General features: G+C 38.9%; 3 protein-coding genes across 4 annotated transcripts; 2 read left to right on the plus strand and 1 right to left on the minus strand.

Moving 5' to 3' along the window:
* Positions 1-30311: 30311 nt before the first annotated feature.
* emilin3b (elastin microfibril interfacer 3b) lies at positions 30312-49180 on the plus strand. The gene is made up of 6 exons (XM_030139770.1): positions 30312-30936; positions 43549-43671; positions 44776-45098; positions 45254-45600; positions 45706-46056; positions 47226-49180. The coding sequence occupies exons 1-6, from the start codon at positions 30770-30772 to the stop codon at positions 48363-48365; spliced, it is 2451 nt and encodes an 816-aa protein (XP_029995630.1). The 5' UTR covers positions 30312-30769; the 3' UTR covers positions 48366-49180.
* A 3689-nt stretch (positions 49181-52869) lies between these two features.
* On the minus strand, positions 52870-84948 carry b4galt5 (UDP-Gal:betaGlcNAc beta 1,4- galactosyltransferase, polypeptide 5). Its single transcript, XM_030138987.1, has 9 exons — positions 84392-84948; positions 62588-62707; positions 62195-62308; positions 61801-61928; positions 58795-58911; positions 58452-58639; positions 58222-58344; positions 57622-57723; positions 52870-56967 (listed from the first exon to the last, which is right to left on the minus strand). The coding sequence occupies exons 1-9, from the start codon at positions 84495-84497 to the stop codon at positions 56820-56822; spliced, it is 1146 nt and encodes a 381-aa protein (XP_029994847.1). The 5' UTR covers positions 84498-84948; the 3' UTR covers positions 52870-56819.
* Positions 84949-86059: 1111 nt separating this feature from the next.
* On the plus strand, positions 86060-105206 carry slc9a8 (solute carrier family 9 member 8). 2 transcript variants are annotated; one of them, XM_030139534.1, is made up of 16 exons: positions 86060-86373; positions 87034-87218; positions 89456-89536; positions 91743-91801; positions 96728-96811; positions 97612-97713; positions 98092-98126; positions 99026-99169; positions 100894-101035; positions 101150-101255; positions 101386-101502; positions 101602-101684; positions 101784-101895; positions 102005-102225; positions 102983-103129; positions 104965-105206. In XM_030139534.1, the coding sequence occupies exons 1-16, from the start codon at positions 86156-86158 to the stop codon at positions 105076-105078; spliced, it is 1950 nt and encodes a 649-aa protein (XP_029995394.1). In that variant the 5' UTR covers positions 86060-86155; the 3' UTR covers positions 105079-105206. The 2 variants fall into 2 exon arrangements, with proteins under 2 accessions (XP_029995394.1, XP_029995395.1); XM_030139535.1 differs by having other exon boundaries at positions 87037-87218.
* The last annotated feature ends 38973 nt before the right edge of the window (positions 105207-144179 follow it).

A 144179-nucleotide genomic window follows, 5' to 3' on the forward strand; every position in this document is an offset into this window, starting at 1 on the left:
AACAACTGGCTTATTGTGACTTCTATGTGTCATTGCATCACACCGAGTTTGGAAAATGCCCTTTAAATCCCCATAAGCTGTTTTTGTTCTGTTTTGTCTTTCTTACATTTCTGTTTGTGAAGACATTATGGAGACTAGTCTTTATGCTAAGCTAGGCTAATTGTCTCCAGGCTTTTGTTCCGTCTCACACAGCGAGAATGTTAATTTAATTTAAACTTTTTGTCAGAAAATGTATCGGAAAATATCAAAGTATTTCTAAGTTACTGCAATAGTTATTAGCAGTCACTAGCCCAAGACCAAGCCACTAATTTATTGATACTTCACCTTAAAGCAGCGTACGACTTTCATCACAAATTTTTCTTCAAATTTGTAAAACCCAAATGTTTGCTAATCCATTAGTCTTTCTGTGCTTATGCACCTAAATCACTTCCTTCACGGTGAACAAATTGAAGAAGACTCCATCATAGTTTGTTTACATACCAAACTGATACATTGCCCTGGCCTTTTAGGAAATTTTGTTGTGAAGTGCACTGTGGGAATGGGAATTCCACGCAGCCACAGCAGCAACAAACACGGAGACAACAAGCAATGAAACCGTGTCCACTACCGGGTCAGAAGAAATGGAAGGAGTCACCATAAATCAACTGTCATCTTATAATACGGGGATCATGAAAAACAATACTTAGACATCAGTTTCATGGCATTTTTGGAATATGTTATTGTGTAGGCTTATCGTACACACCTCACAAGCAAACAAGGTATGGCCGGGCTTGCACCACTCAATTGCTCCTTACAGTACTGTGTGACAAAATTTCCGAAAAAAACCCAAATGACGTATCAGTTTGGTATGTAAACAAACAAACTGCTTGTGATGGAGTCACCTTCGAAGTTGTTCAAAGTGATTTAGATGCGTAAGCACAGAAAGACGAATGGATTAGTGATAATTAGACTGTCACTTGGGTTTTACAAATTTGAAGAAACAATTGTGATGAAAATCATATACTGCTTTAAGCCATGATAATAACCTATGGAGCCACAAAAATGAGGCGTCTTCTGCTTTATATATAATCCTAAAATATTAACACCAGTCCTATTTAATCTACATAATCCAAACCAATGCATAATAATCCTTACTCTGGTCCCACCTTAGTATTATCTTTGTATTAGCAGTGAAATTGTTCATGGTGTAGTTATATTGGACTGCTTTACATTCATGACTGTTTATTTTGCCAAACCTTTTAAATAAGTCAGTGCTCATTTTTTAATTTATTCCCAATCATCTCTGTAGGGGCATGGGTAATGATTTCACAGAATAAACTGAACGAAATCCATCACACTTGAAATCCTCAAAGTCGAGGAGGAAGAAAAACATAGTCATCAGCAAGTTATATCAAGTCAGACACATATCAGTCGCCTTATCAGCTGGGGCAAGAGCGAGAAACACAAACAGCGAAGGGGGGAGGAAGAGGAGGAGAAGGAATGCAGGAGAATGTTTTGTGATGTACAGATTCCTGAGATCACATGTAGCTGTAAGCAGCGGCTGCATGTGTGAAAGAGCTCTTTGTCCAAGGCCCAGGTTCTTGAGTTCAGCTAATCAAATGGATTAGAGACGGCTTTGAAAGTCCGCCCATTGGAATCGGCCATCCCCACAAAAACAAACACACTGTAGTGGCTGCAGCCGTCCACTTTCACTAAGGTGCCTGTTTGTGTTTGTTGATGTGTGTGCATGTGTGTGTGTGTACGTCTGCATACCAGTGCAGTAGACTGTATTTGACTCTTTGTATCCTGGTCTGTGTATGTTCGTGTGTGTGTGTGATCTATAAAAGCAGGTCCACGTCAGAGCAAATATAGCAAATGCGTCCTTCAGATGTTGATTAGCAGCTGCATAATTACATTTCATGAGAAAGATGACAGTATTAGCTTGTAATTGCATTGTGCTTCTCCTTTTTCTGAATCAGTACATCAATGCTTCGGGCCAAAGTGTTGTCTGTATCAGTTTCTGGCTTTATAATAAAACCCAGATCTCATTACTCTTCATCCTTTCCGATACTTTCAAGTGCAGTATCTGTTTGTTTCGTAATGTCAAACCTAATCAGTGTGTATTATGCGCAGCTAAATGATGTAAATTGAAATGTTTCAGGATGTTTTGCGGAAAGTTTCTTTTTTCACCTCGATGAATTAATTTCTAAGATAAAACATCTGGGGGGTTACTGTGTTCAAACTGAATTTTACAGAGTCAATCCGGCTGGTTTCGTTTAGGGCCAGATCACTCCTGGACAGACTGAACTACAGGGCAAAGCACAATAATAAAGACAGGAGAAACACTCTGGCTTATCAGTGAGGATACAGACTCGTAACACTCCCCCTGATCATGAGGCTTGATTACTCAGCCCTCCCAAACTGGGAAACACTAGCACTTTCCACTCAATCTGCTCCACGTGTATGTGTGTTTGTATTTTCTTTCCACTGTGTTGAGGAGTTTCCACTGAGTGTTTGCTTAAGAGAAGAAAAGGTCAAATTCTGTTGGCTCTTCTGTACGGCTACACTTACTGTTGTTTTTCAGTCATCAAATCACATACATCTTTGTCTCTTTGCTGATTGCAGTAATGATTCCTATACTTTACTCATATGCTTGTGTACAAATACAAAACACACACACACACACACACACACACACACACACACATACACACAACGCCCTGAGCTCCCAGTTGACCCGCTAACTGCCTGGAAGTGATAAAATTTGGAGGCCCTTTGAGACGATGAGAAAAGGAAAAACAAACTGTTTCATCCCAGAGATGGACTGATAGAACACCACACCATTACAGCCTCAGTGGGGCTCACACACACATACACACACATACACACACACTCAGATCCCCAGTGGGAGGTGACAAGTGGGGTTCTGTTTACTAACTCGGCACTCATGGGGCTACAAATTGGATAAGATGATGACAAATGCATCGATGTATGTGAGCGGACGAGCATCTGTTTGATTTCATCTTGGTTGTCATCGCTGCCAGACATTGCAAAATCTTTGCCCTCGCGTTGTGTATTTTCATTTGAAGAAGAAAATGACTACTGTGCCGGTATCTAATCAGCCACAATGTTGATGCTCTGAGCTTTGCGAAATGGGATGATTTATGGTTGACTGCGATTCAGTGTTTTTTGCCATGTTTATTTCCAGTATATGATGTAAGAGTGCCATAATGAAACCCTGCAGGCAGCACCAGATACAGTTTTCACATGTTCTCGCTTTCACTTTCTTTCTCTCTGCCTGTTATTGCATTAGGAAATGTAAACGTGTCACCCTAGCTTTCTCCCTGATATTTTTTGTGTGTGTGTGTGTGTGTGTGTGTTTACTTGTATACATATCTGGTCTGCAGATGTGAATATTTGTTTTGGAGGACTCAACGACATAGCTCTCTGATGTCTGTGGACTTGACAGAGTGCAGAGAGCAAAGACAGAGCTAAGCAGATAACTGGAACCAGCGCTGTCATGTTGGCACTTTGTCCACGTTTGACCACGATGGCCTTTCTGGAGAGGTTCTGGAGATTGTTAACCCTCGGAGAGGAGAGGAGAGGATTGAAAAAACGGTGGATACAATCAGTCAATATACTGTATTATCAAAGGTTCAGTCATTTGGAAAATGCATCTCACTCCCTCCAGATGACTAATGACAAAAGAACAACATCTTAAATTCCCAATATGGAATCTGGCATCTTCTGATCCAACAGATTTAATAGGACCTATCATCATCTACAGAAATAATAGCACAATTATTCTGATAGACACACATTGCACAAGCCCACGTGAGCATATTGCACATGTTGAGAACAGATAAAGAAGAAAAGAAATGCAAAACAGCCATCCAGCACTATTAGATAATATGTAAAACTGAACAAAAAAGCAAAAACTATGCATGAACACAACAGAGACACAAGCATGTAGTCAATGACAGACAGTCAGAATGGGCTTTGGGCCTTTAGAGGCACCAGATGGAACAATCTGCTGTAATGGAGGTCATCTGTAGCAGTGTTTAGAGATACTGATGCACCACTATGAGTTAGATTCCCAACTGAGCGCAGTGAAGTATCATAAAGGCTGTTTTTATTGAGCCAATTCTGTCTGTATTCTCCATGGATTCCATAGATTCATATCCTTTTCCATCTCAAACTGCATCCTCTCCCTTTGTTTTTGTTCCACACGTCAGATCTGTGCCAGAGTCTCTGGTTACCACTGGCTTTGTCTTCAGTCATTTCTATCAAAGATGTAACTAATCCCGAGGATGTTCTGAACTGTGCCTTTTTCTGCTACTAATTCTACCAATTATACCAGTAAATCTGGTCTCTGACTCTCTGGCTCGTGCCATTGCGGTCCCAGTGGCTCCCAGGGCCTCGCAGAGTCCATCTGGCATGACAGAGGGAACGGGGACAGCTGGGAGCTTTGACCACCCGGATTACAACAACCCACTCACTATCATCAACAGCCCATCAAGACAAGGAGTTTTCCACTTGAAACCCCACGGAAATCTCTCCAAGTTCCCAGCCATCACTCCAATTTGTTGTTTTATACTTGGACATGAAACAGAGCTTTTCTCAAGCTACTTCCCAAATCCTTGACTTTCTGTAACCATGCACTTCCTCGACTAACTAAGTGGTTTGGATACATCACTGATTTAAACCTCATACCTGGCCATTAAGAGTTTAATGATGGATCCTTCTATAGCTACAGTATGAGAATGTTTAGACTGAAGGCAGGTTTCGGCATCCAGACTATGTGTCCTCTGTGGATATGGTTCTCTGAACATGCAGTGTGATCACAGCGTGGCTGTAGATCTGAGAGTCAAAAACAGGAAAGGGCTTTCAGCAGTTAAACACCCTTCCAAATCTGAGAAGCAAGTGGTATTAAAAAAAAAGGACATTTAATGACAACAATGGGTTTCACAAGTTAAAGCTGGAATGTAGCACTCATCACCTGAACATCTGTGTTTGAATTGGGTTGAGAATAAAATGTGTGTTGAAATTATGCTTTATGTGAGATATGTGTATACGGCTTTTCAAGCAGTGCTGATAAAGTAACACTTTAAAGGCTTTCAGACACAGGGGTTGAAAGTAGAACCATTTAAAATATTATTATGTATGCTAGACTTCTTAAATATATACTATTACCCATTTTGTTTTCAGACACATTTCTCTTTTTATTCCTATTTATACACATCAGTAATCACCTCTGACCAGTGCAATGATTACATATGGAGGCCCAGTTACAATTTATCTTTCAAGAATAAAACACATTGTCACAATCATTTCATGAGAAGAAGTAAAAATATTTTATTCCAACTTTATGGGTAACATAAGGAAAGAAAATTGTTTTCAGTTAAAATGTACACTTTTTATTATTTCTACATAGGCAGACACCTTTACTGTAGCACATATTGGCAGAAATAATATGTTTTTTGTTAAAATGCAACTTGGGAGTTTTGTTGACTTTTCCCTTGAAGTATGTGCAGAAGTTTATGTTTATGCCCAAAAACCAACTGCAGATTCAAGCTTTATCATTGGTTTTAGTTCCATAACATTTATATGATTTACTTTGTGAATGAGTCTAAAGTAGCCTCTCCCACTTAGTAACTCCATGAGACAGGAAACAAGGGGAGAGAACCATTCATCAGACAAAATATCAGAATCAAAATCAGGAACAGAATGTTGTAATAATCCCTGGGGGAAATTAGGTCTGTTACAGTTACTGCAGTCAAGATCAGAAAAATAAAATATCAGCATTCAATGAATTATGATAAAGTAGAATAAAGGTTAAATATGCAGTAAATATATAAATAAATATAAACTAAACAGTAATGAACTTAAAGAGATTTGCCATTCAGTGCAGATATTACGGCAGATACAGTGAAAGTAAAAGTTGTAATGATACAGAGTGCAGTTAAAAGGTGTTAAAGTGTTATTGTTAACACTATATTCTGTACTGTCTACATTAATGCTATTGCACTTCTGGTTAGACGCTAAATTGTATTTCATAGCCATGTACTTGTATGTGTGTAATAACAATAAACTGAATCTGAATCCAATCATGTGGCCTATTGTAAAAGTAAAAAGCTGTCCATTAAATACATCATGAGAGCTGTGTCTCATCTAAATCATTTATGGCAATTTGAAGGATCTCACTAAATACTGTATTTTTTGTGTCACTTTTCCTTCTACCCAAACACCACCAAGGCTATGATAACACACTCTTATGTGCTAAGCTCAACTGAGCTATGAGATGTAAAAATTATAACTGATTTAATTTTATTTGTGCATATGAGTGACAGATTAAAATAGATTTATGTTCTTAGCCAAGAACAAGAAGCCTTTCTGTTACATAAGCAGTGCATAATGTCCTTAATTATTCTTGCACCAACACACACAGCCATCTTGTACCCAATTCCTAAACATGTAAACATCCTCGTGCGATTTAGTGACCCGCATATTTTTGTCCTGATTTGTCCTTGGTGGTCACACACAGCCGGAAGGCGTACATGAAATGACCCTGGGCCCCTGCTTGGCATTGCTAGGGGCCTCTATGTACAGACTAGCAGACTCCTGTCTTTGTTGTGTGCTGCCCTGTGAGAAAGCCTGACGGCCAGGGTCTGAATGTTGACCCCACACGCAAATGGTAAACACTAGCCAAATGCCAAACAAACAAAGCAAGACAGCCAAACGAGCTCCTATACTGTCTTTGTAATGAGCCTCTGTCTCCCGGTCTCTCATCTCCTTGTGTCCCTTGGGAAGCGTCAGTTCATTCACGAGTCTGATGGAAATCCAGCTTATAGCTCCGTTTACATATTCATTCAGGATCATTTGCCGTCTCCTTCATGTCGTTTTTTTCACGCTTTCCCATCCATTTGCTGTATTACTGGGAGTTCTGGGAGCAGCTTGCCCTTGAACTCAGCCCCTCGCCTGGATACCCTCTAAGGACTCCAATGCACTCACACAAATGCACTGACCTACAGTCACACATGATGAATGTGAGGTTCCACCAGCACCAACACAGCTGCCATGATGGTTAATAATCCATGGCTTTTCCGTGTAGTCCAACTCTTTCTCTCACACACACTCAAAGCTAATGCAGTGCTAGTGCAACCAAGCCAAATCCTGGTTATGAGGTAGTGTATGGCAGGACTCCATTAGTTTTGGCTCCAAAGTGGTCTAGTATGTTCCAGCCTTGACCAGCTACACTGGTTCACTGAACTCTGGATCTGTGGCCTGACTAATGCCTTGTGGATTTGCACTGATTGACTAGAGTAACCACACTCTTCCTACATTCCAGTGTTCGCCTGTAACCGAGACTAATCCTGTAAGTCCTAATAGATATTATCACTTTACTCTGAAAACCACACTCCATTTAATTAAACCCGGCTGCTCTGATCCTGCAGCCAAGTAGTGGTCTGCACCAGCCTGTCTGCACATATTTCTTTTCATGGTGTAGTTCATTATTAGGAAGCACAAATCTACAGGTGTTAACCAAGTAGTACTTCATTAAGATAACAGAACAATAATCTCCGTAACCTCTCATCCATTCTTGTTGTTCTTCCTCCCAGTGTTTTCCTTCAGATGACTACGCCTGCTGTTTTAAAGCTCTGCTTTTCATTGGCTTTATGAGACTAACTGTAAATTCCTGAGTGTGTTGTGTCTCACAGTGGACTCCAGCCAGTTTTTCCTTTACTTCACCAAATTCTGCCTCTCCAAACTTAACTGCCTGGCATGCATGTGCCCGGGCACACCTTTTACACTCTACTTGGCTTGTGAAACAGAGACGACTAATTATGAGGTGATAATTATTGGGTACAGCTGATGAAGGGCGTGCTGGTTTTGGTTGAGGGATAAGGGCTCCCTTGCTGTTCATTCTCCTGAAATGTATGTTGCTTAACAAACTCATAAAGCCTAATTGCAAAGACTTTGTAAAGACTTTAAAGTATATTTTAATAGGAAAGTTAGAAATGTTTGAAATGTGAGCAAATAGATCTGTTTTCTCAACAAATGCACGTCTGATGAGGTGAGGGCTGACAGTTCATTTCTGTATGTGATCCTTTGACATCACCCTGCACCAAAGTGGTTTCAAAGATGCCACAAGAGAGCAAAGGCTGTTTCAGAAAAGACACAAAACATGACAGAGGTGTTTCTGGTGGTTATGGTTTGGTTCCTTGACAGGAAAAAAAACTTGAAGTGTTGAGGTGACCATGTGTGACTACGTTTGACTTCGTATTTTGTGCTTTTCTCATTGAATACTTGCATGTGTATGTGGCCTGAGTGAATCAGAGCGTGAGTTGTGGAGATGGAATGGAGGAAATGCAGAGGATCAGAGCCAGACATGGTGACTGAGAAAATGGAATAATACAGTGAGTAGTGAATGTGTATTTGGTGATATCCTGGTCAAAAGAGGCTCTTTAGACATCTGTTAATGATTTTGCAGATGTGTGTTGGGGACATAGAGGGGCGAGTTTCACTGTAACAACAGAAGCTGCATTGTGCTTTGTCTAAATTAGGTCTATTATGTTCTTTTTTGTGACCCAGAAGCTCAAAGTATTGGCTCACTGTGCTTACTGAATTGCTACCATCACCTAGAGTGACATGCCAATACACTCATATCTGTCTGGGAGTGTCCATACACACACACACACTAACAAAAAGTAATCCTTAATATAATAGTGATTTCAGTAATGCCTCAGGTATGTCTTGTAATCCTTTGAACTTGCTGCCACAGCCTCTTTCTAATAGATAGGAGTCAAAGGTCAGTGCTAAAGGCACTTAACAAGAGGATATGACTTTTGAACCCAGAGGCTTTGGCCACAAGTAACCAGAAATCTGTAGACTCCTGCTGAATATTACTATGGTTCTGTTTCCAAAAACTGGCACAAAGAAGACATATACAAAGACTATATGCATATATAATTTCAGTGAAAAAGATACTAATATCTAATTCTTAACTATAGACTCTGAGAGGATTCCCACAACCAACAAACGATCGTCTTCTGTTTTACAGCCTGAGCAAGAAGAGAGTGGATGCATGAATGAAAGTGGTAAAAAGATGCAAAGACTGGGTGGAACAGTGAAGAATGTGACAGATGGGAATAGAAGTGGGGGGATGAAGGGCTGTAGAGTGTGATGGGACTGAGCAGTTGAAGGGTTGACAGGTTTGGGCCTGATAGCTTGATGTGCATCAGTGATCATAGTCCACTCCTAGTCCATACACACTTGGCTCTTATTCTCACTATGGTATTCACCAGCACTTTCCCACTGGGAAGGTCAAAGCCCCATTAAGAGAGAATTTTGTTGCTGTTTTGTGTTTGTTGTGGGGATAGGAGAAAAAGCGCTGCTTGGTAATACAAAGGAGGGGGAATTTGCATCAGAAGCCTCTCACTAAACCAATTCAGGCTCCAATAGTTCCCACTTGAGTTGACACTGCACCCACCCACTCAGTTTACACAGTACTTGTCTAGACAGAGGCGGTTTGTATATCCATATGGAGAGGTAGTTTTTCAGTTTTTGCTGCGCTTTTAGAAATAATGAGACAAATTAAGAAACTAAAGAAATCCCTTTACAGGGGGTAACTCTGTGACACAGAGTTTGGCCACATTTGGAGAATGTTACAATCCAAATGTGTTTTTTGTGTCTGCGTGTGAGTGTGCACACATATGCACTAATGTTAAGCTTTTATGTTTATTGGCACAGGTGCATGCTGCAGCGTAGTTCATGACTTTGAAGATGCCAGATCAGGAAGTTAGGAGAAATTGTCGGGGTTTTGATGAAAGTAAAGCTGAAGACCAGCAAAAGGTGGACGGAGGTGAACTTTTTTTTTACTTGTACCAGATGGAATCTACAAGTGGCTTTAGGATGCATGGTGGAGTATTATATCGGACTTGGTCTGTTTTAAACATAAGCACGAGAGTGCAGACATTTCTATAAACATTCATGGAGAACAGCTCAGCTACAGCTAACACCGCAGGCCTGAGTTATGTCCTGTTCACTCCTGTCATTAGTGAGTCTAATCATGTTTCTGTTGGGACAGTAGCTCTGCTGTGTGACCCCACGCTGTGAAAGCTCCTAATTGCGGTTAAATTGTGAAGGGAAACAGATGCAGCAATTAGACTCCTGTTGGGGTTTAACTAGAGGAAGAGCTGGACATTTTTTGGAGCCAGAGCTGGAGTCTCTGTCCCAACTGCCCCATTGCAGAATATTTAGTAGGCTAGCAGGGATGTAATCAAAATCACATAACAGCCTTTTAGATTTAGCTTTCCTCCCAGCATGTCAGTATTTTTACTACACAGACATACATCCTGAAATGTTGCCCAAAACCTCTTCGTTTTGGTAGGTCTAGTACAGAATTGTGACTGGCACCAGGAAGTTATTGGGCGTGACACAGGAAGCCCTATTTTAGTTTTTGGTCTGTACTGAATGATACTGTTTGAATAAAAGGACATAAATACCTCCACCTCCAAGGACAAGAGTCAGGAAATTCAGTACAATGACACCATAGATTAGCCCTTCATATCTCAAAGTTCATAACATATAATGTGCTGCATGTTTGACAAATGTCATTGTAAAAAGTCAGTGATTGGCAGTGTCACAGCGGCGGTATGCATGGTGTGTTGCGTATGTCTGCCTGTAATTACATCGTATCTCTCCGTCTCTGTGAGAGCTCAGATCTAATGTTAACATCCCCAGATTAACCGAGTTAAGGACTTTGATTGCAATCTACTCTCCATCCTGAAACGCTTGTTAGCCTGTGGTGGACATAAACAACGATGCTGAAACTTAAAGCCACATCATTCACTTGAAAACAATGATGTCATTTCCCAGACTCAATACTTAGGTTTTTAGTCATTTTTTACTTTCTCTTGCACAACACGGCAGGCTCTGGATCGTGGTCTCTTTGTGGGGAAGTTTAACATAGCATTGACTGCTGGCACCAGCCAATGTGGCCTCTGCTGGGTTTCCTGGTTTTCTTTTATACCTAATTGCTCACCGCATATGTGACAAATGATGCCAGATGCCACAATGGAGAGAAATCCAGCTTTCTAAGATTTATGAGTTCAAGGGAAACAGTTGGCCTTATTTATAGCCGGTTTTTTACTAGACCTGGCCCCAGGGAGTGGAGAGTGACTGGAATAAGTGCCAATACAGACTGTGGCACGTGTGAGCCATTAAGTATAGTGGAATAATACAGTCAGGTGTGGGGACCAGCAGGTTGTGTTATGACTTAGACCAACTTAGACCTAGAAAACGTCATATTAATGTGCAAATATTCACCATTAACTACTGACTAATTCACATAAACTGTATATTTGTGGTACATTCACGTTGTTATTAGTCATTATTGACTAATTATTTAAAACTTTATTCTCCACAACCAGATTCTACAATTTCTCTGCCATTAACTAAGTTTTCCCTCAATAGGCACTTTTCCATTGACCCTACAATTGCACAAATATAAGTTGTGCATAAAAAATTACCTAATGGAAAAAGTACAATTTTGACAAAACTCGTTTTTCAATTAAGTTTTTGTGCTGGCAAGAGGTGGTTTTTGGGTGTAGCACAATTGGTATATAATGCAAAACTACAATGGGAAGACCTGTTTCCACAACTGGTCATGTGAATAAAAAAGACCGGATGCTGATGGACGTTACAAGTGAAGAAGAAGAGTTTTTAAAGAAACATGGTGCGGTATGTGTGGACACACCAGGAAACCGAATCATTTTTTAAAATTTAATACAGGATAGAGAGGTAATATATATAATGATAATGAATATATCTCTAAATCATCACAATATTTACGTTTGTCACCATGTTTATGAAATTACTTCTCGTGTCATCTTGCGATAATAAATAAACAAATCATCGCATTTGTGATTTAATGGAAAAACTGACATTACGTACTTCTGTTTTTCAACATTTAATAATTATCGGTAAAATTTTGTGCAGATGTCCAATGGAAAAGTGACTAGTAACTTCCACATTACAGATACACATTCAGATCAACTGTATTTATCCCCAAGAGGAAAACTGATTTCCATTACATCATCAATCTACCAGTCATCAGACTTAGCTGTTGTACAGTCTGATTACAGCAGGGATGAAGATAATGTTCTTCTACAAGGTTCACTCTTGTTTGTCTGGGTGGCCTAAATGTAGTGAAGAGGATGATCTGGATTATCCAGAATGCCCTCCACCTTACTAAGTGTCCATTTCTCCACCATAGTCCCAAGTGAGTCCAACTTCCCTCCATACTTTGAGTCAGCTTTCTTTACCAGTTTGTCCAGCTGTCTCGTGTCCTTCTTGTGATCACAGCACATGGCAACCGCTGACTCTTAAAACGTACAGCATCTTAGTGCAAATGTCAGAGGAGCTGAGCCTCCTTAGGTTGAGGGTGCATCTGTGTTCAAAGACTAGTCCACCTTGTTGTCCAGATATACACCAAGATATTTATATGTCAGCTCTAGGCTTTCAGAAATCTGTCAGCTTGTCCTTAGTCTTGGAGGTATTTTGTAGTGGCAGCGTTTTTGTCTCTTGTCACAGAAAGCCTCGATCAGATCCCTGTACTCCCAGTCCTATCCCTTCCTGATACATGCCATGATAGCAGTATCATCAGATTATTTCTCAAGGTGATGGGTCTCAGACTTGTACTCACAGAACCCACTATGTACAATGTGAACAGGAAGGGGACCAGAACAGCGCCCTGTGGAGTACCAGGGCTGCTCATGATTGACACAGGTGCCCAGTCTGATGAAATGTGGCCTTTTCATCATTTCATTTATGATCTAGTACATAAGGAAGTAAATGGGAATGAATTGCAGGCCATATAAAATGGTAGTAATGTCCAACATGTAATGTATACCATGTATAATAAATTGCATCCAATAAGCAGTAATTTGGAAACTATTGAAGAAAAGCTAGTTGTAAAATATTAGTTTAGTTTATTTTCAGTCATATATGCATTTCAAAGCAACAGAAGAGAGAAATAATACAATTAGACTTTACAGCTTAAGCTGCACAACACATGGTGCCAAGTAGAAAGAAAAAAAAAAAAAAAAAATATATATATATATATATATACACACACACTTTTTTTTTTCAATTTCAATCATAACTCTCAAATATAGATGCATATAATGCTTTTTTGAACATTACAACCATATGACCCTAGGCTGTAGAATAATGCATTTATGAGTACAATATAATGACTTATAAGGAGAAAAAAGTACTAATATATGTATGTTGATGACCATCTCAATAATAGTGAAGATGTGTACCTTGATATTAAGTGTTACTGAAAAAAAATATCTTCCTCCAAGAGGCTTTTTTGTCAAATCACAGAGCATATAAGCAGATACACTCATTAAAAGCACATCACATCATCAACAAAAACAGTCATCCAAGATCATCTACTATCTGACTCCAAGTAGACATTAAAAGCCCATGTTGTAAACTGAATAAAAAAAGAACAGTAAGTACTGCACATGTGCCAATGGGTTCCACATTCCCTAGTCAGTGTGTTTTCCAGACTCTCCATGACTACCAAACCTTAATAAAGTCAGTCATCACCATGGGAATAAACAGGTTATTTGCTCATTTGGTTCTGATAGTGGGGTATCTACACCTCGCATCAGAGGATTAGAATGATGAGATTACACCTCAGCTGTCTTCTCATTCAGGTACAGGTGGTACAGGTTAGCCTGCTCTTCCTTCACTATTTTCCCGCAGGACTTCAAACGTTTATCGTAATTTGTTCTTGTGGGTGATTGTGGAATGTCCATACCAGCATGTAATACAATTACAAAGATTACCCTGAAAACAAAGTCACACAAGCACATGTGACTGTGTTTGTGTGAGAGGAGATACAAGTGTAACTAATAATATGAATAAAGTGTGCATTCCATTTAGTTTCACAGGCCTGGCATATTCCAAACATCAATGGGCACATGGTCCATCCACTAATCCTGTGCTTTTTATATTGTGTCTGTATTGAAAAAGGCTTTTAATGCAATTTTAATTCATTTCAGCCCAGAGATAAAAACATGCAGAAGGAAAGGGCTTCTACCAGCCCAAGGGTCTGTGGCACATGTGTTATAAGTGGGCATCTTTTGTGCTTCATATGTCTAATATTCCTCCAGATGTACTGGTCAGTTCCCAATTTCCTTGAAGTTAAAACCTCTAGCTATCCAGAGGAAGGAAGGAACACATCATCGCTATTCACACACAGAGCTAAAGATAATATCGGCGCTGCTCAAAGGCTGATGAAGAGCCTCAGCCCGGTGCAGTGTTTGAAGTGAAGGGCGGTGTTTTTGATGCTGCTTCTCTGCCTCCTCAATCCTGTCTCAGTTCCCTCAGGTATTCAGGCCAAGGGTTCTTGGCATTCACAGCTTAAGACTGCGGCCCAGATGAGCCCTTCTTTACTGAATGTCTGCTATGCTTTGCTCACAGGAAATTAGGTGAAAAAAAAGGAAAGCTGAAAGTCACAGACATGATTTATCTATTTTAATTAGATGTTTACATAATTTCAGTTGCTCTGGGTTGTCCAGTTTAAGATGAATAATAAATAGGTGATGAAGTGTTACAGGTTTTCCATTCATTTTCCACTCACTCAATGAGGAGCTAACTAAAACCATGACGTGTGCTGCAGAAAATAAACACACTCAGCATCCTAGTTTTGCTTTGAATGCTCAGAAAGTCATTCATGAAAATCTTCAAAAAAAAAAAAGAAAAATTACTGACAGCATGCTTCTGTACTTTTGGCTAAACAATGCCAGGGATTTTCTGTGCATTTTTGGGAGTTTTGGTGGAAAGGGCCAGAAAGCATTTCATTCAGTGTAATAAAACACTTGAGACTCAGTCCTATCACAGCTCTGTAAATCATGAGTCTCATCCTGCAACGCTTGCCATGCATTTTTCTTTTCTCTTCTTTTCTCTCAGTGGTGTTTATAAATCATAAATTCAACACACAGAGTTCTACCGACACGTATTCACTGTGCTCCTTGTGAGCCTACATGTTGAAGTAACAAATTCACTTTGCTTGCTTCCCAAAAGGAGCGCAGCATCTTCAGTACAATTTTAAAAGTCAGAAACATGAAGTAGTGCAGTCAGAGTGGCGTGTCTGTTTTCTCTGACCAACAATATGTTTTTAGTTTTTGGTTTGTGTGGGTAGTTAGATTTAGTTGATCACAATGTATGTTAAATCTATTGATGATAGTCTTTTGTTTCTCAAATTTAAACCAGCATTTAACTGTCTAAACCCATTTTCCGACTAACAGCACACAGATAAATCAACAGAGAATGCTGATGCTTCAGGAGCTGGCAAAGGCAATAATTCAAGTTGAATCCAACCACTCTGACACACAGTGACACCAATGAATGTATGATTTCACGTGGTTTGAAGGGTTCGTTCTCTGCTTTAATTATATGTGGTCTTTGCCGTTTGTTCTTAATGAGGACCTTAGTGTGGGGCTGTTGTTGTTATTTGTTGTTTCATAATGCGGTTATTGGAAAGTCCTTTGAGACTGTAAGTTTGCACATGGGCTTTTCACACAAATGTAGCCTGACGTGGCTTTAATCATGGACACTTGTGGAGGAGAATTGCCAAAAGCACATTCTCAAGATTCCTTGCAGCAAATTATGGTCTGAACAGCTTTTGGGTGGTAATATGTGTTCAATAATATGTGTACATGTGAATTGTGTTCTTACTCAAGGCTTTTTTTGCAAGATCTGCCTGTTTTAATTAAAAGTATGAGAGACTTTTTCTATGAAATGTATTATACAACTATTCTGAATAATAGGGGGATAATAGTGAAGTGAAGAAACTCGACTGACTCTAAACTGGGGGATTTTTATGCTTCTTTGTTTTGAGAGAGTATTTAGCATTAACTGTTTGAGCTGTTTTTGTTTTTAGACCCCGAAAGTAAGTGGTTGGGTGTTTTGTTGCTTTTGAGTGACACTCCAAAGGACACTTCCCTTAAGAGCTCTTTACACAAGCATAGCAGGAAAAACCAGTTGGCACCAGTCACCGATGCTGTGGAAAAGTGAAAGCTTATTGTGGGTCCTGGTGTATGGTCTCTTTCTTAAGGGCGGGTTTGGATCGTGTCCGAGTGTTTCAGAGGGTGGTGACACTGTCACCGATCACAGTTAACACACTTAAGACTCGGCTTAGAAAAGGAGCCAAGATGCGTCTGGGTAGCGGCGAATTAAATTCCTCCATTATGATGGGGTGATGAAGGAGGAAGGGGTAGGGGTAGGGGCATTTCCATCCAGGGGTCTGATACAGAGAAAGATTATCACCAGTCAGTGTAAACCATATCGGAAAGTAGGCATAGAGGAAAGGACAGGATTGTGGAACGGGAACCAAAGAGCTTTTTAGTCAGATGAGTGATTTTCTAGTCTATGTAGAAGGAAAGGCAATGATGGCTTTAGTATTATGGGTTTATGACCCTTTAAAGGGCTGACCCCACATGACCCATTAACAACCCCCTGTGTGTTGTGTGGGAAAAACACACACATGCAGACGCACAAACATATATCCTCACACACCACACAGGCATGTAAGAGTAATTGGTCCGTTCCTGTTTTGTTCTCCACAATCCACAGGAAAGAGAACAAACACAAGAACACAAGGCTGCTATTGTGTGATGCAGCCTCTACCACAGATAAGGACGGGATAACACCAGCACTTACCCAGAACAAGTAACTCACGCCTATTTTTTGACTGATTGGTCTCCAATTCTCACATAAAAAAAACAAAAAACATCTGTGGCCAAGACTTCTTCCACCCCATCACCCACTTAAGCCACTGCAAAATTCCTAAACCCGTTGACCTTGAGTGGGCAAAATACTGTGGAACCCTGTTTCAAGTCTCTCCAAATAACAATAATCCTTCTTCATCATGTGTGTCTATTTTGCTGTTGGAGAGGTTTCAGAGAGTGAAAAAAACGTAAAGACCACGTCTTACACACATGGAGAAAGTTATGCCCGTTCACACACCCTGCAGTGCTATCATAAGACACATCAGCCTGCCGTGGTTGTCCCTGTGCGGAAAACACACAACCTGCACAGTGCACAGCAGGCTGAGCTGTGGATAATGGAAGATTCTGTAATAATATTTAACCTCACAACATACTCATACTCAAAGATTTGCTTTTGTTGAAACAGTGAGTGGTATTTAATCATCTGTTTCATTTAAGATGTGTAATTAGAGCTCGTATGTGGTGAGTAAGTAATTATTATTTTGGCGAAATGTTATACAAGAATAATCTGATTGAACAAACTAGAGGTGTCATAGTTAATTAAGACATTCCAAGTTAGAAGGAAAGGACCACTTCATATTCAGAGGCTGATCAATAGGTCAGGTTTTGTGTTATGTAATATTATATCATTGATTTGTTCTGGGAAAAGCCCTAGTGGGGGATTTCATAAGGATATGAGTCAATCATTGCACTGACAGAGGAAACATGCCTGAGCTGTGCTTCTGCAACATCCAGTCCAAGAAAGAAACCCAGCGATATAATATAATATGATATATTATATTATAATATATACACACTTTTCTTGCCCCTGCCATAAAAGTGCAGTGGCTGAATTGCACCAATTGCTTCTTAGAATGGCCCAGGATGTCAATAGGGGGTCACTGAGACTGATGGAATGGTTTGTTGTGATTACAAATTGTATTAACCTAAGCAAAATATTTCTTCTGGTCACTGCTACCCTCGAATACTGATGATCCATGCTACTGTTCATAAGCTAGCTAACATTTACAGTTAGTACTCACCCCTCGTTTGACAGTGAGGAATGTATTGTCCTTTACTTTTTGACAGAACTGACCCGTCCAGATAGAAACTGCATACTGCTGTCTGTGTCTGTACTTTTGTCCACTTTCATCCCAGAGGCGGTGTCAAGGGAGGGATTCTCCACATGATATATAGCATGCAGACAAAGCGAAGCTCTGGTGGTGACAGCACTAAAACAAAGTGTACAACCAGGTATGGAAATGTAAGTGTCTGAAGTACTCCAGTGGGACTAGGGTATATGGATGACATAAACCCAAAACTTAAAGCTCATCCACATATGTTTGTTTTTCTTCTGTTGAGAGGTGATCTATATATTTGTGGCTTGAATCAGATGGAAAATTGACAAGACTGTGCTGCAGTTCTCCTGCATGTCCATTGTTGGCTGTTATGCTGAAACAGGGTTTTTTGACAGCACAAATACAGCTTTTATTTTTTCTTACAGCGCTAAGTGAAATGATTCAATTGGCTAAATTACTGGAGATTGACATCTTTTATATAAAATACTCCACCCATGCATTTATTTCTTTAGCTGCAATGTAAAGGTTAACACTGGGGTCTGTATTCTCTAAATCAATGTTGGGTCAACACATTAATGACTGTGACTTCACTGTAAAGTTTCTGTCACTCATCTGGATTTATCATCATTTTAAGGTAGGTCGAGTAAGGCGCTCACACAGGGCATTCCTTGTGCTGTAATAACGTAGAGTGTTTTCCCTCTGCCAACTCTTGCTAAGGGTAAGTGATGTGTGTGCATTTGTGTATGTGCACACACATGCAGGAGTCCACGTGTGCCTGTTTATGTCTCCCCGTACGTGCACGTGCACATGTGCCTGTGTTTGTGCTTACTGAAGTGTGTGCATGCCCATCACTCAGCCTTCAGCTGGGCAAACCTGGAGGATTGCGTCACAAGCAGAGAAAAGAGCAGTCCTGGCCAGTAAACTAGTCTTTAATTGCTTTGCAACTGAGAACACATTGCTGAGGAAACAAGGGGCTCATTGTGACTGTGTGTTCATCTCAACACACCTCATATTTTCTGCAGACCACTGACCCCCACCAGCTCTGCAGCATTTACAATAAAACAAAAAGCCAGCAATTAAAGCAGTAAGTGTTTGCATGCATGCTCACATCCAGACACTCCTCACATGTGTGCATAAACTTATATATGCTGATGTATTCCAACAGCAGGTCAAGTGCTGTATGTTACAGTGTTTAAGCAGTGCAGATTTAGTGAAGTTGGTTTGGTTTTTTGAGGATAAAGTACAACATTGTGCTTCTGTGTTTCACTCTGAATTGGCTGTGTATGATGGGATATTAAAAATGAATGAGATTGAAGTGAATGTGTATGTGTGTGTGTCATGATAGCTCTGGGTTGGGTGGTGGTGGTCTGGGGATGATGTAAACCAGATGTGGACTGGATGCAGACTATCGTACCCACTGGAAGCAGAATGAAGCCTGTATGTTTGTGTATGTTGGTGTATGTGGAGCGCCAGCATTGATTACAGATCCAATGTAATTTTACATCGAAGCAACCACAATTGGCAGAGCGTGGATGCTGTGCTAGCTGGAATGAGCTCATGCTTTATATGACTGACCCATAAATCATATAGACTGCATACAGTCGCTGCTGTCACAGAACTCTGCAGTCAGAGAATGCTGATATCATTATGGTTATTTAAAAGCCTGGACAGATAGACTACTTCAGTACATGGTGTTTCTGTCTAACTGGTACACCTCAGGGCCTACAGAAATACCACTTCAATTGATTTAGAGATAAATGGAAGAATGGCAATGAGATTTCCTCTAAAATCTTCCTTTTTCAGGAAGCCACGGCTGTGAAAAATCTGAAACAAAATGCATTTTTGTAATAAAGTCAAACTCTTGCAGACCTTCTAAATCAACAAAATCTAATAATCCTATCTGCTCTGAACACTGAGTGCACAGTGTCCATCTGTTTAGCCATTTTGGTAATACAGACGTTGTTGTGTGTGTGTATTTTCCCCGACCAAATAGCCAATCTTTTCAAATGAACGTGTCCTGTCTTAGTTACATTTTAGAAAGTACAGATGTAGGACAAAGAATAGGCTTATTCATGTGGTTAGATGTTTTCATGGAAAAAGGATAAGGATGGCAAAAATGAATGGAAATGTTTCGTAAAAAAGAGATTTCAGTGAGCCAACTGATGCAAAATGGATTCATCAATGTTAGAAAACACATCCTGTATAATGTACAATATCTATAGGTTATATAGTGTCTGTGACCTGACCCCATCATTCACCAAACAAAAACATGAAGCAAATTTATCTGCATATTCTCTGCAGCAAAGCCATCCTTCTACTTTACACCCCAAGACCATGAGGGAATATACTGTACAGAGAATTCAGATGGATAAATCAAACTGAGCAATGCATTCACATTACCAAAACTAGAGGGGAAAGTGTGCATACCGCCAAGGCCCCACATTCCTCTAATGCTTTTTTGTTTGCTGGTTTATCTCTCAGAAGGATTACACAAGACCTACAGCACTGATTTGGATGAAACCTTGAGGAAGAGTAGGATATAGACCAAAGACAAACCCATTAAGTTTTGGAGTAGATCCAGAAAAAGGGACAGAGGTTGGAATTACTTTTTATGACTTCCGATCATAAACATTGCATGATGTGGCTGTTTATTTGAATTACAGCACTCTGGAGTTTCTGCTAAGGAGCATAAAGGTGCTGACGGTCTCCTTATGTGAAGTCTGACGTTCATAAAAACAGAATATGTCATCTTATCATGGACAATATGACACAACAGAGCAAAATTATGTGTGCAACAGTTTGATTTATGCAGCTAAAACTAATGTTAGCTTTTATGAGAGCCATGAGTTGCAGGGAACCCATAGGAATCCATCCAAACAGCACAACGGGAAAACATAGACTTGATCAATTCAGCCCATAACCATACTGTAAATATTAGCATACACATTTCAGCACTTCGGAAATCAACAGTATAAAAGTATTACAATGCATCATAAGGCACCTGTCAAACAACATCTGAAAGAAAAATGAACTGGGCTACCACAGGAAGACTGGGAATGAAAAATGGACAGGACTTGGCTGTAGTCGCAGCTCCCTTGACTTGGGCAGTTCTTAGTTAAAAATAAGTCTGAAATTAAGACCAAATGACTTCAATGAAAGCGTTCATGAATTATTATTATAATGGAAACTATTAGCCCTTTTCCTTTTCACTCTCAAAGCCCACATAGATGGAAAGCATATAAATCGTTGCGACAATTTTTTCATATTTTTAAGAATTCTACTCCACTTATCTTCCTCTGTTACAGGAGCTAAACTGGTGACTGCTTTATGATGGCGGCAGAGGACAGGGCTGGTTTGTCAGGCTCCATTCTGTTCCATTTAAGAACATCTATCCTGCTGTTAAGTAATATTTTAAAAAAAAAATGTTATTAATAATGCTTTTAATGCTTTTAAACTGATCAACTAGAAAAGCACTCAGAGAGCGCAGACCTCTGCCAAGGCAGATCAGTGGCCCCCTGTGCCCCCACCCCCGATCACCACCAAAATTTAATCATTTGTTCCTTGTGCCAGTATCAATATTTCCTGAAATTTTCATCCAAATCCGTCCATAACATTTTGAGTTATCTTGCACAAAGACAAACAGACAAACCAACATGGGCAAAACATAACCTCCTTGGCGGAGGTAACAAAAACATGGAGAAACGGCACAAAAAACAAAGACAATCAAAGATTCGACAGGCAAACAAAGGAGAAGTGAAAGTCTTTCCTTCTCTTTTTTCCCTACTACAAGCCTGACTAGGGAGTGGAGATGGAAACTAGCAACAGCTTTAATCTGCTTATGTGAATCATCAGTTGCTACAGCTTGTTTGTAACAGGTAGAAGTTATACTATGTAATTTGCATTGTCCCGATCAAATAAATTTTATGAATAAATAAAGAACAATACAACCATGAAAAGAGAACAGAGTAGGAACTATATGTTTAATGTGGTTGTAGGTGACAGTAACTGGAAGCTGAAGGAAACAAAAGAAATCCACCTGCAACTCTCTCCTCTCTGTCCAGTTACCAAATATAAATATATATGACATTGTTTCCATGACTTTGCTTCTGTGTCAAGCCATGGAGTACAGCATTAGAATGATATCTTGAAGTAATCTTAGCAATAGCTGTGTTTTCATAAAATGTAAAAAGTTATTTTGAAATTGAAAAAGAGGGGGGCTCCACAGGGGAACATTAAGGGGCCGGGTCTGATCAGGGACCGACATTGTGGAACCGGGCCACAGTAAGAACCAGAACAATCTTGTAAGTGTGTGATCACCCAGTTCTCCCATCGTATCCTGTTCTGTTGATCTGGATCCAGTTGTTCCTTCCCAGTGTAAAGTGGTCTTTCCCAACCAACAGTATCTAAAAAACAACCGGATCTCAATCAATCGAGCATCTATGGGACAATAATATTATTACCACCAGTCTAATATTATGTAGGTCCCGCTAATTGCACCAAAACAGTTCTGACCCGAGGCCCAGACTCCACCAGACCTCTGAAGATGTTCTGTGGTATCTGGACCGAGATGTTAACAGCAGAACCCTGAAGTCCTGGAAGTAGAGAGGTGAACCTGCATGGATCAGACTGATTTATCCAAGACGTCACACAGATGCACAATTGTCCTGAGACTGGGATGTTCTTCCTTTAGTACATTTTTGGTCAATACTAACCACTGCGGCCAGGAACACCCAACAAGACCTACAGTTGTGGAGATTCTCTGACTGAGTCATCACCATTAGAACATGGACCTGATCAAAGTCTCTCAGTTCCCTTTGTTGCCCATTTTGTAACACATTTGCTACTACTAAATGTGGACTCAATGTTCACTTCCTGCCAAATATATCCAACCCACTGAAAAGTACCAGTGTAATAAAGTAATCAATATTCCAACCATTTCTCCTGTCAGTGGACATTATCGCTGATGGCACTAAGACAATAGCCACTTTTACACAGATCCCGGAAAAATGGTGAGATGGTGATCCCACCTTTTTTCCGCCATTGACCGATTTCCACAGCCAGGCCAAAGGAGTAACAGAAGTGAGACAGGCTGGACTTTTACACAGTGGACCTGTGTTCCGGACTCAAAGGGGCGGTGATGCAGCCCAGCAAATAGTGTGACATATAACTTGTGCGTCAGAAATACCCTGAGCATAGCAGTGTTGCTAACCTCTCCAGAGTTGGCCCGTCTTTCAGTGTTCCACAAATGTTAGCATGGAAAGAGTCTTCTGCCCGAAGCGACAACAGCTCGCGGATTTCGGCATCTTCCCAGTTCAACATCTTTCTGGTCGCACTGATATGTTTGTTTACTGTACATGACCTGTGCTCATTTTTAAATCCCCCCAGCATGGGGGTCGCACACGCAATACGTCATCAAAACATCACACTGTGGTTGCGGAATGAGAGGTATTCCTTTTACATAGCGTTGCGGAATCATGATTCCACCTTTATCACGGCTCTGTTACTACCTCCAGAGCCAAGACAGAGGTGGGACCAAATGATCCTGCCATTTTGTTTACACAGACGTCATTCCGGAATAAATGTGAAATATTCCCAGAACAGAAGTGTAAGCTGTGTAAAAGGGGACACTGATGCAGCAATGGTTCCTTTGCAAAATATCATGGGGGGGGCTTGTTTTGTTTGATCATTTGCATAAGTTGAGGGCATTGGCATTAACCTCCTAAGACCCACTGGACAAGAGTTTCACAACTTTTTACAAAAAAAAAAGAAAACTGTCCACCACAAAGGACATTCATTCATTCATTTTCTGAACCCGCTTTATCCTCACTAGGGTCACGGGGGTCACTTGGAGCCTATCCCAGCTACTTATGGGCGAAAGCAGGGTACACCCAGGACATTTCGCCAGTTCATCGAAGGGCTGACATATAGAGACAAACAATCACTCTCACATTCACACCTATGGGCAATTTAGATTAACCAATTAACCTATCAGTGCATGTCTTTGGATGGTGGGAGGAAACCGGAGTACCCGGAGAGAACCCATGCAGACACAGGGACCATAAAGGACATTCCATAAAAATTTTTAAAAACTGCATCTGAAAAAACTGTTGCATCATGATGTTTCCAATATAGGCACTTATTTAATTAAAAAAAAACAAAAAAGCTTGTACTTTGCTGACATTTCCTGGGTCTTAGGAGGTTAAAATGTCTAAATCCAAAGATCCAAATCTTAGCACCAAGGGTGTAGGTTCTAGCTCGGAACTTGTGGGTGTAGGGGGACAGTAATGCGTCAGCCAATGGCAGGTTTACTCCAGTAAACTGCTTCCTGTGAGTCACACTAGAGTCAGTTTCCAGCCTTAGAAATGGAATACCATGAGTTCCAACACAGACACACTGAGACTGGAAGACAACAAACCACTTTCTCATCTCTCCCTGATTAAAACTCCAGGATGTTTACAGGCCAGCGGCTCACACACTGGGACCCTTCATGAGCAACAGTTGTCACTCTCAGAGCCAAGATGCTGCTGCTTCCACTACAGCCTCAGTGACGCTACTTTCTGTCTCTGCGCATGTGGCCCGTTCTCACTCTCTGTTCTTTCTTCTCCCCCATTGCTGTTATTTGAGGACCTGACCAGACGGTAAACACCGGTGCATACCTGACAGGGAATGACAAGGGAATCAAGAAGTGCTGTGGAAATCATGTGGATGAATGAGGCAAAGAGAAGAGGAAAAAGTGACTTTGTGGTGGTTTTGTGTGCTCACTCTGAAATGCCATCCTATTCCCACACCTACATCTTTATGACTTCATATCCTCCTGGTGCTATTGTGGAAAAAGAGCTGTTTCCATCACAGGAAGGCCCCTTTGACCTCTGTGAAAATCCTCTGTTTGTCCCCACTATTTGAGCGTCCGTAAAGGCTCAATTCACAATGGCTGCTCTTTGGTGTTTTCTTCTTTAAAGAGGCCACACTTGACACCTCTGCAAACCAGTATGTGAAAAAAGGGCTTCAGTCATTTGAGGAACAGTTTTTTTTTCCATTCATCTGATGTAAAATCATACCATCCAAGGCCAATATGGAACGCTTCCCCTTCCTCTCACTTTGGCTGGAGACCACCGGTGGGTCTTTAATGCCTGCAGTTTAGAGGGGGTAATTTATCACAGTCTATCTTGAACTGCTGTAGATGGGGGTCTGATTTTACTGCTGGTGTTACATTTTAACAAGCAGATTTTATGACTGAAGTGATGGAGGGTCACACCACGTAAGTTAAAATTGAAAGGATATTTTTTTTAGTTTGGTTTTATGTTTTTGTTTGGTTGAACCTATGTATGTACAGTATGTTTTTTTACTGACCTGACCTTCCAGACACATTAGTCTGGGCTTTGATATGACTCATAGAAAGTTTGTGTTTTGTCTACAAATGTCACCATTTTTCATGCATTGAGAAAAAGGACATACATGACAGCCAGTCTTCTTGTTTTTTCTTCTTCATGCTGACTGGGTCACTTCCCAGGTCACCACTATAAGAAAGGATCGAGTGTCTTCCTCAGTGCTAAGTAGCTGATGTCACTAAACTGGAATCCATTTTCTCTAATTTTCCCTCGCCATGTGTATGCCCCCTAAATCTAATAAAAGTGTGTCCTGTAAAAATCTTTTGACGAGACTGATAGCAAACGATGGGGATGGTTCATGGACAGGTTAGGGCAATGAAACTAATTGAGTGGTGTCCTGTTTCACTAAAGTGGATTCATTAACTTTGTCTCTCATCACTGCAGGACTTTTCTCCTGACTTTACTGATGGTTCACCTCAGGGACTCAGGGCTAAAGGCAAACTGGACACAGTCTGTAAATCAGATGGAACATGATCTGGGATTCTGAGTCCAGACCATATAAATATGAGTGAAGTATAATATGGTCACTATCATGTATGCAGTGTTATGGCCAGAGAATTACATTAGTCAATGTGCAAAACTCTACAAGCTTTAAAATAATTTTCATCTCAGATTTCTATTCTGTGTATGGAGTCAGTCAAGAAGAGCAGATAAGGATGCTTATCTAAAACTATTCACAGATGGAGCGCAAAAGACATAAAGCTCAAAAGAATGACTCATCTTCCACATAAAACACCAGAAAACTATCTTAAAAACAGATGTAAATTCAAAAAAGAAATATAATTTAATAATATTTTTCATCACAACCTATCATCTATCAATCACAACACTACAACCCGAAACACAAATATGTTGGTACTAGTGCATCATATTAATACCGATATCTAGGGGCTGAAGTTAGTAAAATCATCTGTCCTGTTTTTAACTTCATTACCCATCATGCAGTGAGGTACTGCACTTCCCGTCAACTGTCACGGGAAAAGCAATGTGATTGTAAGGCTATCACATTCCAAAATTACTAATACCTCCCAAAATATTGGTTCTATCAACTTGCCAAGATATTTAATGTAGAGATGGGGGTATTCCTCAACTGTAGCTACCAAATTGGCCGGTTAAAAACATCTCAGTTTTGCAGATACACACACATGCAGATGCTCTGAGACCTTCCAGTATTATGATATAGATGCTGTGTACAAAAATAGGACCAATGGCCCTGTAGCTTACCGGCCAAATTAAAAGCTTTGGGAAATGTATCCAGATGCCATTTAGTATCACCCAGTTATGTGTATTTATTATATTACAGAAATAGCCCATGTTTTGGTCATATTCTGATCAGATCTGTAAAAAATTGAAATTCCAACTTGATATCATTGATACTTACTGATTTATTGGCTCAATCCACTTCCTATCTGTTATAATGTGAAAATTTTTCAAAGTGGCACCAAATCCAGAATCAGATCCAGATCGAAATAATTTCAATACTTTGTGTTGACATCATCATACAGAAGCTGCATACCAAGTTTGAAGTCAATCAGAACTGGAGTTCCGGAGAAAAAAACGATTGAAATTTTTTCCCCATAAGAGCCCATGTTAAATTTTCCATAAGTTCCCGGATCCAGAAGAAGATCCTGATCAGCATGTGGACATTATGTTTTGGCCATCTCCCCATCAGGGCTGGACTGTAGAAATTTACACTTGATATCATGCATATTTGCGGAGTTATTGCATTGATCCACTTCCTATGTCTTATAATGGGGACATTTTTCAAAGTCACACCAAATCCAGAATCAGATCCGGATCCAAATAATTTCACTGACTTTTGTTGACATCATCATAAAGAAGCTGTATACCAAGTTTGGAGTCAATCGGAAAAGTAATTTTGGAGAAGAAGACGGTTGAAATTTTTGTAACGGACGACAGACGACGACAGACGACGACGGACGCCGCATGACTACAATAGCTTACGGCTCGTGGGCTGGTAAGCTAATGAAAAATAAAACCAGACTGCGATGATATGCAGATCTCATAAACCTATATTTGATTCAAAGCAGAAAGTAGAAAAAATAAGTTAATTTTAATGTTAATGGCATCAACATTACTCCAAAAAGTTGGAAGGAGGCCATGTTTACCATTGTGCAGCATTGCTTCCTCTTTTAACAACTGTTCGTAAACATCTGGGGACAGAGGAGACCAGTTGCTGCAGTTTTGGGAGAGGAATGTTGTCCTTTCTTGTCTAATGTAAGATTATACCTGCCCTCAACAATCCTGGGTCGTCTTTGTTGTATTTTTCATTTCAGAATCTACCAAATGTTTTTGTTTGGTGAAAGGTCTGGATTGCAAACAGGCCAGTTCAGCACCCAGACTCTTCTTCTATGGAACCATACTGTTGTAACAGATGCAGTATGTGGGTTAATATCATCTTGCTGAAATATGCAAGGCTGTCCTTGAAGAAGACTTAGTCTGGATATGTCGCTTTAAAACCTGTATGCACCTGTATGCATTTCATCTCCGGTGGTGCCTTTCCAGATGTGCAAACTTCATAGACACTAATGCACCCCCATACCATCAGACATGCAGGGTTATAACAAGCCAGATGCTCCCGGTCCTCTGGAGCCCAGAAGACGTGGCGTCCAAAAAGATTTTCCAGTTTTGATTCATCTGACCGGAGAACAGTTTTCCACTTTGCCTCAATCTATTTTAAATGAGCTGTGGTCCATGTTCACATGTGGCTTCTTCTTTGTATGACGGAGCTTTAACCTGTATTTGTAAATGCCACGGCAAATTGTGCTCACAGACAATGAGTTCTGGAAATGTTCCTGAACCCATAATTTTCTTTACAGAATCATGAATGGTTTTAAAGCAGTGTCACCTGAGGGCCCAAAGAACACAGGCATCCAACATGTTCTATGTTTTAACATTTGCTGTGATATCTGTGTTCTAATGTGAATAAAATAATGGTTTATGAGATTTGGAAATTAATTCATTCTGTTTTTATTCACATTTTACAGTTTTCAAACTTTTTTTGGAATTGGGGTTGTAAATAAAATAAAATAATCCCCCAGTCATTGCTGCAGATGGCACAAAAAATGTTGGAATCCTATGAAATCTTAGTGTCAGATGCCGGATTTGGCAACAGGTGGTTGGATTGGCTGTTCCTCAGTACAGTCAAGATGCCTCCAATTGATGTCATGAGCCTGTATAAATTTATAGTCAAACATTGAATTCATAGATATGTCTTTTTTCCCTGAAACCTGTGTGTTCTTCGAGGACAGACAGCTATTTAAAGCTATTTTAATATATCTCTTATTTTTCCCTCACATCTGGATGTTGTCTTGGGACAGACTGCTATTTAAAATTTTGCAATGTCATTTCTGAGAAAAGTAACAGAGCACAGCTGTCTTCCAGACAGATAAAGATTTTGAAAGAACTTGTTTTTTTTGTTGATTTAAGTTTGTGATGTGACAGTTTGTGTAAACATTAGATAAATCCTGAGCAGGTCAGTCTTTAAAGGTATGTAGGGAGCGTCTAACACTGACAAAAGGCAAATATGTGAGCCTTACAGTATGTACGAGCCATGGAATAAGATGAAAGGATGTGCAGGGAAGAATGCTTTGCAGGTGGTTTTGTGGTTTTGCTCTTATCAACAACAGCACACATTATTTGGTAGATCAAACATACTCAGTACTCTCGGGCCTGGAATATATTTAGGACTCTGCCACTTGCTTGACATGTCTCTTTGCAGGCCGTGAAGCTGTGTGTTTTTCTTTCACACTGACCTGGAAATGAGGAGTAAATAGAGCAGAGTAAATGGTCCACAGTCCACACACAGGTGAGAAGGACACGGCAAATCCAACATCCAAACAAAGGCTCTGTTTCGGACACCTGCCTCCTCCTCTTCCTCAGGGAACCTTTTAAAAGGACTCACACTATCTGATAAGTTAGGCTGGGCCATCCAATCTGTGTCCTCTTACTGATAATATGAACTATGGAAAGATGAAATGTTGATCCAGTGAATGATCATTTTGGCACCACTCCTTGAACATTTGGTCACACCAGATGTTACCGAGTTGAACAGAGTTGTTTTTGATTAAAATGAATGACTGACTTCCTCTACATTTGAACTTTAAGTAAATGTTAATGCACAAAAATGCCTGATTTACCAGCTTGAATCTGTGGCCGATTCTAAGGTAGAGAAAATAGTGAAAAAATGGAAGTTAATGGCAACATCAGCAAAACGTCTTTTTCCATGAACAAAAACATTTACTACCAAAGATCTGAATAATTCTTTTCTTTTCTTTTCTTTTCTTTTCTTTTCTTTTTTCTGTTCTTTTCCAAAAATGTTTCTATAAAAAGCCACAGAGGGACTTTAGACTAAATAACATATGAAGTATTTTCTGAGCTCAAGAAAACATTGATTCAGGCACTGACACTCTCTTTTTATACCAAATAATTGATGTAAGTATTTCCCAGAGCAAACGGCCTGAAAGACACAGGAGGCAGCTATGCATGAATTCAGGAGCTACATGGAAATGTGGTAAGATGTAAGCAGGGGGTCGGGGTGTGGATCGCAACTGAAGCTGTGGCTGGGATTTTTAATGAGTGACCGCGGTGAAGCAAGGAGGAGGTCCATTGTGTCCAGTTCTGCAGCATCTTATTTGGCTACAGCCGCAGCAGTGCACATGGCACACCATACTGGGTCTAGGCTTTGATTTACAGCTGCACTCAGAGCAGATGGAGAGAGCAACAGAGGGTAAAGAAGGGACATTTTTAGAAGATAAAACTTTTGGAAAGTTTGGGAACAGAGGGAGGTGAGGCAGAGTTGAGAACTTTTGCTCCATCTAAATCTCATTTTGAGCTTTATGTACGTGTGTGTTTATATTAGTGTGAGAAAGAGCAAGAGGGAAAGAGTAGTCAAATCACATTAGAGCCCCCCACCACCACCCCCCGACTGCTGCCGCTGTGGTGCAGAGTAGCCAGGCTGGAGCTGGGGTGGGATATGCAAATCCAGGCTGTGTGTCTGCCTGCCCCTTCAGAGGCAGCAGAGCAGCACGCTGCTTCTCGCTCACACACCCTCACTCATGCAGAGTGCAGAGGACTTGGAGGGTCCAGTCTAGTCAGCAGGTCTCACACACACGCTCGTGTATGGAGCTGAAACTTTCCTAGAGACACTTCTCTGTATCTCTTCCCTTCTTTCTTCCCTCTGTCCTGCTCTCCTCTTTCTCCTCTCCCCCCTCCTCCTGCACACCTTTGTGTTGTTTTCCTTGCCCCTCTTCCTCTCCCCTCCCTCTTCAGCCTCACTAGTTTTCCCTGTGTTCTATCTTATGTGCTCAGAGTGTGGTTAGTGTGCATGCTGAAGGCTGACAGGGGGAGATGCTGCTGATGTTACAGCTGTTTGGGCTCCATGTCTCCTTCAGGGCCCACTGAAGAAGACAACACTGCACGTGTGCAGAAGAACTTCAACACAACTTTCTGAGGAGCAACTACCCTTTTTTTTTCTCATCAATCAATTGCATTTTTAAGACTCTTTGGAAAAACAATGAGGACCAAGTTGTTGTTTGTCCTCGGAGCATTGCTATCTGTGGTGGACAGTAAAGGAACCTTTTATGGAGGCCATGTCAACCCTTTCTATGGAAACAGATACAACCTGTACAAGGCTGGACTCAACCCTCATCACACACCAAACAAGCCCATGACTCGTCACAAGTAAGTGCTCCCATTTGGATATGTCACAGGCACTGAAGCATGTTTTATTTCTCTTCCCCACAGTGTTTTGGGTTTAAAAAGCATTCCATGTAGCTGGAGTAGTTAACACTGCAAACAGGACCCACCTCATACTGTATTTCCCCTGAGGAACACATGTCACTGGCGAGTTGCAGAAATATGGTTTTGGTTAGGGTATCGGCTTGGTAACAGATCCTTGAATTGACTCTCTGTTTCTCTCTTACTCACCATCAGCTCTTTTCTGTGGTTCACACCTAAAACCATCTGTGGCTGAGGATAAACATTATAGAGAAACAATGACATGCTGCGTTATGAAAACAAAGCCAGCGTTATGGGCTTTATGGTGCAGCATGGGGAGCGCTGAGTCGATGACAAGGGTATTGAGCCCTCTCAGACGCTGTGTTATTGTGTGTGTGAGGAGAAAAAGAGGTGGGGTGGTGGGGGTCAATTAGAGGCAGGACTTACAGTACAGATGGGCACCCACTGCTAAAGGGAGTGGTACGATAGTCTCCAATCAATACTTAAGCTATAACACAGTTCAGTCTGCAGTGAGAGTACAGTAAAAGTCTGTTTTTCTTCGACTTAACTCTTCCAGTAATAACGAGGAGCGGTGAAGAAAACCATCTTCTCCTGTTTTTAATCAGTGGCCTGTGATATATGTAAATACTTTGCGCTGATACTGTCAGGACAGTCAAACCGCAAGAGCACAGAGGAATAACAATCCAAAGCTATGCATGCTATTTGAAAGTCATGAAGCTCTGAGATGAAACAGAGCCTTGTGGATATATTTTGCCTGGATAGAGACAGTTGATGTTTGGCCTACAGGGCTCTTTCAGTTTTTCCTCCCTTTTCCCGTCTCTTTTGCTTGGCTTCCCCTGAGAGCTGTTATGTCTTTGGACAGCTCCCCAGCTACCTGCTGCTTCACTCAAACTGCCACAGCAGAATACGACCAAGCCTCTTCTGCCATGTATACCCTCACCTTCAAATAAAAGACCTCACTCCTCAGCATCCCTCGACCCGGAACAAGACTCATATTTTATCTCTGCAGAATTTTAGTTTTCCCCATAAATAATGCAATCCTCATCCCTCCTTCTATCTGGCTCTTCAGTTTTAGTCAGTCATCATTTGCAATGTTTATTTTCACAGCAAATCTTCTGAGCCAAAATCACCACCTCTTGATCATATTTTCCAATTATTTTCACTCCCACTGCCCTCCTAACTTCTCTGAATGTCCTGTATCTTACTTTGCTCAGCTTTTGATAATCTCACATTCATGTTAATTTTATCTGCTGCAAGTTTTGAGCTCAGGGTAAGGCCATGAGAGTGCATGAGAGTTCAGTTTGTGACAGTGACACCCAAATGTTTACTTATATTAGAACGTGTCAGATCAGCTCAGGTACATTTACAAGGGTGGGTTTGAAGATCAACAGATAATCCAGTCGTTAAAATCAGTAATGAGAGATGGTCAGTAATTTCTTGTAGCCCTAGAAGTCCTGTTATAGTCTTTATAAAGGAGCTGCTGACCCACCTCGGACACAGTGGGCCCAGGGGACGTGTCAGTGTCAGACCACCACCGCAGATATATGAGCTCAGTTGTTGTCGGCCTGAGTGATCAGTGGAAATAGAGACTTAAAAATAACACACGTGCTATGACGCGTCTGTGTGAAAGTCCATGCCGCAATAGTGTGTCTGAGTGCGTACATGTGTGTTTGTTTATTTGCACAGGATTGTGAGTGCGTGCTTTTACAGCTTGTAAATACTAACTGTGACCACTAACCACACTGTCACATGCATGTTTTCAGAGACATATATTAAAAATTCTCAGCTGTTGATGCACCACAAGCTTTTGGTTCATTGTATTGAATTATTGCTTGTGGTTTGGCAGCAAAGCAAGTGATTTGATTTCACAGTCATTCCAGCCATTGTATACAAGCGATTGCCACTGTGACAAAATATAGTCCTCCAGTCGCAATATTGGTCACAGCTTTGCATAGAAGCTGATATTGTTCCATCAGGGAGAGTTTGAGAGAAAGAAAGAGAAAATCAAGCCATTTCTTCAACTTTTAATTATGTTAAAGCATTTATTTATTTATTTATTTATTTGACAGGGACAATGCAGTCAAACAGTTACAAGTTTGCAGCTGATGTGATGCATATGGAGTTTATAGCTAGTGCTAATTCTCAACTCCAGACCCGGGTTGGGCTCTTCCACAACATTGCAGTACAAGTATAAAATATTCATCATTTAAAAGGATCATACCATACAATTCAATAATCCAGCATTGCATTTATATACATCATCATAAACCTAAATGAATAACCATTTCTCTTGTTGTTACAATGCATGTTACAGAACAGAGGAAGCAGATGCATACAAAATCTCAAAATCCTCTATCAATCTCACACTTTCATCATTGTTTAAATCACAGAACAGTGAATCTAATTTGTTAAGCTCCTCACACTCCATGACATGCTGCTGCATTATCATAAGCAAACCCACAAAAGTCCAAAAAACAGGTGAAACCTAATTTAACAGCCTGAGCATTATCACTGGGAAATGAGTCTCATATAAATCAATTAGGATGTTAGCAGTTGTCACATGTCTTCTCTGATCAGATTAAAGACATATCAAAGGGGTTTTCAAGATGTATGGGACAGAGATCAAGGGGGAAAGGTCAGGGAGTTGGTAGAGGTCAGAGGTTAAAGGGTTTGCTGTTGTAACTTTGTGTTGAGTGTCCAGTGGAGGACGAGAATGGAGCCAGTGTCCTGCTAAGGGTCATGGAGGCTGGGCAGTAAACTCCCAAGCTCCCTAATATGATGAATTTATCCACCTTAACACAGTGACTGATCCCTTTTCTGAAATGGGTTTGATTTCAGTACAAAAACAAGGAACACTAACACATTAGACTGGGTATGTATTGAATGATTTACTCTGAAATACAAATATCACAGAAGGATTTAATGGTGAAGAAATAATCATACACTGTTGCTGATAAAGTTGGAATAAAATATTTTTACCTCTTCTCATGAAATGATTGTGACAATGTGATTTATTCTTGATAAAGTGTAACTGGGACTCATTGTATGTTGTCAAAGGTGATTATTGATATGTGTAATAATAGGAATAAAAAGAGGAATGTGTCTGAAAACAAAATTATTCCAACTTTCTGGGCAACAGTTAATACTGTTTTTCTTTTTTTTTTTTTTTTTTTTTTCATTTTATCAGTGTCCTGGTTAATAACAGCAAGCAAACTGTGATTCTTCCCACTCCTTTTTGAGCAATACATATTGACTTTATTTTTTTTTATTACTGGTGTACATGGCAATTGCTATGTTGTCTTGATCACCTTTATTTATAAGATATTAGTTCCTTGTATACAGAAAAATGTTTTGTTTTTTCTTCTGCTTGAAACAAATAAATGAATGATATGAATGAATTAAAACAAAATATATATGTTCTTCATTGGTGAAGAACTCAAATGCAACACAGAAAAACATGCTCTATATAACTTTTATGTTTTGTTTTTTTTTAATATATCCTATTTAGCGCACACTAGACAAATACATAATACAGAAAAAAAACTCTTTAGTCTTGAGTTACTCGTTTTATGCTGATCTTTCTAAATAAAGCATCCTAACACTGGTTTTTACTTCCAAGGGTCTGTAACACTAACAATCCAGTATGCTGGAAAACACAGTGAGCTGTTCTCACTCAAAGCAGATTATGTGCTTTGGGAAATGCCTGAGGACAAGTTATCGTTGTGGTTTTTCACTACCGGTGTTTGAGCCTCTTATTGAACTCCAAAAGAAAACACAACACAACCAAACAACGTAAAGAACTGACTGCTGTAGCCAAGACAGAACCTCTGCGGACGTCAAATTTTAATAACATCTATTTAAAATGTCTAGAAGTAATAAAAAGAAAAGTCTAAAAACTGTGCATATCTACTGGATCTGATTGCTAAAGTCAGGATAAGGGGTCATTAGAGAAAATTTGGACACATGTATAAGTAATGATGTGTCTTTAAGTTACAATAAGCAGAGCTGTCTCGCAGCTGACCTCGTCTATGAATAACAGTGTGATCCCCTCGGTCCTGGAGCTGGGGGTGTCACTTCTTTACTTTAATGCTAATCAGTAGTCACAAGAGAAACATCAATCAGCTCCACACAAAGACGTAACAGTCGGCCAAAAATAGGTTTCATTAAAAGCATATATACATAGTAAGAGATGGGCCCTAGAGAAGGGTTGTTAGCCTCGCAAACGCGGCTGTTAAAGGTCGTATTTAAGATTGTATGGTTTTCTATCAGGCCCGCTCCAGTCATAAATCTGTCAGAGGCAACAGCAGTGGTTTGGGTTCAAACAGTCAGGACCCCCACAGGTGAGAGGGTGATTAGTAATGAGCAAGGTGAGCCCTTTAGTCCCAGTGTGTCAAAATAATCCAGTCAGCGGAGGAAAAAGTGGCGAGTCAAGGGGCCGGATGACGAGGAAACACAGAGATGAAATATTAAGAGGTAGAGATAACAAAAGGACTTGAGGGGGAAAGAAACACTGCTGCTATGCTTGGATAATTAAACAGAGATTACCTGAAGTTTGCAGATTCTGCAGATGTAGAAAAAAAAAGAAAAGAAAAAGGAGGTTATGAGAAAAAAAGGGGGGGGGGGGGGGGTTGAAAGGTGAGTTGTTTTGGGCCCAGCAGAGGGTGGAGGTCTAGCAGCAATAATATTTGCCAAAACCCTCCACATGAGAATCTGAGATGGGAATTCTGCTTTTCCCCTGGGAGGTTGTGAGGGGATTTAAGAACGGTAATGCTATACTGGAAATATTTACAGTGGGACCAGACGGGCAGCCGAAAAATGACATGGTCTAATGACAGAAAAAAGACAATATTTTGGTGTTAAGAGGAAGAGTGTATAGGAAAAGGGGCAGAAGAAATAGTAAGTGTGGCTTTCCTGTGCTGTCAAAAAGAGGTGATGACTGTTTTGGTATTGATTTGGGAGGAAGAGGCTAAGGTCAGGTGAGGCTGGGAGGTGCACACGAGACTTTTAGCCACTGATGAATTGGACTTAGCCCTTAGTCACTTGGGGTTGGGTGGTTCAGTAAGGGTGTGGGTCAACTGGACAAATTCTTTTTTTTACATTTAGGGAGGTTTCTTTGCTGTGAATTTGTGAGATTGTTAGAAAGAGAAGGAAAAGCGAATGTGAAATTGAATATGATCTGAAATATATGCAAATTCAATAATTAGAAATAACAGAGCAGTGAAGTAGTTTGACTTAAAAAGAGCATTATGTGAATGTGAACACTGAAAATGTCTTATAAATGGAGAATGAAGCATCAACAGGAACATATAAAAAATTCTCAAGCTATAAATGAGCACAAATCCGTGTACATAACAGTATGCCCATGGAAAAAAATATTAGACCACCCCTTGTTTTCTTCAGTTTCTTGTTCATTTTACAACTAAAGATACATTTGTTTGTACAAATATAATGATAACAAAAATAGCTCATGAGAGTTTAATTTCAAAGCTGATATCCAGCCATTTTCCATGTTTTCTTGATAATAACCAAAAATCACTTCAGTTCTTACATCAGTAACTATGACATTGTACTGCCAAAAACAGTGCTTTTAGGCATTCCATGTTTTCTTTTCTGTCTGTTTTAGTCACGTGACACACACAGGAGTTAGTACTTGATTGCATAACCATTGTTTTTGATGACTTTGGATGGTCTAATAATTTTTTCCATGACTGTATGTATGAACCGTGTAGGAAGAAGTATAAACTTATAAGGTCCTACCCATTTTATCTGTGTACAAAAATCACCTGAAATAACATATTTGACATAAATGACAGTGAGCATCACAGTCCTGTTTGACCTTTTGCTCTTTTCCTGCACTTTTCCTACATACATCTTTTTAATCTGCTTTACATTTAGGCTTTGCTTCAAATCAATACCAAAACTTCATGCTGAACACTATCATTATAATCAATGAATAAACTCAAAAACGTGAAAAACTAATAATATCAATGCAACATGAACTATACTGTTGGGTAAAATCAAAGTTTTCCTACAATAATAATAATGCTTAATGATACACAAGGATAAAAAGGCTTTGGGGCTTTTAAGAAACAATGGTTTATAATCTGAAAAACTCACTAAAACTGACTAAAACGAGTCAATGTGTCAAAATAAAAACACTCCTGCACATGTAAAACTCCTCAGAACTATAACTGAGGGTTGTGTGTGTGTGGTGTCAGTAAAGTATGATAAATAGCAGTAAGTGTAGAGGTCCAGGTTCTATGTGGATTAAGTGGCTTACTAACTTCCATCTCCTGTGACCTTCTCCTCTTCTATTTCTAGGTCAGGTCGTCTGTCCAGATACTTTTGTCTGTCCCATGGCTAAAGCTGCAGTCTCCTCATACCTGTGCTGTTGCTCCCCTAAAGCTATAATACTTCACCTGCACCCCCTAATGACATTTTTAAAACATGTTTGTAAAATTCACCGAAGCCAATTACCCAGATGGTGTTATTTTTAGCGCTAATTATTCTTTCTACATGTGTCTTGGATGCAGCATGTTGGTTCATGCAGGTAGTTTTCATCTTATTCACTTCTTGTCTGGCAGTGAGAGGGTTACCCTGTGCATCCAGCAGCTCAGACTGTAAGCCAGGACTTAGACTTCTTTAGCCCATAAAGACCCAGTACTTTTGTGGCAGTTTCCAAATTAATTTCTCTTTCTATTTAACCTTTCTTTTATCACCATTTATTATAACATTATCTTCTGTATTTTACATTTTTCCACTATAAATCATGTATTTTCCTATATTTTAATTTAGATATTCATGAAAACTCAGAGTAAATTCAAAGGTTATTATATCAAAACTGAGAAAAGTGACTTTTTCAGCAAACTGAACATAAACCAAGTGTGTCCATCCACTGTCATTGATCCAACTCCATGGGTTTTACTGGTGAATCAGTGTTCTAGAAGATGACTATGTTTCCATGTTCACTACGGAGCCTCTGAACGTCCAAATCGGTCATATCTGATGACCATGAAAAGATGACAAACTGCATTTTACACTAATTATTTACATGTATTGATAGGATTAGTGGTTCAACAGGCTGGGGTGCTGTTAAGGGGGCGTAAACATGACAAATTCATGGGGCCCAGTATTTGTGGGGGGGCCATAGAGCAGTGCAGGGGGTTCAGTGGATACAGGTTAGAAGTTGTGAAAATTTTGTGTAAGATGCGCTGTATAATAGAGACATAGAAGTCAGATATTGAAAGCATCGTAAGTTTCAGTTTCGAAACCCCCCCCACTTTAACAGATCAACAAGATATTGAATTTTATGAAGGGTCCATAACGTTTACCTTTCATGGGGCCCACAATTGGTAGTGGTGCCCCTGTCAACAGGTATTAAACAGTTTACATCAGTATATGCTTTTGTCACCAGTGGATGTTTGAGGCTTTATAGGTTAAACACGACTATACTTGTGCCACATCGGCGTGGAACCACTTCCGAGGAAACTACCACTCTTACTCTAACTTAGTCCGATCCTTGTCTTTAAAACCCTTCCTATAATCTTACTTTATGTCTGCTTTGGTAGAACTTTCTCCCAGCTGCAGATCCTCCCACACATGAGCAACCCAAACAAAGTTCTGGCCTACAGTGCACAGCAGCTGATCTTGGCTGAGACGATAACAAACATACACACAGACGAAGCACTTTCCCTCTTACATATCGCTTATATCCACTTACTTACACATCACGACACTATTTCTGGCAATGGGGCTCATGTAAACCTTATCCTGCAGAGCTGTGTGGTCTCTGTGGATGTGGGCAGAGAGCCTTGTTGTTGGTGGTGTGTGTATAAAATGTGCATAAAAGTGTACAATCAGGTGGGTGTCTGTTCGTCTCACTCCAGCTATCGCTATCTCTCAAGTTGAAGCTCAACAGTTGTCAAGTAAAGATCTGTTTTTACACAGCGGAGGAGGTGACCTGCTGTTGCCCTATACGACACTACAGTGCAGGGAGAAAGGATTTATCTCAGCGCTCCTCTCTGATTCTCACAAAGCCAGAGTCTCTGAGTCTGTACAGTAAGACACCGAGGATAAAATATCATTCACAGACCCAAATGACATTGACAGATCTGTGAAAACAGGCAAAGAGCAGACCGGAGCGAGAGAGACAGAAACAGACACCCATGTGCAAAGGAACTTTATTTTCCTTGTACATCTGGATTCCTGCACTTTTTGCAGCCATTGTGTATCAGTATGAAGGTCATTGACCCCCCCACCAACCCCAGATGTGTACCTGACAAACAAATTGGTGAACATGGTCACTTTTCTCCTTTAATCACCTTTATGTGTAAGGTCAAAGTCAAAGTCAGCTTTAGTGTCAGTTTTTGTCACATGTGCATCACATACAGAACAGTGAAATTACAAGACTCTAAGGCTTCACGGAGCAAAGTGAACATAGTAGAAAAAAATATCAAACTAGAAAAGCACTTGGAGAGCACAGACCTCCGCCAAGGCAGATCAGTTGCACCCCCCCTCCTTGTGCCAGTATCAACATTTCCTGAAATTTTCATCCAATTCCCTCCATAACTTTTTGAGTTATCTTGCACACGGACGGACAGACAGACAGACAGACAGACAGACAAACCAACGCCTGCAAAAACATGACCTCCTTGGCGGAGGTAAAAATAGAATAGAATATAACAATGTGATATCATGAATTGCGTACAGATAAAACACCACTTTTTGTTGGTGTGTTATCTGTATGCATTATAAGCTTTCCATGTGTATGTTCACACCACGTCACACTGCAATTAGTGGTTAGGGTTAGCGGTTTCGGATATGTAAACCGGAGATCTTGGCATACATTAACACACGATCAAATGGTGTCGAATAACATTCGAAAGGATGAAAATGCATACATATAGCACACCAAATGACGTAAGAACTGGCGTGACATACAACGTGATTTCATGACATCAGTCTGAATATGACCATAACCTATAAACTATAGACATAGCATATAACCATAAACAGCAGGGGGTTGAGGAGACAATAAGTAGACAATAAAGGTGCGAACAGTGAAGTTCAACAGATGAGGTATTGTTAATGTGTCTCATTTTGCACTTCCTGTATTGCATGCACATGAGTCTGCTCTTCATCAGCTGTCACCCATCCTCATACCCATATAACTGAGTTTACACACAGAGAAAACAGGTCATACATCTATAACCTTTAAATCCACTGAAAGTTTGCATTGCAGTTGGTGTTACTTCACTGGATATATAGTCGTGCTCATAAGTTTACATACCCTGACAGAATGTGCATGGGACGGTCTTGGATGCTCCAACATGACAATGACCCAGAACACAAGGCCAAGTGGACCTGTCATTGGCTACAGCAGAAAAAAGTGAAGGTGAAGGAGTGGTCGTCTCAGTCTGCTGACCTCAATATCATTGAGCCACTTTGGGGAGGTCTCAAACATGCAGTTCATGCAAGAAAACCCAAAATCTGAAAGGAATTGAAGGTGTTTTGCCAAGAAGAATGGGCAGCTTTACCATCTGAGAAAATAAAGAGTCTCATCCACAGCTACCACAAAAGACTTGAAGCTGTCATTGATGTTAAAAGGCCCAATACAGAGGATTAAGAACTAGGGTATGGAAATGTTTGATCAGGGTCATTTAGATAGTTTCTGTTGTCAGTATGATTTAAAAAGAGCAAACACATTTGTTTGATAATAAATGGCTTCACCCAACCACTAGCCACGAGTGAAAGAAAAGTTTTTGTATTGTCATTCATATTCTCTGAAAAATGGCCAAAGAATCACAAATTCTGCTATTGTATGTAAACTTATGAGCACAACTGTAATAACAGCCACCTTTATAGTTCACTTTTAAAAAGTGAAAGGGATATGAAAAAACAAGTTCAACTTTGTAATGTACACACAAGTGATAAATGTGTGATTAAAATAAGTATATATAAGCATAGCAACAATACAAAAGGAAGAAAACACACAGACGCATACACTTCATGTTCACAGAAACTGGATTCCTCTAATATCACACGTGTTAAAATGAGGATTACAAAGAAAAGTGAGAAATCATTCTGGCGTGATAGATTTGCAGTGTTCTCTCCAAAGCATATTGAACAGTAGAGTAGAGCAGAGGGAGTGATCAGTGTTATCTCCCAGCGGGATTGTAAAGAACAGAGCCAGCAGGTGGGGTTGTTGGAGTGAGAAATGTATGAAAGCAGCACTGAAAGGCCATCATCGTCGCACTGAGCAAGTAAACAAAGACAGATAAAGTGTGTGTTACGGTAGATTTGTTACTTTTTATGAGAAGGGAAAAGGGCCAAAAATGATGATGCAGCAAAGTGTATGTATGCACCAGGCCTGCTTTTTGAATGATACTAACTCTCATTCCGGATTTATCTGTTGATTGATTTCCAACTTTAATTCTTATTTTGTGACTGTGTCAACAAAAATTGCTACATAAATACATATCTATATGTTACATATAGGTAGAAAAAAGCTTTTGGACACCCCATGTATTTGATATATTTCGTTAAAAATCACTCCTAAGTCACTGAACATCTCCAAACCCACATGCTCAACGTCTGGACATATTCTGTTTTGTTGGGGTAATAACTGGATGTTTCAGCAAGATAATACCCTTTGAAATCAAACAACCAATCCGAATGTTATCTATATAGTGTCACATCATAACAAAAGTTGTCTCATGACACTTTACAATTAGAGCTGATCTAAACCAGAAATATATCCAGGGCATGTCAGATGTATTGATACTGTCAAGAATTTACTTTTGTTATATTTTCTTTCTTGTTAAGAATAAAAAAAAACATTTGCATTTGTTTGTGTCTGTCTAATAGAGCCACACCTGTTGAAACACACACAAAAAAAAATCGGCTGATATTTCATAATATTTGAGATTGTGTAAAATTTTACGGGTGTCCGATTATCTTTTTTTCTTCTACTGTATTTCCTGTAAAAGGGTTTGCGTCTTTATTCAGCCTATCTAAATGCATGTGATAGACATAAACAGCCTGTCCAGATAGATTCCCTTATGTTTTTTAAGCTGGAAATCATCCTCAGTGACCATTACATAGCCTGTTTAAGACTGACGTGTTTTAAGACATCCCATCATACCACATCAGTTCAGGTCATAACCACCATTTCCTTAACAACTCATGACCTGGCAGCAGGTTGTCAGGCTGGTATGAAAGGAGCTCTGTCATTCCCACTCCTGCCCCCTTCCTTCTACTGTTATTAACATATGTCAGCACGGGAACGTGGACGTACAAATACAAATCCGCTCACACAAACGCTGTCAACACACTGTGATTTGCAGAAAGCAGCAGTGCGATGGTTTCTCACAGATTTTGACAAGCAGTACTGTCTGTCAGCCCTCTGAACCTGTTAACTTGGCATGTGCACCCTTCCCAGCCCCTGTGTCCCCCTCCCTGCTCCTCCAAACACGTCTATTTGTCTTGAAACAGCTGTGGAGCAATGTTAAGTACTGCATGTGTTGCTAAATGCTCCCCTCTGGATGGGAGAAATACTTCACATGTGAGCCTAAAGAGCGCAGATCATCGTTTCCTGTGTTGCAGAGAGGCCAAGGCAGTTGCTATAGCTGCATTGGCAATGAAAAGAGAGAAAACGAGAAAGACAGTCCAACTCTAACATGATGCAACAACTGTTCAAAGCAGTTATGGTGAAGTTATTATGTGTTGAACTCTGGACACATATAAACACTTCCAAGATTGAAAACAGCCTCAATGATACTTCCTGTTTCTTGTTTTCATATATGATTTAAGATCAGTCTATATGGGTCGGAAATCTATCCTCAAATGTGAAGATGGTAATGAGTTATCGATAACAGCCAAAAAGGAAATAAACAAAAAATACTTCAAGTGTCATCATCAGTATCAGGGATATTTAGAAATGTGGGATTTATAAAGAGCAAACACTTCAAATGAGTTATCAGTTTAGACCATTGAGCTTTTTAGTGAAGTATTAAGCAAAAAAGATGTATCCAATTAAATAAATAAATATAATATACAGTTTTATTTATGCCAGTGTGACATAAAACAGTTAAAATATTCAATAAAATGTTCAGGATTAACAATGAAAATCAGTTCCAAAGAGCAAATATGAATGAGTGAATGCATTTGTCATCTGCTGATCTGCTAGTATTTCATATTGGAAATAAATCTGTGAGGATGAAGGAATAATCTCATCATCCAGTAGGATATGAAGTGTCGGCTGCGCTTTAAACTGAAATATCTGTGAAAAAGCTGATGTTTTGCAAGTAAATGTAACACAGAATAAAATGTTTAATGTTTGTCATCCACTTTGATTGACTGATTAATTGATTGATGTACTTATTTTGAATATGAATGTCAAAAAAGAAGAAAAACAAATAAAATAAAACATTTGAGCGTAAGACATATAATACATATTCGAAAATCATTGGTTCAACAATAGCAGAGACAGACATTGTATTGTTGAAGTATTATTGATTTGTAACGGACTGTCATATAAATCCACTGTCCCCACAGAAACCACTGTGCCTATGTGGTCCAGAAGAACATCACATGTATCATGCAAGACGGAGTGGCCACTTATGTGAAGGCCGAGTACACGACCAAGTGCATCTGGGGTCAGAAGTGTCCCGTTGTCATGTAAGTTGTTTTTGGTTGTATCTTCTGTTGTTAGTGTGTTTTATCCAAACCTTTTACAACATCTCAAAGTTTTGTTCACAGCTCCAAGGAGTTACAAGTGCAAAGTGTAAATACCAAAATACAGCCAATTTCCCCAGACAGTTTAGTACATATCAATGCTGCCCTCTATTGTCCAAAGGGTGTATGTTCCTCAGTTTCATTCATGTCTAGGTTTACTCTCAGGCCCTTTACAGTGAGCTGCCACTGGACAGAACTGCAATAATGTTTCTTCATTTTATATATATATATATATATATATATATATATATATATATATATATATATATATATATATATATATATATATATATATTTTTTTTTTTTTTTTTTTTTTTAACAGAATAATGTACATACAGTGGACACTTGTGGTCAAGAATCATATCTTTTTGAAGTGCAAATTTAGTGTTATTTCTCTGATATATACAAAATCATGAATTAGTTTACAGCAATATATTAGGACTGACAATATGATCAATCTATTATGATTCATATGATCAGTGTTTTACCTAATACTGCAATATTTATGTCATACAGGAGCATTAAGTATCTGCACGTGTTTGTATTGGATGTACTCTCTGGAAGATATTCCACTGGATTTTGTGATTCTCTTTTAAATGTCTCTCAAAAGCCCTCTGTAGCAACACACAAGGAAAATTAAAGGCCAGGATTTGCTTTACAACAGATAAATATAAGTGTGCATGTGTGTGCACGTGTGTGAGTGTGTGTGTGCATGTGTGTGAGTGTGCATGAGTTTGAATCACAATCAAAAGGAAATTCCGCCCAAACAAGATAACAGTGAAGTTCAGCGCTGACCCTGGTTCAGTCCTCTGATGCCACATCATTTACATTACACTTTATCTTAATCTCCTAATCTCTCTCTAATCCATGTTTAATCTCATAGAGAACAACTTCATCCCTTTATCTCTGCTCTGCACCTCCCATCTTCTCATCCTCTGGTCTAACCCACTCTATGGTCGTAATTAGTACAAACACACGTAGCTCTTCTGATAGAATCTGACACGGGACTCATAAAACACACCTTCCTTCTTACTATGGTTCTTCCAGGTACAGGACAATCTATAAACCAAAGTACAAGGTGGGGTTTAAGACAGTGACGGAGCTGGAGTGGAGGTGTTGCCCCGGCTATGCTGGAGAAAACTGCTATGATGGACCCACTTCGTTGCCTGATGTCATGATGCCGCCCTTCAAGGGTGCGGGATTACCCCACCGTCCAGGGCTGAAGGGTTTCCCACATGGCCCTCGACCCCCGGTGGACCAGAAGCCAGGAGTGGGTCAGCTTGAGCCGGGGAAACCTGTCCCAGGTGTACCTGATCACAGACCTATACCCACTGGACAGCTACCCACTGGGGTTGGAAAACCAAACTATGGTGAGAACCAACTCCACGGTTGTCTGAGCCCAGGTTTCTGATTAAGACTGAAGGACTTCCAAAATAAATCCTCATGAAATAACAGTGCAGCAGTGTATACTCATATCTAATACCCCTCATATAATCTCCTTTCTACTTTATCTTTGCAAATACAGGAAATAAATTTGGGATATCAGGAGTGACCGGTGAGCGTTTGGATCGTATGGAGGAGGACCTGCGGCGCCTCACCCAGGGTCTAGATACTCTCAACGGGGTGGTGGCTGGACTTGAGGAGCGACTGCGCACATCTCTGCGGGAAGACACCAACAAAATTCTGGTTTCCCTGCTTCCTAACCCCCCCAGAACTCCTGACTCAGCAGTGGGATTTGGAGTTATCCCAGATGGGACTCCTGATGGATTGGAAGGACAAGAAAGCTTCACTGGATTTGGAGACTTGGCAGGGAGGGTAACAGAAGTGAGGGATGAGCTGCGAGCCAAGACTCACATCATAGAGGAAATTCAGGTGCAAAGATCAGCTGTAAATCCACACAACTTGATCAAATCAGAAACCTCTTACTAGATTTGATTCTGAGCTATATTTTTGTTCTTCTTACCTATTTATGTTTAGGGGATGGTCCTGGGTCATGATGGTCAGCTGAAGAAGCTGTTGGATGGAGCCAGAGGTCGACCCATCCTTGGTCCAGGCTCTGGGGGTGATTTGGACGAGATTCTGGATTCCAAGCTTGCTGGAGTTCGTGCTGAGATTCTGGATGGCTTTGAGCGCCGTATGACTGGTCTGGAGAGTCACTGCGATGAGAAAATCGGGGAAGTACAGAGGCAATGTCACCGGGAACACATGACTGGCCAGGAGCAGATGCAACAGTCTCTAGATGGACGTGAGACGGGGATCAGGGAGGAGCTGGGGTCTTTACAGGCTCAGATCCAGGGCCTAACACTCACCGAGAGCTGCTGTGGACAGGTAAGTGTCAAATATCATTTTGCTTTATAGGGGTTATATATACTGTAGAACTGATATTCCAAACTCTCAACAGTAAGGGGAAGTCACATAATAGAACATCGTTTTACCAAAACCACTGACAAACCAACGCTATGTATCCACAGACTGTATCACTCACTGAATAAAGTATAAAGCTCTTTGTTTACACACATCTGTGTTATTGTGTCAACAATTTTCTTCTTAAAAAAAAAAAGTCATATTTGCTGTGTCTAATAATCTTCATGTGTTGTGTTTGCTGATCGTTTACATTATAGCTCTGTTAGCTTAGCTCTGTTTTAAGGCAGAAAACAGTCACAGACAACCTCAAATCAGCTGTTTTCTGTGCAGTTTGTGTTGTCAGTAGCTGCACTAAAGATCTGTTTGGAATTATCCAAACAAGGTCAGAACTGTCCCAGTTTGGTTTGAAATGTGGATCAACAAACATGAAACTTAGTAAAGATAATAACAACACATAATAACTTTTTAAACCTTCATACGCCTCACAATCAAACTCACCCATGTAGAAGAAACACGGTGATTTCAGCATCAAACTCCATTCATTTCATTTAGAGCTGTGTCCAGTGGTGAAAACGAAAATGCTTTTAACTTTTATCATTTCATCACTTTCTTTGACTCTAAAAGCTGTTTCTTAGTGGTTCTCATCCCATCTCATCACTTTCAGACACTTGGGTCAGAGGCCCTGTGGAGTTGGTTTTCTTCACCATGGGAGATCAGCAGAGTGACTCATTACTCCCTCTAATGGTCACATAAATCTGTCAGACTGTTCGCATCAATAGATGCAGTTCTTATCTCTACAATCCAATACACTGGCATTTTAACATAACTTCAGGACTCTTTCATCTAAACACTAACATTAATTACAAGTATTACTAAATAAACTATAAGACTGATATTTATTACTGACTAATGATAATTTTAGGTCATTTATTAATATTTGAAAATAGAAATATTACATATAGCCCCCTTAACCACAATTATGATGGAATGTACTTGAAAGTACTATCCTTAAGTACTAAGTTTAAGTATTGTAATGCTTACGTACTTTTACTTAAGTGAGGGTTTGAGGTTTTGCTGAATATTTGCTTGTAGGGGAGTAAGACTCTTTTTTTTTTGTTTGTTTTGCATTACAGGTAAACAGCCTGTCCCAGCGTGTGCTGCTGTTGGAGGAATCTGTCAAAGGTTTGACTGAATCTCAAAGGCAGCTTCAAACAGCCCTCACTGACCAGAGCATCCATGTGGAGACCCTGATCGAGACCCGTCTAGTGGATATAGAAGGCCGCCTAAATGCCACAGAGGGCCTACCTGAAGGGGTAGGTGGGCTCCCTGGAGGTTTGGATGGTTTCAAGACCATGCTGGAGGACAAGCTGAAAACCTTGGAGGAGAGAGTGTTCGTGGCTGTGGAGGAGCTGAGTAACGCCACTGCCCCAGCGCTCCTTGAGGGCCAGGTTGTCCCGGCACTGGAGACAGAGATTGAGTCAGTGAGGAGAAGAGTGGAAGGAGACCTGGACGGCATTCAGAAGCAGTTGAGTGACCTGGAGCTCCTGTGCACCTCCTCTTGCTCACCCTCCACCCCACCAGCAGGGGGAGTCAGTATCACTGGGGAAGAGTGTGATGGGCTGGAGAAAAAATTGACAGGCCGCATGGATACTTATACTAACCAACTGGACCGGCTGAACAACACCCTACAGAACCTGCTGTTCCGTATAGCCCAGGAGGACCTGGAGGGCTCAGTCCATGGGGAAATCACTCTGCTGAAAGTCAACATCAACTCTGTGAATCGCACCCTGAAGGGCCTGAAGGACTCTCTCAGCTTCTTTGCAAGTGAAGTGGGCCACACTAATGCCACATGGGAGCAGAGAGAGCACCAGTTGGTTAACCAGGTGCAAGGAATCACCAAACTCGTGGGCCACCAGGCCTCCCTCCTGGGCGCCGGGGAGAGACGGCTGGCCCAGCTGAAGGGAGAGCTGGTGGCCTTGAAGAGAAGACTCACTGGGGAGCTGCAAGGCTGCAAGAGCACGGCCATAGAAGTACAGAAGGAGGTGAAGGAGGTGGATAGCAGGGTGAGCCAGGTAGAAGGCCAGTGCAGCAGCCTTGGAGAGCTCACACAGCAGCTAGAGCGGATCAGAGCAGAACTTGAGAAACACTCAGACTCTTACCTGTCCGAGGTGAACGGCACACTGATCGTGCACACAGAACAACTATCTGAGCTGAAAGAAGAGGTCAAAGACTGTATTGCCAAGGAAGCAGCCAACCAAAAAGGAGACCAGTAGCATCAGAGCTTACAGAGTTTAAACAGACAAGTGTGTGCTTCTCATTAGGCTCAAGTGACTTCCTTTGCTTCTCTCCTCTCTTTCAAACCCATCTGCACAGATGCAAATTAACTGAACCAGTGAAAGTCATTTCCCATAAGCTTCAGACCCCAGTGCCTCCAGATGTCCTGGGTGTTTAGTTTAGTCAAGTGAGGAGAGTCAGATGCAGAATACAAAGACACAGCTATGGTTGCATAGCTGTGGGACTCTTTTCCCCTTGAGTGTTTTATTGTCTATAGGGCATTTGTTTTATTCCCTCTGATCATGATTGTTTTGTTTTCATATTTTACTTTTTTAACTTATATGAAGTGACTGCATTGTTATGATGTTAAACTGTTTGTATTGGAGATGTGTAAAAATGATAACAAAACAAAGTGAATGATACGAGACTAATACGCTGCTACGGGTTTCTACTGACAAGCACACTCGACAACCTTTGTGTGGACACTTGTCTGCTCTTTGAGAATACTGTATGTCAACTTGGTGCTATTTACATTTTTGTAAACATTTGTTTTACTCGTGTCTATAATGATATGTATTTCTGCTTTGACAGCCCTATTTGTTTCCTGCTGCATTGTTCAATGTTGCAAAGGAGTTCCATAATTCACCATTGGGGGACAGTGACAACACATTAAATGGCATGGCAGATGGAAGAGAAATAAAATCTCAAACACTCCAGAGATAAAATTGTAGTGTTTTTTAGACTCAGGTATTTATTTATTTTTTGAATCATGGTGATTGTATTCAGATGAAATCAATGGTTAAGTTAAATCTGCGCAAACAAAATGAAAAGTCACAATGTTAACAACATAATGATGCACTGAATGGACTTGAAAACAAAAGTGCACCACATTTTTCCCTCAATATCTGCTATCACAGATTTGAGACAGTAAACACATTTTAAATTACGACTGAGCCTGTAGCCAGGTTGCACTGTCTGCAGATTTCACAGAATATCAGCACATAGTCTAAGACAGCAACATTTCTCACTGATTAATTGTCTGTCAGAGTGTAATGGGGACCTGAAATGTTTCATTAATATATGCTGCGCACCATATTGGCTGGAGGAATATGAGGTATGTGGCTGCGCAGAGTAAGCAGTTTTAGCCAAGGGATTCATTTTTGTCTAAAACCCCTGACTTTCCCAAATTGATACACGCTCATTTGATGAAATGTAATGAAAACAGTGTGAGCATGAGCAACGGTTCACAAGACTGCGGTCACATGACATGGTCAGATGACAAGGAGAGGTCATTAGGTGAAATTGTGGGAGATATTAAACTGTTTGTAGAGTCAAAGGTTAGTTGAGTCTCAATGATGATGAATGAATCTGAGTGAAATGAGCTGTAAATTTTGGTTGACCTTGCACCACTGAAGCGCCGTCAGCAGGTTGTCTGTATAGCATCAGCACATAGTTTTTAAAGACAACATCTCTCGCTAACCAGAACAGGATGAAGCAGTCGGAGCATAATGAAAACCAGAGGCATGGTATAAAAATAAAAATGCTTTCGGGACTATATTGAGCGGCTGAAGAGGGAGGAGGTCACAGGGGAAAAAAAATGAAAATATGGATGTGAAGATAGAATCATTTGAAGGGTAGGGAAAGGAAAAAGCAGGGGCATGAGATAGAAGGGAGAGAATAGCAGAGTTTGTGTAGATTTTGAGAGTCAATGTAGGGAAGAGGAGATGTGACAAGGGTAGGGCAGACAGGAAAGCAGAGGATGGACCCTGTGACAGAGAGCACAACAGTGTCAAAGAAGATGAAGAAAGTGAGAAGTGGAAGCAGATGTGTTTACAGACTCCTCATCCCACAGCTTTATCCCTTGTGTCAGGACAGGAAGACAGGCATGAGTCACAATAACGAGTGTTGTAGAAAGTACATGCGCATCAGGACAACAGGCAAACAGCAGGAGTATAACAATAACCCCTCGGGCTCGTCAGCAGCTGATACTCTGCTGTCCCTTGGGAAGCAGCAGCGCCACAATAAGGACTGTCCTATTGGTGACCTGCAAAAACAGCAAGAGGAGAGGAAAAGAGGTGGGAAATAAAACTGGAGAGAGAGAGAGCGAGAGAGAGCGAGAGAGAGCGAGAGAGAGAGAGAGAGAGAGAGAGAGAGAGAGGAGGTGGAGCTCTTCAGTGGTGTAATGCTGGGTAATTCTCATACCTGAAAACCATGACAAACACTTATGTAATAACAAATGATGTTACAAATTCCTGCCACATCTACTCATGTGGCTTCTCTTGCTCTTGTGCATTTCGGTGTACACACACTTCCCGTAAGGCACTGCTATTTTCTATTATTCAAATGTCTGATTTAAGCAGATATGAGCGCATGGACCCTTGAATATGTGATGTCAGCACATATATCATATAGAACGTACACACAAAGCTAAAAATTGTAGAAAGCTAAAGGGCATGTCTCTATGGTTGTTCCTCAGTGCGTGTTTAGAGGCAACACACACACAGATATAGACACACACTTAAGATAGGACCACTGAGGATGTGTGGATGAAGAGAATGACACTATTCTGAACCACTGAAGGCCACAAATTCAATGATTCAACCATTGCCTGTTTGAGACCCTCTGTTGGGAAAATTGGGTTGAAACAGACAAACAAGCAGCATACAAAGGCAAAGGCGCCCCTGATGACATCAAAGCTAGTGAGTGACACAGTCTGTGACACTCAAGGGGCTACGTGTGGATGAATTAATAATAGTTATGCATGTGTATGAATGTGTATGCCTGAAAACTGGCGTGTGTTGTATACACATGCCAAGACAGCTCTCAAGATCTTAAGAGCTACCCCCTGTGTGCGTGTCTGACAGCTAAGCGACAGTGGTTTTAGCATACCAAAGCCTTGTGTTTCCCAGACTCCATTAAGATGTGGCTACTCCAGCCAGCCTCTGTGTCTCTGCCAAGCATCTCACACACACACACACACTGCAGCTACTGTTACATTGCAGAATGTAAGAACAGCAGGGGTATTTTCAGTGAAGGAGTAAACTGCAGTATTTTTACACTTTTCTTTTTTTTTTTAAACCTACATCATTTTAAAGCCTGCTGTTACCTTTTGTGAATGTCACTCCTGTGGGATATTATAGGCTATAGACACTGCTCAAATTGTGTGGAATACAGTCAAACTCATGGAGATATCCCCTTCTTGCCACTTAGCATTTCCTTTTCCGAGAGCATAATTAAATTATCAGCTGTCACTTCTGCTAACTGGCAGAGATGTGCAGTTAATGTGCTAAATGCCACAGGGCTGGAGCTGCTCTGATTCAATGAATCTTAAGTGACCTCTCGTCAAAGCATCTCATTCTGCTTCCTCCTTTCTCCTCTGGGTGACAGGCTGGACAATCATCAAACAGGCATCATCTTTGTCGAAGGCGCCAGATGTGTATATGCGCACACACACACACACACACACACACACACACACACACACACACACACACACAGTCAGCTGAGCAGTCAGAATGACAAAGAATGCAAACAGACTATTTAAAAGAGTGGAGTAAAAGCAGGATACTGGGATCACAAGAGTCACAACCCAGAGTCCGAGCCAAAAGCAGAGACAATTATCCTCTGTTTGGGCAAGGGTGTGTAAGAGGGGACATGATGCTATCTATATCCCTCCTTACACTGCAGAACCAATTACTGATGCATTCCTCTACTCAGAACATAACAAAATGAAGTTAGGGTCCCTTACATGGATATTTTTAGAGCGTCCTCAAACATTCTGTCATCGCCTATGAAGTTTCAGAGTAATACTTCTTTGACACACTTACAGTACAATAACAATCTCCACTATTATCATTAGTTTGTAGTCCACACAGGCAAAACAAAGTGACAGCAGTGCGCTCCTGTGCATTTATCACTAGAACTTACTGTTAAATATTCCCAGTGGACCCCTTTACTGGCACTGTGTCCAGTGTGTGCTCTGCATTTTGTTAAAGTAATGAAGCATAAACTAAATGTCCCTTAACAGGAAGCTTGCGTGTATTTACACTCAGTGCAGACGTACATAGTAGAATAACCACAGTATTATTCACAACATCTGAAACAGAGCCATGAACCACACTGGAAGGAAATGCTTGAGCAGAGCCAGAGACCTCTAGACAGAAAACTGGAAGTAAATGGACTACAGCACTGATGCAGAACAAACACACAGGCACAGGGGCATACTGAATCTTTACAAGTTTCATTTTATTGGTGTACTTTTGACAATAACAATGATGGTATAAAAGAAAATCTCCATCATACAAATTTCAATAATCAAAAGATAATATGCCAATACACAAACAGATACACATAAGGCTGACATCAAGTTTTGACAAGTGGCTTCAAATGGCTTCAATTCAAGGAGAATGTCCCTCCTTACAATCAGAGAAGATATATTTGTAAATTTAGCAATCTGTACTCTTCTTTATTTATTTATTTTTTTGTTATCATTAGCTTTCATACAAAAAAAAAAAAAAAAAAAAAAAAAAAAAAGATATGTCTGTGTAGATTTTGGAGTGAATTGCGCTGGTCTGGAGCTGTCACCATCTAAGGGATGTAATGGGCAGAAACAAGGACACCGAGGCCCATCTGACAACTGATGCCTGCGTATGCCGTGATACATCTCTTCTATTGCCACAGCGTATTAAGCACAAAGAGGCCTCTGGAATGCAGAACACCTCAGAGATGGCGAGGAATTGAAAATTTATGGAATAGGGATGTTTTTAATAAAAAAAAAACAAACAAACAAAAAAAAAAAAACGGCTGTGCCGGGAAGCGGTGATGGAAAAACGTTGATGTAGTGGCAAAAGCCTCACTAGCACTTAAATGGCACCAGATAAATCCAGGGTCAAACCCCTCCAAAGCCTCGTTCTTTATGCTAGCATCTGTTGTGATTTAAGACCTTATAGAATTTCTAAAACACTACACACAACAATATTTACAATGATCTTCATCTTGATATGCACTTTTTAAAATTTAAATATTTTTGCTTATAAAAAAAATAAAAACTTGAGTGAAAAACACTGCAATAAATTAAGAAGCTTTAAGGCTGCCAGTTTTATCATAGGCCAAAAGAAATAGCCCCGTCATTTAAACTGGCACAGAATGGATCAGAACAGGTGAGACTATGGTAAAATGAAGCCTATTTAGTGAGCAGCAGGCCTGATCCTTGGTCTGGATTGAGACCATTTATAGTATTTATAACAACAGGGACACAATGTACCAGCATGCTCTTATCATTAACAGAAAACATTTATCTTAACATTTTTGTTAAGATAAAAACATGCTGCCTTGTTTGCCCTTGTTACTGTTTCTAGAAGCCACAGAAAACCCAGTTTTGAAAAAGAAGGAGTCAGCTGATGAAGCTGCCTGATCTAAATTATGGAGCTTAGAGTCTAATACCAACTCTAAGACCATCTACATCACCCAGAGGGCCTCGTCTGAGGTCCTTGTTAGGATCATCACCTGAACACTCATGCTAAAACCATTTGGCTTATGCTATGTGTCCATCTAACTTTTAATTTAAAGCAATGAAAAATAAAAATACGTAATATACAGTATACCATATGAGTGTCAAGAACTAGAAAAAGAACCTGCAAGTTGTTAACAACCAGGTCACTATAAACCATGTTCTTATCAGTGCTGTAAAACACAATTAAAAACAAAAACCTCAAAACTAGATGGAGGACAGTTCGACCTCTGAAGGGTCAAGCCATTTCACTCAAACACACTTGGAAAAGAAAACTAACATAAATGCTGCTACTGTCCCTGACTTCCCCTGGGCACCTCCTGAGTGATTGGCTAGGAGGTAAACACGTGCTTTTGCTTGTGACAATGAACCAGAACAGCACATAGACAGCTTAGCTTCACCTGGCAAGATGAAAAGGCAACAGGTTTACAAATGTATGGATCCAACACAGAATACACTGTACACGCCGCTTGCATGCAGGTTGCAAATGCAAAGTGTCATAAAAATCAAATGCTCTTGCCATCGATTGTAGCTTTTGTGATGTTAGGATTAGGTCCTTTAAGCACGTAAAGAGCGATTCCCTCAAAGGGAGCTCTGGAAGGTCAGCACCATTGATTATCAATTAGTGTACAGTAGATGCTCAGGGAAAGGCAGTGACTACTAGCATTTTCTGATTAGGTGTCTTGCTCTTCCTGTGGTTGTCACACAAAATGGCCTCCTCCGTGTCTGTTCAGCAGATTAATACACATCAGGCTTCGGGTCCTGCTCCATTTCATCAGAGCAGCGATTCGAGAGGAAAAGTGTTTCTGAATGAAATGGAACAGCTCCCTATTTGCACAGACCTTAACCTCACAACCCCACACAAATACACATAACTATAGGTTTCAGTGCATCTAACACAGTCTGTCATTTGTCACCTACTAAATCATCACATCAACCGCAAGAAAAATAAAATTGAACAATTACAGAAAATAATCCATAAAAGATCAAATAAATAAAACGAGGTCCAGCCTCTTCTTATTTCATTGTGGGAACACAACAATTAGTCAAGCCATTTTCCCCCCAAAAGATACATCTTAATAAATGCATACAAGGCGATTTGTGTGAAATGAAGTAGCTGCATGACTAGAGGACAGACGGAGATGAGAGAGTGTAAGTTTTTACAAAGGATCTATGTTTACAGTGTTGGGATATTTTACTCAAAATCAACACTGTCAAACACACAAATCAAAGAGGGACATTGTTGTGTACTGCCAGAATGCTGTTAGTCTGTGTCGATGCACAGTGTTGGGCTGCATGCCCACCTAACTAAAATTCTACTGAGACCAACACCACAAAGTCTGAATTATACCCACTGGCCAAAATCTGGCCACAAGCTAACAAAGCTAATCAGTGGTTGATCACCTGATGTCTTAGATAAGCATTCAGATCTGCATTTCTCTATCCAAGTCTAGATACAGAAGTGTCAGTTAAAAAATAATAAAGGCAGCCATAGATAAGTTGGTAAAGAGTTTTCACAGCAGCCACAGTAGAGGAGGGCTGGCTAACAATTTTACAAACACGAGACAAATGGAAAAACAACAAAGCAAAAGCTTCTGTAAACACCAATGACAGTGACAGCAATCAAGTATTCTCTACCTCCAATTCTCTTCTGTAAAAAAGAAGGTGAGTAAACATTAAGGATGTGGGACCTAAAAATAACTTCTTTTTAATCTCTCCCTGGCCTGGATTTACTCACCACACACAGAGTGAGGCCTAAAGTCAGTCAGTCACACTTTCAGGGGTGAAGGCTCCTTGCATTGATAACAGGATACCAACAGGCCATTTGCATAGCTCTCCCTCACTTATATATACACATACATACACACTAGTTTGGAAAAGGATGGCATGTTTGCTTAGGCAAAGGTGTGTTGGATGTGAAGTTTGCATACACACTCACTCCTCTCTAGTCCAATAGGGGTATGCTAGCACCCATGCTATTGCATCTGTATAGTGAGGAAGTCAGGGCTAAGTTCTGCTGTCTGATATTACAGCTTATTGCTAACAGGATGAGCAGTGCTCTCCAACATACAGTCACTTGCAGGCAGCCAGAACAGCCAATGCAGCTATGCAAACATAGACATCACAGTCATTAAATGGTATGGTCACGAGACAAAATATAGTTGTAAGAGATAATCAAGATATTAATATTCTCTAAACTTAGGATAAACTATTTCACATCTATAAGAAGGATAAAACACTCACTCTGTATCATTTTCTCTTGCTTTTATCACTTATATTTGGCATACCTTCTGCAGAACCAGCTGCAAGAGTCCACTCTTTTTAGGTTGTTGTGTGTGTGTGTGTGTGCATGCAATTGTTTTCACAGGTTTACTGCATTTATGAAAAAAAGAAGTGCAAGAGCAAAGATAGATCAAAGCCTCAGGGACCATGTCAGCACATGTAAGTCAAAGTGTTATGTGTGTGTGTGTGTGTGTGTGTGTGTGTGTGTGTGCATGCGTTGCATGCACATGAAGGTATGTGTGTTTGTGTGTATGAGAGCATATTTTAAGAAACAAGCACAAAAGCGTAGGACTGAGCTGATCATTAAGAAAATGAAGGAATGGAAGAATGACTGGATGCTGAAGGCCAAAATGGTGCAAAAGGCATGTGGAGACTGAAGAGTAGATAAGCCCAAATGAGAGGAGTGATGGACTGTGGCACAAACAAGTGCAGCATTGATCCCTATTTTCTTGTATGATTTATCCAACATACTTATTTGAGTCTCCATTTTTTCTTTTTTTTTTGTTTTTTGGTTGGTTTTTTTTTTTGCATACAAACAAAAGAAATAAAGCAAAGAATCAAACAACTCAAAATCCTAAACAGTGCTGCAACTGGTGAGATATGGCTGATGTCCCAGAGGACTTTGATTCCCAGTGGATTTTGCAGTCCAGCTGTATCTACGTTAGTAGTCAGCTATGGGTGCAAGCTTTCTGCTCAAGTTGACTGTGATATTGGTGTAAAGCGGCCTCCTGGACACTAGAGGGGAGTAGTTGAGGTTGTTAAGACCGTCTACTTTCTGTCTCTCCTTTGAGTGGCGCAATAGACTATACCTGCAAGAATCAAAAAAAGAATAACATCAATCAATAAATACAAAAGAAGTTGACTGATAATGTTTTGCAAATGAAAATGAGGCAAGTCAGCATTTAAAAACACTGAGATCATATTTAGTAGAACAGCTTTCACCATCTCACAGACAAGAGCTGTTTACTGACACTGTGAGAACTGTTGCCTGGAGTCAATACAAAAAAACTAATGCAAACTATTCATTTTTTATGGGTGTGATTTAATAGTAAATCACTGCAGTATTACAGATATTAATATATTAAAAATGGCAGAAATAGATTATTTATTGAGACAAGTTTGAAGACATTCATTTTAAAAATTCAGGTTATATATTCCTAACTACTCGCTGACTTCTCAGATTCAAAAATGAGAGAAATATTTACTGTTTTAGCTGTTTTAGTTATTTAGAAGAATTTGTGCAGAGTGAAAGCATGATTGGAATTCAACCCTGAAGCATAAAAGCATATCACATGCAAAGTCTTTAAAAGATTCAAAACTCTCTCAAAGTCACTACTTTGGCATTTCATGTGACTGGCTTACATCACATGAGCCTAAGCCTCATTCCAATTATCAGCTCCCACTTTTAACCAAAGTATGTGTTTGTGTGTGTGTGAATAGACTGTGGAGGCGTCACCACTAACCTTCCCAGGAATTGGACTTCTCCACGATGGTGATGTGGAATAGACTTGTACCTTCCCTGTTCTCCGTGTGGTCTACTTACTGTGTAATTGGCATACTGCACCCTATACAAACATAATTATTCCCCTTTAATCCATAGTGTACACAGTCAAGCAGTGCAACCATTGCAGTTATGACTATCACAATTATCATGGCAAACATAATTTTTATCACAGTGATGGCTGTACTATCATATCACACGGTTTATAGCTTCACATACACCATTAAAAACTTAAAAAGAGGTGGTGTCAGTAACAAAGGACAAATGAGATCATTACAGAGAGAAATGAGCATGAAGCATGATCAGGAGGAATTAGTTGTGTACATTGAGAGCCCTGAGTGTGTGCAGCTGCCTGTGAGCTGTGTAGGAGGGGGAGGGACAACAATGCAGTGTGGCAAAGGCAAATGGAGGAAAAAAGAGCTAACACAAAGCCTGCTATGTGCCAACTGGCCTAACCCATCTCTTGAGTACGCCTAACGTCAACGATAGTGACAGTCACATGCTGCCGCTCTATCAGACAGGTCAATGTCTGTGTGTGTCTGTGTGTGTATGTTCGCTTCACCTGTTCCAGAGGTCATCGTCCTCTCCTCCCCAACCCCAGAACGCATTAGGAAATCCATTAATCTTTTTGAGCTGCTTCACTGTGAGGCCACTGACACCTCCGAAGAATTCATTATATGGAAGCCTTTGAGAGAGAGAGAAAAAAAAAAAAATTAGATATATTAATATAATATAAAGTCAGGAATACCCGCGTACGCTGTATATCCCCGTGGACACAGGATAAGGACTTACATGTAGGAATACTTGTCAAGTTTGACTGCAAAGTGCCGGGGCATATCGGTGCAGCCGTAGTAGTTTCTGTCATTCTCCATGAGGTGGTCCACATCATGAAAGATCAGACAGTCCCAGTCCAGGTCCTTCATAGCCTCCTTGTAGCCCACGTTAAATAACATGGCTCTGTTAAATGGCTCGTTGCCCCCCTAGACAGAGGAGGGTAAAAGAACAATTCATTCATGCCATTCTTTTTTTCTGTGGATTGCAGCGAAAAAAACAAACGCATTGACTGGAGACAGAGTTTCTCCTCAGGTGTTTAGACTTCACACATGTACATCTGTTTGTGCTGGTGTGTGCTTACCTGCTCTATGACATAAAAGGCAAATTGGAGTCTCTGTTTTTGCAGCACTGGCACCAGGTGTCTCAGGAGGATGGGTAAGTGTTCATGTCGGTTCCTGAATGGGACCAGGATTGCCACCTAGAGACATAATGGAATAGAGGACAAATAGCATGAATTAAGATGCATGTGCAAACGATTACTGTATGAATGTGGATAAAAGATCACAAGAAATTTTCCCAGGAACTATGAACTCATTTGCATTCCTACTGCAGTGGAAGAGGGTCTAAATTTAGTTTCAAGAACTTTATTCTGCCCCCCCAAAAGTCCCTGGTTGATGGGTAGTACTTTCTGATAATTTAGGAACTGTGGAGGCTTTCTTTTTGATTAATTTAAAAAAAAAAAGGTTTAGCCATAGCTAGTATAGTACTTCAGTGTGTTACCCTGAAGTTACAGAAGAAATCACATGACAGACTGACTGATGATGACTCACAAGCCTTACTGGACATATGCTACAGAAAAAATGCAGCTCAGCACACTCACTTTTTATGCATTGGTGGACTAATCTACCTGATCTTTATGGGTCTTTACATCTCATGGAAATGCAAACAATCACCCTCTTATAAGGTCCTGTGATTAGAGTTCTAGGACTTTAAAGTTCCCGATACTTTGAGTGGGAAAAATGGCTTAAATCAACTAGAGTATTTGTACAAAGGGTGTGTGTTTTAAAGAGTCATCATCTCCCAGCAGTGGACAAAGTACAAAGGTGTAGGTGAACACAGAAAAGAACAACACTAGTTAAAATGAGGACAGTAACAAAAGAGTGGCAGCTTATTGGATTTTCATTTCAACAATAAATAACTCGACTAGACGCTGCATACAAGATTAAAACATGGAACCAGAGAGTGGCTAAAAGAGGGTATAGTCATGACATTAAAGAGAGTGCTGGCTAATGAGAGAGAGAGCATGAAGATTTGGTTGTCAAAACATACGCAGACCCCCAGGACAAATGAATATAAGAGAGACAGACATATGGTGGGCTAGATCTCTGTACTGGACAAAACAGAGCAATAGTACAGGAACGAATGAACTACAAAGTCCACACAGAGAGTTCAATCAAGGATTTCCGTGCTTTATGCACTTTGTACTTAGGAAAATAGGTACTAATTTTGCATGCCAGTGTAAAAATAACCTTATAATTCTAACTTTCACAGCAGACCACAGAATAAGAGGGTAAGCGAGGTGACACCACTGGACTACAGAGGTGAAAAAAAAAGTTTTTGGACACCCTTAAAATATTACACAATCTCAAGTACTATCATGAAAAATCTTTTATGTTTCAAAAGGTGCGGCTGCATCAGACAGACACAAACATGTGCAATTTTTTTTTTGTTTGTTTATTCTTAACAAGAAAAAAACAACTACATTCTTGACAGCTTCATCATTACGTCCTGGATGTGTTTCAAGGGGCATTGATTATGATTATTAATGTAATACACTGCAAATGCATTGGGTGTCCAAAACCTTTTATGCACCACTGTATTTAAGACATGCAGCAATGTACAAAGACTAAACAGGAAGTGCTGCTTTACAATTCATGCATAGTAAGATTTGTTTCTCAAATATTACATCTTGTCTAACCTGTTATTTTATTTAGAAAGGAATTTTTTTTGTCATTTTACAGCACCACAAACTAAATATCACTGTATTGAGTGCAAACATAAGTACTATCTTAAAACTGTGTATGACATTCATCACCAAGTTTTAATCAAATCTGTAAAGTTTTCATCAAATCTTTAAGTATCACAAATCTGTTTCCGTGATTACGCACCTGAATCACTTCCCTTATGGTGAACAACTTTGAAGTGTACTCTCCCACAAACAATCCATTTGTTTATACACCAAACTGAAACCTAAAGGAAACCATCACTCAGGTTTATTTCAGAATTCCATGCAGACGCAGTAGCAAGAGGCAATGAAGCCATTTCCGCTGCTGCGGCCATAATGTGGCCGCGTGGAAATGCCTGAGTGACGGTTTCGTTTAGGTTTCGGTTTGGTATGTAAACAAATGGACTGTTTGTGGTGGAATAAACTTCAAAGTTCTTCACCGTGAGGGGAGTGATTCAGGTGCGTAATCACGGAAAGACTAACGGATTCATGATACTGAGGTTATCACTCAGGTTTTACAGATTTGGTGAAAAATTGGTGACGAACATCAAACACAGCTTTAAGTTCAGTATGTAGCAAAGGTTTCTACTATTATACTGGAATATTTAGAAAGATCCAGTGGGCAGACAATCGTACAAGGACCTGCATTGTATGAAAGCATCTACATTTATTATTTCCCTTTTCACAGTACACAGTGTGCACCTTTAAAGGAGTGACATTTAGCTTCTTTTTTTTTTTTTTTTTAAATGCAATTATGCATTTTACATTTCCCTGTGGTCTACATAAACTGTAAATGCTCTGCTTGGGTCTGAATTCTTCATTAATTAAACTCCACAGGTCCATCTTCAACCCTATTTCTGAGTAATGACACTAGAAAGGTCATTTTGAGCGTTGGCCCTTTAAATGCTCATGAGCCACTTCATGCCCCACCCCCTCCAGGTTGTTGGATGTGCTGCTCTGTCCTGTTCAGCCACTTGAATTCGTTAATACAAACAACAACTGAACATTTTAGGTAATCGGCTCGAAGTTTGGACATATTTTCAGTATGGACTCCAACCGCTGCTGCTGACAAACAATTATGGTGTACTCTGAGAAATGTTTGTCAGAAGTCTTAACCTTATATGTGCAAATGTTGTGATGTAACTAGTTACAGACGTAACAAATTAAGCAGGAATTAAAACAGGTTGTAGAAATCCACTCAATTTTTGCCCAAATGAATATAAAGATAGCTTTGCAGCACCTGGAGGGTTCAAATTTAAAGTTTTTGAACTATTAGGGTCCAAATGCACAAATAAATGTACCAAAGACTAATAAAAGTGGGTTTACAAAATATGACCCCTTTAAACATGTTGCATTTCTTACCTTCCAGCGAGGTAAGCAGTCTTTGGGCTTCCAGTAGCCTCCAAGCTCCACATTAGGCTCTTTCTGCAGCAAGGATCTCTCCACTTCCTCTAGAGATACCTCACTCATATTGACCTCCAATCTGCCCTCTGTACAATGCGGAAAAAAAAAAAACAGAAATAATTTGTAACAACTGAGTAATCTGCGACAAAAATTCCTCATCCATTTTAATACATTGCAACATAGACAGAAGCTAAAATAAAACATGAATCACAAATATGCACTGTACAGTGAAAAGTCACTTAAGGCAAAGTTATAAAGAGGCCACAAGACCTGAAGTTAACGAGACTCATCAGTGAATATCAAACTGAGCATTAAAGTTAATCTGCAAACCAAAGTAAGACAATGAACTTACTCATAGATGGCAGCTTTTCCGGGCAAACCTGTGAGGGGAGGTAGGTAAAGCCCTCAGGGAGGTACGTGGTGGGGGGAGCATCACTTTCACTCATGTTGAAGTCATATGAATAATCTGAAAAATCACACATATACATAATTTGACAACACCAAGATAACGAGAGTCACTGAGTGTATAGACCAAGCTATCTGCGCTATAGTATTTTTATGTTTTTTACTCCTCCTTGCAGTAATACATGTAATTTTTATACACGTACATGACAACTATGTTACAGGCTCAGTTCATTTAATTTCTCACTCATCTGTGTGTAATTGGATAAAAGACATTATAAGTGCCACATATTCCTGATAAATCTAGTGCTGTACCATAATGTGTCATTGTGGGTCTGTTTACCTGTACCATTGATGCTATAAGTCCCTCTCACCACCTGCTCAAGAACCTGAACCCCAATGTTCCTCACGTTCTCCCTGATCTGGATACCTCTGGCTTGGACCATGAACACATACTCATTCACTGTGAACAGAGGGGAAAAAATGACAGAAAGTTTAGTCATTTTACCCAGTACTTGTACCTATTTGATTGGAAAGAAGCATCAGTAAAAATAAACAAAAGCAGAGGTGGCGGTCAATATTCAACCAGGCAAGTCAACAAAACATTCCTCAGGCATAATAAATTACAATACTGCATAAATGTACACCAATCTCACAAAACAAACCCCGATCCTAATGTTTACAATTCTTCAAACATGACCAACCTTTACCCTTTTCTGATTATTCTCTTTGATGAAAAACAAAGCAGAAAAAACCATAAAGAAGGAAAAAGATAAACTAAGTGGACTAGCCAGTGAAAGCTCATTCTGTTCTGCAACTCCGAGCACACACTTCCACCTGATCTGGCCCAAACTGATTATCTGCCTTGGTGACTTAATGAGGGGGACTTCCCTACCACACATTGAGCAGCGTTCATTCCAAAGAAGTTAACTATTGGAATGTTAATCTATAATGTAGGGGGGAGGTGCAGAGAGTGAGGAAGTCTGCACAGGAAGGAAAAGAGATAAAACTGAACTTACTGAAAAAAAAAGGAAGATGGAGATACTGAATTTAAAATGCATGATTAATTCTGTGCTTTATAATTGAAATGAACTGCTTTAATATGCTGTCAGTCACTATCTACTGTGCTGCAAGTCAAGAAGTGTAACTTTTGGATGCATTTATTAATAGAACATTTTCTGCATAAAATAAACTCATTTTACAATGCAAAACACAGCATTCACACAAAACAGAAGTATCCGCTTTCAGAGTTCCTGTACCCACAGCACTCAAAATTCAGTGGAACATTAATCATCTTCATCCAGGACAAGTGACATGAACCTTCTGTGAATTCCTATGACAGTTAATGTTGGGGAAGTTCTCGAGAAGCCTTGCACTAGTTCCTGGTGGGCTGACCTAAATAAAGCCACAACTGGCCAACTCACAAAACATCTGCATTGTGACTGAACGAGGAGGGGGGATGTGGTCAGTGTGAGTCAAACCGATACTCCACACACCTGCACTATAATCCTGTGCATGAGACAGAAAATGAAAAGTACGTAGCAATGCTAAGTAGTACCCTAAGTAGAGTAACTCACACAGCTTTCTCCAACAACAGAAACAAACACTATCCACAATGCCTGGAAAAGGGTCATTAACTACTGCCCCTGTTCCTTTTTTTGGAGCAGCATGACGCTGCCAGATTTACCAATCTCCATCTTCTCAATCTTTGGCAATTTATCCTATCAGTATTTATCTGGACAGACTCCCAATGTAAACGACATCCTTTCATGAGAGTGCACATCTGAGCCTGTGCACAGGCCAGAGTGCATGTGCATAACATCGCTGAGCAAGAAATCCACAGGATGTGATTTGTCATTAGTAATTGTATTACAGTTTCCATCACATTCATCTTGTTTTATACAAACTGCCTGGCTTGCAGGACTAAAGACTAGTGGGTACACAGTAACTGAAATCAATGTTCTCATTTTACTTCTGCAACACACAAATATTACATTGCATCTGGAGCAAATCTGCAAAGGATAATAATGAGAAAAGAATACAAAACAATAAATCATGTACAGAAGTAGGGCAGAAATAGAACAACTGACATGTAATGAGTTTCTAAATCCAGAGTTCCATTCACACAGTGACTGTTCCACAAGGTTAGAACATCAAGAAAACGAAAGGAATGAAAGTAAATAAATTTTCAATATTAACTAAAATTAATTAATTAAAAAATAAATGAACAAATAGAGTAATCTTGGTCAAATGACAAATATAACTGTAGTATAAAATTTTACAAATATTTACATATTATACAGCTTGGTTTTACAAAAATACAGAAAAATAATTTCATGATTTTCAAGCTACAGTGTTAACTGAGGAATGAAAGAGTACTTCTGTATGTAGTAGGAGCACAACAGTGCACCACAGAGGACAGAACCAGGGCTCAAGACCATGAACGTTTATATCATGGATTTGGCTTTACATCTGAACTTTACATCCATGACAGACACACAAACACATGCATGCAAACATCCAAACATAAATGCTCACTGATGCCTTTCTAGGGCACCATATGATAGGAAAACGCTGAGAGACTTCTGGAGTGTGAACCAGTCCTGCAGGCACCAACATATTCTGACACGTTGGCATCTCATACATTTGCCTGCCAGACATAGTGAATTCCTATCTGTGCTCTACATGTACATACAGGGTAATGCTGCCTAAGTAAAACCCATACAAAGCAAACAGGAAACTTGGTCTTCAAACTTAAAATGTTGTCCTTGAATTACTTTAATTAAATATGTCCTTGTATGACCAAAAAAGCAAAATATGAAGCTCTTATTCACAGAGATTGATCATGTCAACAAAGCAGCAGGTGTTCAATTCCAACCTCATTTTTTCCACTTGCTCACCTTGTCCTCTCTGAACGCTGCAGTAATGGTCAGTGCTGAGGTATTCAAGGCTACCAACTGTGACAAATGCAATTACACACAAGAGACCTGGAGTTTACAGGAAAGCTAACGCAATAGGCCACAGCACAAGGCCTTTTGGCATTGACGATAAACAAGCGAGAGGATACTTGTGCAGAAAACGTAACAAGAGGTAAGAGGTATCTCCACAACACACATCTAGACCAGAAGGACCCCCCTGCCGCTCCCCATCCCAGCAGAAACCTCCAGTGTAACCCATCAAGCATGACAGCAGACCTTGAGCGACCTTGTTCGCTATTGCTCCCTCAGAACACGCTGTCCTCATGCCAAGTCCAGCCCACCTCTCTCTCTCTCTCTCTCTCTCTCTCAACATATCTCCCTCCTTTCTATTTATCTGTCCTTCCCTCTATCTTTCCTCTTCATCTCTTTGTGCTGCTGTCTCTGTAATGTGGTTTGTATCACTTTCTGTCAAGTCAGTTTGTTCCTATTGCTTAAGTAAATAATCTGTATGATGGATTGCAGGCCTGTGAGGACATTTCCAGACACATACCCTGCACCATATTGTACTGTAACTGAGGTTAATCGAAAAAGAAAAAAAAAAGCCAACAAACAAGCAAAAAAAAGGAAATGCGCACACAAACCACCACCCCTCCCGCTTTGCCTCTGAAAGGCAATTAACTCCACATCGATAGCTCAGCAGTGGGAGGTGATCAGTCCCGTTCTGCTAGCTCCCTGATAAGAGCTGAACCGCAGTTTCTTTCCCCAAGCACAAATGCTCTCTGCATGCACACACAGTGACACACGTGCACCATACATTAGCTTTCAGGGTTTAAAGCTGTCACTCTTGTAAAGGGTCATTTTTACTGCCACTGCGTATCAGTGACACACACAGATCCACACATGCATAAAAAAACACAGTCAGGAGGTAAGGTCCGGAATGGATGCATTATCATGAGTGAATGCCTTATGTGGGTTGTGTCAGCTTTTAAGCTAAATTAATGGCAAAATCAGCAATGTAACACTCTAAATTAGCCGCACATGATTTAGCTGCCTATTTATGCATCCTAACCCCAGCCTATTTAACACCTTATTGAAAAATAAACAGCTGACTATTTAAAGCATTACAACTGAATCCACCACAATTACACAGTACAACTACTGCAGTTTGGCTGTAATAGTGCAAAAACGCTTGGTTGGTCTAAGTAAAACATTTTGGATTACTGATTGGGTTACAGTTGATTTTTTTTTTGCAGTGCATAAAATGTGTGTGGTCTTTTTTTAACCACTATTGGATCATATCTGAAGAGACAAGCATATTACCTCCTCTGAACCTCTATGAGTGATGCTGAGAAACCCTGAGGCAATGCTGGATCAATATACACACAAACAGCAGCTTGTCATTCAGTCCACACACACACTTAGCGATGCAATGCATTACCATGTAGGGAGTCGATACGCATCTTCTTGCTATTAACACTTTCTGATTTTAAGTTATGTAGGGGCGGTTTGTGCCTGGGTCTTTTTGTGAAAATAGACAACCTTTCCAGTCTGACTTGTAATCTGTGTGGTTGACATCAACTATACTCTCATTTTAAGACTGTAGAAAAAAAAAAACAAAAAAACACACCGTTTAAGTTTGTGTGAGTGTGTAGCTTCTGTGCACAAACAAGATTCACTTCTTCTGACATATTTCCTGTGTGAAAAAAGTTGGTTTGCTACCCAGGCAAGCAACAGTATCTAAAACCACATACATACGCAAGTACAGGTACAACTTTGTGCTTCCTTCCATGACACGTCTTTGACATCCACTCTATTGTAAGCTAAGAAAATATAATACCAAAAAGTGTGGGTAATTTGTTACTTTTGCCCCCTCACTTCCAAAAAAGTGACGTAAAACCTTTTCGGTCAGCTCCTTTTACAACAGAATTCACTTCATTAAGCAATAATGAACCTTATAGGAGGAGTCAACACACAGCTAGACAATACAACCACAAATAGGACCACCTCTTCAGTTTTCTTTCAATTCAACAAAGCAACAGTATTTACTGACTTTATAACTAGGGTTGTCCTGCATATTCCATCTTTAGAGCAACAATAAGTATCTAAAACATACAGCATTCAAAACACCACATTTAGACTGATATTGTAGTCACCTTCTTGCGGATGTCCAGGCTCAGTTAGTGACAACATAGATATTTCAACAGAAACTCAAATGAACTGAGCCACTCCTTAGAGACTGCTGAGCTGAGCAACCCTTACTGTCAGCCTCTGAAGAGTGGTTTGTTTCATGAGAATTTCAACAAAACAAGCAGCTGCTGTTTTGTTAAGCCATACAATTGTAGGTAGATTCCAACAAAGCCAAGGCAAGGAAATACAGGGTCGTATTACACCAAGAAACCTCTGGATCTGTGGGAAATATAAATATTTGAGTTGCTGATTAGATGGAATTTCCACAACATGTTTTTGGTAACAATTAGAAGATGCATTAACTTCCATTTCCCGTTAAAGGTTAAGATAAAAGCCCACTAAACAAACCACAGATTTTTTTCCTTTCTCTTGGAAAATGACTCCACTCCTTTACAAAGTTAAACTTCTCACTTTCTTTTTTTGTTTTAAACTCTTTTCAGCATCACTCATTCTCTTTATCTTATCTTTGTCATTATTTGTATTTTCCTTTCCTGCTTGCCCTCCTCTTCCAGTCCTGTTGTCATGGATAGTTTAATGTTATGTAAGCACTAAGCAGCAATATCTAATGCTTTCCCAAGAGGCCATTCTGAGCACACCTAGAGAGACTCTCATATATGCAAGACCATTAAGTTTGCTGCATTCCCTAGTGAAAAAAAGCTTATACTTCACAGAAAATGTGACACTAACTCAAGTCAACTAATTTCAGTTATCTTTATTATATATCTGCCTTAAAGTCCCAAACAGAAAAAGCAAATTTCAACATTGAATCTAAAATGTCCAACAAACTATACTTGTTTTTTCAGTGAAGCACATACACAATTCTTGTGGAGAAATAATACATATAGGTAATGTTTTACTACAGATTTCAAGCCCAAACAACCATATACATTTCATACACAAAAGAAAATGCCTTTTCCCATACATCCTCTGACATTTCCATTTGCTAGATAGGAAGGTCAGACAATCTTTGGACAAGCTTGTGATTCCAGTCAGGGACCAGCTCAGTTGTCAAGACCTGGATGTAGTCTGCAGTTTATTACAACATGACAGAAGAAAGAGTTAGGAGCAGAAGAAAAGAGGATGGATTGATAAATTAGTGTTGACGTATGAACATTAGCCAAGGGGAGTTTGGGGCACAACAGCCACAGCAAGACTATCCAAGCAAATGAAAGTACAGTTCTGTTTGTATCTGTGTTCTGTGAATACTTTTCCTGTTTTCTGATTGTTACCTTCAAGAAAAATAAGGGTGTGCAGCTCATGAGGATTGCTTTAGTCCAGTAGTATACAGTCACATGACTCAGTCCTAGTGGATCATGAGGCTTCCTGAAAACCCACAGCTGCACGGCACACTCAGGACTACACACAGGCCCTTTCACACCCCACCCAACTGCCTGAAAATAACCGTGTGTGCAGTTCTACAATGACAGGAAAAGCATCATGACTGCATAGTTGTTGTCGATTGTACAGGAATCTGAAAACATTCCCAGATGTCCCATCTCACTATCGCATCATGTGACGTAGACAGATATGCAGGATGTATAGCAGAGAGAAAAAATAAGACCCCTCCCAAAAAAAAAAGAAAAAAAAAAACTGAGCTGGAGATAAAGACAGATTTTCAGCGCGGATGCCTTTTACAGGACGAGTACTCTTCATTTACCGCATCACACGTTGTTTGTGACGTCAGCACTTATCACAGTTGCTGGCGTTCAACCCATTTCCTGAGAACATCCGAGTCACTCTTAGGCCCCTCCTTGCTTCCTCTCACCCAGTCAATTTAATCCATTCATTCAATTGTCATCTTTCTTCCTGATAATGCTTCTTCTATCTTGTCTCCTCTGCTGCAGTTTAATTCCTGCTATGAACTATGAAACATATTCTGAAAATTTCAAGCCCTAGCAGAATCATTCTTGTGATGTCAGTAAATCTTTCACTATACAACTCCTCGCCAGCTTTTTTAATGCTTTGCATCTGACTTGAGATATGAAGCACGTGTGAAAGTAAAAGCGTGCTTTCAGAAAGAAAAAAAATCCCCATGTGTCACCAGAGTCTTCATTTAAAGACTCAATAAGTCAGTGGGTGAACAAGCCTGGAGAAATTTAGGTACTTCCCTTCCCATAGCCCCTTTTTATTCATAACAGACGAGGCTACTCATCACTAAACAGTTTCCTCCAACCATGAACTAATCTAGTCAAAAGATCTAAAAATTCAAATGAGCAAACAGTACACATCTGCAAATCCTGCAGAGGCACACAGATTGTACTTTATCCCACATACAAAAGTTAGATTCCAGACACTACAATGATTACATAATCTATTTCACACATTTATGTCAGAAGTCATTATATGCCTGAAGATGCAAATGTGCTGAATGCTTGTACAGATTAGAGCGTGTTAGTGTATAGATGACATTTGTTACATCTTCATTTAGATCACAAATGATCAGGGCCAATGACTGCCAACACTATTGAACATGTAAGATGTGTTGATGGAGAAGCCCTGTAGGTTTTTTTCTTGTCAGACCAGTCGCTGCTATAGTTGAGCAATTAACCCTTGCAATGATATCGTTTGTGAACAGGATGTGAGGTGGGGGAAAACCCAGTTGAACACAAACCGCAGTCTGAGCCCACAGTACGAACTCCATGAGGATGTACTTAAAGACACTGTGGTGAATTAAAGTAAATATTAACATGAGCATGCTAACGTCCACACCATGATGACTGAGAAGAGACAAAATTTTGAGACATTCAAACATCATAGTTTAACACATTCACTTTCTTATGTTGTTATTTAACCCAGACCAGGAAGTCTGTGGAGAATAAAACCTGCTAGTAAGAGTGACCTGACTTGATTAGCTGGAATCAACAAACCATTTTTATAGTCATGTTACTCTTTTCTTTTTCCCGGGTCAGAAGTACGTTTACATTTACAGTAATCTGGTGATTACTTCCCAATAGAATACATTATTTAAAGCAAGAACGCTGCTATAAACTTAGCCATTCCTATTTCAAAAGAAGGAAGAGAAATGAAGCCATATGCTATTCAGTTCTTTGTTGGTACCAGTACCTATATCATTAACATTCAACTCCTATCGATAGACTTCCTTCTTCCTTTCCCTCTCAGCTTTAAGGCTGTTTTGAACTGCCCTGGTTAATCAATAGCACAAATCGATTGATTAACCTCCAGACAGAGAGAGAGAGTTCTGGTATCTTAGCTGAAAGACACAGCGGTGCTTTTATCACTGCAAGGAATGCTGAACTTTTCTCACTGATACTCCCGAATGCCAAAGATAGTAGAAAGGGAGTGGAGCTGATTACATGCAATCACAGCATGGTACAAAGCACCGGTACATGTATCATGGAAAACAATATGTAATGGAAAATGTAATCTAGGGGATAAAACACTTGTACTACGTCACATATCACACTTGGTATACGCCGACAAATGCCAGCAGGAACAGCATGAGGTCTCGTTTCAGTTCATTTTTTGTCTTGCACTAGTCACTCTGCCCCTCCATCTGCTCGACTCTCCCAAGGGTGTATGTGTGTGCGCACGCATTGCTGCCAGTTTGTGTGCATGTGAGACCCTCCCCTGAGTCACTGTGTCTGCAGAGCCACTACATGGCAGAAAAACACAGGGACCAGACGCGGTGAGGAGAATTACATAAATGACACAGTGGTGCCAGGACCCTTGTTTTCACTCTGCTGCAAGCAAATACTGGAAGAGAGATCTGAGGGAGGGAAACAGAGATGGAGAGAGGGAGACAGATTGTGTAGACATATATGTGTGTGTGTGTGTGTGTGTGTGCGTGTGTGTGGTACAAACTCAGTTTCTATCTGCTTTCTATTTCTTTCGATATGTCCTGTCTTTTTCACTATTCTAAAGCCTGTGTAATTGTCTTGGTGGATGACAGAGTATATACAGGTGAGAATACAAGATCTCACAGTCAACTCTTTTCACACAAATGGAGACTCTGACTTCACCTTAGGTCCTTCTTTAGCCTTGTCTCTAAGTGTATAAGTGCATCAAGAAGAGTGAGAAAGACTGATAGAGCGCAATCTGTGGTACACAATTTAAGTAGAGGAAGAAACAGATTAACAACAGAAGTTGTGAGAAATCGGAGTTCTGTTTTTTTTTTTTTTGGGGGGGGGGGTTGCACCAAAAGGAGAGAGGAAGTGGTAGGCAGACATGCATCCTTCTTTTCACAGTGTCTAGTAGCTACATATACGTACACATACACATAGTGTTTTAACATGTGTATTTAAGGCTATGTATTATATATATATTTAGAGCTTTATATTTTTCATATTGATCATTTATTTTCTGCCACAATTTCCTCTGGGATGTAAAGAATTCTGAATCTGAATTTTGAATATTTGAACATAACCTGTTTCAATTTTGAAATTACAATTACATTTCTGATATTTATATATTTTTTTTACTTTCTTGATTTCAGACATGGTAAACACGTCCAAATATTCATACTGACTATGTAAGTTTCCTGTAAAATTGGCAAAGTTTAGGTTTCTGGCTATGTGTGTGGTGAATGGCATTTCTGAAATTTCATTATATGCACTGCCCCAAAATTAAATCCTAGACGTTTATGTTTTCATTACTGTTATTCTTTGGAACCGGGTGGCTCCAGGTGATTTCACCCACCCTCACTAAATCTCATCACTTCCATTCGCTGTCCAACTATGAGCAGCGTCTGCCAAATGCATCCATATTGCAGGTTATTAAATTGAGACAGGATGTTTTTCTCGTCTTACTTCAATGTGCCCTTTAAGATTTTGGTCTCACTGCTGCCCTTCACTCTTTCTCTTAAATCCATCTAACCCAACCCTGTCTGATCCTTTCACAACTTTGTTGACTATACCGTAACTGAATATATCACAACAGTATTCTTGCCTAAACAGGTAAACCCCCTGTAATACTGGAATACACTATTCTAAAGAAGTAAACCTCAAGCTCCACCTCTTTCTCATGAGTCAGGACATAAGTGAGTCAGTTATGATGTTGATAGGATCAGGTTGGCGAGTAGTGATTCATTCTGCTGTACTCCCGCTGCTCCCTTCTGCCAGCCCATTTCCGCCTGTTTTCATATTTGGCTGCCATCCAGAACATTCTTGTGTTATTGCGGTGGCTACACTACTGCGTCTCCGCACACAGTGCACAGAGGACATACACAGACAGGTACACATGTGCACACAAAAACACATTAATACCTAATGACACCCTCAGTTCACACGCACAACCTGAACTGCCCTCTCTCCACCCCTTTTTTTTTATCCACACTATTTTCCTAGCCCCCCACCCAGCAGAAGGATGAGGTCTCTTCACAGCTGGAGGTTACTCCTGTTGACTGAACAAATGGGCCAAATGAGCAGACTGCTAGTGCAGAGCTGTCACAGAAACAACATACATTTGAGCAAGGTGCATAGAACAAAAAAAAAAAAAACACCCATGCCCACATCCATTTCTCAACTGGAACCTATATGGCTGCTGTAGCTGGTTTTACACTCAATACAAAAGTGCTTAGAGCACAGTTATAGGACCATATAGCACTATACACGACTACTATCACATTCTGACAAATACATCTAATCAAAAAAAAAGAAAAGAAAAATGGTCTACTCATCTAAAACATCAGATGTCTATGTTGGAATAATGACACCATATGCACTATAAGCCAGTTATATACATTCTATTAAAAGTTCAGTGTAGGATACTGAGTGACATTTAGTGGGGAAGGTGCAGATTGCAAACACCTGCGGTGGTGGAGGGTCTACACTCAACCATGGTAGATAATGCACCTCAACACTGCATGTCACCTGCCATGAAATGAAAAAAAAGGAAGAAATCCATTTGCAGCTGCTTTAGAAAACAAACATGTTTTATATTCTGGGTGTGGTACAAATGTATACTACACCCATACTCATCTAGAGGGTGGGACAATTTTCAATGTTTTTTTCCTTTGTCTTTTCCCTTTCACTATCGGCATCTGCTTTCAGTTTCATTTAAACAATTAAAAGTGGTGGCAGATCATGACAGTGATTCTCTTGATATTCAGTGAAGATACATGTTCTGCAGGAGCAGTTTGTGTCTATACAATAAGCTGTGCAAACAAAACCCAAATACCAAACTACAATCCACGTGAGACTGACACATTAACTAAATTTCTGATGTAATACTGGGGTGGATGCTGTACACACTGATAAGACGGCATCGACCGCTCTCGGTGAGGAAAAAAAAAACCTATTTGTCTCTTTAGAAGCAGTTAAGCTTCCGCACATCCAATCTAAAATGACCAGTGAAGGCTACTTTTTGTGCAGCATGGCCTGTTGGAGGAAGTGCTAGCTGTAATGAATGGTGTCTTATCTAGTTTGTTGTTGTTGTTTTTTTTTTACTCTGATGCTTCTGATTCAGTGGGAAAGCCAAATGTAATTTAAAACAAACTGGTATTTAGCACTCACTGAATTTGTAGTATTACCATACAGTGGCTGTATGTCAGCCCTGGCTGCAGCTATGCTTTGCCTATCAACTGAGCTGTTCTCTTGAGGATTTATTAGAAGGAGCTTCTAACAAGGCTCCTTGGCTGATTGTTTATATTTGCTGCCATGGCCAACTGGAGCTTGTGATCTGGACACCTGAGAACAAATAACGTGTGTTTTCCTGGCCGGGAAAAGAACCTGTCAGTTACACAATGTTAAATATCAACTAACACAGTGTCTGGACATGCAAGGCTGCTGTATTTTGCAGTTTGGTGGGATCAGAACAGATAAACATAGCTGAAGGGACCACAGATCATATCATCAGCATCAAGGCATGAAGCTGAATTACATATTACACCTGTTTAGATTCTGTCATGTAGTTTCTGTTTTATATTTAAGTTACAATCTAGGAGATGAAGCAACATATTCATAGCAGATATTTTTTTTTTTTTTTTGTAACTTCAATCTTTATTGAGTTTTATGAACAACAATTAGGCTATAACAATAACCAAAAAAACAAAAAAGAACAAATGAGTACAAAAGAATACAATGTGCCCAACAGTCAGTCTATTGATTTTGTGTAAATATAGTCAATTTATTCCACTTTTTATCCAGTTGTGGTTCTTGCAGTCTCAGTCTGTGTGTTGAGTTTTCCATTAGAAATATTTCTTCAATTGTGGTAATCCACTGGTCCTTTGATGGAATGGGTGCGTTCCCCCAGTTCCTTGTTATAGTTTTTTTTGCAGCTATTAAGAGTATTTTAATCAAATATTCATCCTCTTTAAGACTGGTAGTGTCCTGAAAATTACAATGATATAGAACATCAGGAATCAGTGGGATTGAACAACCCAACACATGGTACAGTACATCTCCAGTCATCTTCCAAAACACAGTAATATATGGACATTTCCAAAATATAAGTGAATGGTCTATATTGACTTCATCAAATTCACATCAACATCTTTGGTGCATCTGCAGCTGTTTGCTTTTTCGTTTTGGAGTAATAAAAAACCTTACAAGACCCCGTAGCAGCTAATTTGATGCAGCACGATAATCTTAAAATCAAGGTCAAGGTTACTTTATTTATACCCGCAGGTAGATTTGTTTTGCAGTCTAGGTGATTGCCTTGGCATTACAACAACACATACATTGAACATGCAAGACAGGCACTTGATCACACTTACAGACAGGACAAAAAGACAGGACAAAAAGTGCTCTGACCAAAAATGGTCTTAAGTAATCATACTGCTTTCTGTTCCTTAATTTCATCGGAATTTATGCGTAACCAGCATTAAGAGTGTTGAATAAATGGTGTTTGACAGGTCAAAAGGTGTTTGACCGCTTCATATTGGTGGAACAACACTATTTAATCTGAATTACTCATAAACTTCTGTTTGTTCTTCCTGTAGCTGTTGGACCAAGGCATACAACAGCACTGTTTTCAAGCAAGAAAAAAGACATTTACTTTGTTTACCCCTGACTCTGTTTTTCCATTTCAACAAGAAGTAGGCTAAGTTTCAGTGTGTGCCCTAAATGCCACATTGAACACGGAATTCTGAAATGTCAGTAGCCGATATATTGTTTCATACCTTGGTCTAGTAATTTGTGAAAATATGTTATGAAAAAATGAAACCACTTGCAAGTTACTGGAAAACAATCATATTTAAGTCACTGTGGTAAAGTAATGATTTATTTATCAAAGACTGGCAGAAAATTGATTGTTTTCAGTGTTTTTCCTACATCAGAATATAGTACCTGGCCCGAATGTGACTCTGACAGCTGTCTTTGTCTTCCAAGGATGACCAGTGCCGTTCTGCATGCGGTCTAGTCTTGTGGTGCTTGGACAGCTTTGCAGCCTTTTGGAAAGTGGAAAGTAAGTATATTACAAACACCTGCAGCCCTGTAAGAATGCACCATGTCTAAGTGGAAAACGTCAGTCTGCTTGTGTCTATCTTAGAAGTAACGCTCACATCATGATTCCTGCTTCCAACAGTACTGCACTTGTCATCAAAACACCCCGATTATGCCTCACTACGGTCCACCTTCTTATCACAAGTTAAGAGTTTGACTGCCCTCAAACACATGACCAAAGTAACCATGGTAACAGTCTCAACAACAAAGAGAGGCCCAGACCAGGTCAACAAAGACAGGGATTCTCCTCAGGATGATTGGGTTACATAAATGATTACTGCCTCAACACAAGACCTTTAGTCGGCCACCGAAAAAGACTCACAAGTCACTGTCTACACAAAATAAGCACTCATACACTTCCTCCCCTCCTCACCTCCGTTGCACTCTGGTCCACCATCTGTCTGTGGTCACATAACCAAACTAAAAGACTTGGGCATGGGTCATCTTACAGACAACACTACAATACAATAGACTAGAGTTGCAGTGTGTTGAGGAATCACCTATTAATGGTTGCTATGTCAATCTTCAAGTAAGCCATTGCAGTGACAGCAATAGGTGCTTTATATGCAACAGGAACAACCACATTGTTTGAGGGTAGCCTTTTTTTTTTTAAAAACATGCCTCATCTGAAAACTGAAGTGGCTGTTGAATGACACAGTGACATGCATATGCAGTACCATGACAAAACTATTAGAAAAATGTATTCTATTTCTCAGGAGTCAGAGGAAAGAAACTGCACTAAACCATTTTTTCACAGAATTTATATTAGCTACACATACAGGGTGGGGAAGCAAAATTTACAATGAACATTTAGTTGTTTTTTCTCAGCAGGCACTACATCAATTGTTTTGAAACCAAACATATACTGATGTCATAATCATACCTAACACTATTCTCCATACCTTTTCAGAAACTTTTGCCCATATGAGTAATTAGGAAAGCAAACGTCAAAGAGTGTGTGATTTGCTGAATGCACTCGTCACACCAAAGGAGATTTCAAAAATAGTTGGAGTGTCCATAAAGACTGTTTATAATGTAAAGAAGACAATGACTATGAGCAAAACTATTACGAGAAAGTCTGGAAGATACTATTAAAGAAGAATGGGAGAAGTTGTCACCCGAATATTTGAGGAACACTTGCGCAAGTTTCAGGAAGCGTGTGAAGGCAGTTATTGAGAAAGAAGGAGGACACATAGAATAAAAACATTTTCCATTATGTCAATTTTCTTGTGGCAAATAAATTCTCATGACTTTCAATAAACTAATTGGTCATACACTGTCTGTCAATCCCTGCCTCAAAATACTGTAAATTTTGCTTCCCCACCCTGTACATTACATGATATAGAAACAGTAACGTAGTACTACTACTATGTTTATTTTCCTCTTTTTGTCAAAATCAGAATAGTTTTGTCTCTTTGCCTGTAATATTTCAATTATTCAATCTATAAGGGTGAAGTATGAACTCTTCTTTTGGATCATCTCACTCTAAAAAGGTCAGTATGTAAAAATATAAGGAGATTTATGGGGATATGATTGTAGAATGGAATAGCCTTTTCATAGCAGGTTTTCATTAGGGTGTTAATCACATGAAAATGACAATAGTAAACCGTTTTCATTTCCTTAGAATCAGTCGTTAATACCTAAGAAGGGGGCAGGTTTCTACAAGAACTCAAAACAGACTTCCTCTTCTCCTTTTTTATTTTACAGTTTGTGACATTCAGTGTCAAGGTGAATTATGGTCAAGTGCTATGTGTGACTTTGGACCAGACTTAATATCTTCTTAATGAAACAGCCCAGAATGGACGAAACGAACATTGGCTGAAATGAGGGACTTTCTTTTTTTTTCTTTAGGGTGGGTTGGGGAATTCAGCTTTTGACAAACTGCAGCGTCACCAGTAGATGTTGCCAAATGTGACACACTGAACTTTTTAACCTTCGTATTTAATTATGAAAGTATCTCAGTCAAGTGTAAGACAGTCGCCTTGGTGGATGGGTGCTGGCTGTCCAAACAAAAACAGTTGACTACATAAGAAACACCTTGATCAAACATATCGATGTGGAGACTGGGTGAACAAGGATGTTTCCTATGTACACAGCATCTAGAATTCTCTGTTCACATGGACAATGTAAACAACAGGGTGGGTCGAATCAGTAAATCAATACTATTTAACTATGTATTAAAAACAAAGCTGGGTGTGCCTCATCAGACAGACGCAGCCTTTAGACTTCAGTGGTTGTGTTGGTTCGATACATATTTGTGAAGTCTAATAAAAAAATTAAAAAAAATTTAAAAAGTGACTGTGCTTTATACTGTTGAGTATGCCTATATGCAGATGGATTTACTTAGGCAGAAGACTGTTTTTCTGGGATAGTACAATGTTAAACAAAAATTATAGTGTATATTATAATATATGACTGCCAACGAGGCTGAATTGTTTTTGCAACTGATTTTTTATGAAACGCTGCAGTGCATAATAATACATTTTAGATCACACTTGTGTACAGTTTATTGCTATAAGAGAGTTATGAAGACAAATAAACATAAAATGAATAGTCCCATAGTCTCTTGAAATGCAAAAACAACGGCTGAAGAGATTTTCTCCGTAAGCCAATCACGCCGGTGACAGAAGCAAAAGACTGAATATATCTTGTCTATAGCGATTTCAGTGGAGCGAGCGTTTGTAGATTATACAGTGGCACAATAATATCAGTTATGTAATACATGTCATTTTTTTCAGGATAATGCTCTGTGTTCCTGTGTATTCTAGTAAACCATATTTGGAGTCGCAGTAGGTGTGTGTGTGATGAGGGAGCGGGGTAGGGTATCACACGGTCAATGAAAGGCTGTAAGAGGATTGCTCATGCCTCTAAATGACTCACAAGGTGCAATGAACTGCCACTCTATTGATGTTTAACTAAATTCCATTGTTAATAGCGTATTTAGAGTCACATGTCCTTGGACTGCACTGACATGTTTACCATAAAGGGATGTAACAGTTTACCACAGCAGACAAATTTACACAAGCCCAAAAGGTCTAAGCAGAAGCTGGAATAACAATTCTGAAATGTTTATTTAAAATATGGGGCGTGTGTATTTGTGGCCCGTCACTGGGACAGAGCAAGACAAATCTGTCTGTCCTCCATGTTATGAATACTTGTCCTAATGACTTTTACTGAAGGGTCTGGTGTACACTGCCCAGATGTCCAAGGCCCATGGCTCTGGCCCAAATGACTGTAATAACAGTATCATTGGGGAACAAGGATGGCATGTTTCTGGTTGCCGTGACAATAAAAAGGAGTCAGTCCTGGATGTGAACACGTCCTTAGGGAACCATGGCAACTGCAGTGAAAATGTCAAACGGCAGACCTTAAGTGCTCAAGCCCAAGGAATTTCAGTGAGGTGAACTGCTGAGCATACAGGCTGGTATACTTTGTCTGTTTTCACATACCTTTTTAATTTCATTAAAGCAAATATGTTCCATTTTTAAACAGGGGTCGATCTTTACAGAAGTGAAATAGAGAACCTGCATAATTTATCACTTTGTAGCATGCTTGTTTATTCACAATGGAATCTATCTACGGCAGCTCGGCACCAAGTTAATATTTCACCCAAGTCGGCCATCCCTAGCCTCTGGAAATTAGCCTTAGGAGGCTGACTGGCCTGAACTAAATGGATGGATCAATTAAGCAACAGAAGGAGGGGGCAGCACTACAGTGCACCATGCCAGGAGATGGGTAGCTGCTGGAAAGGCCAGAGCCTATACACACAGCAAGGCATAAGCACACACACACACACACACACACACACGCACGCACGCACACTGCAAGTGGACTTGCAAGTATTTAAATGCGACCACTTCTAACTACTCTACTATGGTTACCTACAACAATGATGACTATAAACTTGAGAAGAACAGCAACTTTACAAGAGTAAAGAGATGTAATGAAACTAGAGGTCATGACTTGCTCTTTATAGCCTACTAAAGGTGTAAAAAGCATAGATCACAAGTTATACATTAATCAAACATTAATCCGGCTAATATGATGTACAACAGCATAATTTTCTGCAAGTAAAACTCTCCTCCTCAAGGTTAATAATTGACTCCATAAACCTGAGCAGGGTAGCAATGTAGCATCTAAACACATGATAGTTTGTTAGGGCAAGCTGTGTGGACTTCTGACTTTTGAAAAGCAAAGTTATAAACTGCACAGCATAAACATTGTCTATGTGATCTTTTAAAAAGGTCTTTCTTTCTCTAATACCTCTTCACATTGTGTGCCAGTTTTTACCCAAATTAGGATTCAAATGTTCCCAGGGTAAGGCAGCCACACATTATGTACAGCCATGACGGAAGTGACTACACAAACAAATAAACATAGTGTTAAAAGCCAACACGTCACAAAGTGAACACAGGAGAGTCATAAGTTTGATAAAAAACTGCAGCTGCTGGGAAAAAAACAACTTAAGAAGACTATGACATGTACATAATAATTACCTCTGCCAAGGAGGTTATGTTTTTGCCGGCGTTGGTATGTCTGTTTGTCTGTCCGTGTGCAAGATAACTCAAAAAGTTATGGACGGATTTGGATGAAAATGTCAGGAAATGTTGATACTGGCACAAGGAACAAATGGTTAAATTTTGGTGGTGGTGGGGAGCACGGGGGGGCCCACTGATCTGCCTTGGCGGAGGTCTGCGCTCTCCGAGTGCTTTTCTAGTTTACAATGAGATTGTAATTTCAGATATTTTACCCCAAATTTTGTCTTTTTTGAAAGACAGCACAAATAAAAGTAGTAATTTGACTTGCAATGAAAAACAACTTTAGCCATAGCTCAAATTATTAGTAGTCAAGTGCCATAATTTTGACAACAGATGTTTTTTGTTTTTTTTCTCCCATTCTCCTTTCCATATATATGGTAACACAATACATACACACATGTATTGGGCTAAAAGACACGTGTATGTTTCCATTTATTATTTCAAGATCTATGCAGACATAATCTCAAATGAAAATAAGGGCCTTACTAAGTGGAAGTGTTTATCATAATTTCTCCTCACTCTAATAGATACCTACAAAGCAGACCATCTCAAAGACCAAAGACCTGCAGATCCATGTAATTATTTCCTGACTCAAAGGGCAGTCACTGGTTATGAAACATGCACTTAATGCCAGACTCCACCCTAACCATAGAATTGCAGAAGATGCACAGGTAGATGAGGAAGTGTGTGTGTGTGTGTGTGTGTCAATATCCCCACCAGGCCAGTCTGTCTTCATCTCAGATGTGTGGCTTACCAAACTACACATGACGCTAATACTACTCTGAAAGACAGGAAATACAACATGCTTGCCATTAATGTGCCTTGCTTCATGCTGTGAAGAAATCTGAAAGACACTCCTTTAAACAATATGCTGACTGTCAGTGGACCACACCTTGGAAAAAAATAGATAATTGAATATAACAGAGACGTATACATAAGTCTTATGACTGAATGCAGCCCGATGAACACACATGCACAGTGCTATTCACATGGGGGGGATGAGTCTGGTCTCCAGAGACAAAGGGAAGCACCTGACTTCTTGTCTTATTTGCTCTCCCTGGGTGCAGAGGTGTGTGTGTGTGTGTGTGTGTGTGTGTGTATCTGTGTTTCAAAACTATAAATAGAACCTGTGTCTTCCCTAGCTTTCGCTCCAGTGGGATCCTCTCATGTTTTAATTAAATAAACTGCTCCAATCAGGCCCAGCTGTGCCCTGCATCCCCAGCCTGCATCACTCAGCATCCATGCTCAGGGGCAACATAGAGGCAGGGCCGTCAGTGCACATGAGTACATGAAGACAGAGAAGCAGAGAGAGAGAAAGAGGGAGAGAGGCAGACAGGAAGGGAGAGAAAGAGAATGGACTAAACCATGAAAATGGGGCATTCTGCACTGAAGCCACCTGGGTATCATAGGAAGCCCTGCTCAGGTGTTCTGGATGGGTTCCCCAATGTGCAAACCAGCAGAAGGAAAGGAGCTCAGCTAATCTCTTTCATCCTTTCCTCTCTATGCCCCCTCCTCCCTCCTCTTGCCCTTTCTCCATTTTTCTCTACTTTCTCCCTCTTCATATGCAAATAGTCTGTGATTTCTGTGCAGTTTGTTTTTAACAGTTTAGGCACAAATTCTGCTTGAACCTGCTCTTAAATGATCAGTGCATCTTTCAGATATATAGTTATTTAATGTACTTACTTACAGTTATATTAATCCATGGTTATTAGCTTAGGTTGCCAGTAATCGGTGATGCCCTAGTAAGGCAAACAGCTTGTTAGACAAAAATGAACAGCAGCTGAGAAACTGACTCATTTTAGACAGCAACATAGCACACAATACTTCAAAAGCATCCAGCGTTTTAGACGGATGCTGGATTCTCCTCTTAGAGACCACTGTAGCACAGAGTGGTTTTCTTTGCTGAAAACTACAATGATGTAGAGAGATCTGACAGGAGATTGAAACCTCAAAAACACAGATTCAGTTGGAGATGGTTAAATCGAATGCTAATGCTGCCCTGTGGTTTAAAATGTTTTTGTTAACTGGCCCCATTTCCTACTGTTCAATTCTGTCTGACAAGCTGCCGGCACACTGGGGCATCTCTGACCACAGGATCCAGAACCTCAGCTAATGCTTGTGCATTAATATCAATACTAGTAAGTTAAGTCATATTTGCTTATGTGTTAAAAAAATGGGAGCTGTTTGTTTAAAGTACTCACTCTCAACCCCCCACCCAATTTCTTTCATCTTACTGGCTTGTGAGATCTCTCTTAGGCACCCCACGTGTAAAAGACTAAACTGTAGCTTTTAGTAACAGTAGCTGCAGCAGCCTTGCTTCTGGTTAACATCTATAATTAATGTACTGGTGCTGCTGGTCCTTGTTCGGTTCCTGAACTAACCCCCAGTAAGCCACGTGGCCATTACAGCCCTGCAGTCAACACCCAGGAGGACAGATATGGCCAAGTGCAGCTCTTAGTCAGTTACCAGACACCATCAATACTTCAGCTGGAAGAACAGAGGACAAGTGAATGAAGGATTATTTTTATACTGGTTGCTCAATGATTTATCTGTTTATTTGTTTCCCATTTAGAGGAATCATTGCTGCCTGTTATTGGGACTCACAAAGGCTATTCCTGTCAGTAAGGTGTCCTCCATATAAGAATTGATTTCGCTATTGATCAAGTTGTCCACAGCAGGTAAAAAGCGTGAATGGATCAATATCCATTTTGATGAGTAAGAGGCACCAGCTTTCTCTTTGATGCTCTTGGAAGGTTACACTTGTATAACATAAACTGTGTTTACTCACATGTTCACTTCCCTTTTCCAATATCATGCTGTCACTGGTGACAGTGAAAGACCCTGAACATTAACAAAGAAACAATCAAAATTAAAATGTTTGGTTTGATTCTGATAAAGTACTGCAGGTTTATCAGCCCACAAGACTCCACAACAATATTAAAGACCATCCAACCTTATTGCACCTGTTCAGTAGGCCCAACAGGTTATCCAAAGACCTTAAGCAACAGGGAAAAAAAAACCCATAGTCATCAATGATATCTAATCTCAACATTTCCTCTTAACTCCCTACCTCTGTTACCCAAAATAAAAGTATATGGCACTTGTCAAGATGTTAGTCTCTTCATTTGCACATTCATCAGTTTTAGCACCACTCCACTGAAGCTATAAAAAGCTTGGCAGAGAATCAAGGACGAAGTCAGGTGAAAGTGCCAACCCAACAATTAGCCCACTAAAACCACGACAACCTGAGCTCATTTACTAACGTTGCCTACCTAGTGGTTGGAAATCACATGAGGCATAATGACCAAGCAAGCAAGTTTGGCTCCACACACTGTATCTAGGCTGAAGAGAACTGGACTATGGCCTTATCTAGGAGGCCTCCAAGAGAACACACATGTCCTGTACATAATCACCAAGACTGAGATGACACACGTTGTCGCACACTCATATTCAATGAAAGGGGAGTCAGAAAAGGGGAGGAAAATGGGTGATGAGGCACATTAATAAATTAATGATAGGAGGTATACAGGACATGTGATATTACACAAGAGCATGTGACTTACAGGCAGAAGGCTAAATGATGTAAAGGGTGATTTGTTTCAGTTATCTGTGTTCAGGTTCACTTTAGTGAAGTCACCAAAGAATGTGAGTCAGTAACATATAACTTGACCTTAGGCCTACCAAAAGAAGAGTCAGCCTACGTTACACTTATTAAACATAGCTTACATGAACAACTTTTAATGATCATAAGATCCAAAGTAAATGTCTTATTTTGGTAGATGCCCCAGACATTATCCATTATAATCATAGCTTTTGGGCCTACTTACATCAGCATGATTACAGTAGCCCAGATGCTCATCAGTAGCACTATTATTTTCGAGGTGGTCAGGTACTTGGCTATTAAAGGATTGAGTTCCAGCATCCAGCTGAGTCTCATCATCGATTGGTAGAGATCAAAGCAGAGGAGAGTTGCATGGCCCCTGCTTGTGTCTACACTCCCAACGCCAAGCCGAGCTGTCAAACATGACCTAACAACCCATACAAACAACACCGCTCCGTCTGAAATACTGAGCATGGGAATTCATATCAGTTTTAGTCGACTTACCGATACCGGGGGCGGAGTAGATGAAATACAATGCGGAGGTGGACAGTGAGAAAAGGAATAAAAGCCCAAGGAATGACCTTCTCCGGAACCGCAAATGTGTCGGCATTATACAGGCAGCAAAAGCACACACAGGCACGTTTGCGGATCTACAATGACGGTGGAGCAGGTTAGATGTGTCCAGATGCCAGAGCCGGTAGTCCGCGGACAGCCTGGGTGAAACGAGCCGAGCAGAGTGGTCGTTCTGCGGCAGGGGTAAAAGGAACCAGGCGACTAGGAAGTCAGTCTATTTCCGCGGCAGGTCGAGCTCAGCTCAGGAGAGGACCTCCAATTCAGTGAGGACATTCAAATTCCATTCCTGAAGCGACGGTTTCGATTAGAGCTGAGAATATGTCTGCTATCGAAACGGATGACAGTGATAGCGCTGCTTAACCTGGCCTGTTTTTTTTTTTGTTTTTTTTTAGTGAGAGACCATCATTTGGCTCACACACTCCGTTGCTGATGGTGTACTGCCGCTCCTGTGTTTCGCCTACCCGCCTACCCGCCCTATGAATGGAGCTTCCCCTCTGCAAAATGAGCAGCTCGTACTAGTGGGCGTTAACCATCCATAGCCTTAACAGTAACCAACAAGCACCGCACGCGCCCCAAACGTTGGGACACTTATTAACGTCGCGACTAAAATCTCCAACTGCTGCGACGTCGTGACATATGTTGAAATAAGTTGGCAAATACTTCACTTTTTTTTAGCCTAAATTGAGCTACATTAAAAATTTATATTAAGCCAAAATTCACTTAAATTGTAAGGACCCCACCCCTCTGTCAAAGTTAATACATGCTAGCCTCCGTAATATCTCTTATAGCCTAGTTAGCTACATAAAATCATATGTTCCAGTATAATTTAAGTTGTTTCATACGGGTTTATGGTTATTCAAAGAATAACTACACAACGTATTATAAGATAAAGGAACTCTGGTCAAACTAACTAGGCTACCTGAATAGCATAGTTAAGATTTCAGTGTCTATTTTAGGGCTAAATGAGGAGCCCGTCTGATTAAGCACCAAAAATAAATCATGCTAGGTGGGTAATTTCTACGAGCCAGTGCAGTTATAAACTACATTTTTAAAATAAACATAAAGTTGAAATCACACTCAAACGTATTTTCCAAAAATGTAAAATACAAGATTCAATGTTATGGTATGTTTAACAAGATGAGAGTACATAAAATTATGTGTTGAAACAATAAAAGCTTGTTTCTGACTAGAAAAAGTGCAAACAATATTTACACTTTTTATAATTTCTATTCTTTATAATTTTTATAGTTTCTTCTACCAATGTGGTTTAATAGTGGTTCGTACTTGTTCTGTCACATGCAGGTAATTATTGTTATCTCAAGCGCAGGCTTTGATTGAACTACAATATCCATGACAGAGCCGGCAGACATTTTCTACAAACGGCTCATGGGAAATTGAGTACATAACGACTGTGAGAGCGATGTGTCTAATCACTTCAGTCTAAATGGAAATAAAATCGCCTTTTCTATAAACATATACATATTCACAGGCAATTATTGAATCAGAAGTTCACCCTTTTATAACTTTGCTATTCTATATGACGGTCATAAAACGTAAGGACTACAACTCCCTACAAAGCACAACCAGGAAGTGGAGTTATGATGTCAACAGATACAGATGGAGCTGTCGACATGGAACAGCTAGTCCTTTTTGTTACAAAACGTTGCTTTCGGAAGTAAATGTATTTATTCGACAATGAGAGCCATTATTTGTAAAGTTACGTTGCTGTTTCTTTTGCTGTTATTTGTTTTGTGCGTGCTTGAGCGAACTGAGAGAGAAGAGTCGCTGGATCTTCATGAGAGAGATGACGGAGCGGATACTGAACATAAGGGTACTGGGGCTGAAAACCAGCAAACATTAATAAATCATGAAGATGGACCAAGCGATCAAGAAAAGGATGGACAATCTGTCAGGTCTGAAACTATAAAACTGATGTACTCTTTGTAGTAACTTCCTGCAGCTAGCTTTCCTTGTACTGTTAGTAACAAGGTTTCCCTCTCTGGTAATGATGACGCTTTACTCAGAGCCCTGAGGATTTGATATCAGGCTGAACATGTGGCTGTGGTTAGGTTCCTAATATTCATTTCAACTCACCAAAAGAAGCATTATCCATATGTGTCATGTTTTTTATTCTAAGAAGATCATTACAAGTGCTGAACACTAGCACTGAGTTTAAGGTTTTTGTGTTATTATCACTGAGATATTATACGTCCTGCGCAGTTTATTTAGAGACAGTATTACTAATCACATTGTCTTGAAGTCATTTTAATGTAGGCCTTGAATGCCATAAGGTCTCGGGTTAAAAAAAAAAAAAAAAAGATTAGAACAGGTGTGCAAATAGACCAGAATGCACTTGTGTTTTGCTTTTGTTCCTCAGCATTTTGTATGTCATGAGTTAATTCTATATATATATATATATATATATATATATATATATATATATATATATATATATATATATATGTTATCTTTAGGTTATGTTCATTTATGTCTCTGAGCTCACTGACTTTCATTTGTGTGCTATCTATTATATGCACGTACCAACGTACTTATTGCTCTTGACGGTCTGCCAGCAGCAAGTCAAATGACACAGATAACTACAGCAATGACACCCTCCACTCTACAACACCTGCTGTCAAGCCAACAACTATGGCACCCCCAACCCCCAAGCCCATACTGCCCGTGCAGACCGGGGTCAAGGCCCAAGAAGAAGAGCAGTCCAGCGGCATGACCATATTCTTCAGCCTGCTGGTTATTGGTTGGTAGTCTCTTTTGTTTCTCTCTCCATGTGTCCTTTTCTGTCTTATTCTGTCTTGAATCTCTTATTGTCAGCATGAAACCCTCTTGCACGCACATTGTTTTCTAGGCTAATAGTCTCCATCTGAGCATGCAGGATAAGAAGGGCAGGATTGGAAATATGATTGCTGTGGTTCACACAGTAAACATAACTTAGACATCAGGCAGCTGTTAAAGTAGAGGAAATGTGCAGCCACTTAAGTGTTTCATTTTATCAGCTATGTGGATAGTGATTCAGGATGAAGAGAATGCATAAAGGAAGGGATGTGGTTAATATCTGTAAGGTCATGAAGTGCCTCTCCAGGAACACAAAGTGTCCATTATGCTCTTTCGTTCAGGTTAAGTCTCATGCTTTCTACTCTTAAGGTTCAGACCAAGCAAATGGCATAAATATTTCATGCAGTTACTAGTTAGATTAAGTCAAAATATGCACATCGAAAAATCTTAGTTTTTGTCTGCCACTTTACACATTTCTTGTTTTGTTTCAAGAAACACTTCCTGCACAATAAACTTGGTTTATTTTTCCTTTATATAATAGGTCTTCCATTTGACAGATAAATGACAAATGAGAAACTCTGTCAGACAATCAAGTACCCACACACCGGGTCTCAATAATCCCCTTAACCAAACACACAATGACTATTTAAAAGTAAACTAATAAATTATGGTTTAACTAACCTTGGCTGATTTTACAACTTTTAATATATCTTATGATAACTTGTTTGCTGCAGGGCACACAATTTATTTCTCTGCGTACATGATTGTATTTCTTGTGATCTATGTTGTCATTTATGTAAATATGTGTATTTGAAATGATTTACATACTATCTTATTAAAGAACAGGGAAAATAGCGGTCTGGAAAGAATAATATTGTTTAATTTTTAAGTATCAATTGTACCCATTTAGGTTTGGGATCCCTGTAAGTTTAAGCGCAAGTTAATTTATGCATAATATTAAATTAAAACACATAATATATAAATATCTCAGCACCATAAATACAAAAATCAAGAGGAAAAAGTCTTGGTTATTTTAGTTTTTTAAAATATATCTTTTTCCAGAACCTGTTTGCTGGGCGTCTTGCAATATTTTATCTTTAAAGCAACTCAGTTTTTCACCTGAAACTATAAGAAAATCACTTTGCTGCTGTTACAGTACAAAATGTACAGTTCATATCTACTGCACATGACCCACACTGAACTATTGAAATACTAATCTATTTTTAACAAAGGAGAAAATATTTTTAATTGTGTCATGGTAACGATATAAACTGCTGTTGTGGCTGTTAGTTGAGGAGTCAGTCAGCATATGAAACTGTTCCAGCACTGGTTTGAAAAACTATTATTACAGACTTTTCTAATATTTAACACTGTGCTGAGATTGCCACATTATCATAGTTATTTCTCCTTATCCTCATTGCTTCTCCAGTTCCCTATCATGAAGCAGACTCTAAATATTATTTGTGTGTTCTGTCATAACAGGATGATTTCATATTTTCAACCTTCATGTGGTCAAAATTACCATTGTTATTCATATTTTGTTAAGATTAAACATGTGCTAGCTTGACTGTTCTCACTTCTGCTATGCTGCATCGCTCAGAGCTTCAGCAGAAACGCCTCCAAATGTCAGTCGTACATGTCTTTTAGAATCCACTTCGTAGACTATTTTCCTACACAATACTCTCTTTTTACATGGTTTGTTTATGATTGTGTTGACAGGATAGTCTGGGGATAGAATGTGAGCATTTCTACTTTATGTATGTGTTAAATGCTGTGTATGTGTGGTGGGAAGGGTATGAGGGCACGGTGTTGTCAGTTCTTTGTATATATGCTGTTGTAGTTAGTATGATGGATATGGTTTTACTGTTGTACCTACCTGCCCAGGGGCTGCAGATGGAAACTAGAAACTAAATGCAGTACAATGCATTGTTCTTCTTATGCAGTTGTTTTTTGTGTGTTGTCCCTGATATGTAAATAAATTGATAAAACTAAACCAAAATAAACATGCTCGTTTTACTTCAAGGCCAGGGGTATGTTGTGATGTTTTGGGATACGTCTCCTGTCTAAGAACATGCTAATAGGAAGAAAAGGTCTTAGTACTATCTATTTTTGTCAGATGTGGGCTGATGTGACATGATGGTCAGAACAGTTATTTGTCCTAAATATTCATTCTATTTTTTTCTGTCTCCCCACTCACCACAGGTATCTGCATCATATTGGTGCACCTCCTTATTAAATTCAAGCTACATTTTCTTCCTGAAAGTGTGGCTGTCGTGTCTCTTGGTGAGTACCTTTTTATTTATTTTTATTTATTTATTTATTTATTTATTTTTATTAATAATTTCTGACAGATATATATACACACACACACACACACACACACACACACACACACACACACACACACACATACAGACAAGGCTGGGATGGGGGTGGGGGGTTACAGAGCTTACATTCGTACAATTTACACAAAAAAGTACAGGACCATCAAATTAATATGTATTTTTTTAAGCAAACAAGATCTGACAGTGGCCCATGGCCCTGGTGTTTTAGATTCATTGGGAGAATCCAAAACAAGTGAGGCCTGTTCCATAGAAAGGAGGTCCAGAAAGTGCCTGTACCAATTGTCTATACTAAAACAGTTGTGTTTGCGCTCCTGCCAGTTTATCATTATAATGCGCTCTGCTGATAGGAATCCCAGTGACAGTATTTTGTCCATTATATTTGATTTAACATTTTGGCTTTTCATTCCCAGTAGGCATTCCATTGGGCATGCTGATTATTTGCACATCAAACAGAAAACATAATTTTTTAACAACAGCACTCCAAAATAACTTCACAGCTGGGCATTGCCACAGCATATACAGGGTGTCCCAAAAAAACTGACATCATTTGAGATGTCTATATTGGAGTGACTACATGGTCAGGAGAAATGATACTTAATAGGATTTATTTTGGACAAGAAATGTTTTATTCTAGAAATTTAAAACAAAAAATTCTGGGGGATGATAATTTTCTAATGTTCCAAAGTTATTACAAATGTTCAATGTGTGCGCCACTTGTGACGCGGCACACATCAAGTCGGTAGTGGAGTACCTGCCACACTCTCTGCAGCATGTCGTGTATAACATTCTCCAGAACCTCAGTGATTCTCCTCTTATTCTCACACAAATTGAACATTTGGAATAACTTTGGAACATTATAAAATTACCATCCCACAGAATTTTTCATTTGAAATTTGAAGAATAAAACATTTTATGTCCAAAATAAATCCTATTAAGTAGAATTTCTCCTGCCCATGTAGTCACTCTGATCTGGACATCCCAAATGATTTAAATTTTTTTGGACACCCTGTATATTCATTATATTTTGCATATAGGGTGTGATATAAGCTCGATGTAATAATTTAAGCTGTATGATTTTATACCTGGTACATTTTGATACTTTGGTGCATTTTTGCAGTGCTGCATCCCATTGTGAGGCAGAAAGAGTACATTTTATTAAACATAAACAGTCTGCATTTCTTTTCACAAAACTCGCCACCTTAAGAAAATACTATGAATGCCTTTAGAAGTTTGCAAAAAAATACTCGATATTTTCAGTACTTGTAGTAGCTGATAAAGTGAGAATAGTGAATACAGTTTCATTTTCAGTTAGGTTTTAAGATTAGTAAAAAACCAATGCACGCTTTCCTGTAACCTTTACCCCAATTGAGGAAATGACTTCTTTGTAACTCCCTCCCTGTACCCAGTTCCCAAAAGCAAATTTCCTATTTTCCATTTGGGAAGTTTGCTTCTTGATACGGTGTGAGGTCACTTCAGGCTAATTCTGCTTTCTCTAATGCTTACATTTTTGTGGCTTGTTCAAACTCAGTGCTCACAGTTATCTTGATCCGGAAGGCCTTTTCCTCTCATGTCCCCTTTGTGGTCCATATGAGACAGAGTTCATCTCAGTGTTTGAAACAGCGGGCTCTGCTGAATAGAGATAAAACTCTGCTTACAAATCAGGAAGGACTGCTTTTCCTTCCTCATCATTTCCTCTCTCCTCTCCTATTCATTGTGTGTTTTCCTTTATGCCATTTACCATTTCCATCTCCTTGTCAGTGTGGTGTGTTTGGCTCTCACATAATGCTTTTATACATTAATTTCTTTTTTCATTGTTTTTTCTGTGCCCTTTACATATCTTTGTGTTTCACTCACCCTTTTTAATTAATGTCTTCTACTGGATAGTGTAACAAGAGACCTCCAGGCCCAAGGGGACGTTCCCAAAGACAAACTAAGACAATAGCCTTTTTAGTCACCTTGGATCCAATTTATCGCTGAACTGCAATATTTGCCAAGCATCCATTATTTTTAACCACCAAAATAGCACTTTGCCTCAGATTTGCAGCCTTTTGGCATTCAGGATGTTTGAAATTTTTATATGAAGTAGTAAAATATTTAAAGCGCAGCATTGTTTCGTTTTAACACTGTCTCTTTGTTCTTTCTAGGTATACTAATGGGAGGGTTCATTAAGATCATCGAGTTCCAGGAACTGGCCAACTGGAAGGTAGAGTTTGAGTTAACTTTTTTGTCCATCTTGCACTGGATCTAACTGTTGGTTCTATTTAGTTTGATTTAATTAATTTACATTTAATCAAAGCATCACATTCTTCCACAAGGAGAATACGCAGACGCATGCATGTACATAATTTGCTTCCTGTACATATGGCATATCATTCAGTGAAATCTTTTAAATGGTAACAGAATGCATCACACAACAAAGTTATTGCAAATCCATACACAAAGAGGTTGCACCCACTGCATTCTTGATATTAACCGTTTGAGGGCAAGCACCAGCACAGATGCACCGTTTGAACTTACTGAAAATACAAGGCATGTAGATCGAACTTTATAACCATTTTTTCCCCGCATGATGCAATTTATCCCACAGCAATTTCCCAAGGATTCCGCCCACATCCAATAAACCATCACTGAGCTGTAGTTTGTCAGATCTTTTGCACTGCCTGTTTTTTTTTTTCTGTCATTCATTCCCTACTTTCTCTTTTGTCACAAATCTCATCTCTCCATCTCCACTTGGTTACCACACTATCCTTTTACTTGCTGTCTTTCCCTCTGTGTCCCCATGAGCCCTCCTTTTTTCTCCTGGTTCTCACAGCCTTTAATTAACATTCCATGTTCTCTGCCAGTGAGTGAGGGAATGAGTGAACAAGAGAGGGAGAGGCAGAGTGAGGGGGAGGGAGGAAAAGCAGGACAGGTTGTGTCAATGTTTCTTGCACACAGGAATCCATTGTTTTTTAGCCGGGGGGCCCCAGAGTTTTGCTGAATCATTGGACCTAGTAACCAGAGCCCCCGGAGCCCCCTTACCCCTTTGGTCCTACCTGGTGAATCTACAACCTTCTATCCCTGTGTTTTTATAGAAGTTTAGAGAACTGACTTGCTCACCTGTCCATAAAGGTAATGTCTTCATGTCTATACAGCTTCATAAGACTTGTCTTAGTGGAATGTAATGAAGTTACATTGTAATACACAGCAGTTTCTGTGCAGGAGCAGGGATATGCTAAGTGGTTTATAGGCCCTTGGAGACTTCAAAAGACTCAGGCCATGATGCAAATCCATTATGTCTGACCTATTTGTTTTTGAGAGAGCCTCTAAGAGCAGGATGCACCATGCAACCTGTTCAGTGAGTAACACAGCCGGTGGCAAAACTGAGATTTGGTCAACATCTTGTGTTCAAGTGCAGCTCCTTTGAATTTGACAGATGAGGACTGTGCAATATGATGATTATATTGTGTGAGGAAGGCATAGGAAAACCACAAACTATTAACTGTTTTGTAATTGTTGCCAATGACACTGGTATACATAATTACTTATAATAAACTACACAAAATCAGCCAAAAAACCCCTTATTTTGCTCATATATTAAAAGGAGAAAAATTACCAATATTTATGCATTTGGTTTTGTTTGCAAACAGTTCTGCTGTTGATATGTGCAGGACGTTTTGGTCATTTTAGACCTATATTGATTTTGTTTGCATTTTAAGTTTAAATGTGTTTTCTGTTTACCTTTCTTATATAAAATGTTCTATATCATGTGGTCATGTAACCCTGCTCCCTTAAAGGTGTATATTTTACCACTGACAAGTAATAGAAGGCATCTGTCCTCTCTGTAAAACTGTGAAATCTCCCTTCATCTCTTTTTCAGGTACAGTCTCATTTTCAGGTTTAAACAAAGTGTAACCTCCTTCTTTCTTCTTATGTTACCTCTAAACACTGCATTGTCTATACCAGCTTGTATGCTTCTAAAGCTGTCCCATTTGGCTAATCTAAGAATCCTCTTGCTCTACCCTGTAAACCACCAAGGGTGTGCAAACCCCTCAGGCAGCAGCATCCTGTCATCACTGGTTCTGCCCTCGCCTTCCACCAGCAGTCAATTTCCTTTGCTCTTTGCAAACAACCCCACTCTTTTCAGCCAGGCCTCTCCCTAAATTCAAATGTATGAGGAGATGCTTTTCTCCTGTGCACTTTCTGGAGCTGTTCACTGCTTTTCCTTTTTCTCTCATTCGCCCATCTCTCCCCTGTGCTCTGACACAGATTGAAGAAGAAATAGCATGCTGCTAAGAAGTAACATGCCAGCAGCAATTTGTCTTTTAGGCAAAGCACAGAGAGATGCAGTACATAGGTGAATATATTAACATCTGCAGTGTACACTAAATGATATTTTTGCGTTCTCTGTGTTGTAGTGTTATAGCCTTGACTGTGCTGTCTGGGCTCATCATTTTTCCTCAGTGGCTGCAGTGGTGTGTTTTAAGCCCCAAAGGGCAGTGCATACTTTTAATAGATGTCTCCCACGCCGCAGAGAGAGAGCGACACAGGGAGAGCAGTTTTAATTGTGGTTTCGGGGGCCTTTTTCCCATGTGGTGATGTCACTGTGTGTCAAAGCTGAGCCTCCAGGGAGCCTGTACTTCGAATGAAGGTCTCTCCATCGTTCCCTCTTACATTTTTTTCTGTTATCTCTCCATCCTCTTTTAACTGAGCTCCCTTCATCTTTGGCATTCATCTTTTCTCATTTAATTCAAGCTCTGTCTCAGCACTTCTCCAGAGTATGCTCTGTGGATAGGCTCATCCATGTAATCTGTCTTTCTCTTACAACATATTCGTCTCTGCTCTCTGTTGGTATCAGTTACTATGAAAATTCATTACCGCCTCTCAGGACATGTATAAGGACTGAACGTCTGCAAAGGTCAGTGTAGGGAAACTTGACTTAAAATTGAATGCTTCATCTGTTAGTGTATTACCATGTCAGGTAATTGTCAGTAAGCAAGTTATGAAGCAAAATGCCTAATATCTGCTACTTGAATGCTGCATTTTTCCTGAAATTTGTACTGTGTTCATTTACAGCAACCATTTTAAGATGTCATATAGAGTGTGGAAAATTGAACCAGTCTCACTCACAGAAAATATTTAAATTTGGAGAGCACAGGCCAACAGGCCAGTCTTCTTCTTGTCACTGTATTATTAAAACACAATAAACCATGGTTACCATGGAAACAGGTGACTAACAAAGGTTATGTTAGGTTAGCCTGGAGGTAAACTACTCTCTAATGGCAAAGAAAGTGAAAGACAATTCCAGCCTCCAGCTCTTTTCTGTATTTGCTCCAAATTAAAGGGGTTTATCTTTGGCCTGTATCTTAGCCTTCCACTGACTTTCATTTATGTAAGTGTTGTAGTTGTTGCAAGGTATTCTGACAGACTTCTGCAACTGATCACATAAGTTCCTTGATGGAGGTAAAAAAGTAAGTTATTCACTGATTCTTTGGTGCACACCTGCAAGGACTGGCTTGCAAACATCCTGGAAGACTATTGAAATGTCTGTAAAAGTGTTTATGCAAAGTTGGTACTTGTTCAATCACCACGGCAGACGTTCTCATGTGGCAGTGAGACATGTGCATGCATGCTTGTAGGATTACGGCTTTAGATGTCAGGTTGAAGTGCATGCATGGCCTACTATTCTCTCTCTCAGGTGTTAATATTCATTCCTGACCTTTCACCTTCCCTGAAGGACAGGCTCCTGCCAGATATAAATGTCAGGCAGTAAGCTGCAAGCATTCCTTATAGGGCTGCTTTTCCTCCGATTTGAATGCATAATAAGATAAAGTACACAAGAGCTTAGCCTTTTACTACAGCACACATCCTTTATATGCTATCACATGTGCTTGACCTAGATTTAATATGCTTGTAGATAGAATGGTCTTAAGTTGGTGTTGGAAGTGGAAACTCAGTATACGTCCTTTAATTAAACAATGTGCAGAGATCATCTCATCTCATTTGCCAATCACTTCATGCTGTTTTGGGTCTTAGCCCAGAATAATTAGTTTAATGGAGAAAAACAGATTATAAATTCAGGAGACTGGGGAAACTATCTTGTCATCATTGGACATTACATTTCACAATTAATTTGCTGCAGATTTACATTTGGTCCAGTCGGGTCACAATATATATAGTGATGTTTGTGTTGCATCATGTGGCAAGTATTGTTAAGCTGTACTAACTTATAACATTGGCATTTCTACAAAAAATAAACAGATGATTCTGGCAGAACCTGAATTGAGAATTGGACAATGCCCAGCTATTAAACTGGCTCTGATGATACATTCAGACTCTGCAGAATCAGTGAAGTAAATAGTAGGACACAGGGCTATCCTCTGACAATATTCTGATAAAAGATTGGCAACCATGACACAAAAATAGATCTGGGACATTTACTCATTATTCCTTTTGCATATATTATTCAGAACACACACACACACACACACACACACTAGTTTATACTAGAACACATGGTGCATCATGCACAGACACATTGGCAGCCAGAGCGTAATGCATTGGCACATGATGCCTACGCCTGATCTGGGAGGCCGGCCCATTTAGCTGAGAAGCAACAATGATTTCATTATATCGCTGAAATAATCAGAGAGCTAAGGTCACTGGGATACTTTGTGTTAGTGTGTGACTTGAATAAAAAAGAAAATATACAGTATGTAGCTGTTCATGTTGTTGTTAGACCTGCATTCCCCTTCACAGGCATCTGACCTGTGTCTCTGTGTTATCCTGAGTTGAATATCTGTTTTGTCAAATGAGGAGTTGTTATTCACAGCTCAAGCATCACTTCCTTCTGACTATGACTAAGGACCAACTCAGCTGATCACAGAGCAGACTTTCCTTGCTCAGACAATAATTAGGAAATAATGTAAAATTGCTTTGTAACCACAAGCACAAGTGTGTATCAGCCCATCTTTTTGTCAGGATGATTCTAGCCAGTATTCCTCCTTTACAAGTTTTCTACTCCCAGCTTATTACTATTAAGCATACATATTTTCCTGGCATGAAAATCAAAGTTACTTCACTTTAATTCTTTTTTAACTTTTGAACTGTGGATTGAACAAACTCTTTGTCCTGTGTCTTTGTGTAAAAGGAGGAGGAAATGTTCCGACCCAACATGTTCTTCCTGTTGCTACTACCACCTATCATCTTTGAATCAGGATACTCCTTACATAAGGTACAGAAGAATGTGTGCATGAAGCAGAATTAAAACCCTTTGACTATATCTGTAGGTAGGCAATGTCACAGTACGAAGGAGGATAGTAGAATAGTTTTTGCTTAAATCTTATCCAATGAAATTCTTTTTTGAGTAATTTTTCTAGTCTTCAAGTCTGTCCTGTCATTATTTAGAAGCATGTGGCACACGTACAGTCGCTGAAAAAATTATTAGACCACCCTTGTTTTCTTCAATTTCTTGTTCATTTTAATGCCTGGTACAACTAAAGGTACATTTGTTTGGACAAATATAATGATAACAACAAAAATAGCTCATAAGAGTTTAATTTAAGAGCTGATATCTAGCCATTTTTTATGGTTTTCTTGATAATAACCAAATCACTTAAGTTCTTACATCAGTAAGTATGGCATTGTACTGCCAAAAACAGTGCTTTTAGGGATTACATGTTTTCTTTTCCGTCTGTTTTAGCCACATGATACACACAGGAGTTAGTAATTAATTGCAGAACCATTGTTTTTGATGACTTTTGATGGTCTAATAATTTTTTCTGTGACTGTAAGTCTAAATGACATGTAAAACAAAGGGATGTAACAGAATGAAAAGCATATTGTTATCTCAAATAGAATCTTAAAGGCAGTGGTTTTGTTACTATAGTTCCAGTTTCTATCGAATGAAACAGGAACACTACTTTCTTGGCACCTGCCTCAAGCTTCACATTTCATTTCAAAGCTTTGTGATGTAACTGAACTGAACTGTCATGCTGCTAAGCCTGTTAACACTGTATCTTCATGTATGCTCAGGGTAACTTCTTCCAGAATATTGGCTCCATTACCCTCTTCGCTGTGATTGGTACAGCTATTTCTGCATTCATAGTTGGAGGAGGGATCTACTTCCTTGGACAGGTGAGGGCTGCTGTAATATCTGTCAACAACACTGTTGCTGCCAGGGCCTGAATGTTCAGGAAATAGGCGTAACCTTGTAACTGTTCCTTAATTTTAAAAAATAAATAAATGAATTTAAAAATCCCAGCATCCCTCTTGGACTTTCATGAGAGTGCTTCATGAAACAGGAAGTTTTATTCAGGTTCTAAAGGTGTAAAAAGAAATATCAAATGATCAGTCATTACAGTGCAGTTTCAAGTTGTCATTCATATCTTCAGTGTTCACAGTATTTTCTTCTCTGCAGATGTTTTGCATGAATAATTAACTCACATTATCTCACATTGAAGTATTTTTAACAGTGTGTGCGTATGTGCAAATTTTTTTTTCTTCTTATCTCAGGCTGATGTGATCTATAAGATGACCATGACTGATAGGTGAGTTGTGATGCCCAACCCTCATTTCTATTTTTGCTGACATGAGAAATACCATGTTTTTGTCGTTGTTTAGACAGAGCTGTTCTCAAATTCTCTCGGGATCATGTATAAGCAATAATTTGTCTTAACCTTTCAAGGAATTTACTGCTGACCTTGTAAACAGTAGTTTGACAAACAGTCTCACCACATGGTTCCCTTGGTAAATTCCAAATATTTCTGCCATTAACGATTGTGTGATATGATCGAAAGTTCCTGAGCGGTGACTTCACACACGCATTTGTAAGACAAGCCTGATGTTCGTGTAGTGCCCACATTTGTGTACTTATTGGTCCACAGCCGCCATGAGTATGAGCCTGTTCTTTTATGTTTGTGGTCTCATTTATCAGCCTGTCAATCTGAGCAGGGTTTCTCAGAAATTTTTGTGGGGAGGTAAAGACATGAGCCCAGAAAAAAACTGCTTACATAAACACTGCATTTCAGTAGGCATAATCCCATACTGTTCCTTTTCTTGGCTCAGTCTGTCTATACAGTGCATATTTCCATCTGTGCAGATTTTCAGTGCTTCACCACACACACATTTCCTGCACAACTTTGTAATTTATGTCTTCCACATTCTTGTAGGTGTGGCTTACTTAATGCAAAATGCCATAATTCTTCCTCACATGTAGATATGAATTAAAATGACTTGCTTATCTCAACTCTCAGAGGATGTGCATTTTCCTGTATGAGTGGCTTGCATGCCTTTGTGATGTATAGGCGTGTGGTTGTGTTGATGTTCCTTTCACTATTGCCCTAATAAGTGCCTTTTATTTCCTTTCTGTGGATGTCCATGCTTACCTAAATGATATGATTACTATTAAATTGTTACCATCTGCTTACTCTCACCCTCTGTCCTCTAGCTTTGCCTTTGGTTCACTCATTTCAGCCGTGGACCCTGTAGCCACTATTGCCATCTTCAATGCGCTCAACGTGGACCCAGTTCTCAACATGTTGGTGTTTGGTGAGAGCATCCTCAATGATGCCGTCTCCATTGTCCTCACAAAGTAAGTCTCTATTCACTCCCTTTTGTTCATTCATCATGTTGCACATGGGCATATTTACACGTCAGATGAGGACATGTACACAGCTTTGATCACAAGCAGCTTCAAGTCAGTTACTGACGTTCTGAAAAATTTAGACATGCAATACAATTACTGCCCAAGACTTGAGAGCAGTAATGCATAAACAAGGAGAATATAATCAATGACCCATTTTATCACCATAACCACGTAGTATGATGACTGAGCTGCATATTTTGCAGATGAGGGCCATGTTTGTGTATTGTTTGTCTGAAACCGGAAAATCCGCTTTCCAGTAATGAGTACCTTTCATGTCTATGAAAGTGTCTTGAAACTAGGGAACAGCTTTTTTAAAACATATAACACAAGAAAGTATTTGTCAAGGTTGTCCTTCAACAGATGCACAAACAAAATCTTGACAGACGAGTTTGACAGAAACGATTCGTCGGCACGATTCCCTTGTTTGTACATATCAGTGTCACCCTATATGCTGTCTGTGTACTCTGTTGCAGACTTATCTCTTCTGTTCACAAGCAGCTAAATGTGCAAAGTGATCTCAAGTGTCTGGTCACCACTGTAGAATAAATGAAGCCATGAATAATAGATAAGTTCAACAGGCCTAGCAATTTACATGTTGTTAACACCTCACCCTGTAAACAAGCTTTCTTAGAAAGCAGCTTTGACCCAGTCTCCCAGTCTTTATATCCAGCCACAATGCCATAGGGGCAGCCGTAGCTCAGGTCAGGTTGTCCAGTAGCCCAAGGGTTGGCAGTTTGAATCCCACTCTGTCCTAGTTGTGCTGTTGTGTCCTTGGGCAAGACACTTCACCCATCTTGACTCCATTCAGCGCAAATTGGCAGCCACGCTTCCATCAGCCTGCCCCAGGCCAGCTGTGGCTACAAATGTAGTTCACCACCACCACAGTGCTAATGTGTGAGTGAATGAATAAAGGATCAATAATGTAAAGTGCTTTGGGTGCCTTGAAAAGCACTATAGAAATCTAATCTATTATTATTATTATTATTATTATTATTATTATTATTATTATTATTATTATAAAATCAAATTATTGATAACAAGGTTCTGTCAAGCCGGTGGTCTAGGTGACTAAATAAAAATTAATTTCTTTTGCAGAAGCAAATATGTATTTCTTATGTACACATGATAATAAACCTAATCGAGTTAAAGCTCTAGCAAAAAGCCACTATGCAGAATTTGTGACAGTGCTATTCGCATCACAGATGTTGGTGTCAACCAAAGTAGATGCTTGTTGCTATTATATATAGTCATCTTAACAGTTTTCATTCAGTGTATTTTATTCAGTATAGTACTACTTTTGACTGAGTATTTAAATATTACACTTGACACTGAAAAAGTAATTGTTCTTGACCAGATAATAGCCAAACGTGTGACCCAATTTCACAGTAAATTACTTGAAATAACAGTTTGTGGTAAGTCACTTGAAGAATGATACAAAGCAGCTGACCTCTGTTTAGTAATACTGTTACACACACACACACACACACACACACACACACACACTGAACGCAGAACATACTTCCAGTCTTGCTGGTGTTTGTAAGATTTAATGGTGGAGTGTTTCTGCCCTCTATGGCCAGATAGAGGTATTACAACCTGTGTCTGACCAGGATGTAGTGACATTATAGTCTCACTTTTCTTTTTTTTCTGTTTCCTGTTTTATCTTTCAGCACTGCAGAGGGCTTCTTTTCCCGTTCAGACAACTCCATGGTAACTGGCTGGGAGACTTTTTTACAAGCACTGGGTTATTTCCTCAAGATGTTTTTTGGTTCAGCTGCCCTGGGAACCCTCACTGGACTCATCTCTGCTCTTGTATCCTGACTTTGTGCATTTTGTTGTATTTGTGTATTTTACTCTATATTCCATTATGCTTTTATTGCCAATAAAAATTCTTAGTGTTAACTACGTACTTAACTTAATGACCAGTTTCTAAAACACTTTGACTTAAGGAAAACTCCATCACTGGAGTTTGGCATGATGATAATCTTTGCATACCTTCCATATGGTCTGGCTGAAGGCATCAAACTCTCCGGTGGGTGCACACTTCCACAGAGCACACATAGACATATTACAGCTCTGAAAATATTAGATTTTAAATATTATTAGATTATTAGAATATTAGCTAATACATCTCTAACTCACCTGTTTTCCTCTCCTCACAGGAATAATGTCCATTCTGTTTTCGGGAATTGTGATGTCCCACTATACTCATCACAACTTGTCTCCAGTCACCCAGATCCTCATGCAGCAGACGCTGCGCACAGTGGCCTTCATGTGTGGTCAGTCCACTTACCTCCTCTTGTCTCCCATCTCACACCTTTTTCATTGCCTTTTCAAAAAGATCTCTAACACTGTTTCTTTTTTACTTTTTCTTCCAGAAACCTGTGTGTTTGCTTTCCTCGGTCTCTCCATCTTCAGCTTCCCTCATAAATTTGAAATATCTTTCGTTATCTGGTGCATAGTAAGTTCTTTCAGATAGCATTTTATCTGACTTCGTCTTTTTTGTGTGCCTTTATCTTTCTGATGATTATCAGCCTGACATCTTTTGTGGTGCCTGCAGGTCCTCGTTCTTCTCGGCCGAGCAGTTAACATCTTCCCCCTGTCATTCCTGCTAAACTTTTTCAGGGATCATAAAATAACACCAAAGATGATGTTCATCATGTGGTTTAGTGGTGAGTCAACACATTTAGCGCTGTGTAATTAGAATGACGGGCACATGGATGCTAACTGAAACTGAGCATCAATGTTTTTAATTATGGATTTTATTTGTTTGCCTGGTAGGTCTACGAGGTGCTATTCCTTACGCCCTGAGCCTTCATCTTGGCCTGGAGCCCATTGAGAAGCGCCAGCTTATTGGCACCACTACCATCATCATTGTACTGTTTACCATCCTCCTCCTTGGGGGCGGGACTATGCCTCTCATCCGTATCATGGACATTGAGGACAGCCAGTCACGGCGTAAGAACAAGAAAGACATCAATCTCAGCAAGACAGAGAAAATGGTAATGGATGAAACCCTTTGATTTGGCTAAAAGCAAATTTATGCATGCATGTACACGCGCACGCACGCACGCACACACACACACACACACACACACACACACACACTTATTTGGCTGTATTGATAATAGCCATCTTCCTCTCATTCCTCTCACTGTTGTTTATTTAGACCTTTCTTGTTTTCTTCAGAGGGAATAAACATCAAAGATTGATTGTGGTTTGTGTGAAGGACACTAAAGCAGCAGGAAATGAACCACTCTCATCACAGAGATGCACAGTTTGAAAGACAGAATCTCAGACAAACACAAATAAACCTCAACAACCAGCATTGTTACGGTCACAGTTATTTGAATACAAGATGATATTTCAGGTTGTTTTTTTTTAGCTCTATCTATAAATAATGGGGAAAATTCTTTAATGCATATTGTACCACTGAGGTCATTCTATGATTGTAGCTATGTGCATGTTTTGTGTGTACAATATTTGCATGTTTGATATTTTCCAAAGCTTAGTTTTACACCCCCAGGTACCAGCAACTAGATCTATCAAACCTGTATTTTTCTTTACAGATGTCCTGCCCTCTTTGATGTAACCCTCCTCTGCCCCCTCTCCCTCATCTCTGCTCCTACTGTGTGATCTTTACTCCATCACTGCCCTGTCATTTTGACTTTTCCCTACATAGACCTATGCCTTCCACCACTAGTTTAATTCTTACTTTTTATCCAATTCCCCCTCTCTCTCCTCTTTTTTTTCCTCCAGGGTAATACTATTGAGTCTGAGCACCTTTCAGAGCTGACAGAGGAGGAGTATGAGGCTCAGATCTACCAGAGACAGGATCTGAAGGGCTTTATGTGGCTTGATGCTAAGTACCTTAACCCCTTCTTCACTCGCAGGCTCACCCAAGAGGTATGAGATAGAGATGAGTGTTATAGAAGCATTGAATATTTTTGTAATGATAGAACTTTGCACTGAGTCACTGTTTAATGCCTTGGTTGCTGCCAAAATCATTCACTTATTCACTCATTTCAGACTTGGTATAATGATCAGTCAGTATTCAGTAGTGATTTGACAGCTGTGGAATTTACAAATCTATAAAATGCAACACATGCAATCATTGTGGGATTTCTAAAGTAATAGAATAGTACTTTTCACAACACGTCAACTACTTTTCACAACACGTCAACTACATGGTGTATAATTATTTTTTATTGTATTCAGAGAGCGCTTGAAAATGGCTATATACAGTTAGTAGTGACTGATTTCAGACACTGTAAAAGTTAGTGAGAGGAAAATCTTATCTACTCATGACTATCATTGTTACGGTTGTATTAAAAATACTTCTGTTTTATGTCACATTTACCATATTTTTACAAGATCTTTTTAGACAATGAATATGTATAAGGCAAAAATAGCCCCTTTTACACAGCACTTCTGTTTCAGGAATATTTCACCTTTATTCCGGAACAACGTTTGTGTAAACGAAATGGTGGGATCATTTGGTCCCCCCTCTGTCACGGCTTTGTAACACCTCTGGAGGTAGTAACAGAACCATGATAAAGGTGGAATCATGATTCTGGAACGATATGTAAAAGGGACATCTTGTCAGGGGATGATTTGAGTCTTAGGACGATGTGAGTCACGCATGCAAAGAAGCATTTATATGTCGGCCATCTTTTACGACTCGCTACGGCAACCTTGCAAGGACAGATCACTGTGGTATGAGTAAAATTATGTTAAAAGTACAGAGACTTTACCTCAGGGGCGTGCCCAGGGGTGTGAAATGCCCTGTCCAGCCTGCCAGTACTGAATGGACCCATGTTGGACAGTCACAGATGCCCCCCCTGGTCTTACAATCACAGACCCCCCACCACCACCACCCCCGGTTCAACAATCACGGATGCCTGCCTGCACCCCCCACTCCCCAAAACCAGTAAAATGCCCGCCCACACATGACATTCTGGTCACAACTCTGCTTTATCTTATGTAAAAGTACAGAGACTTTAGTGTCATGGAGTATCTTTCTAGCGATCACAAGTGATTTCGAGAGTCAATTTATATACCTACGCTGGGTTTCTCTTACAGCTGAGAGCCCATACAGCTGACAAATGTTTTGATCTAAATCTGGTGGAAACTGAACGGTGGAGGGTATGAGTTGTCCTAGCAAGGTTGCCGGGTCGTAAAAAGATGGTCGACAGAGATAAATGCATCTACGCATGTGTGACTCATCATCCCGAAACTCAAATTGTCCCTTGACAGCCCCTTTGATTCTGGAACACAGGTCCGCTGTGTAAAAGTCCAGCCTGTCTCACCTCTGTTACTCCTTTGGCTTGTCTGTGTAAATTGGTCAATGGTGGAAAAAAGGTGGGATCACAATCTCACTTTTTTTCTGCGATGCTTTATATAGCCTAAATGTCATCTAAAATTAACGTTTATTTGCAACAAAAGTATAGCAAACTATTACATGATCAGAAACAAATTAATTTCAGCAAAAAAATTTCTTTGTTTTGAATGTCTGGGGTCGCCATTAATTTCTAATGTTAAAATGGGGTCATGAGTTAAAAAAGGTTGGGAACCACTGCTTTATAAGCTTTTAAAACTAAGCCTGATCCAAATCTCTGGGAGCATTACCAACATAAGTAAACAATCATCACCATACTGAATTATTCTGTAGTTTAGAAGTTTGCTTTTATATTTGCTGCATGTTTGCTGGTTTGTTTGACACATGGTGTTTTTGTTTACAGGACCTTTTACACGGCCGGATCCAGATGAAAACATTAACTAACAAGTGGTATGAAGAGGTACGTCAGGGACCCTCCGGCTCTGAGGATGATGAGGATGAAGCGGAACTTCTGTGAACAGTTTGAATTCATGTGAACACAGTGAATGAGGATCGTGTGTCTGTGAGAGGAGACAAGTACTGCATTGTGTCGGTGCTTGTGTTTTTCTTTTTTTTTTTTTTATATTCATTCATCTGACTCAAAGCGAAAATGATGATGGTAAAAAGTTTGTTTTTATAGAGATGCCATATCTTTACTGGACGGTACTGTGGAATTTTGTTGAACCTGTGAACCCTTTTCCCAGTTGTTTCTTTGAAAAATGTCTGAAAGGAATCCAGTTGTGAATTTGAGAAGGATATTTTCTATGTGAAGCAATACTAGTGCACTTTCACTTTCTCTTCACTTTTTATTCTTAATCTTTGTATGTATTTATGATCTGGTGGCAGGCTTTTTTTAATGTGTGGAAGACTTAAGCATAATGTTACTCAAAGCTATTCTCAAGTAGGTTGTTTTTAAAGGTTCAGTGTGTAATATTTAATTTAGTTACAGATTACACTGCACCCTGACCCATGCTGGCTGCTCAAAATGCATAAAGGCAAATTTATGTTTGCTAATGGTTGCTAATAACAAAAAAAAGAAGCAGACGTCCTGTCTGAGCTACTGTGGAAACATGACCCTTCAACATGGTTCATGTTCAGTGGGGGCCACTCCCTCTGTAAATGTAAAAGGCTTTTTCTTAAGTAACAAAAAATGCAAAGATTCAGATTTTAATGTGATGATACACTAGGGTCCGATCAAGCGGTAACACATAGACACATTTGGTGTTCAACAGTCTCTGTCATGTAAGCAGAGTAACTTATATGCATGTATTATACATATTTGAGTAGGTATTTATAAGCACTTTAACATGTATAACAAAATTTGGGGGGATAAAATTTTTAGGTGAAAAATGTCAAATTACTGCTCAATAACACGTGGACTTGAAACAGACATTTTTTTTTTTTTTAAAGCTTTATGCAAGCATTCAAAACATGCAGTTGTCAACAGAAACTGATATCAAGTAGGACAAAACCTTTTAGATATTATGTTCAGTTATGCTGAAAATACATTTTGGAGTAAAATATTGAAAAGTCTCTGTTTTATTGACATAAGAATGTGGTAACATGTGGACAGGCTGCCATAGGAACACATGGACGACTCTTTACCATTGTATGCATCACCCAAAATGTATCAAAAGATCATTACTTACTGAAAGTTTCACTGAAATACCTGAATTATAAGTAACTTGAAAATTAAAAATTGGTGTTTTTGTGGTAACACATGGACAGGGCCTTTTAAGCAACTCACAAATGTTCAAACTCTTAAATATCAATAATATTCACAAAATAATGAAAATCTAAGGCTTGAAACTTAACAATCATCTACATAATCAACAGATTGAATACAGTTTCACATTTTTTAGATATAATTTTTAGCGTCAAATTTGAGCTATGGTTTAAAAAGTACAATTGATAAAATCAGTTATAACTTTTTTTTTCTGCAAGTGGTGTTTTAAAAAGGATAACAGTTCCATAAAATACAGATATTTTGCGAAAAAATTAGCCCACTCGATAAATGATGTGTACAAATGTACTTTTACATGTTGATGTTCACTTTCACGTGATCAGACCCACTAAAGAAAACATGATCATTGATTTTACGTTTAATTTCTACGGTTATATCCCCCCAAATTCCTGTGAATTTCATACACTATACCACGAAATTGTGACGGACTTAATGAATTAGATTCTAGTTAATTATTCTGCACATTTTTATGTTTACCATGACTTCTGGGTAAATTTATTTTAAAACCCCTGCCCATACATACAGTATATAATGAACATAAAAAAATGACAACCCTTTGCTATAGCATCAAACAACTAGGCAACAAAGAGAAAACCAGTGACATGTACGAAACATTCAATAACCAGCCCACAGGAGAACACGTATTCACCAGAAAACTGGAAATAGCTTTGATTTTCAACAATCCTTTGTTTTGTTTTTATTTCCAAATGATCTTTTTCTTGTTTATTTTTTTATTTCTTGAGCCTGTCCTGCCACTGCACTCTATTCTGTCTGTAATGTAGATCTTTAAATGTTGCTTTTGATGAAGTAGGGCTCCACTGAATATGAATGTGTGGGTAACTGGGGAAAAAAAAGTCATGTGAATGTCCTTAAATTTGTTTCTATTTATTTATCAAATGTAAATGTGCTATTTGTGGGGTAAAGGCTTTTTATACAAGCTCTATGAGCACTGCAGAACTGTAAAAATGATATAATAAATCATATTGACATCCAGTGTGTTGGTTTGATGCTGTAATGATCACCTCAAAATGGCTTTTCATATGCTCCATATATATGAATGTTTAGTAAGATAACTCAGTGAAACACCTCATCACTTTGGTTTACAAGATTTTGAATATTTTAGTGGATTTTAGTGTAGTTCGAGGGAAACATTTCAGTATTTCACTGTAAGTTGCATTGCTAATACCATTACACCTACAAGCTTTTCCTTCAGCCATTGATTTCCCTAGCAGCATGAGCTAATTAGCCCATACAGTATGAAGTGGGAAATGTGTTTGAGGCAGAGACAGAGCCACTGCTCTGCCCACAGTAATTGGAATAAGTGAAAAGGTTAATGTGATTATCCTGGAGACAATATCCTGTAACTTACAGGTCAAGCTTGTGCATTGAATCCTGACTAACACTAACCATCTACGGGCGCTTCTATGAAACTGGTCCCTAAAAACAGGACAGAGGGGCTAAAAATTCAAACTATATGTGGAGTAATGTTATGAAGCAAGTTTGGAAGCACTTTGGGTCTATTTTAAAAAAAATAACTATTTACTGAGATAAAAGAGAAACTATTTTTCAGATAAAACACATTTTTATATTATTTTACATTATATTTAATAAAAAAAAAAATAAAAATCTGTATGTAACTCAGTCAAAAGGACATGAAAATTATGTGCTGTTATTTTATTGAATATCTCTTTATTTTCTCAGGTACATTTTGGGAATTTAACTTTTTTTTTTTTTACTTAATTGTGCAAGGCAGAGTGTTTCACAAAAATGACCACTGTTGCAAAATCATTTGCGATTTATATTTGTTTAAAAGGGCAGATTCTGTATGTAACACAAGTGGACACAATGGGTTACATACAAAACCTGGAATGAGACTGCAGATTCATGAAAAACCTACATATCTGGATTAGAAAAACCACTAGGATCATTAAATTTAACACAGTGTCTTTATTTATAGCACTATATAAGACCATCTTAAGCCATGTTTTCCAGATCAAATGCACTGACAGCCTAGGTAGCTTTTTTGGCCCCAATATTTGATGAAAAATTCATTAATTTTGGGATGGCTCAGAGCAAGAGTATTATTTTTTTGCATTTATCTGAAGTACACCCTGGGGGGAAATATGTCTGAAAAAAGGAAAAACAAAAAACAAACAAAAGAAAAAAAAAAAACATTTTCTTAAAATAAAAAAACAAACCAAAACCAAAAAAAAGCAACAACCCCCCCCCCCCCCAAAAAAAAAAAAAAAACTCCTCTAACTAAAAATAAAGTTTTCTTCCGAGGAGCGGAACTGGTGGCGGGTAAAAAACAAACAAACAGGTCACAGAGACAGCTCTCTTACCAATCAGTGGTCTGCAGTGTTGACATGTCATGTTTTAATATCTGGTCCCCAGTCTTGGAATCTCGGCGGAGGTGATACCAAAAAACTAGTACCGGGTACCAGATTCCAGGTCCTTTTTCATGATGGAAATGCAAAAAGGCCGAGTCAAGTCGAGTCGAGCTGAGCCGAGCCAGTACCACATGGTGGAAACGCAGCATTTGTAAAAGAACCCAGATGGAGGTTCAGCTGGTTTTATAGAACATGTCATTGCTTGGATTGGACCTCACTGATGTGCATTTAACCCTTAGGGGTCTGAGCCTGTTTTGGCTGTCTTCCAAAACTGACTTTACCTTTGTATAGCACTACACTTTTTTTTTTTTTTTTAACCATACCCATGTTTGGTATATGTTTTTCAGCATTATTTCCCTTATATGATCTGATAATTCTTTTAAGACTTGATTTTACTTTAATACCATATTGGACCCAAAAATACACAAAAATATACTATTTATTTCAATGAAATCCGCAATCATGGTCAATAACCTGTTTTGGAAGTTTAACGAGTAAAACAGGTTGCAAATATTAACATATAAAGGTTTTTATGTTTCTATTAATCATATATGCAGGTTTACATGGTTACAAACAGGATGAAAAACTGTAGTCTGAAATAATAACTTTGAAAAGTATAATGTCTGACTAAGAAGAACAGAAACAGCAAATAAAGTTATATGCAATGGACATACTCAAATAACTCAAAAATATATTCATTCATTCGTTTTCTGAACCCACTTTATCCTCACTCAGGTCACGGGGGTCGCTGGAGCCTATCCCAGCTACTTATGGGTGAAGGTGGGGTACACCCTGGACATGTGACCAGTTCATCTCAGGGCTGAAAATATCTAAAAAATATTAAAATATATGATATATGATATGTTATAGTGTAGTTATGTCGGTGTTATGTATGATAGTACTTTGTTCCATAGTTCAAATTACAGGGGATAGTGGGGGGGTCTGTACCCCCCAATGAAGACCCAGACCCCCCTAAAATCGATTCTAATTTTCCAAGTAGATAAATTCCCTTTGTTTCCATTCTCATTTTATGGTGAATAATTAAGTCCAGTCAGTGATAGTGTTGTACAAGTTTACACTTCACATGAACTGGTTCAAAGATCAGTTCATACAGAATAAAATACATTCATTCACCTCCATAGTTCACCATCTCAACTGAGAACTAGTTAATGTTCAGTTCATTAAAAAAAAAAAAAAATTAAAGTGAAGAATAATTGAGTATTTCTGTGCTTATCTTTCCAAATAAACCGTCTTCATATTATTGCCCATCTCTACTATCCCCAAGTGTTGTAAATATTATTTACACCCATTTCACTGATCACAGCTGAGGCAGTAACCCCATACTACCAAGATTTTATCTGGACCTAAAACACTCAGAATCTCACAAAAAGTCTGAACTGGTTCAAGTTCTTTAGTAATAAATATGTTCTTAAAATCTTCAAATTTAATCTCAAAATAAACCTATTTTATGAAGTAGGATGCAGGCTGTTTGTAAATGTATTATTTTTTACTAGTAGTTAGTATTGTATTTCAGTGCACTAAGCTCCTCTCATTTTGGACAGTAGATAATGGGGCCCACTGTTTCTCATTTTGTCTCTTGTCTTGACCTAGAGTGTGTGTTAGCCTCACTTATCTTACACTTTAACACTAAATGTGATGGCAAGTGCGGCTCTTCGTATTGATGTGGTAGTGGACCATGATGATCATAGAAGAAGTAAAGGGAGTACCCCCCCATTATGGAGGAGTAATTCGGACTCTGATAAAAAGGTCGATAAATCAGGTAAAGTGTACCTGTACTGGTCACACTTGCAACATTAATTGTGATTTGTGTTTTACTTAAAAGCAAGAGAGGTGCAAATTTAGTAAAAATCACCATAAATGCACCACACTCGACCTTTTTATTACGTGAATTACAGGCGGGGGCACAACCTATGGGGAACAGCCATTATCGGCTGGAAGTGATGTACCATTGTTGATTCTGGGTGATCAAGTGCAAGTAAACAAGCAGCAGACAGTGGGCAAGACTGAGTGGATTTCTGGGATTTCTGCACTTGTTTGTGCAGCTGTAAGCGTTGCACTCTGCCATTGTCCTAGGGACACAACCCAGCACTGGCCGATAATGTGTCATCTTAGCCTGGTGTCCGCTGTACGGGGTCAGGGACCAGTCCATCGCAGCCCAGGTAATTGGACAAATCAAAGAGTCTGCGACACTATCGGTGAAGGAGGCAATATGTTGCTGACCATGACTGACCGAGCAGTGACTTAGTACGCATGTGGACTTGACAGTGGACTAAGATATCTGACAGAACTGCTGGTGTTAAACGTGATCTTTTGAAATAACTAGCAATGAAAATTCACTGACGGTACCCTTTGATATACCTTCAATCATCCTTTTTGTGTAAATTTGCATGTGCCTCACCATGATTCCCACGTTGCCGACACATTCCAGAGAGTCATCCACTCCCCCACTGGTCATCTCAGACAGCACTTGGCTGATGGGTTTGTTGTGATCCTTGGGATTCACAAAATCATTTGCTCCAAACACCTTGGCCTTGTCCGGATTGGTGTCGACAGCAGTAACCGCCTTGGCCCCTGCGTTCTGACAGCCCATGACGGCAGCCAAACCAACAGCTCCCAGGCCGAACACAGCACACATGGAGAACTCTTGCACCTACAGCGACACACACTCAGTTTAGATTTGTGGGTCTTGATGCTCCAAACTTCCACTGTACCTTCCATTCTGGCTAAGAATGAAGTAGTGTTATGTAGATTAGCCAATTTTTCTATTGTCTCAGACAGGGTCACTCACCTCTGCAGTATTAACTGCTGCTCAGGGGTGATTCTAGGATCAGAGGTTTGAGCACCTAGAGCACTGGCTGGCCAGGCAAGAGAAATTTCACTGTTTTATACATTTCAATGCAATTTTGGACCATCATTCACACATTTGTGAAAGAAAAGCATAACATTTTTTGGGTATGAGAAACTCTGTGACTAAACCATCAAATCTGATAAAAGTTATTTAAATGCTGAGCCACAGTAACAGAGGAATGGATTGGAATCATAAAAGAAATATACCCTAACCCTAATTTCTGGTGGAAGACAATCCTCCATTTTGAAGCAGCAGCTCCTCTACCTATACATATACGAGAGAATGAGTTTAACTCCAGAGGAATATTAGTGTCAGAGCTACCAGATCTACTTCCACACACTGTCTGCACATGACAATACATTCACTTTATAGGTTCTATCAGTGGAACATTTATAAATCTGTTGTATAAATGTACATAAACCAATATATATGTGGAATAGCACATACCATCAAAACATCAGCAAACCGGCACTTTTGTCATTCGTTTTCCAATTAATCTGATTAAAATACATAACATTTAGCACATTTAATCTCTGAGGCAGGTAATTTCTTAAAAATTGTAGACCAGTGTGTATGTTCAGTGTGTCTCTGCTCCCCTCTCTCTCTTTGTGCTTTAACAAAAGGGCAAATAACCAAACAATGTGTTTTATATCTAATAAGAGATATAAACTGGTACATTTATCCAACTTACAACATCATTGTAATAGAATATTTGGTTGCTGTGGAAAATTAGGTTACACAAGTTGATCTCACACTCTTACCAGAATCTCTCTTTTTTTTTTTTTTTTTTTCTTAGAAAAAAAAAAACCAATCATATGTTCATGATGAGGCTATCTGCACACACGCACGCGCGCGCGCGCACACACACACACACACACACACACACACACTCACATACATGCGCGCGCACACACACACACACACACACACACACACACACTCACATACATGCGCGCGCGCACACACACACACACACACACACACACACACACACACACACACACACACAACACACATTTATATATATAGCCAAAAATATGAACTCAAAAAGCATCATTCATGTTAGCTGTGAATGTAATGTGATGTAAACGCTCCCTCACATCAGATAAATATACAAATCACTGAGTGGTTAAATAGTGTCACACTACTATCCTCTCTTTAAGGTTTAGAGTTCAGATCTTAAAAGCACAAAGATCAAAGTGCTCAGGATGGTGTTGTGTTTCCTTTTTTCCACTTCCTTTAAAGTGCTTTAATGACAAGCAGTTCACAAGAGGTTGATGAGTGCAATGAACTATGAGTAGATCCTATGAAAGTATGTTTGTTTCATAATTAGATGTGTGTAATAAGAGTTTACCGCCAGTAGGTGGAGAATTTGGTCCATGAAAAATTAATCCAACAGTGGAAAACAGTGCTGCATTATTAACATCAGTGTGTATACTCAGTAACTCTGCAGCTGTGTAAATCCACTGAACCTATGGGGGACATGAATATGATGACATAAAAGTAGAAAACATCTTTACTTTACCTCTTATATTTAAGAGAGCTTAAAGAAGTTTGTCTTTGGTAAAGTGATGCAGCTATGGTTCTGTTATTCACATTAAGCCATAAAGACCCAAACAACCACTGGTGATCAAAATCATCTACCAGTAGAAAATGTTTAATAACTTCTGATACATTAAACCTATTGATCCATGTAAATAATTGGTGTAAAATACAGTTTGTCATCTTTTATTGGTCATCAGATATGATCCATTTGGACATTCAGAGGCTCCGTAGTAAACGTGGAAACACCGTCATCTTCTACAACATTGATTGACCAGTAAAACCCATGGAATTTGATCAATGACAGTGGATGGACACACTTGATTTATGGTCAGTTAATGATATGTTTTGTTGAAAAAGTCACATTTTTTTCATTTTTCTCTGTTACTGATATTATGACAATTAACTTTAATCTGAGCTTTTGTGAACATCTACATGATCGGTGAATTAAACATGGGAAAATACCTGATTTTTATTGAAGAAATGCAAAACACAGAGGATAATATTATAACAAATGGTGATAAATTGCTTGAGAAAGGTTAAATCGAGAGAAAAATTCATTTGAGAACTGCCAGAAGAGTAACACTGGGTTCTTCAAGCAAACACACTTTATTGTAATATAAGCAGAATTTATATCAACGAACACACAGGTGATAACGTGTGTTTTATGATTTTCCTCTGTCATACATATGATTATTTGTTAATCACTGATCCAGATTTCAAGTGTGAACATCTATCATAATCCCTCTAGTATTTTACAGTGTTTACCTTTTTTATTAAGCCCTGTCAGGTGCTTTTACATCTTTCACTCCTCTTCTATTCTCCTGAGTGAAGTCTTTCACTGTAGAAGATGTGATTGCTTGGTAGCAGGTTCTTTTTGGAGATTAAATATAAAAGATTAGGAAATACTCAATGAGTGTTCAGCTAGATCCCTGCCAAGAAACAAATTAAAAACTGGCTGAATAACGGCGAAAAGCTGATCCTAGTTTGCACAGGTGTTAAATTAATATCTCAAACAGCTTTGATTTTGTATATCCACCTGCGTATATAAAACATACATGTGTGTCTGTACAGTGGGGGATCTCACTGATTATCATGACCTAAACCACAGATAAGAAACTCAGCTGTGACATCAGATGCTACTGACTTAATGAAGCGACAGATTTGGTTGTGCACATCCATCCTATGAGATAAATGTCATGATAGCAGCATGTATAAAAAAGAGGGAGCGGAGGCGGAGGTGGGGTGGACTATATGTTCCAGCCACTCCAGATCTCCCGCTGAAACAACCAGCAGGACATTTGAGTGGGTCAACAGACAACACAAGTGCAGGTATGAAAGCCCACGCAGAGACACGCAGTGTGACAGGATGACCCACAAACTTCTAATCAAACAGCAAACTTCAAAAGTGCTTTGGAGGTCATGGTTTTTCTGTTGGCCACGCCTCTCAGCATGACCACCACAGACCCCACAGTAATAATTTATTGTCAGTCCATCTTTCACAACTTTCTCCACTCTATCAGTCCTCCTCACGTCCTGCTGTTTCTGTACCCTCCTTGCCATCTGTCTTTGTTTGACTCTTATTATCATGGGTCTGTTTTCATATACTCTCAGAAGCACTCTGAAAATATGAAATATTGGAAAAACACTGGATGTTGAATGTGTCCAAGAAAAGTAGACTATGGAAGCAGACGCCACTGAATTGAGCCATAAAGTAAGAGAATATTATGTAAATTTCTGCAAGAAATCAGTCTAAACCAGTGTTTCTTGATGAGTGTGGTACTGTTCCCCAGGGGGCGCTGGGACACTGTCAGGGGGTGCTTGGAACGAGAATGCTAAGAGGGGGGCGCTGAGACCAAAATGGGGGGCGTTAGTCTGTATAAGTATCAATATCAAGCAGCATGTTATGTCAATGGCAAGTTTCCATGCCCCCCCCCCCCACACACACAATAAGGTATGTCACAACCACCCGGTCTTCGGTAGTATTTTCCTTTGCCCCCTCCCACCCCCAGCAGTGAGGGGCACTGCCAGTGCAACTTATATTAGCTCTGTCAGACTGACCCCCCATCCCCCTGCTCGACAACTTGTTACGGAGGGCTAAGGCCCCCTGTTGCAAATTTTTTTTTTAGGGGTGGTGGGGGGGCACAGGAGGCTCATGATGACGAAAAGGAGGGTTTGTTCAAAAAAGGTTGAGAATCACTGGTCTAAACAAACTACTAACACTCATAAGATAGTACTAGTACTTGTTCAATTCAGTACTTTTTTTCAGTTCAGTGTTTTTTTATAATCCATTCATCCATTTTCTACCACTTTTTTTTTTTTTTTCTTTTTGTCTTCTGATTTTCTTACATGTGTATATTCAGTGTTTTGCTGCTACTGGAGCCTTAATTTCCCCGGAGGGATCAATAAAGTTTAATCTAATCAAATCTAATCAAATCAAATCTAATCTAATCTAATCTAATCTAATCTAATCTAATCTAATCTAATCTAATCTAATCTAATCTAATTCAATCAAGACCCCTTTCCACCAACATTCCCAGCAACTTTTATTACCAGGAATTTATTAACCTGGGTAAAATAATTCCAGCAAACTGGCTTAAACATTGTGGAAAAAAGTGTGGAAACATGCAGAGGTTTTTCCAAAATCCTTGGTAAACTTAAAGTCCCTGGTAAAAGGACTAATATTTTCATAATTTCTGATACGTGAAATAGTGTAGGAATATAATAGTAACTGAAAACTTCAACAACCTCGACTTCTGCTGTCGTCCTTCATCCTCAATTAGTGTGACAGAATGAAAACATTGAATGAACATACACTGCCTTCACGCAACACCTAAAAACTGAGTGGATGTCGTAACCACTGACTGCTGACTCTGCTGAGAGACTGCTTTGTGTTTGTGGTGGAGAGTATGGTGGTACTTAGTGTATGTATGTACATGCTAATGAAATGTATAAAACCACAGAAAAGGAACCACTGAGCCTCTTACGTTTATCAAAATTAGAAATTGAGTCACAAGAAAGTAATGTCCTCATGTAAGTGGACAGCTCGCTGATCCTCTAAACCAATTTCTTCTACAAATTTAAAGGGAAAAAATGCCTCTTTAGACACTGTGGTACAGATGAAAAACACCTGGGTAGTTCTGTAAAATATGAGAGTATGTAGAGCGTGCTTTAAGCGCATCCTGTCAGTAGTGAAATGGGAATGAGAGGGAACATCAGGACGGACTCATATCTGAATGGTCGGTCTGTATCTGAGTCAGCTTTGCACTGAACTCTGAAATACACTGAGAGAAGCAACTGCAGTTATAAATCGAGGAGGCAGCACAGGCAGAACCCTCACTTCTTCTGATTGAAGTCCAGTGAGTTGCCATGGGAACCAACTTCAGGTCAGCGGTATGTTTTCAGAGTGAGATACTGTTGGGAGTCACTTCCACTCAAGGTTTGAGAGGATTCAACGCAAAGTCTTGTTTGGGAGGTTGGTTAAATGTGCCCTCCTGACTATAACATGAGGCTGTGTGAAAATCATAGTGATGACTCATTCTGATTATGGAGCTACTGTCCTTCAAAGACAGGCAGGTTTTACATAACTCAGAGAAAATTCCTTTGCTGTGGTGTATGAATGGATGACATATTTAATAGTAGTAGCGGTTGTTGTAATGCTATGTTACAAGCTGTTTTTTTTTACCTCCACCAAGGAGGTTATGTTTCTGCTGGCATTGGTTTGTCTGTCTGAGTGCAAGATAACTCAAAAAGTTATGGAGGGATTTGGATGAAAATTTGAGGAAATGGTGATACTGGCACAAGGAACAAATGATTAAATTTTGGTGGTGATCGGGGGGATACAGATCTGCCTTGGTGGAGGTCTGTGCTCTCCAAGTGCTTTTCTAGTTTGTTTTTTTTTTATTATTGGTTTATTTTATAGAGACTGTGCACATTTACGAACATTGCTGTATAAATTTGAAAAGCACTCAGAGAGCACAGACCCCACCCCCCAGTTACCACCAAAATTTAATCATTTGTTCCTTGTGCCAGTATCAACATTTCCTAAAAAAAAAAAAAAAATCATCAAAATCGTTCCATAACTTTTTGAGTTATCTTGCTCACAGACACCCCCCTGATCACCACCAAAATTTAATAATTTGTTCCTTGAGCCAGTATCAACATTTCCTGAAAATTTCATCAAAATCTGTCCTTAACTTTTTGACTTATCTTGCTAACAGACAGACAGACAGACAGACAAACAAACCCCGATGAAAACATAACCTGCTTGGTGGAGGTAAAAAATACACCCATGTAAACATACCAGAAATAGTGAAAAAAACTACTGGTGTATGTTTGGTTCTTTATGGGTTAATAAAAATCATCATTATAAATTACTGCATGTTTTTCACATTTTTCCAACACCTATAATCACATCTATGTACAATAATTCTGTGTCCAGTCATATTTTTTGCAAAAATCAAATATTCATAGTGTGCCACTTATTGTTCATTAGAAATGGAACCAATCTTCAACTCACCTGCTACAACACAGACCCGAATGTGTACTGTAAAGCACATAAACATGCCCAAGTTTTACTTATTGGCCCTTTAATGGGACGTGGAAGTAGAGAAGTTGGTGAAAGGTTAACCTAGTTGACCGTGGACAAAGACTGTTCATCACCGTCACTTTTAACTGAAACCCCATCTGTAGATTGTCGGTGACCTTTACCACAGCTGTCTTGCTTTATGTCATGTTATAAAAAATAATATGAGAGAATTGAAGGGGGATGACTTGATAAATGTCCACATCGATACATCAAGCATCATGACTACACACTATAAAAACTCTCATCTTTATTGCAAAAAGCCATGTTCCTGTGGTTCTGAAAAGAAAAATAACATGGGAGGAGGGGATTGCATAACACCAAGACTTCATTATTTAAGTGTAGTAAAATTTATGTTCCTGAACAAAACTAATGGCCTTGTTACTGCTCTTCTTAAGTGGAGGTGTAAACTTACATCTTAGAGGGAGTAAACAGTGTGTAGAGGTCACACATGCACTTCTAGGAAAGAGCAATATTATGTAAACCTTGTAGGGTACTCTGTAGGGTGGGGAGTCAGGAAAGATTTAGTGGTGTAATCTATGGCCATTTCACAGAGTTGTAACAGTAAAGTATTGTGGATGGACAGATTTAATAAAGGTAAACTTAAAAAAAGAAAAGAAAAAAAAAAACATGTAGGTTTTCCAATAAAACCTTCCACCGGAGCTTATGGCTGACCCGTGTTGAAAAAAGTGTGTCCTCCACAAAAGTTTGTCTTCTTAGATTTACTGAACAAAAATACAAAAAACCAAAAAGCACATACATACAAGAATCCACTGTATACGTTATTATGTCCAAACACTTCTTAAAGCTACAGGCTCTCACATCCATCCTTAGCAGTGGCGGCTGCTTGTCCTTCAGACAGGGGACGCTCATTGTCGGCTTATATCAAAAAAAATTGTCAAGTTATTTAAACATAAATTCGGCCCTCCGTTCCTTTTTAAGAAAATGGTCAGTGACCTTATCGTATACAGTAGGTGTCTTTTCCAGGGACTGGACCAGTATCCTCTCAATGTCCAGCAGAGCTAGGCTGTTTAGATTGCCTTGGCCCATTGTGCTGTGGGTATTAGACTTCAGCCTTTTTAAACTACAGATGCTCCTTTCACTCCGACCTAGTCGACAGTTTGATTGATTTAACTATCTACAAAACGATATTAAACTCGAACAAGAAATGATTAAATTATGTAACTGAAACAAGAAAACGCTGAAATTATGTTAAATTGAAACAAGGAAGTACAATGAGTGTGTTTTATTTACAGTGCAAGAAATGAACGAGTAATTTCGTAGTGGTTTCTCTCTCGATTTCACAGCAGAATGTGCAGCGGTATTAAACTGAACTGTCAGTGAAGGAGTAGATCTGAAAACAGCTGTCAATCAAACAGGATTCAGCCTTTCGACTGATCTTCCAATCAGCATGTGGGATTCTGGTGTCCAGCTCGGCCGAGCTCCGCCCACAGCTCCATTCACCCCCAGAGACGCCCGGTGTTCGGGGGCGGGACAACATCGTGGCATTTATCCATTTACCGTCCAGTTTTGAGGCAATGAAAAAAACTGTTCCACTCAGTCCCATTGAAGCCCAGAGACGCCCGGCGTCTACGGACAAATGCATTGGCCATAGATCGTATGAGAAAACAGGATGACGGGAATATATGAGAAGTGAACAACATGGAGTCCGTTGATTTGTGATAAAGCTGATTCTGAACGAACTCGTCTTTGAAATGAACATGTTCTAACACATTTGTAGTCAATGAAATGTCAACACAACCGAACATATTTAACCATTTAATTTCCGTAATTTTAGGGGAAGCCGGGCTTCCCTTGCAGTCTATGAGAAATCGCCACTGATCCTTAGTAACCTGCCCGTACATCAACACGAAACAACCAAAACACCATGACTGTGCAAATAGTAATAATAAGGCAAATTTAAAATAAATTATGCAACACCTCTTCAAATGCAACCGAATTATAAAACCACCAATCACAAATCAATAACAGAACCGAAATTGTCATCAATCACACAAACCATGCATATGGTACCTGTACAACACACAAACAAATATGCAGCAACACACATTCATAGCTATGCATATTTCTGGCAGATATGTGCTGAATTAATGTTTTGAGAAGATCTGCGGGGCACCAGCTGTGCTTTTTGGACTAAAGCACGACCCTGGTGTTGCTCGACTGACAACATGTCCAGAGGAAAAATAAAAGAAAAAAAGAGATTTGGATTCCTCACTGGACAAAGATTTACTGTAACCTCAGGGTACAGGGATGACGCAGCTCCAAAGTCATGTTTTTTCTGCTGCACATTTAATATGTACAGTAAGTTCCTCTGTACTATAAACTGCCCGGGACAGTCTCAGAGAGAAGAGTCATCCTGTAAAGTCATTACTGGGAAGCATCCAGATCTTTGATTAGATCTTTTTATAATATGTTTTTTGTATCATTTGACAAACCACATTAGATATTGAAGATGAACTGGAATCTATTTTTCTTGTCAGAACTTAAGGGGGAAACTTTTCTGGCAGCTTCTCTTGTCTTTTATCAAAATGAAACATTGTTTTTTCTATGGTACACTGACCAGGCTGTAGGAGAGTCTTCCATCTCTCATTTCCTTATTATTTGTGTCGTCCTTATTGGGCTGAGCCAGTTTGATGGATAACTCAGTCTGCAATTTATACAACAATCTGTACGCTGAAAGTAATTAACATTTATACTTATACAGAGTCACTTAAAGTCATGCACTGAGGCAAAAACATTTAAGTGTGTTTTTCATGCGAGACAAGACGAGGTTGTTGCGATGTCCTCAACTGTACTTATCTTATAGTTGTAAATTTGTGGACTGTGAATGCATGTTTGAAACGTCGCAAATCCATCTTACAGTTAGTAATGTGTGCAACAGTGACCATATTTTCACATGTTCAGCCATGTGTGTGTGTCCTCTTGATAAAATGAGAACATAGAGTGGATGTGAGGGGATTGCATTGACCACTCGGCAGAGAGAGGCATAAAGTCAATGATGGCAATGAGAGCAGTCAATGCAGCCGAGTACAGACTGATGGTTAACGTTTTGGTGGTAATTAGATGAACGGATTAAGAGGCTTACAGCAGCTAACTGTATTGACATTTCATTGAACATCCATTCAGGAGAAACATCAATAGCTTCACCCTGTGTACTGTGCACTGAGTTCTGTACAGAAATACCTATATCTTTGCCTCTCAACATGGATCACTAACAGTATCGGTAACCTCTGTTTCAGAAGGAAAAAGACATCTTTTCAGGGGCCAAATCATTAGAACAATTATGGTAGTATTTTCACCCTGCTGATTGCTGCTGATCAGTATTGCGCAAATGTACACTCCTGCTGGTATTTGATGACATTTGGTGATTAATTATGATTAAATATTTATATATGTCATAAAAAGTGATAGAAATTCATGGACTTATTTTAAGCTGCTGGTCCATGGGCTCTTCTCGACCAAATGTTCCAGGCCAGAGTAGCTCTAATTAGGTGCTGCTTGTCTAGCAGGTTCATTCATTCCCCAGCAGCGACAGAGCAGCAGGCAGTAGCATTAATGTATAAGCTAATGCATTTTAAATGGCAGAATGATGTACAAAGGGGCCCTATACTGTGCTTCTCAGATGCCCTGGAGTGAGTGGTCTATGATTAATTAGACATTAGAAATGCACAAAGATATATTTGACTGTTGTGGTCAGTTAAACTGCACACATGAACACATTGGAGTTTGCTTTGTGCACTTTGTTGTTTCTAAGTTGCAGAAATGAATCCCTCCATGGCCTTGTCAAGCATTAATCTGTTTGGAAAATGAATGAATGCAATATGTTTACATGATTATCATTATGTATGTTTTAACTACATCTGAAGTTTTAATCAATCAATCAATCAATCAATCAATCAAATTTTATTTATATAGCACCAAATCTTAACAGAAGTTATTTCATGACACACATATAGAGCTGGTCAAACCAGATTCTAAGCCAATTTACAGAAACCCAACAGAATCCTCCAGGAACAAACACTTGTGACTGGTGACAATGGTGAGGAAAAACTTCCCTTTAACAGCAGAAACCTGAAGCAGACCCTGACTCCTGGAGGATGGTCATCTGCCTTGACCAGTTGGGGTTAAAGAGAGAGGGTAAAGGAAGAGAAAAAAAAAAAGAGAGAGAGAGAGATTGGGGGAGAGGGGGAGAAGGGGGGGGGGCACATGGATGCACAACAAACTGAACTAGAACTGTTAAAAAGTAGATCAGCTGGTGCCAGTGTAATTACCAATAACTACAACAAATACCCATAACTGTTAATACTACTACTACAAATACAAGTATTAACAGTGGATATACTACTGTTGGAACTATTACTACAAATAATAGAAACCTCTACCATCTATCTAACTATATAATAAACACCATCACAACTATATGGATAAGTGAGTGATGACAATGAAGGCAGGAGAGAAGAAGGACCACAGCAGCAGGTCCAGAGATGATCCTGGGAAAACTTTTAGGGAGATAAAGCACAGAGACTCCAGGGAAGAAATCAAGTCAGTAACATGTATTCACTACAGCGTAAATAGAAGAGAAAATTAGGAGAGAGAAGGCCAGAGAAGAGGAGGAGCAGAGAGGAGGTCAAACAGGAGGAGGAGCAGAGAAGAGCTCAGTGTATGATTAGAAGTCTCCCAGCAGTCTAAGCCTATAGCAGTCTAACTAAGAGCAGCTTGAACCACCCTAACTATAGGATTCATCAAAAAGGAACGTTTTTAACCTTCTCCTAAACATAGAGATGGTGTCTGCCTCCCAGACTGAGGCAGGGAGGTGGTTCAATGAATAGAGGAGCTTGATAGCTGAAGGTTCTCGCTCCTGGACTACTTTTGGAGATCCTAGAAACCATCAGTAAGCTTGCTTGTTGAGAGCGTAGTGCTCTACATAGATTGCACGGAACTAAAAGCTCTCTCAGATAAGTAGGTACCTGGCCATGAAGGGCTTTGTAAGTGAGGAGGAGTATTTTAAAGTCGATCCTAGCTTTTACAGGGAGCCAGTGCAGAGAAACCAACACAGGAGAAATATGGTCTCTGATACTGGTTCTAGTCAGTACACGAGCAGCAGCATTTTGGATTAGCTGAAGGGTCTTTAAAGACTTTTTGGGACAGCCTGAGAAAAGTGAATTACAATAATCTAGTCTTGATGTAATAAAAGCATGGACTAATTTTTCCGCATCATTCTGTGTTAAAATATGCCTAATTTTAGCAATATTACACAGATGAATAAAAGCAGTTCTAGAAATCTGTTTTTATGTATAAGTTAAATGATAAATCCTGATCGAAAATAACACCAAGATTTCTCAAAGTGATTTTGGGATCCAGGGAAACACCGACTACTTCGCTAGACACTGCATCCATAACAGGTTTTGGGAGGTTTTCAGGTTTTTTGACACATAAACCCTTGTGAAGATTATGTTTATGAACCATGTGGCTATTTCTGCAATTAACACCACAACTACATCCATGTTATTTATGCATGTGAACATCCATGAATTCATTTCCCAGTTCCAGACTATGAACCTATAAAGACCTAAGTGCTATATTTGTGATAGTTCTCAAATGATTTTTTTCTCTATATTTAACATTTCCTAAGTGATTTGTCACCCTTTATTACAAAATAATCATCCATATTTTGTCTTTTTCCAGGGAAAATCATCATTTTCCAATATGTGACCCTGTCATGCATAGTGGTCACTACAGTGGACAGTTATTCTACAGCTGTTCTCTTGTATATTCATGGATTTTGTTGTTTTAGTTCCATATCAGCCAACACAGTGGACACTCATGAATCATCCCACACATTGCAATTCATACCATTACTGTAACTTTGCTGTTCTTGATAAACCTGATCTGCAGTTACATGTTTGAGTGTAAATCAGTTGCTTGTTATTGTTATGAGACTGTAATTAACACTTTCATTAAACAAAAAAAAATATTTTGCATATTGTCTCCATGAAGTAAGTAATGACTAGTATTAGAGTATGTTAAAATGTGAAAAAAACCACCAGATTAGCTGCATTAAAAATGTTTTAATTTCATAGTTTTCATACAGTATATCAGTAAATACATTTCTTTGCTTCAAAAATTTAATGCATGGTGTCTAGCTGTGTGGACATTTTTGCAACTCAATAAAAAATAGAGTCACAAAAAAAAAATTCAGTTGCTTTGTTTTTTTAATACCTAGAGGAAAACAAACACTCAGGAAAAAAACATTGACTAAGCCTCTCATAACTCATGTATGTAAGGGAATTGATCATGTAGATCTTCATAAAAGATCAGATTAAAGTTGAGGGTTATTATATCAAAAAACAGAGAAAACTGAAGAAAAGGGGACTTTTTCAGTAAAATATATCATTAACTGAACATAAACCAAGTGTTTCCATCCACTGTCATTGATCCAACTCCATGGGTATTACTGGTGAATCAATGTTGTAGAAGATGATGGTGTTTCCACGTTCACTGCGGAGCCTCTGAACGTCCAAATGGGTCATATCTGATGACCATGAAAAGATGAATAATTGTATTTTACACCAATTACTTACATGTACTGATAGGATTAGTGGATTAACAGGTATTAAACAGCTTAGATCAGCAGAGGTTTTGGTTGCTGGTGGATGTTTGGGTCTTTTTGGGTGAAGGGAAGCAGCCCAAGCAGAGAAGCCCAGAACCCCCTCTACTTACAGAAAACAGGAGAAAGAAGTGGTGAGAAGATTTAAAGATGTGGCATTCCTCACACATTAGTCACTTTTCCATTGGACCTATGAGCAAAACTTTACCAATATTTACTAAATGTCAAAAAAACAGAAGTGCGTAAACTCAGTTTTTCCCATAAAATCACAAATGCGATGATTTGCTTATTTATAATTGCAATGTTACGTGTCAGGAGGTCTAGGGTGCTAACATGAGAACAAAGAAAGATGTGCCGGGTGAAGACCATAAAAAAAAAGTGGAGAGCAAGTCGCTTGTAACAAAAAGACTGGGAATTTATAATACAATAAGAAAAGAAAAAAAAATAACAGTTGCATAGAGCCAAATTACTTAAAAATTAACACAAGCTTAAGCAAACAAACAAAAAAAAAAACTGCCGTGATGGACCCATGGGTCTTCTTTGTTGGAGCTCCTGGATTTATAGGCTGGAGAATTACTGGCAGGTGTTATCAATCGGCCAAATAGGAGGTGGAGACAAGGGAAAAAACGGCCCCAGCCGTAACAGTAAGATGACACAAGGAGTCATTCCATAAACATGGCGACTAATGTAACTATCGTGTTAATTTACAGATATATTCATTATTTTTATATATTACCACTCCACCCCATACTAAATTAAAAAAGGAATTGGTTTCCTGGTGTGTCCACACAAACTGTTGTAACGTCCGTCAACATCCATTTTTTTTTTTTTTTTTTAAATTCATGTGACTCTAGTTGTGGAAAAGATCTTTCCATTGCAGTTTTGCATGATATACCAATTGCGCTACGCCCCCAAAAAAACACCTCTTGCCAGTGCAAGAACTTTTCATCAAAAAACAAGCAAAATTGTCGTTTTTCCATTTGGCAAATTTTTATGTGCAAGGTATATTCGCGCAATTTGAATGTCAGTGGAAAAGTGACTACTGTTTAGAACAGGGGTGTCAAACTCATTTTAGTTCAGGGGCCAAATTCAGCCCAATATGATCTCAAGTGGGCCAGACCAGTGAAATAACAACAGTGAAAAAGTAAAATTAAATTATGATAATGTTTACATCTACAAAAATCGAAATAACATGAACAACTGGAAACGTCTTAAGAAAAACAACTGCAATTTTAACAATATTATGCCTCAGATTATTAGTTTATCCTTTACACATGTCCATTACAACTTACATTACAATTACAAATACACAAAACATTTAACAACAGGCAGAATATTGGTAAAATTGCATTTACTTATCTTAAGACATTCCAGGTTATTCACATTTTTTGTAAAACAACAGTTTTTTAATATAAACATTTTCATATAATTTTACTTTTTTACACTAAAACCAAAAGAAAATTTGCTGTTTTCATTCTTTATAGGTTTAATATGATAGTATTTTACTGGTCTGACCCACTTGAGATCTAATTGGTCTGTATGTGGAATCTAAATTAAAATGATTTTGACATCCTCGATTGTTAATATCTTCAGTGTAATTTCACAAATTCATCCCACGAGCCAGATTGGATCCTTTGGTGGGCCGGATTTGGCCCCCGGGCCGCATGTTTGACACCTGTGGTTTAGAACAATGTTGATGTAACTTTGACTGTGGCATCACAGCTGAATGTATCGTTCCAAATGTGTTTCAATGTAAATATATATTAAAGGTATATATCAAAGAAATACACATGAAATAGAAATCTGCCACAGTTGAGTGTGCACATCAGGGAAGCTCTACAGGAGACCATGGCCTCAGGTTGGAGAGACCGGCTCCCAGTCTGCTGCTAGTTTTGATGTATGGAACACAAACACGGTGTGAAATGTGCCGCTGTCTGTCTGCTGGATGTGTTTTGAATGAATGTTTCAGGTATTATTAACCAGAACATGTTCCCAAACAAACCATGGCATAACAGCAGGATAAAGAGAGTGTCTTGATCCGTGGTAAGAAAGGATTTATCACAGATTTACACATTAAGTTACCTCATAGATAAAAACCTTACATGTCAGCAGCCGGCAGTTATTGTGGCTACGCATACAGTGCATGGATGTGAACAATGAAGGCAGGTAGGTAAATTATTCTAAACTCAGAGCCATTGATTAGGCAGCAATTTCATCCACAATTGGCATGCACAGGCATTTCTTAGGTCACTGGCCTCTATCTGTGAATACAAGCTGCAAATCCCTTATGGTTCTATATATAAGCAGAACCATTTTAGCAGCTACCTATGTTTCCTGTGGACTAGTAATCATACATTCATGCACACTTACAATACATGTGAAATGTTCATTGCCTCTGAGATATAGCATTTGACAGTGCTTGGGATTGCATGTCGACCCCCACTTTCAGCATAAAGCAGAATGTGTGCGTAAACATGTCATATTATGGGGATGTAAATAAATTAAGAGATGTTTGCATGCTTGGCTTTTTCCCACTACAACGTCCCCTGAATGTTTGAAACGTCCCCTGAAAAGCATCCGGAGCGATAAAGTAACCTTGGAGTTTGCATCATCAACAAATTGCACCCACCTAACATGATGACAACATGCTATGGTGTGCATTGCAGTGGCGCTATTTGAGTCAGTAAGAGGCAGAGGTGGCGAAGAGAGAATATGAAGAGTGACAGAATGAGGTACACACAATGTGAATGAGAGAAAAAAAACAACAGTTCTTCCTGTGAATGCCAAAGTGTCACAATGTTATTATGATGAAACTGCTTTTTTTTTTCTTCCAGAAAAATAGGCTAAAGAGGATCCACCTTTTCAGCTACTATACAGTGTACTCTGTCATATGACACGTAGGAAATAAATAACTACCTCATCAACCCACAGCTTTTGAGACTAAATTGAGGTTATAGCCCTTTGTCTTTTGTGATTTACAAATGTAATAGTGTATGTTTTTATGTTACAAGGACAAATGGAACACCTTCTGTCAGGCAAAAGTACATTTTATACTGTATGATTATTTGCAAGTGATTGAGTGATGATCACTCACATTTTGGCTGTCACAGCTGAGTATCCTTGTGGGGGAGGATAACACTGTGAACGATTACAAAAAAAAAAGGAAAAAAGAAAAGTGGAAATAAAGGACATTAAATGAAAGATTGCAAATGCTGTCAGTGCTTCATGGCCTACTTGCTAACAGGCTAATATCTCTGCTAATGTAGTGTACTTATATCTGTCAGTGATGATTTGATGGAGAAAATAGATTTTTTTTAACTCCGACATTAAAGTGTAAAATTAGTTAAATTCAAGCCCTCTAACCATAATAAAAATAGAAACAAAAACATTCTAAAGCACTGATCAGCAACCTGAAGGGGCAAAACATATGTGTTTGAAGCCACAATATGTGATGATTATTTATTTAGCCAGGTAAGTCATTAAGAAAATATTCTTACGTAAATTCCTCTATATTGTAACCTTAATGTAGCTGCTGTTCAGTAGCTTATTTATGATTACTTTATACTTTAAGATGTAGTTTCTATTACAATAAGAGGATGTCTTGTGCATTTCTGAAATTATACAACTACATTTTGGCATAAACCTACATGTGTAGCCTTCGGTGAAAAAAAATGCAAATTGAGTTTTTGCTTTTGAGTTTGGTCAAAACAGCACAAGGGCATAAGGCCATAACGTAGCATATGACACACATTTTGGTTGATTAAATGTTGAAGAAAAATTAAATAAATAATGTATACATACATACATGCATACACACACACACATATGTGTGTGTGTGTGTGTGTGTGTGTATATATATATATATATATATATATATATATATATATATATATATGTATATATATATGTATATATATATATATATATATATATATATATATATATATATATATATATATATATATACATACTGTGAATAGACAGCATATTTTGACAATCAGACGATGTAAGCATATTTTTTGACCCACACAATGTTGACAAAATGGCCAAAAATAATTGTTATTCACTCCCATATGTTGCTTTTTGACAAAGCCACAGGTAGCCACTGGAAAGAGGCTTGAGAGTCTCAGCTGGTTCTGGAGCCGTGGGTTGCAGACCCCTCGTCTAAAGCTCATATATACAGTAGAAACTTCATCCACAGGAAAAAAATAAACAAATAACATGAGTATGATTGTCTTTTTGTGCATCTTGTTGTTGGACTCACTGCCTCCTTTGGACTTGTTTGGTGTCTTTGAAAGATAAAAGTAGCTTTCCGGTGTTTGTCATTGATGTAATTATGTATTCATGCTTCTACACTGGCTGGTAATGTGCTGTCTTTTATTTCTGTGACATTAGATGACATGTCTCAATGAAATTCTCCAGTTTTCTGTCTATGAATGTTACACTCACTTGTTAAGTGTGACGTCTGAGTGAGCCCTGCATGCGCAGAAAGCGTTCTTGTTGCTATGGAGACAATATCCATCCTTTCAATCAAACTTTACTATAATAGGGGTGGAACTAATTAACTGGAAATAATTGGTGGAATATTTTTGCATGCAGAACTGCCACTGCACCTTTGTGAACTGTGTCATCACCTCCAACATTGTATAAATCTGCAGAGAGCTGTGCAGCATGGTCTTTACCAACTAATTGGGTTCTCCTAAGGAAGCTTAAGTGGTTGCCTTTCAATTAACCTAGTTTAGACGGTCTAAAATGAAGCTAACAAGAATGGGTTTGTAATTGTGTCACCCTTCATCTACCTGTGAATATAACAGATTGTCGTGAAGTGTTAGTTCATGTAAGGTCACACAGAAAGATGAATCATAAAGTGTCCAAAGATGGTCAAGAATCAGCCATAATTACAGACAATGTAACATTATTTAACAGTGTTTACCTGTAAAACCATTGTGACCCCTCTTTATCCTTATAGTGGTGCCTAAACTGACAGATAGTGTATGTCACTGTCATGTTGCTGTTGCTGTCCATGGTGCTGATCTGTTTTACAGTTTAAGGCCATGTTTACAGAACAATACAGAACTAATCTTTGGTATGTGTATATTTCCTTTGCATATGTGATTCTTGTACAAATATTTTCTGAGTCCGGACACAAGTTTTTGGCTCTGTATTTAAGTTAGCAGCTATGAAATCCTTTTGGCTTTTTTTTATTTGACTTGTTTATATAAAGTAGTGGAACGTTTGGATAGTCATAAGATTATGACAAGAATGAAAACTTGCGTCTCTATGCAATGTAGTACTCTTTTCAGCTTTTATTGCTGTTGTTGCTGCTGGATATAATTTATTGCATCTCAGAATGGGACTGATAGTAATGATAGTGAATGAGATACAGTATTCACCACAGATACGTGTCTAATGTTGACGGACTGGTTAAAATGGCCATTCCTGGAGGAATTCTTCTTCTTAAAGTGACACTAAATACTACAGTAAAACATGTTTGTGAGCTATAAACGACCTCATATGATCCAACTGTGATAAAATGCATCAGTGCTGGTGGTCATAAAAATTGAAAAATATGTTTTAATGATTCACAGAGGTTGATTATGGTCAATGTATCCCTAATGCCTCCTATGTTTTCTTTGTTTTGTAATGTACAGAAAATAAACAATAAAAATAAAGTAAAAAAAAAAAAAAAAAGAAAAATTGGACCCAAATATGGACATCTACCTAGGTGTCAGTACATTAGATATGAAAACATGTCTGTAAATGGTCTTATATAGACTATTATATATGTCTCTAAGTCATGACATTTCGATTTTAAGAAGCATTGTTATAGACTCTAATCAGAGGTGTTTTGGTCCACAGTTCCTTGGGTCATGGAGGTCATGTGTCAGTGTTGCAGATGATGATTCACTCTGAACATCAAAATACACACATTTTATGTCACTGAAAAGCTTAGAAACTGCACTTTATCTGAGTGATTTAAACCTATCCATAGGTTAGTGGTTTAAAAGTTAAAAAAACATTTTAGATCAGTAGGTGCTTTTGGTTGCCAGAGGCTGTCTAGGTCTTTGAGGTTTAACCAGTGGCTACTTGACAACCTGAGTAATAGGTGACACCATCAGCCGGCTTGAAATGAGCCCAGATGGTTCTGTTCACACTGCTGCAATTTCGTCTGACAACATAAGGAACTGCTTTGTCTCATTGGGATTCTGAACACTTACCTAGACCTACAGCTACAGCTCTGGAAAAAATTAAGAGACCACTGCAATTTCCTCAGAAATCAGCATGTCTGCATGTATGACAGCTATTCCACTCCTGTGTCTGTTGAATTCCAACACAAACACACCTTATTCTACGGAATAAACACCTGATCCATGTCTTATTTAAGAAGGAGAAGTATAAAAACCACTACTGTGGCCATCACTATCTTCTTGCAATAGGACTAGCTGGGTGGCAAAAACAGTGCTATTAGTACCACAAAAGTAGCTGGAATCCAAAAATAACTATAGAAAACTACTCAACTTCTGCTCTGACAATGTTCCCAAACTCTGAGGACTGGTTTTTCTATCAGGACAATGCTCCTGGCCTCAGCTAGGTCAGTAAAGGTGTGGATGATGGACCACCAGATGAAGACCCTGTCATGGCCAGCCTGATCTCCAGACCTGAACCCACTTTGAAAACTTCTGGAGGAAGATGGATGGACACAAGCCATGGAACATGTCTGAGCTTCTTGAATTTCTCCACCAGGAGCTGCATAAAGTCGTCCAACAGCAATGGTGGAGAGCCAAGACACATGAAAGCTGTCATTGAAAATTAGGGTTATTCCACCAAATACTGATGTCTGAACTTTTCCCAAGTTAACACATAATTATTGTGTTGTTTAGAAATGAATATGAACTGGTTTTCTTTGCATTATTTGAGGTCTGAAAACACTGCATCTTTTTGTAATTTTGACCATGTGTTGTGTTCTGCAAATACAGTCTACTCTCGTTAAACCGCCCGCCGTTATACCGCCATTTCCGCCTATCGCCATCCGCCAGCCCAGTTCCATGCACAAACAACACTTATACCATTGATTTCCCAACCGTTATACCGCCAGCGTGATTGCCATCGAGTACACATAAATTTTAACAATGCACTGAAACAAACGTGCCAGACACTGATCGCGACAAGCTACGAGTAGGTCTACAGAACAGCCACCGTTCATTTATCGCAGAACACTCAGTAGGTCAGGATGTCGGGAAGAGGACGTGGGATAAAGCCAAAGCCTCAAGATGATGGGGTGTCATTTCCCGACACGGTATAATAATGCTTAAAATGTTTCCCCACTTTAGATGATCCCTTACAACATAACAGAATCAAGATTTATTTAGAAACGCAATTAGAACGGGTTAACGGAGGCAGCATAGACATCATATAGTAAAGACATGCACATTATGGACGCAACCCGTTGTAACGCCATTTTCGCTATACCGCCAATTTGGCCGTGAACGGAAGTTGGCGGTATACGAGAGTAGACTGTACATGCTCTAAATAACAATGTTTTTATTTGGAATTTGGGAGAAATGTTGTCGGTAGTTTAGAGACTAAAACAAAAATGGTCATTTTACTCAAACACCTACCTATAAATGAGAAAGTGATAATTTTGCAGTGGTCTCTTATTTTGTTTTTCCAAAGCTGTATATTTTGGTGACTTCTTGATGATTTTTTTGCCTACATTTAGATTAGTGATGTATCACCATTTTTTTTTTATTAACCTCTGCATTTTGCATGTTTTCTTGTAATTAGTAAACTTATCATGTTAATATAATATAATACATAATAAAATATTCATATTTTATTAAATTTTATTAAAACAGAGAAAAGTGAAGTAAAAGGGACTTTTTTTTTTTAGCAAAACGTAACATTGATTGAAGATAAAACAAGTGTCTACAGCCACTGTCAGAGTCTCTGAACGTCCTAAAAGGGTCATATCTGATGCCACTGAATATGTGATGCGAAACTGAAGTATTGAAGTGTATCAATCGGTTTAGATTAGGTTTACAAACTATTGAACATTTTAGATCAGTAGATGCTTTTGGTTGCCTGTGGTTGTTTAAGTCTCTGAAGGTTAAACTACTTAATCAATGCATTTATATTTTATTTCTATGTTGCAATAAGAATATAACTAGCCAAAGAAGATAAAATTCCTTCAGTCAAATTTTAGGAAAGTATCACAAAAAAAACGGGGCTGTTTTCCTTTAGCCACAACAACAATCAATCAATCAATCAATCAATCAATCAATCTTTATTTCAGACTCAGATGTCCATATAAAAAACAACATACAGTACATGCAGTTCCAATATGTTGTTGTGAAAACCCATTTTTCCTCTTCCACTGAATGAAGCCACACAAACCAGTGACAATACAGTAACAGAACACAAAAGGGGAACATAAATGAACACAAACATCTTGACTTCTACATTGAACTCATTGTTGCCTGTATGCTTTCTCCTAAACTTCTTTCCTCAAAGTCACATGATGTTTTTATGTACAGTTTAAACTATAGCATCAGTCAGTGTCCCTCTGCTGCATGATCACATGGCCTCACATTTTGCGGGTATTATAAACAGCATTTTTATGCTCCATAACCACCACAAAATGACAGGATCATAAAACTCAGTAATTTATATACAGTATATTTTTGAAGCAAGGGAGAGTGTGTACTGAAGCCTAAAGGTTCAGATTACAGCTACAGTAAATATACAGTTGCTGACCTTGGAAAATGCAGTGGGTCATACTAAGGGCTATTAAGCACAGTAGGTTGTAATTATAGAAATTCAATTGTTTAATGTTCATGGGACCTATCTTATACTTTTATCACTTTCCTCCCTTTAGGCAGCCTGCTGTATGAAATCTATAGCTTTTGTATGCTGCTTTATGGCCTGTACAGTTGTATCAGAAATACTGTAACATCCATAATCACAGCATCATTGTTCTTTATGAGGCTGTATCTAACATTTCAAGGAAGTAATATCTCACCCCTCGAACCCCCCCCCCCCCCCCCACACACACACACACACACCTTTTTTTTAAGTTTCAAGGTAACTGTTAAGTCAAGAATAATGAATAGATTTTAACACACGCCATTAAAGACATGTCAGTGTAAATTGTTTGTTCGAGTCCATTTTTTGTCTGAGTGACCCTCTCATGTTCATGTAGTGTTTGGTGTCACTTCAGTGCAGTTACAGCTTGTAGATAGTGATGGCCTCCACCCATAGGACCGTACTTCAGAGGAAATAATGAATAGAAGTGAGAGGACTTTTTGATCCCATGTAAATAATGGTGAGAATTGCACAAATGTTTGTTAATTTAAACCATAATTTTGCAAGTCAGAACCAGGTCCCAGTTTGTGAATACAATAGTAAAATATTATTTAGTTTTGTGTGGAACAGCTCAGTTGACTGCAACTTTCATTTCACATGATACATGGCATAACTGTTTCTTTGAGAACAAAAGAAAAAGAGAAAAACAGAGTATTAGAGCATGTCTGGGGACTGTATTAAGCGTGTGTTTCAAAAATGCTAATTTACAGCATCTGTTCACAAAAACAAACAAACAAAACTACAGATGTAATACAGGTAATAAAACTACAATCTGTAAAGAAATATCACTTGTGAAAATAATAATTTCTATTAAAAATCAGTTGGTAAGCAGTTCCACAGTTTTGTTGAACATGGTCAGTATGTTAAACACAGGAAAACAGAGATTCAGAGGATAATATTGTAATAAATAACGCTAAATGTAGAGAAAAAATTATGTTTGAAGTTGCGACAGAAAGGGTTTCTTTAAGGGTTAAACACTTAAACATGTACGCAGCGCTCAGAAAAAACAGCAGCATAAACAAAAAACATTGACTATTCTTACAACTAATGGATGAATTGATCGTTTATGCACATCCCTAGCATTCACAGTGTTTCAACAAACAGCAATTTTCATGAATTGTGTAAATATGGCATGGTGTAATTGATGGCATGACACAAATGGGATGAAAGAAATGTCTGATCATTGAATATACACACACACACACACACACACACACACACACACACACACACACACACACACATATATATATATATATATATATATATATATATATATATATATATATATATATATATATATATATATATATACACCCTTTTTTTTTTTTTTTTATGAAGTCCATGAGTCATGGAATTTTGCTTCTGTACGCCTAGATCTTAAACCCCACTTCTTCCTATGGATTTTCCAGGATCATTATGTACATACATTTAGATGACAACTAATTTTTCTTTGACCATATTATATGCAGGAACCTGAATGTGAAACTGGAAAGAAGATGATGTTTATTAAAATGAATCCAACTGGGAAAATACAGACCTTTAGATTTTTTGCTCCTTAAGCAAAGTTCTGGGATTGATTTATTTTCTTGCACTCCCAAAGCAGGAAAAATGTAATATTCAAACAGAAGTGTCTTGGGGTGGAGAGCTAAGGTCATGATATGGTTAAACTTGTGAAGTGGTCGAATTGACCTCCTTGCTCTGTAAAATAAACAATGAAGTGAAAGTATTTAAGTCAGAGAGGGAGAGTGTTAAACTGAAGGTGGAATTGATTTCGATTTCTAGTAAAAGTTACTGAGCAGAAAAGGCTGCAGCATCTTGTTGAAGGATCCTATGAAAGGACCAAGGGTTAATAGCACAGGATTAATTCTACTCTGTCAAAGTACAAGGCCACCTTTCTGTGCAAGGTCATCAAGAATTCTGTGATATGCGCTACCGCATTTCTGGTGTTATGGTCTCACTTTAGTACAATAATAAAAAAGAAGCAGGACATTTGTCTCAACAGAGTGGAAGGATGTTGAATTGCACTTTTCATTGCCATGTTGGGGCTTTGCTTGGAGACCACACAGCGCATAAATATAGATTTATTAAAAACATGTAAGGTAAATATGGCCACATTTTTCATGCAGGTGGTGTTTAATCAATTTTACTCTTACTTCACTACGACAGCCGGGTCCACAATGTTTTCCAATAATAATAAGGATTTTCAGAATGAAATGTAAAGGTTCACCTGTAAACACACATGGCTCCCATATTCAAGTCAGATAATCCACCACAGGATTTATTAGATTTGGAAATTGTCACACCACAGAAGATCAGTAAGTCTGTTTACTGTCTGTGCACTGGATCAATGAGGAGGGAAAAGAGGAGGACAGTGTGGCATCATGTGTAGATGTGTGTGTGTGTGTGTGTGTGTGTGTGTGGGGGGGGGTGTTTGTTGTCATTTACTCAACAGGGACTTGCCCTTGAACATAAACACACCTTAGATTCCTCCCAAACAGCACCCCATAAAGCAGCAGAGGTATCATAATTGACCATGAGTGCAGGGTGCTGCGTGGCGTGACTTGACTCTCAATGACTTCAAATGCAGGTGAGTAGAAAGTCAGGCACACGGGAGACATTTGGTAATGCCGCTCCTATCCATCACTGGTCCTCAATTGAAAAACACCATCCTGGGGAAAATTGGTGTGAAATGAGCCATTGCCCTTATATTACAAGGCTTCGTCGTGCACCAGTCATCCAGTTCAATTAAAATACAGAATGGGCACCGTGAGCATCCATTGGCATCTATACACACCAGCACTGAATTAAAGAATTACCCACTGGGATTCACTGCCGGAACATGTTCAGACTTTGTAATTGATGCGAGTCTCTAAAAGCGTGAGAAGAGAAGACTTGTGTAGTGATGGATTTCAGGGAGTTTGTGAATGTGATGGAGTATGACATGCTCACAGTGGGTGTGAACAGTTCCCCCCTTCTGCGCTTCTACATGAGCTGCATGTTGTAATGTGTGGGAGTGAGAGGAATCAATTGTCCGTTAAGAGTTGCTACGGCCAGCCCCTCCACCTGAGCCCCCCATGGGTGAGGCTGCAGGCAGTCGCAACAGATGGTGGGCAGGAAACACTACAGCCAAAATGAGTGAGCAAACACAAAGATAGATGCATGCAGCTGCTTGGAAGTTAGATGAAGTTCGGCATCGTCACTGAGATGTGCACATGCTCAGTTGTCAAACCGCAGGACGTCTAATGTCAAGTAAGACAAATTATCCCTAACACATTAAAAGTTTACTGCTGGCTGGAAAAGGAAAACATGGTTCTAATCTCATTTACCATGACTAATCTACAAGAAGTGCATCTAATACTTTATAATTAATTCAATGTAAAGGATCTTGAATACTCTAACCCTGCATTCCAACACCCATACATCATTTTATCCAGTATGAGAGAAAAACATTTTGTATGTCCCAATACAAGGTCAAATGCGAGATACAAAAAAAAAGGATGATGTACTGCATTGGGTTGCATTTTCCTTTTTGTAAACCAGCATGTTTTTCTCACTCCCACAGTCCTCTGCGAAGAATGTATGAGAAAGAGAGTCAAAGTTCAAGGCGTAATGTTGTGACAAAGTAGTAGGTTTCATTTGTTTATGTATTGTATGTGAGAAAACGTCAAGTAGAGCATAAATTAGAAGTAAAAAAATATGCAACTTGGAAAGTTTCTTGATAGTGAAATGCAAGAACAAGAGAGAAATAATGAAAAGCAAGATTTATTTGCATTGAGTTTGTGGAGTTATTTCAGGTACAGAAAGGGGGATGTTGACAGAAAATGGGTACTTTGTCAACAGTGTCTTTGTGATTTAACTCAAACACTGTTGTTAGACTAAATGATTTCCCTCAGACTTCACCTCAGAAAAGTGTCACAGCACTTGCTTGCTTTTGATGCACTAAAACTAACTGTTGAGCCTCAAACTGAACAGTGGTCCAGACTTTAGAAACGGTTCATTATTCATCTGCTTTGAAAAATGATTTTCTATTTTCTATGCAGACACGCGCCTGCAAAAATCACCCCAATCTTTCTATAAGGATGAAATATTTCCAGACAGAGACAGACAAATCATGCTGTGAAAGTGTCTGTATTTTCAAGGATAAGGAATTGAACAAAAGTTTTTTCACTGTTGTGCTGGGCTTTACAGACGATGCTTTCAAGTACACAAAAAAGGAATTTTAATCGCTCAATCGAAAGTGACTAAAAGGAGTTCTGAGCATTGATTGATTCCTAGACAGCATTCATACTTTTACATTTTATTTTACCCACTAGTCGTGGAAAAAATTATTAGACCACCCTTGTTTTCTTCAGTTTCTTGTTCATTTTAATGCCAGGTACAATTAAAGATACATTTGTTTGGACAAATATAATGATAACAACAAAAATAGCTCATAAGAGTTTAATTTCAGAGCTGATATCTAGTCATTTTCCATGTTTTCTTGATAATAAACAAAATCACTTCAGTTCTTACATCTATAGCTATGGCATTGTACTGCCAAAAACAGTGCTTTTAGACATTCCATGTTTTCTTTTCTGTCTGTTTTAGTCACATGATACACACAGGAGTTAGCATTTGATTGCATAACCATTATTTTTGGCGACTATTGATGGTCTAATAATTTGCCTGTCATTGCTGCTGAAACATAATATATATGGACACTTCAAGGCAAAAGTTTGGACTCACCTGTTTTTTTATTTTTAATTTTTATAACTATTTAAATTGTAAATTCTCACTGAAGGCATCAAAACTATGAATGAACACACATGGAATTATGTAGTTAAAAAGTGTGACATAATTCAAAGCATGTTTTATATTTTAGATTCTTCAAAATAGCCACATTTGGCTTTTATTACTGCTTTACATATTCTTGGCATTCTCTCGATGAGTTTCATGAGGTAGTCACCTGAAATGTTTTCCAAAAGCCTTGAAGGAGTTCCCAGTGATGCTGAGCACTTGTTAGCCATCTGTGATCCATCTCATGCCATTTAAATGAGAAGGTGAGTCCAAACTTTTGACTGGTAGTGTCAAATGTGATTAAATCAATAAACACTTCAATGACAAAAAAAAAATAAAAAATCTATCTATCTATCTATCTATCTATCTATCTATCTATCTATCTATCTATCTATCTATCTATCTATCTATCTATCTATCTATCTATCTATCTATCTATCTATCTATCTATCTATCTATCTATCTATCTATCTATCTATCTATCTATCTATCTATCTATTTTTTTGTCATTGAAGTTTTTATTGATTTTATCATGTTTTCAGTCCTTTACAAAAAAGGAAAAATAACAGTGAAGAGAAAAAAAAAAGACAAAAAGGAAAATGAAAAACAAAACAACCCACAATTTAAAAAGCCCCCCCCCCAGCACCCCCACAGTTCTTGTACACATGTCTACATACACTTTCAGCATGTACATAAACACAAACACATACACACACTGTCCACCAGCCCCCCTCCTGCACCTTCTCTAAGATGTTGCCCTTGTAATATGAGCCATAAACATATGCCATGTTTGACTGTTTTTATTTGAAACCTTATTCACCCTAGTAATCATATTTTCAAAGGCAGCAGTCTTTGTCATGAGTTTAAGCCAAAAATATTTGCTGCAAAAATTGCCCTTAGTAATTCTAATATATATTTGGTTGGAACATACAAGACAGATAGATACATAGGAAAATAATTAGAAAAACAAGCAAATCAGAGCATGAAATATGACCTTTTTTAAAAACAAAACTTATGCACGATGTTACAAAATGCAGCATCTCTCAGTATTAATTAGCATCAGTGATGAACGGGGTGGTCAGACGTGGCCCCTGCAGCCTAGACCGGCCTGTCTATGTGAGTGCTGGGACCGGACTAGATGGTGCATGGCCTCTGCTGCACCTGGGACACCATATAACATCTGCTCCCCCCAGCTGTTGTACTCTCCCATAAACACAGTCAAATGTTCAGCATGATTGGGTTTGGAAAACTGAGCTGTTTAAATGTGCATGTAGAGTATAAGCAGAGTTAAATCCATGTATTCTTTACAAATACTGCTGCCTTTAAGTACTGTATTTTCAACATGGTTTATACGTGTGTATTATGTGCAGATGTGCCTTGTCCTGTTCAGCTCCAGAGGAGGGAATCCCAGTTCAGACTGACAGCCAAAACAGCCCAAACCACAGCTGACAGTCATTTCTTTGTCTCATCACTAACGTCCGCCTCCATCGAGCTGAAATGTTTGGCTCAGAAAATCAGAATTCAGCCTGAGATGGATTTACCACTAGTGCGTCTTCTTCTTCTTCTGGTCTTCCAATAGCTGAATCGCCTCCAACTGTGCCCACTGGAGATATCTATCTGAAATTTATCTACTTTAAACACAGACCACCTGCCAAACTCCTCTGAGACGTTTATGCAGTGTTAAAAAACTTCAAGCAGCTGTGAACTGTGAAAAGTGGTCCGAACTAGATAAGTTCTACAACATGTACTTGAGCAATTTGGATATACAGTGGAAACTTCACTTTGAAGCCAAACCTTTAGTCTGTCTGCTTCCTGTATGCCCAGTTATCAGATTTATTAGTGATACTGAGATACATTTTCCTTGAACTGTTGGTTATGCTGTTTTTGTGTGTGTGTGTTTTTTTTTTTTTTACTGCCTATAACTTATGGTTTAAGGTGTTTGTTTGCTTTTGTTTTGTTTTTTAACCATACTCATGTCATTTATTTGATGGCCTGGCTGATAAATGGATAAGTGTTTAGACATTATACTTCATAAGGCACATATTGATACAATAGACTTGGTTTTTAACACAATAATAATTATTGTGATATAATTTTATATATAAATATAACAGTATAGGTTTGTCATTATCTTCTGTTTACATTCTGAGCTAAACACATAATCTTTTAGAATTTCACTGTGATGTTTTTTTTTTTTAATGTGTGTATGTTATTTTAACTGTGAGATAGTCCTGATATCTCATATTTTGGATTCCAAGGGGCGCTGGTTTCTACTCAGCTGCCCATAGTTTTTGTTGGGGTTTAACCCATAAAGACCCAGTGCTACTTTTGTAGCCGTTCCCAAATGAGCTTTTTTTTTTTCTCTATTATTAACTTTTCTCAAGTAATTTATCACCATTTATTCTAATATTATGCTCTGTATTTTGCATTCTTGAGTGAAAATCTGTATTTTCCTATATTTAATTTAAAGATTATGATGGATGTTTATAAATGCTCAGTTTAAAGCTGAATGTTATTGTATCAAAAACAGAGAAAACTGAGGAAAATGTGACTATTTCAGTAAAATATATCATTAACTGAACATATAACCAAATGTGTCCATCCACTGTCATTGATGTTGTAGAAGAGGATGGTGTTTCCACGGTAACTACGGAGCCTTTGAATGTCCAAATGGGTCATATCTGATGACCATGAAAAGATGACAAACTGTATTTTATACCAATTATTTACATGTATTGATAGGATTAATGGATCAACAGGAATTAAACAGTTTAGATCAGTAAACGATTTTGGTCTTTATGGGTTAAAGTTATAAATGAAACTCATACTTTATTATCTGCATGGGTTGGTGTTCTCAAAGATGAGCAAACAGATTGTTTTTCTGAAGCTACTTTATGTCTGCATCATTCACAGATTTGATACATGCCCTAAAGAACAACTGAACATTTGTTTTCCAAATATCCAAAGCAATCAGTTTCTGCTCATTTTAATTTCTTTATGGTGAAGTTAAAAACATTACTGTAAATTAAAATAATTCCAGATATTTTGTAAAAGACACACAAACCTATCTGAGTCATAAAATGTGTTTGGCCATGTGTCGTAACTCTTGTGAAGGCATTTCTTACTTTAATCTATGACCTGAACTTCAATCAACATCTTCTTTATCATTATTTAAAAAGCATCTGAAAAGGACTCTAATTTGCAAAAAAAAAAAAAAAAAAAATTATGGTTTTATATAATTTGATTTTTTTTTTTTTTTTTTAACTATAGATTATTTCAGTTACACTATATTTTTATTCTTTTTTTTTTTTCCTGTGTATTGTTTATTTCCAGGGAGGTATTTATATAAGCCTTTTTTGGCTTCTATCCTCCTGCACAATGGTGTTACTTGCATGAATTTTTTTTTTTTTTTTTTTTTCTTGCTGTTTGTGATGTGCTAATAAATAAAAATAAAAAAAATAAAAAATAGTATACAAATTTCTGTATATAGTAAAAAGCAGATTAAACAGCAATTAATCCATCATGAAAGCTTTATTCAACATAGTTAAAAATGAGGCAACACTAAAACCCTGGTTTTACATCAGTGAATGAGTAATAAAGTAATACTAGCAAGGGAAATATTCATCAGTCAATTATTTTACTTTTAATAGTTTAAGAATATTTTGGTGATAAGATAATTTTACCTGGGTAACTGTTTCAACTCAGGTGTCTCTGACTGTACATTATAGATCCACTTAATAACAACAGCTTCAGCCACAGGTGCTTTTCCCTCATGTATTCATAGTATTTGTTTTTCACTAGGAGAAAATTATTTACAAATGCATAGCACCAACTTCAGGTGTGAAAACAAAGTGAACACTGTATTTTAATGATTCTTTTTTATGTCCATGAACAGCAAAAGTGTTATCACTGCACTTTTAATGAAAATTTTAGTTGAAATTTGTACTATACTGTATTGGTTTCATACACTAACTTCATATACACAACTTATTTCCATTCATTTTCTACAAAATTTGAAATTAAAAAAATCCACAGTAAAACATCTAAAAATAATTAGGCTTAGGTTCCATGTTTTGTACTTTATAGTTAAATTTTACACATCATTATTAATTTAAAACTGAAAACAGCTATAAGATATTTTATTACCTCTTAATTGGAAGTTGTGGATCTGCAATACACAGCAGCCAACATCTTATACTGTTTGGTTGAGAGAAATTATATTATATAGGTATAGGTTCCTCTATTATTAGAATGACTACAAATAACAGTGAGATGTTACAATTAATTATATTTATGTTGAGATAATACGAAAGTTAAGGTTTAAAAAGGCTGAGGCACAAAAACACACATTAAATTGAAGGAAAGGTCATAGAGGTTAAAATAAATATTTTGTTCAAGTACTTTGTTAAAGTTAAGGAATGTTTGTTATCATAGGTAAAGCAATGAGCACATGGATACAGTTATGGAACAAAGAAGACAGTGCTGACCTTTGAAGAACAAGCTCCAGTCTCCCATGTTCAAATCTATGGCTTTGTTTTATTAACCCCATCCCACCCCCCCACCACTTTGGCTCATTATAACACCGTCACAAGACTTTCCATATTTATCCCATTGTCAGTAGTCAATGTGTGACCTTTAAGGCCATGACCACTGACGGAATGTGACTATGTTGTCATGGTTACAAGTGTGAACTATGGGAATATTAATGGTGCAAAAAATCTTTGAGTTGCCTTTCCCCTAATTAATGAAATGAACTCATAGTATGTTCATAAAAGGCATATTCATAATCCCTTAACCCTCTAAAACCATTCTATCATATTTGCTAAGTCTGGTTCTGAGAACTTTATCTTATCAACACGATCAATACTTTCCTTAAAAACTTGTTGCACTTGAACCAATATGTGTTTTCTGTCCCCTGATGGATTATCATCCCACTACAACCAGTGGAAGGGCTTTTTTTGTTGTCCTTTTCAATATGGCCACTATCGTTAAATCACCCAACACATATTTTGTAGGAAAGTCTTTGGCAATTTTCAAAAATTTGCATTACGAAAAATATTTCTACTGTTATTTGGTTGAAAATCGGAAAATATTGGAAAATATTGACATTCTGGTGCCGTTCAAGGCAAATAAAAAGTCTATGGAAAAAAAAAAAAGAAACTACCTGAAATGTTCTGTATTTTCAAAATGTTAGTGGTAAGATTTATTTTTGCATGTAAAGTTAACGTGAGCAAAAAGAATATATATCATGAACAAAATTATCTGGTTGTTTGGTTTGTATTACGCTACCAGTCAAAAGTTTGGACTCATCTTCTCATTTAAATGGCATGAGACAGATCACAGATGGCTAACAAGTGCTCAGCATCACTGGGAACTCCTTCAAGGCTTTTGGAAAACATTTCAGGCAACTACCTCATGAAACTCATCGAGAGAATGCCAAGAATATGTAAAGCAGTAATAAAAGCAAAATGTGGCTATTTTGAAGGATCTAAAATATAAAACATGCTTTGAGCTACAGTATGTCACACTTTTTAACTATATAATTCCATGTGTGTTCATTCATAGTTTTGATGCCTTCAGTGAGAATCTACAATGTAAATAATCATGAAAAAAAAAAACAGGTGAGTCCCAACTTTTGACTGGAAGTGTATGTTAATAGGACTAATATACATTCCAGTTACCAAAAATATGAATACTATAAGCCCGGAAGTTGTATTTACTAAAATGCTTTAATTAGAATGTACTTAAATGATTTAAGTTTTATGACATTACTATAAAATGTTCAGTATATTCCACTAGTTTGTAGACATAGTTGAAAGTACGAAACAGTTTAAACTGAACGGATTTAAATCATTAAGTTTTAGTCATGACCACACCTTTTCATCTCCGCACTGCATTGTGGGTATTGGGCATGTTGTTGAAAATGTGTTCTTTTTCTGTGCAGGGGTTCAGTGGGGTTGTGGTGTTAGTGTTCAGTTGGACTGAATGTGTGTATGGCAATGTTTATTGCCCTTTTTGGGGTTGTTTTTGTATTTTTGTAGAGCTGCACCATGAGTAAGAGCCATCAGACGAACAATCGCTTTCTTGTTCATCGAAGTTTATTTTTGTGCAATAAAAATCTTAATGCCTTGCCAAATTAAAAGCACTTCTGTACTGGCAAATGACATTGAGCTAACTTCC

This window comes from Sphaeramia orbicularis, chromosome 7 (assembly GCF_902148855.1).
Source record: "Sphaeramia orbicularis chromosome 7, fSphaOr1.1, whole genome shotgun sequence".
Classification (NCBI taxonomy): Eukaryota; Metazoa; Chordata; class Actinopteri; order Kurtiformes; family Apogonidae; genus Sphaeramia; species Sphaeramia orbicularis.

Bases quoted from the DNA above. Each gene is read 5' to 3' on its own strand.
- emilin3b (XM_030139770.1), top strand. From the start codon at position 30,770: ATGAGGACCAAGTTGTTGTTTGTCCTCGGAGCATTGCTATCTGTGGTG. The intron at 30,937-43,548 runs GTAAGTGCTCCC...CTGTCCCCACAG, and splicing joins AAGCCCATGACTCGTCACAA to AAACCACTGTGCCTATGTGG. The intron at 45,099-45,253 runs GTGAGAACCAAC...TTGCAAATACAG, and splicing joins GGTTGGAAAACCAAACTATG to GAAATAAATTTGGGATATCA.
- b4galt5 (XM_030138987.1), bottom strand. From the start codon at position 84,497: ATGCCGACACATTTGCGGTTCCGGAGAAGGTCATTCCTTGGGCTTTTA. The intron at 61,929-62,194 runs GTAAGTTCATTG...CGCATTGTACAG, and splicing joins GGAAAAGCTGCCATCTATGA to AGGGCAGATTGGAGGTCAAT. The intron at 58,912-61,800 runs GTAAGAAATGCA...TTATGTCTCTAG, and splicing joins ACTGCTTACCTCGCTGGAAG to GTGGCAATCCTGGTCCCATT.
- slc9a8 (XM_030139534.1), top strand. From the start codon at position 86,156: ATGAGAGCCATTATTTGTAAAGTTACGTTGCTGTTTCTTTTGCTGTTA. The intron at 97,714-98,091 runs GTGAGGGCTGCT...TTCTTATCTCAG, and splicing joins GGATCTACTTCCTTGGACAG to GCTGATGTGATCTATAAGAT. The intron at 101,256-101,385 runs GTGGGTGCACAC...CTCTCCTCACAG, and splicing joins TGAAGGCATCAAACTCTCCG to GAATAATGTCCATTCTGTTT.